Here is a 144,179-nt window from a genome sequence, read left to right on the forward strand (position 1 = left end):
TTGGTTTTTCTTGTGATTGCAATCAGGTAAAGGAAAGGGAGGTTCTTACTGCAAAGCGACAACCTTAATGCCCCCCTCTCCTCATAAATAGCAGCAAGCTCCAACATTATTCCATCAGCTGTTTCTGCAGCTCATTGTTAAATATCATCACACTATGATGGTTCAGATACTTCTTATGTCTTTGTGACTTCAAGGTACAAGAGTTTAACGATGCATCCATGTAGGACACGTGTAGAATTTACCATAAGACTATATTCTTGTTTAGAAAACACCAGTGCTTTCCATCATGTTTGGATGCATATTTTGGTTCACTTTTATGTATCTCCAGTAGGTGATGCTAGAGGTCGAGAACTGATCAAACTAGCAGGTAAAAGTAGGGAAATGTTTAGAAGTGTGTAGTTTGGAGTCAGAGCCACTCAGGTTTGTGTGTTCACTACGACAGGAGGTCACCATGCTGACATTTTCCTTTTTCATTTGGCTGACAAGTAAAATCATTTTCATCATTCAGGAATCCCTCTTCATCTACAGTTTCAGCACAGTTACAGTGTTTTATTTTCTCTCTTTCTAGGTGTTTCTCTGTGTGTTAAAGTTAATCAAACACCTCCAGCAGCTTTTAAAAATCCTGGAGAGAAAATCCAGATAGTCTGCAGTCATGAGAAAACAGACTACACCCAGATGCACTGGTACCTGAAATCCCCTGGAGACCAAGCTCTGCAACGCATCGGACATTTGTATTACAGCAAACCAGATCATGAGAAGTCCTTTGAAGAACATTTCACTATCAGTGGAGACCTGAGTGAGAAACAGCAAAGAACGCCTCTCTGTTCATTATGGACCTGAAGGCTGAACACACTGCAGTGTACTACTGTGTAGCTACGCACATCTACAGCAAAGCCACACTCCTCCATACAAAAACTCTGTCAACCTTCAGTTTTTTCTTAATTCGCATTTTCACTGATCCAAAAACTGGCAATTACCCCCTTACCCAAGTGGCTGAGCCGTCCCTTGCCCCGTGACTTCACTGCCCTCTGCTGGAAGGAGCTGCAATTAGACGCTGTGATTTTCTGCTACTCTCTGGAAGATTAGCACAAATCCACACACTGCTGCAAACAATGCTGGGGGTTGGTGCTGGACACAAATACGGATTGCTGGACACAGCTGGACTCTGGACACAGCTACTCAGTGCTGGACGCAGCTAGAGTGCTGGACACAGCTGGACTCTGGACACAGCTACTCAGTGCTGGACGCAGCTACTCTGGGTGTTTCTCAATTCAAGGTCTGCACACTTCCAAGTGCACAGGCTACGAAGTGTTCTTCATGGTCTGCACACACCGAAGTGCGCTCACTGCCAGTAAAATGAGACGACTCATCTAGTGCACCAGAATTACCCATAGTGCTCCAGTCCTCCGTTGCCTGGCAACTACATATGACAACTTTATCTAATTACTGATCCTATTCTTCCACAAAAAGACACAAAAGTAGTTTTAAAATTAAGGGAAATGGTGCCAGTAATTTACTTTTGATTTAGTGTAATTTTCCTTTATGTGTAAATGACCAACATGCGGCCTAACCCTATTGTTAAGGACAGCCTATTAGTAAGGGACTTCCTGGGGAAATGTCCTGCTCTTCGAACTGAGCCACAGGTACAACTCAGTTGTATTTCTGATATTTTTATTTATTTATTTTTTTGTTTGTATCCATTTTCAATATTGACCACACTATTGTACATATCTGAACTAGCTTTAGATCCCCCAACAGCATGCTCATTGAATACTTCATTCATTTTGCAGCATAACATTTTAAATAGTACTTGTTTTGAAAAGGAAAAAGTTAACAAAGTCTAATGATCTATAACACTTAAATGAACAAATACCACTATATAACAGAAAAAATAAAGATGCCACATTCATTAATATGCTATACTGTGTGTTCTTGGTTTTGTAGGTTTGTGCTGAGTTCCACCGCATCACGAATGTGAACCATCACGAATGTGAGCTAGACAGACACACACCCCGTCTCATGACTATACCGACAGAAGGCAGCACGTACTGGCAGGACTTCAAATGGACTGCGAGATATCATGAAGGCATATGATTCCCAGGTCTGTTATACTGATCTTTTGCAGAACCAAATACTGTCTGTAAATTTTTCACCACAAACCTGCTAAACCCATCAACGGCCACTATCAATAACTAGAAAGGACACAAAAAAGTTAATCCAACAAGCTTGCTTGCTGTGAGGCGGCTGTCAAACTTTTTTTAGTGCTGGAAACATCCATTTCCCATACAGGTCAGATACATCTTTCATCTGTTTGTCTCATAGCAGAGAACATTATACGCTTGCCTTGCAGCTCTTAACTTTTTTTCTTTCTTTATTAACATTGTCTTGTCCAGTACTGAAGCAGGCAGAATGATGATCTGGATGCTGTGTTCTGCTGAGCAAATTTGCTTTACTAAGAGCACCTTTATAGATATAATGATCCCCTTGATATTCTGGATTCTTATTTTATTTTTGTTTACCAGTTTGCATAGTATTGCTGGACGTAATCAGAGGATAGAGACAGGATAGAAAGAGAACACAAAAAAAGATAAGAAAAGAGAGTAGACAGAGAAAAAGCCTCATAATAAAGAACATACACACACATGTATAGATACACACACATACAAGCCAACCACAGATTCTGGACAACTTGCTATACCTGTACCAACACCCAACATAAGGCAACTCATGGTCCTCCTGCAGGAGGACAAAGCCAACAACTGTGAAGAGCACCAGAGATTAACAAGTTAAATATGCACCATGTAACTCAGCTAAAGTCAAAAACACATAAAGAAAACTAGCTGCTATTGGTGAGAAAATCTGCAGGACGACTCAGTGACTGTGTCACATGTAGAATATATGGAGCAAGAGTGTTTAAAAAGGAATCAGCACGTCAGAGGCAGGCCAGGAGGACCCCAAGACACGGGCAACCGGCAGCCAGCCCTGAGCTCAGATCCCAACCGCCCCACCCCGGAGCCAACTATGTTACCACCTAGGAGGTGGCAGAGGGGTCCCCAGCCAGAGTCCCCCATCAGGGGAAACAGCCTCAAGCGGGCCCAGACCGGCAAATGATGGTCCTGCCGGCTGCCCGGGACAAAGAAAGCGCAGGCAGAGGGCCCAGCCAACGCTAAGGGAGAGCAAGGACCCCCAGACCAGAAACCAGACCCCCCAACACACACACATCATCACACAAACACCAACTCACACACACACACACACTCCCTATACGCCCCATTTCTTACAAATACTCCATTGCACACTCCCTCACCCTTCCACCTTCACTCAAATACACCCACTTACACACATGCCCCATCAAACATTCCCCTAACCCACCCCCCTCACTTACTTCTCCCTATGCACACACACACACACACCCTACACAGCCTTCACACTCCCCCCATCCCTCCATCCTGTTTCACCCCCCATACAAACACTCCATCTATCCACCCACACTCACATACTGCCCACTACACACACACACACACACACACACTGTACATGCTCCACATCCATCCCTCCATCCTCACTGACACCCCCATACACACACACACCCTATCATATACACACACACTTACCTTAATTCTTTCACACCCTCCCTCTCCAGTCTTTCACTTTTCATTCACAGCTTCAAACATTCACACTTACACACCCTCATTTCTCCTTCCCAACATGACAAGAGCGTCCCTCACAAGGCCCCCACTAGCTCCTCATGCTCACTTTCAGCGTCCACCACCACCAACCCCCAGACACAGCTGGCCTACTGCACCTTTCCCCAGCCAAGCCAGCCCAGGCCCCAGGTCAATAGGACTGCACTCGCCCTCTGCCTGAACCCCACCCCAGCAAAACCCAGGAAATAGGGGTGTGAGAGGACTCCATCATCATTTTTTCTCAGATTGTGTTCCATAAGAAGAAAAAGAACTGTTTCCTGATATTAAATGAGTGGGGATTTATATAACATGTTACAATTATGTATTGCTTGTTGTAGGATGAGTTAGGAAAATGCTATTTGATTAAAGTTTTCATGGCTTTACTATAAAGAAAATCCTTAACTACCTTCTGTATTGTCACTTGGAAAGTTTAATCAGTTGATTGTCTTTTAATACAGAGATACATATTAAAGTCATAGAAAGTAAAATTTACCCCTGGCTGCATAGACCAAAATAATGATGAATTGACATATTTGACGAGCAAACGTATGCTTCCCAGTGATAATGTATGGAAACCTTTGTAGTTATATGACCTCTTCTTATCCTTGCTCATGCAGGAGGAACAAGATGCTAACATTAAATGTACAGTAGCCCTTCATGCTCTCCCAATCTATCTGCGTGAGGAAGACCCCAATTTTTTTAAGACATGGAATGTAAGTATCAATTTATTTATTTTTTTTAATTACATTTGACTTACCAGCTACATAATATATATTTCATGTTTTCTTTCTCGCCATTAAATTTTCTAATATTTGTCTTTTCCAGGTGGGTGAATCAGATCAGCCAGATGTTAGTGACACTCCCGTCGTCCTTCTAACCGTGGACACCATTACTAGTCCAGTTTTGTGCATTTCAGCCCTTCAAGTCTTGCTGTAGTTGTGGAAGATGACTTGGTTATCAATGATATTCCCAGGTTTGCTGATGCATTTGCATTGTTGTTTGGCTTGATGTACGTCCTGCATTTGGACTACCCTATGAAACTTGCAAACACTTGTACCTTCATTCAGAAAATGTTGATGGGGCTAGATGATGGCAAACCTCTGAAACCTTGCTTAAATGCTCTCAGAAATTATTTATTACAGAAAGAGTAGTCCAGTATGTCATGCAGATATACTGTGCGGAGAAATACATGAATGTCAATGTTCTGTTATTTTTGACACTGATACTCTGCAAGTTGTTTTAAGCACTGAACTTTTGTAATTTGGGTAGTTTTCCCAAAGAACTTAAAGTATACTTCAGTTTTTTATGTTTATACTTCGGAATAGTTTATGAACAATTGTCAATCCTAATCTCACAGTATTCCAATATTTTAATCCTGTGATGTGCTTGGTTCAGGACTTGATGATTGAAAACTACAGGAAACTTGCCAACATGTTTCTCAAAAATGGCTATTGAATAGCCCGAGCTATGCTATGGAAATATGTTTATACGAGAATTTTTGATATTCTGTCATGTTTTTACATTTCTGCTGCTGAGCATTTTGAGCACTTTGTTTAAAGTATACAGTCTACCTGATCTTCTTTTTGCACTTTTGAATAGTTTTTTGACTTATTAAAAATCTGAAGTACTGTGAAATGTGCCTGCTTATGGGGGAAAAAACAACGTTTGTATAGTTTTATAAACAATCATTGGTTGTGTTTAAATGACTAGTAAGTGATAGCAATTTCACTTGTAGTATTTTCATAAAATAAAGGTTTGGTGCTCCTACTCCTTTTGATGTATTAGAATGATTCATGAGTATATGCATTCATATATCGTCATATAAAAAAATCTTCAATAAAACAAAGATTTGCAATGCAAGTTATCTTTTTGAGTCATTTCAACATAATTATTAATGAAAAGAAATAGGTTTTTAAGTGATCAGTAATTGTACTTTTTGAGTTGAGGTTTTACAATAATAACACAGTGTTGTATTAAAATAATCAATTGTGAAGAACATAAAAACATTACATTTTAAAATATATATATATATATATATATATATATATATATATATATATATATATATATATATATATATATATATATATATATATATTTTTTTTTTTTTTTTTTTAGTAAACTATACTTAAACAGTACAATTTTAAAATGAAAACTTTCAAGTTGACCGTATTATATTTTATAGTATTTGTTTACTTAAAGGTAATTTTGTTAACTTAAATTTTATTAGGTAATCAGTTGCCACATAAGTTTTGAGTACTGTGAACTTAGTCAGGTTTACAGTGTAGCAAGTCAGAGAAACAACCATTGGCTTCCAATTTGCTAAAAACAATTTGCTAATCTGGACCGGCAGCAAGCGGCTCACAGGCTAGTGAGCACTGTGTAGACAGGTGTACTGTGGATTACAGAGAGGAGACTGGTTTAGCCTGTTGCCCAGGCCAGAGCTCATTTTATTCTGAGCTGCCCCACTATGGCGCAAGGGTACCATCTGCTGACCTGGAATTGTATGAACACCGTGAGAACATTGAAATGGTTATTAGAACAGTTCACAATTATAAACAAAACAAAACAAAAAAAAAAAAAAAAAAAAAAAAAAAAAATGGGGGAGGGGGGTATATTTACACAAAGTATTGTAGCCATTTTTCCAACCTACTACACCATCAAACAGAGCAATCTCGAATGGAAATTATTATTCATACTAATATTGGATTTTCTGTGATGCATGTTTCTCTTTCTGCCACTCTGTGCACCTTACCAACTGTAACAAGTAAATTTCCCCACTGTGAGATCAATAAAGTCTAAGTCTAATAAATTTCTTAAGAAAGCATGATGACAGCGATGTGATCCCTCATTGATAAGCTGTTTTTCATTGCAGATCTGCCAGGCGAGGCCTAATGCTAAAGTCATTGCGTAGGAGAAGGATGAACACCAAAGTTTAATTAAGGAGAAAATCACAATAAAAATAAAAAATCAAACCATTAACACAATCAGCAAGGATGAGGAACCTTTTATCCTGTAATACAGCTTCCATTGCTTTGTTTTTATGTAACTTTATCAATATTAAAATTTAATAAAAACAAAACTTACCGCAGACAAGTTAGTTCTTATGCTAATATATTCTTCGTTTTCTTGCTGCTCTTAAATTTAAAGTATTACATATATCGTGTCCTTACTTAATGTGTTGTATTTGCCTTTTTTTTTTTTTTTTTTTAAATGAAATCGTTTTAACATTTACAGTTTCGTGGAAATGTATCCATTCATCACAACACTGAAGACGGATTTGTTGCAGTTGTACCTGAACGCACCACACGGATATGACGTAGATGCGCAGTGCGGAAGTAAACAATCCTCCAGCTGACGTGGAGGACCAGTCCAGTAAGTGTGGTTTAGGACTCCAGCTGGTGTCTTCAGGAGCCGTGTAGGATCATCTTAATTCAGTTTACAGGTAAAGATGGCAGCAATGGACGAGGCCAGCAGGTCGTTCGCTGGGCTGTCTGAGGTCTCCATCTCGGAGGACATCCCGGTGGAGGGGGACATCTCCGTCCCCGCAGCTCCTTCCAGGACGGACGAAGAGTTTTCTACGTTGGACGAGCCGGTGAAAGAGACCATCCTGCGGGATCTGCGGGCGGTGGGGAAGAAGTTCGTCCACGTCCTGTACCCGAAGCGGAGCTCGGCCCTGCTGCGGGACTGGGACCTGTGGGGGCCGCTGCTGCTCTGCGTGGCGCTGGCGCTGCTGCTGCAGGGGGGGGCCACCGACAAGAACAACCAGGGAGGCCCTCAGTTTGCTGAGGTGAGGAAACATCACAGTAGTTTATTAATATACATATTTACAACGTTAATTAATAATAAAAAATTTTTAAAAAACTGGTTTCCTAGAATCCACTCAGATCATTTGGAAGTTCCTGAATAACTTGCTGATTTATTCTTCATCGCAGGTCTTTGTCATCGTCTGGTTTGGTTCCATCATTATCACCGTCAACTCCAAGCTGCTGGGAGGGACCCTCTCCTTCTTCCAGAGCCTCTGTGTGTTGGGATACTGCATTTTGCCGTTGACAGTCGCCATGGTGGTTTGCCGGATTGTCTTGATCAGTGGTACAGGAACGGTCACCTCCATCATCCGGCTGGTAGTGGTGACGGCATCCTTCGGCTGGTCCACCTTCGCCTCCACGGCCTTCCTTGCCAACAGCCAGCCGCCCAACCGCAAAGCGCTGGTGGTTTATCCTGTGTTTCTCTTTTACTTTGTGATTGGCTGGATGGTTCTGACATTCACACCAGCAGAGAAAGAACACTGACAGAGACCACAAACATCTTTGGAGAGTGAAAAAACTCAGACAGAATCCAGGATCTGCCTTTAAATAAACACAAAACTACTGAGCAGACTATAAATGTTTCTGAGCTTCATAAACAGCATTTTGATTCCTGGAACAACAAAAACTTATTTCTAAACTCCTCCTTTGAGGAGCAGAAGTGGTGACTGCTGCAGCTGATGAAGAGGACGGTCTCCCTCTCTTCTTTGTGTCCATGTTAGGTTTAAGTCATGTAAATAGAAATGCAGAATGAACTGTTGGGGCCACAGCCATTTTCTTCTTCTCTTTGTGTTTCTGGGTGTAATTCTTACATTATATGCAGTTACTTTCAATTTTTAAACATTTAGCGTTGTGTTAATGCAGACGGACTAAAACCCTGACATGCTGTCCCTTTTCCGCTTTCATTTGGGTTTATTTTTCTTTTTCTTTACGAGATGACGGTTATGATGTAACATTAGGAGGTGGAGACAGTGCAGAATATTTAAAGTCTATTGAAATGTGTTTTCTGCTTTTGGTTTATTTTCCAGAACTGAAACTGAGTGGAGAAAATCCTTAATTCTGTCATTAAAAATAATTCAGTGGGATTTGTTGGTAAATGAAATGTTCCTACTTAACTTTACTCACTAATATTTGATCATTAATTATAGATGATCAATTTATCATTATCTATCTGAGCCAAAGCAGCAGCCGCTCTTGTTCTGAAAGGAAAAGGTTGTCCTGCCTTCAAACTGTGTCATGGTTTTAGTGTTTTTGAATGAAACAAGAACACTCCTCTTAGTGAGGAAGATGATGAAGATGAGGACAAGCCCCTGCTGACAGAATCTGTATCTGATATAAACAGGAGAAACTAATTACAGCAGCACAAGAACAGGAACTGAGAACATGGAGTTGTACCACCCCAGAACCTGGTCTAGAACCAGAACCTGGTCTAGAACCAGGTCCCAAGAAGACATCTGCACTATGTATGTTATCTAACGTATATGTACTCTGTAGGGAGAGACTGCTGTTTAAAGGATCCTCTGAGAGACATGAATTATAGAGTTTTTCAGGGCATTTGCTGGTAAATCAGTAGGTAGAAAACAGACTGGTTTAACTTTATTTACATAGCACATGTATTGTAGCAGGAGCTGCCCAAAGTGCTGAATAATAAAACAACAGTCATTGGTTGAGAGAAAGAGGCTAGAAAAAAAACAACTGTTATTAATGTAGGAGTCTTTTTCAGTCTACATTTCTCATGTAAAAAATAATTTCCATGTGTATTCATCGTAACTCAAAGGTTTTACAAAACTACAAGCCCCTAAAGTCCAACAATTACAATGGTATGTGGTAGAAAAAGTAAGATTATAGAAATCTGGAAAGTAGTTTATCTCAGAATGATAGAAAATAATAATTATTGAGAAGTACAGAACTCTCCTTCACACCACAGCCCCCCGGAAACTGGACGAAGCTCCGACAGAAGCAGGATTGTTAGACCCTCCAGAGAAGCACAAGGCAGGATTATTTTAGATTCCTCCGCAGAGAAGCTGGTGAGACAGCGCAAGTTTGCTCACGTAGAGGTTCATAAACGGAATTTATTTTTCATTTCATGACTCAGTGTAAAACAGACATGAAATGTCAGACAGATGTTGCTGTAAACCTCTCTGTCCTGTTGGGGGCAGCAGAACAAGCCGACACAGATTGACAACCGATTCAGGCAGAGACGAAGAACAATGACCTCATAAGCATGCGACCGGAGCCATCATTTCCCGGTGTTATGGGTAAATATGTTCTCTGCTACAGGTTCTGATCAGCTACAGGTGGGATTGTATGGGACTGGGTTAGACTGGGGGGACTGGGTTAGACTGGGCGGACTGGGTTAGACTGGTCGGACTGAGTTAGACTGGGCGGACTGGGTTAGACTGGTCGGACCGAGTTAGACTGGGCGGACTGGGTTAGACTGGTTGGACTGGGTTAGACTGGTCGGACTGAGTTAAACTGGGAGGAGTGGGTTAGACTGGGCGGAGTGGGTTAGACTGGGAGGACTGGGCGAACTGGGTTAGACTGGTCGGACTGAGTTAGACTGGGCGGACTGGGTTAGACTGGTCGGACTGAGTTAGACTGGGCGGACTGGGTTAGACTGGTCGGACTGGGTTAGACTGGTCGGACTGAGTTAGACTGGGTTAGACTGGTCGGACTGAGTTAGGCTGGGCGGACTGGGTTAGACTGGTCGGACTGAGTTAGACTGGGTTAGACTGGTCGGACTGGGTTAGACTGGTCGGACTGAGTTAGACTGGTCGGACTGGGTTAGACTGGTCGGACTGGGTTAGACTGGGCGGACTGAGTTAGACTGGGTTAGACTGGTCGGACTGGGCTAGACTGGCGAACTGATGGAGGGCCCCCCGCAGCTCCCACCGGAACTCTGGGTTCACGTGTTCAGCTACCTGAGCACGGAGGAGAAGCACACCGTCCGCACGTGCTGCAGACACCTGAAGAAGCTCGTGGACCACCCATCCCTGTGGCGGGACTACACGGTGGTGCTGTCCGAGCTGCGGCGCTACACCTACGGCTTCTGGGACACCCTGGCCCGCCGCAGACTCTCCCGGGTGGCGGTGCGTCACCTGCGGCGGAAAGAGTGGCGACGCCTCGTCAAGTTCCTCCCGTCCCTCACCGCCATCGTGTTTGTGGACGGAGGACGTCAGTACAAGGAGAAGTACCTGGATAACCTGTCCAGGTTTCCAGAACTGCGGGACCTCGGGGTCCGGAACGCAACCTGGGACCAGTGCTTGTTGGGACCCGGTCTCACCGAGCACCTGGCGGAGAGGCTGACGCACCTGAGCGTGTGCAACGTGCGGCTGCCGTGCACGGTGGGCTTCATCAACACGGTGGCGCACCTGGTCAACCTGCGGTACCTGCTCTTCCATCAGCAGGGGGAGGGCTACGGACTGGACACGGTGAGACCCGTACCCCGCTGCGTCTTCCACAACCTGCTGCTGAACCTGAAGAAACTCAGACACCTGTCCTGGGGCATGAAGGGGGAGCCGCCTGAACCGCTCCCAGAGGACTATCTCAGCCCCCAGGACCCGGACCAGCAAGGTAAGCCTGGTCCTGAGGACCTGTTAGTTTCCTAGACCAGGGAACAGAACTGAGGGATTTTTAAGGTGCATCTTGTTTAAAAAGAAAAGCGAATAAAAATGCTTCTACTGGTTTCTAATGACTTCACTAAAACTGTTCTAAATGCTTCATTGTGTTTGTAAAATCTCATCTTCTCTCCCTAAGTGACGTCTTTACAGTACCATAGAAGAAGAATAGACTAGCGCATCATGGATCCAGTCACACATGAAAACATCTTCTCAGAGGGTTCCCTGCCTTGCTAGTCCCATCTTCACCACCAGACAGGCTGAACAGCTTGGAGGAAAAACATCTGCTTGTGATTTAATCCTGTAAATTACAGAGAAATCTGTTTCTGACAGCAGGTGGAAGTTCAGCAGGAGGCTAGATGTTTATCTAACCAGGATGTAAGGACGAAGCCTGACGTCTCCTCTACATCACCTTTCTGCTTCAGTCAAAACCAAACATTCTGCTGTTGTTGATCCAATTTCCAGCTCAGCTCGTCGCTCCTCCACATGATCTCTGCTTCACACATACATGTGATCTTCCAGCAGCATGTGGGACAACATGTGTCTTCATCCAGCTGGACATCAGGCAGAAGTCTCCCAGGCAGGTGAAGGTGCTGAGAACTTCCATCGTGGAGACACTCTGAATCCAGCTGACTGCACTCAGTGAAGCCGTCTTTCTTCACCTCTTCCGGGTTGGACGCTTTTCTGTCCTCCATGTTTTTGTCTCCGTTTCGGTCATTAATGGAAAACGGCGACGTGACTTCACAGCGTCATGTGATGTTTAATGGCTGCTGCACAGGAGAGGCACCAGAACGGAGGACGGGACGCCGTTAACGTGGACATGAATGTCTCTCTGCAGCGTCAGCCTGAATGTCTGGAACGTTGAGCTGAAGCTCCTCCTTCTCCTCCTCCCCCTCCACCTTCTCCTCCCCCTCCTCCTCCCCCTCCTCCTTCTCCTCCTCCTCTTCCTCCCCCTTCTCCTCTCCCTCCTTCTCCTCTCCCTCATTCTCTTCCTCTTCCTCATTCTCTTCCTCTTCCTCATTCTCTTCCTCCTCCTCTTTCTCCTCCTCCTTCCTTCTCTTCCTCCTCCTCTTCCTCCTTCTCCTGCTCCACTTCTTCCTCCTCCTTCTCCTCTCCCTCATTCTCTTCCTCCTCCTCTTTCTCCTCCTCCTTCCTTCTCTTCCTCCTCCTCTTCCTCCTCCTCCTGCTCTTCCTTCTCTTCCTCTTCCTCCTCCTCCTCCCTCTTTTCCTCCCCCTCCTCTTCCCCTCCTCCTCCTCCACCTCCTCCTCTTCCTCATTCTCTTCCTCCTCCTCCTCCTTCCTGCTCTTCCTTCTCTTCCTCCTCCTCCTCCTTCTTTTCCTCCTTCTCCTCCTCCTGCAGGAGTGTCGTATGGCGGCCCGATGCTGACCAGCCTGGAGCTGGTGGACTACCCAGAGACCACCCTCCCAGGGAGCGCGCTGCGCAGCCTGCCGTGGCTCCGGACGCTGACGGTCCGCTACCGCTACATCAGGGAGGGGATCGAGTGTCGCCTCGGGTCCTGGCTGAGTCCTTTACAGCAGCTGGACTCCCTCACCATCATCGGTGAGTCGGACTTCTGGAGTTTTCTAGAATCTGCGGTTTGAAGCAGAAACATGAAAAGTCTGGAGGATGCTGGGTATCGAATCAAATTTCAAGAATCGATTTGATTCCGATTCTGAACATTTAGAATTGATTATCACCATTGGATCCGATTTTGTTCTGATCCAACATGGTTCTGGATCAGTATTATGAAAATATTTTTGTGTTTAATTACAGGACTGTGTTGCAGCGTATGAATACCAGTATTATATGGACATCCAACAACAAATGAATGAAGTATTGGAAGTTAAAGATGGCTGTGGGGAGCAGACCCCTTCCCAGAATATTGATAGAACTGCCTATTAGGAAATGATCAAACAGACCCGGGCAGTGAACGGAGGATACTAGCGATGTCTGTGACTGATTTGGGACTCTAACCTAATACGATATTAATAATAGGACAAAATTAACTCAGTCAAAAGCTGTTGCTCTTTAATGCAATTTTACTGCAACAATATGAAAAACAAAGACATTGTCAGTAAATGTGAATGTAAACAGTGTGCTGGTTAACAGCTTCAAGTTATATAATGGTAATTATCAATGAATGCAAATAGCAAAGGTACAGTACCGTAACAAACATAAGTGCCTCACAGTCTTGTTTAAAAGCTTTAAGTACTTCAATTAAAATACATTCAACTTCCGTTAAAGTGCAGACATGTAAACTTGCATTTTGAACTTAAATTGTAAAAAGAAAAGCTTCGCCTCTTAAAGTGCAAACAAAAATGCTCTGGAATTGAAACTCAGCTAAAGAAACTGTCAGCTGTCCTGTCAACGACAGTCACTAGGGAATGGAAAGATTCTTCAGCAAGAGAAGGAAGTCATAGACACGTCCTGGGTAAGACGGCTTCGTTTTGCAGTGATGATGTGGCCTGCAGTCGTAAAGACCCTCTCAGATGCAACACTGGAGACAGAGACGTCGCTCTGCCATGCGAGCCAGTGGAGGAACCTCCTTTCCCTTCTCCCTCCACCAGACCAGAGGATTGTCTCCTTGCCTTGCACCTCTGGATCTCATTTCTGCCTCTTCTGCTCTGGTTTTCTTTGCTCCTCCTGCTCCTCTGTAGACTTCCCCAAGGAGAGACTTTAAGGCACTGGATTGCTTGGGGTTAGATCCAGATGGTTTGGTTTCCACCTCCATCAACATCATCATCATCATCATCCTCGTCATATTGCTGTGTGAGAATAAGTACAGGCGTCTGTGAGACAGATTCAGAACTAGGAGGGATTTTTTTTTCCACTAGTCATCTTTTTATAACGTGCATTCGATGCTTCTTCCTCCATCCCACCTGCTTCTATCTGGAGCCTGGAAAAGGTGCCGTTTCGCTCCGGCTCATTGGACAGCTGCAGCAAGTCCTTCTGCTCCACGTACCTGAATTTAAACACAAGTAAATCAATGTATAATCTTACCTGAGGATAATTTTTTCTTTAATGTACAGTTACACACTCACACCTCTTTCTCTCACCGCGCACACGGCCTACCTTATTCTCAAGTGTCCTTGATCTCATCCTTCACAACTTTAGATTCCTGCGGGAGTCTGGTCCTCTGCTGGAGCAGGTCTGCTGAGAAAAGCTGACTTTCCTTCTGACATGACTTGAGTGGCCGTCATCATTGGCTCCAGAGCTCTGACCACATCTTCTGCATCGGTTATGTCTTCCTCCTTCAGGCTGCGCAGATCTTTCATTTCTTCGGACTGCGGGTGACAGCAGCGCGGCAGAGTTTGCAGGTTGCTGCTCCAGAAAGCGTTCAAGCATTTCCAGTGCACTGTTCCAGCGGGTTGCGACATCAGTTGTTAGCTTGTGTGCTTTTAGCTGCAGCAGCTTCTGTTTGTCTTTGAGGATGAGGGTGGCTGTTGTACTGCGATCTGCCTCACTCTCCCAAGCAGGCGAGCAATATTTGGGAGTTTGAGACCGGCTTGTGATGTGAGGTTGATGATGTGTGCAAAGCAGCAACCACAGCTGTGTCGTTGCTCGTTAGCCCCCACTCCTCCATCGCCGCCATCAACACTTCAGCCAGACTGGCAGAATGATGGTCAGTCTCAGCTTCGGTGGTCTGTAGTACATACGAGATAAGATTCCACTCCTCGTCTATGCAGTGTGTTGTCACACTCATGTAAGACTCTTAGACGGCGGGCAGCGTAGACATGAGGTCTTGGTGATGTCTCAACATGTGGTTCTTCAGCTTTGTTGTGTTTCCGCACAGCTTTACTTCCATTTGGCATGTCTTGCAAATCGCTTTGCTTTTGTCGAGTTCGTCTTCCTCTTTGTCCTTTCTGAATCCGAAATATTTCCAGATCTCAGCCTTAAACATTGCCGGCGTTTTCAAAGCCGGGGCTTGGCTAACAGTCTGACGCCATGTTCACTGTTTAAAGTCTTCACACGTAGCGCGCATGCGTAAGTTCAATGACGCGGCAAAAAGGTCAAAGTTCATCGGCTAAAAATTTCCCTAAAAAATGGATCTTTGGACTAACGGATCAATCTTTATGAATCAATGTGAAAATCGATTCAGAATTACTGAATCGATTTTCACAACACACCTCTAATGCCAAGAAAGCTGTTATTTCTTAGCTACCGCAGTAAAGCAGGGCGGTCCATCGTGTGTCCTGGAGGGAGGCCGGCTTGCAGGTTCTGGATGTTTCCTGCCGCAGAACCTGAGTTGGAGGAATGGCTCCACACGATCAGGAAGAACTTAAAGCAGCATTTCTAGTTTTCTGAGCTTTCTACAGTGTTACAGTGATGAATACTCATCAGACATGTGAGCGCTGCTGTTTTTTTGTTTTTGTTTTTTTTCTCACCCAAAGAATGTCGAACTCCAGTCCTGGAGGGTCTTCTTCCTGCAGGTTTATGTTGTTTCCCTGCTCAAACCAAATAGATCCAGCAGCTTCTTGTCAAGCATGGAGACAACAGAAACCTACAGGGTACCGGCCCTCTAGGACTGGAGTTTGACACCTGCGACCTAAACGAATGTTTGAGCTTTCCAGCACTTACTCCGTTCAGTTTCCATGGCGACAGAAACTATTGCTCTCAGAGAGTTTTTTTTTCTACTTGGACATTTTAGTGACGTCCCGGGGGAGGGACTCCGTGATTGGTCATCCTCTCTAGGTTGTCACTAGAAGAAAGCCACACCCACCTTCACTGCGCCATACAACGACTCCTAGCAGTTGACCAATCAGACGCAGCCTGCAGGACAGAGGGCGGAGCTTCTCTGTTGGCTTGTTTCTGGCTGATCTGAGAGGATCAATACAACATGAAGGAAGGGGTTTGTGGAAAATGATTATTTCTTGTCCTTCTGGACTTGCATTTTAAAATAAATTATACTGAAAACTGCATCATAGAGAAACTTTAAAGAAGCTGTGGAGGAGAAATTAAACGTAAATCTGGTGTGATGGATCAGGGAAACGTCTAAAACCTGCAGGACTGGAGCTGGATTCCCCTGCAGTGAAAAGTCCACTTCATCATGGCTCCTCTGCTGCTTTCTGTCTGTAGGAGGAAATTCTCTGGCCACCTACACAACTAGCATCCCCTCCACCGTGACCAGGCTGACGCTGCGAGTGGCCATAACCCTGAAAGACATGGACTCCATCGCACCTAAAGTTCCAGGTCTCGAGCACCTGGACATCGAGCAGAACCGCTCCAGTGGAAGTCTCTGCAGACGAATCCCCATGCTGTTCCCTCAGCTCAGGACTCTCAGGATACGGTAAGCTTGATGTGGTCTGATGCCGGATTCTAGCTGCTCTACGTGATTTCTGCTTCTGTGAAGCTCCAGATGTTTGTACTGGTGAAAGTTCTGGACTGCAGCAGACCAGTTCTCCTGTCCCACCATGCTGCTGGTCTGACGCAGACCAGTTCTCCTGTCCCACCATGCTGCTGGTCTGACGCAGACCAGTTCTCCTGTCCCACCATGCTGCTGGTCTGACGCAGACCAGTTCTCCTGTCCCACCATGCTGCTGGTCTGACGCAGACCAGTTCTCCTGTCCCACCATGCTGCTGGTCTGACGTAGACCAGCGTGGTCATGCTGCACAGAGTGATGGAACCACAACCTAATAGAATAGGATTCTTGTGAGGTAGAAGAACTGCATCATATCCGTGTTTTTACCTGTAAATGATCCTGAACATAAAAAGTTACTCTGCCACCTTATCTCTGTCCTTTCTGTAGATGTTTGAACCTTTTATGTTCCATATCTTCATAGGATGAGTCCAGATGAGTCTCAGACAAAGCAAGTATATTCAGCTCATGTTCGAGTAACAGTTCAGATATTTCATTTATTTTGTTTCTTAAACTATTTATATTGATATGTGCAATACTAAATCCTTAAAACGTTTGTGTTGGGACGTCATTATCATACACTCATCATGGATGATGCCGTCATATCATTTCTTTGGTTATCTCGGGGTGCTGTTGACTTTTCAGATGGATTGTATATGATGCAGACGTTGCCCCTGGTGGCTTGGACAGTAGGTTTAAACTCTGGGATAAAGGCCCTAGAATGCACCAGGAGGTGATTTAATAAACAAGCAGTGGCGAGCTTCCAAGAATGAAGAGAGATATACAATCTCCCAAATAGTCATTTCTACAGATGTCTGCAACTATCTAGAACAAGAAATTAAAAAAGCCTATTTAAAATCATTGATGCCAGCCGTCATAAGATTCCTAATTAAGCCATTGTTCACGAAAAAAGTTATTTCATAGTTATCAAACGTACTCAAGGACTTAAAAGGAGATAATACTGAATATGTAAAAACCAGATGGGAGAGGAAAGCACATGTTAGGATAACGGGGGAAAAATGGGAGGAAATGAATGAATACCAGTGGAAGACCATAAACTCACTGAACTGGAGAGAATATGGCTGGAAGAACATAAGAAGGTTCTTTGTAACTCCATTACAGAGTAAGTACGGAGATACCGAATGTTGGAGATCTTGTGGTGAAAGGAGAGCAGTCCACTTCCACATCTTTTGGGGATGGCCCCTCATTAAACAATTTTGGATTAAAAATACTGCAAGTAATTGAAGAAGGAATGAGAGTCCAGATCCCAGTTGAGTTTAAAACTATATTTCTGGGAATAATAAATACACTAAAATGAACCCCTTAACAGTCACCTCCCAAAATGCCAAAAACGCCTAAAAAGACATACCCAAATTAGTAGATTCAAAAGCATGGTGTCTTTATAAAGAAAACACTCAAGTTTTACTGACCATTTAAATGTATCGTAACTGTAACCAGCATAAAGTTATTGAAGTTGGAACACAAGGAAATTTCAGGTTTTTTCCCTCATCTAAATTTCTCTTCTACTTTGTCAACATGCTGCACATGGAGAGATGGAGATATGGACTGGAAAATCAGATGGAGCTGTAGCATGAAGCCTTTCCTATGACCAGTTAAAATCTGGTGACAATAGCAGCCACAATTATTATTCTATGAGGGCTTTACTGTAAGTATGTTCATGCGCTCCCCAAAGTGGCCATTTGGATACTCCAACTTCAATAAGCTATAACTCCAGAACACTTCAACATACAGTCATCAATGAGACTCTAATGAAAGGTGGTGTCAAGAGGAATCTTGTTGTATATTCATATTTACTATCAGTATTATTGAAATTCACCAGGTGATGCATAAACACACTAAAAGCTTATTTTTGCTACTCTGCATTATAATAAAAGAGTCAGAATAAGTTTTACGGTCATCATTTTTATATATGTAAACAATATAATGCCATGTTATGTAATGTAAACAAAACGTAATAATAAAAACACAACACAATACAATTGACATATTTACAGTCGTGGATCTTTGTGTTTCGAACTATTGTCTGATAAAGAGTGTTTGTAAAAAATAAAAAATAAAAAAAGTGAAAAAGCTGGAGAGCAGAATATGTAGCTGTTATGAGCAGGGGTCCAGGTGGTCTGAAGGGCAGGAGTGTAGGCTGAGGTGGTGTTATATCTGCCTCATCAACACCATGTCAGCTTTCCAAACCTGGAGTGTGGAAGCGGTCCACACACACGCAGATAAATCAGCAGCAGCTTATTTTCTTTCTATAATTTTGGATTCATGAACAAATGTTTACAACTGGAGGGAAATAGAGGTGTTGAACTGCTGCGTCTCTTTCATCGCTGCTCTTTTTGCTTCACGCACACTCGGACTGAACGACACCCGCATGAACGGTTCCCCCGGTCCGGGGTCTGAAATTTTAGAGCCGAGACCCCAAGTTTTCTAACAAACCAGGTCCCACGTCTTTAGCAGACCGAACAGAACCACTGGAAATACGGGAACAGAGAGAACGTAGACGTAGGAAACAACGTGGACGCCCCCACCCCGATGCACAAAGTAAATAAGCCCTCCCCATAAACAACAGAGTTACTCATCTAAACAGCTTATAAAGACACCGTAGCTGCATATAGAAGTTCTTACTTTTCATGTTCTTCTCCTTCAGGAACCACATCTTCTTCTGCAGTCAGAGACGTCTTCCTCTGTAGAAATCACTGTTCCTCCGTGTAAACGGCTCCTCCACCTCCTCCCTCCGTGTAAACGGCTCCTCCACCACCTCCTCGCGGGTGTAAACGACTCCACCACCTCCTCGCGGGTGTATTTCCGCGTTTTGGCGTGTTTTGCAAAAGTTCATACAGAGAAAAAGCGGACTAATAAAGACTTCCTCTGCTTTTGCGCACGGACACACAAGTACGCACATTGTCACAAATGTTTACACACGGACCCCCTGAAGCCATTTTACATCGCCTTGACGAGAATTTTATTGGCTTTACGGCAGTGGGGTCAGAACTGGCATCAGAGCTGGTGGGCGAGATTCTGGGAGCATAAACGTATGTGATGGTCAGACCACCTAGGTTGACACTCAGTGGGTATTATTGGCTAAGGAAGGACCATGAGTCAATCCAGTTGGTCAAAAATGGGGTCAATCAGAAGGGGAGAGCCTAACGGTGTGTCATGCATTGTTTTATTGAAATAGAAAATGTCTAAGAAATGGTAGGAGCCGCCGGTTAAGGGGTTAAAAAGAGGTGAAGATTACAAAATGCTGAGATTATTGCTGTTGGCTGGCAGAAAGGCAATCACCAGGAAATGGAGAAGTGATCAGGTACCCAATGTGGAGGAGTGGATTGAGGTCCTTTTATGCTTCTATAACATGGAGAAAATAAACGATGACACTAGAGCTCGATAATTTCAACCATATCTGGAGCGGTTGGTTAATGTGCATTGGATGGCACAGACCTGATTTTTTTTACAAAACTAAACTACATTGTAGATTTCTTATTTCAAGAGAAAGGAACACATTAGACATAAAGGAGGGAGAGAAACACATCCCAACCTGGTTTGATGCTAATCTTATTTTGTATATGTATTTAATTCTGATATTTTGTTTAAGATTTGTTCTGTTTGTTTTTTTTGAAAATGCAAATGGTTAATCTTGCAAATGTACCCGATGTAAAGTTGATATTGTGAAAATGACAGTAAAATACAAATTAAAAAAAAAAAAACATTGATCCACGTTACAAACGCCTGAGTTGAAAGTATTTAAACACTGAAATATCCAAACTATACAGCTGAGAAAGACCACCATGAGTTAAAATACTTAGTAACTACTACAAACTAGTGGTCAAGTTGCATCACGTTACTGATAAGTGGAAGCTGGACAGGTTTATTGAAACAATGGCGACTGTTCCTCAGGTGTTTCTCATAAATATCTGCGGCGTAAGAAATGGACACTGAGCAAACAAATCGGGACCTTAACATGCTTGAAAACTCACAAATTTCCCATTGTAATGTGAAAATTTACATATTTTGGGGTGCTTGGAACGATTCAGGCAAAATTGAACGATAGTGCCACCTATTGTTGGTCCCCTGCTACTACAAGTCATCCATCTTTATGAAAATTGGCACACGTGTTCTACATGACAGGCCGAACAAAAAATCCTCTTAAAGTTTTTTACAATTGCTTAAGCACGATTTTCAAAAGAGGGCCTGGTTTTGCAAAACTCTACACACAATTAGCACAACCACACACCCAGTTAGCAGAACACCTCAGATCCTTTGCAAAATTAAACACTAACAGTTATACACTACTTTATCAAAATGATGTTGTCGCCACATGAAAACACGTGTCATATGACTAAATTCTGTATGAACCAGTTGCACACTACTGTACTACATAGAACACTCTTAACCCTTTTAACAACCCTACTTCTCAATGATTTGAGTATTGAGAGTGAAGTACACAAAGACAGCGCAAATATAAATATTTGCCAAATTCAACAGAAGACCAATGCAGTAGAATTGACAGAAATTGTACTTTGAGTCAAAATTCCAACAAAAGTTGTTCATGCTACAACAGTAGTCTGTTGGCCTATCTGTAACATTGAAAAATACTGTAAAAAAAAAAAAAAAAAAAAAAAAACCAACCACATTTTATGTATGAACATAAAAATGACCACACAAAGTATGGAATTGCCAAAAAAAGAAAATAATATCAGCAAGCAGAATCAAGTGTTACTAGGGGTCATCTCTTCGCCGAACTGGATCAGGCCACAGAATTTCATTGACATCGCATGCAATGTCTTCTTTTGCAAGGCAGCGAGGGAAGAACCTTCGAACGTCAAATCCATCCTTGAATGGCTGTGGCATCAATCTGGTCACAGGCCTCCACCATGGCCTGAATGAGGGGCAACTGGGCCTGGGGCCGTCGATCATATACCTTCCACCGCTGTGCCGAGAAGAATTCTTCAATTGGATTCAAGAAAGGAGAATATGGTGGGAGGCATTGCACAGAAAACTGGGGGTTCTGCTGAAACCAGTTGTTGACCAAAGCAGAGCGGTGGAAAGACACATTGTCCCAGACGACAATGTATAGCATCTGCTGTGGGCCTATTTGGTTAGCTGTAAGCAAGTTGTGTAACTGGTCCAGAAATGTCAGAATGTGGGGTGAGAAATTCTGAGAAATTGCCGCACAGAGGGGGATGTTCCCCCCCCTTGCTGCCGTGGGACATTGAGTATAGCCCTGTGGTCAATGATGTGTCTGCCTCTTCTTGCTTTTGAGGTTGAAGCCTGCCTCATCGATGTAAATGAATTCGAGGAATTTCATCAGCATCCATTTGTAAGTAGACTCCGCTAGAGCTCAACCTATGGTCAAACAGCCTTCACAATCTTACGAAGTCTTGGAAAGTGAGGTTTACACCTAAAGTGAATACATACCTCCACATATGCATGCCGCTGCTGTTTGACCCTCTCTGAATTCCTCTCAAAAGGTACTCGATACAGTAGTTTCATTTGAATTTGATTTCTCTTCAGGATACGTGCGAGAGTTGACAGAGAGACCTGATGAATATTATTAAAAATGTCATTGTCACCAATGATGCTAGGACCACCCCTTAGTTTTACCCTGGAAAGGTGCACTGTTTCTATGCATGAGTTGCAGAGGAGTCCCCCTGAATCCTCCAGCGTGTGTTCTGGAGGTCTTTACCCAGGAAAGGACTTCCAGGGACACATCTGCCACACTTTAAACAGGAACGGTGCACTGTTCCAGGGGGACATTGAAGATCCCCCCCTGGATAATCCACGGAGGACCAAGAATAGTGAAGTTGGTCCAAATTTCACCACACTTTAGACACAGTTCCAGGGTCCTGAAAGAGTAATAGATGAACAGTTTAAGACTTGTAGGACAAACAGAGACAAAATGGGACAATGGTAAGGGTAGTTGTCTTATTTATTCTATTTCCAATTCGTTAACATTGCAGCTTGATGCCTCCTAGTGTACAGTGATGTTTTCTCTGCCATACTTTGTCCAAAATTCACAGGGCAAGCTAATTGGACACCAAGGAGTCTGCCCTGTGAGTTTCAGTCTGTTTGGACACTGTTTGGTGGAGAAATGGCCACTGTACACAAGGAGGCATCTGTCTGCCATTATAAATGATTGGAAGTGGACAAAATTTCTCTGTTTTGATCAATACGTTTTCCCTGGATCCCTGCACAAAGTTGATTAACTTATTTCTTGGTTGAACGACATCTGTGAGACTATCCTAGACACTGTGGCCCCCATAATGACCAGACAGTCCAAAGCCAGGTCTGAGCCCTGGCTAAATGATGAGACACGTGCTATGAGGCGTGATTGCCGTAAGACTGAGCAAAAATGGGGAAAAAAGATCACTTTCAAGTTTCTTTCCAAATCTTAAAGAGATCATTGGAGTTTATATCAGTCCACGGTAAAGGAAGCAAAAAGAAAATATTTTGCTAATATCTTCAAATAGTCATAAACCTTGCATATTGTTTAAAACAATTTAGACTATTCTCACTGTTCCTCTAACTTCCTGTTGTGACCCCTCTTTTGAAATATGCGATAGGTTTTTGCATATAGAAAAAATAGCTTCAGCAAGGGCAAAGATAATACTGCCCATACCTGACCCCTCAGATCCGCCTACATGTTCTGCTGTCTTCCACCAGTTTGAACATATCACTCTTGCTCAGCTACAGCAAGTGATGGGTCACCTGAAGCCGTCAGGTTCTCCCCATAATGCTGTTCCCCTGCGCCTGTTGAAAGAGCTTTTTCCTACTTTAGGCTCACTAATTTTAACCATCATTAATGCCAGTCTAACATCAGGGGTGGTACCCAAAATATTTAAACATGCTGTCGTACATCCTCTTCCCAGAAAACCTAGGCTTGATGTAAATGTTCCTACAAACTTCAGGCCGATTTCCAAGTTGCCTTTTTATCTAAAGCCTTAAAAAAATAGTTTATAATCAGATAATCGTCAACCTGCATGATGTTCTTGAGACTTTTCAGTCAGGTTTTAAAGCAATGCACAGGACTGAATCCGCACTTCTCAGAGTTTTTAATGATATTCTTTTATCATGTGACTGTGTGCTTCTTATTTTACTGGACTTAACTGCATGCATCGATGCAGTCTATCATGATATTTTAATCTCACGTTTGGAAAATTGTATTGGCATAAAAGGTGTGGCTCTGGATCGGTTCAGGTCCTCCTTAAACGACCGAAGCTTTTCAGTTTGTCTAGGGAACTATGAGTCCTCCAGTGCTCCACCAGCATATGGAGTCCCACAGAGATCCATTTTGGGTCCAGTTCTGACTTCTTTATATTTACTCCCTTTGGTCTCAATTCTTAGGAGACATGGCATCTCCTTTCATTGTTACGCAGATGACTGCCAGATTTATCTCCCCCTTAAAAAGAACGATGGGTCTTCTCTTGATTCTCTCCAAACATGTCTGAAGGACGTCAAATCTTGGATGGCACTAAACTTTCTTAATCTAAATGACTTCAAAACAGAGGTGGTGGTGTTTGGTTCCAGGTCTGCAGATGTACCCCCTATAGATCTAGATCATTTTAAATTATTTTACAAACCGGAGATTGTGAACCTGGGTTTTTAAAATGGATTTTGAATTAAAGCTTGAAACCAGATTTGTTTTTAAATGTCTGAATGGTGGTGCACAGTGAGGCAAAGACGTGTCCAGTGGCAATACATTTTCCCAGGAAACCGTCCATTTTGGCTGGTCATTTACCTCATGAACCAGTTAGGGACGCCCTCCCACCTCACGCGCAAAGCGCCTCTTTTTGACATGAATTTGCCCGATTTTGGTGTCCCCAGGTCACTTGCAGACTGCGCAGGACGCAAACACTAAAAACAGGGGATGTGTCCACTTCCAATCCATTGCATGTAGCAAGTGTGTTTGGGCTAACATTTTGGACAGAAATTAGTTAGGAGCCCCGTTGTGCCGCAGCCTTGTAGAGGGTCTTTTTGACATGAACGCGCCCGATTTTAGGCTTCCTGGCACCTTGACAGCCTGCGGGGGACCCCCTCTACCTTTGCTCCTGAAAAATGAGTTGGAAACCCCATTCTGCCGCAGCCACATAGAGCCTCCTCTGGACATGGATTGGACCAATTTTAAGTTTCCAAGGGCGTTTCTTGGGTGTGCCATGGCCGAAAAGCGCCTGTCGGGCTGAGGCTGCCGTCCGCTGGAAATACTGTCACATTCCTTGAGTGTCTTTTTTTTGCTGACATTTTGCCAAAAAGCTACTTTTGACCACTTTTCTGACAGCGGTTCATAGGGCCCCGCCGTGACGTGGAGTAGTTTTGAGCCTCCTAGCCCCTTTCGGAGGTGCATGAGAGACCCAAAACGGAATGAATGGAAGCGAATAGAAAGCGGGCACGTCCAGGTACACCCACGCAATTGGCAGCTGGATATGAGCACTTAAACACGAGCGTCCTATTTGGGGCCCCTGGACCCCATTGGGCCCTTTGGAGGCCCCAGATGGACCTGCACGGCAAATTTGGACACGTTTGGGGTTGGGCACCAAAATGGCCGATGGCAACCGCCAAAACGGAAAAGTGTCGGTCCATGGTTAAAATACCTCCCCGCGAACACTTTCCCATTCAACATCCCTGAAGTGGACTAAGTGCCTCCTCCATGGACACTGTGGCATTAAAGCGACCTCTGAGGGAAATTGCACGTCAGCACGGTGCCTCCGACCAGATGTCCACTGGCCTATCCGTGAGTATGCGCCATTGGACACGTCTCGAAATGGACGGCGAGTATGCCATCGCCTTGCATTTGTGATATTGGCAAGCAAAAATTTGTCCATAAAGATCATCATATCCACTTTATTTTTTCTATTTTTTATTATTGAAGTATTGAGAAATTTTTTGTTGTTAAAACAGTGAAAACATGCCTTTGTACTTCTGTTATTTGTGTATATTTGAACAATAAAGTGTTGTGTTTTATTGAGTACTGCTCTCTACATAAAAAATACTCCAAAAATGACTTTTTTTTTTTTTTTTAAAATCATAATTTTCAACCTTAAATTGATATTGTGATGTATTCCGCTACGACAAAGGCATTCAATTAATTATGCAATATGAATTTTATACTGCGCAGCTGTAGATTGTAAAACATGAGCGTTTCTGCAAGCTGTACCTCCATCATTCTCAACCAGCTCTTAACATATTTGCAGTGTAAAATCGGCTGGCCCCCGTCCAGCAATGGATGAAGATGAAACTAAAACCCAGTCTGGCTAACTTGACTCAGCCTACGCTGGTTTCTGGTGTTATCTGCCGTTTTGTGTTATTGGAAGTGTGTGTAGATATGATAGCATGGCTCTTTGCACCTGATCATAGATTTAGATACCATACTGACCCTTGTGCTTCCATATTTCATACTTATTTACATAAAGTTCTCTTGTGTCGTCCAGATTTTTCCGGCGGGAACCTGAAAAAGACCTGCTGAGCCTCCACAAGCTGCGACACTTGGTGGAACTAGAGCTGCTGGTGGAGCGCTCCTTCATCCTGAGGGACTACCTGAACGGCCACCCCTGGCCGAGCCCCTGCGTACAGGAGCTGATCAACGAGCTGAGGGAGTTGTCCGAAAACAGGATTACCGTCATCACCACCATGCGGCAGAGGAACCCTCTACGGGAATGTGACTGTGTGTGGGAGGGGGACTGAACTGCAAGAAGTTGTTTTGGAATTACTCCAGACCGTCTTTCCAGAGCGGCAATAAGCCTGAAAGGCGTGTGTGTCCCGCTTTGGCTGCTGCTGGTTCTTAAAGCAAATCGAATGATTGAGGCTAGATGAGATGATTTTACATGATGACACAAAGTCTGTGGTTCAGTTAGCTGCTTACAGATTAGTAAAATTCTCTCAAACCTGCTCAGGCCTCATCAAAAAGACAAACATCTGAGTAGTACATGTCATCAGCAAGCATTGGCTGAGTGGAGTGTGTAAAGACTGGTGGTGCCAACGCTTTCCAGGAAAGACATCTACATCCACTTTGCTTCACAAAGCCGATCAGATGGCTTGAAATTAGGGGTGGGGTTTTGATTAGTGTTAATCAGTCATCAGGAAAATTAACTTGAGTTTGATTAATCATTAATATTTTTATATTAAAATTGAGTATTTATGACAATATTAAAATGCAGTGAAAGTAGGAAAAACGCAGCGTGTTTCCTCATTTAGATCCTTATCACAAGATGAACTGTTGTGGCAGTTAAAAGGGATCCATTCAGTGGTTCCACTGGAAAATAGATGTTTCAACACCATTCTATAGATGCATTAGTCTTATTGATTAAAACATGTCACTGATGAAATTCTTAACGACCGATTTAAATATGCCCATCCATACTCAAAATGGAGCAATGATCCTACTTTGAGAGGGAAATTTTCATTTTGCTCTTCAGAAGAAAACAGTGGTTGCACGAGGAATTACTTCAGACTGCAGATTCCAGCATTCATAGAACAGACATCAAACCAAATCAGCCACTTTAATGTCTTTTTATGTATTTTAGGGGGAACAGTCAGTAAAACACATCGTGTTGGAGTAACAGACTAGATGTAAGCTGATGCTTGTTCTGATACATGACAAAACCATGCATAGACAACTTTTTTTTCATTATGAATAAGAAATAATACTAAAAATGACTTTTGGAGATTTTTTTTATTATAAACAGTTTGGAGATCAGTTTTTTGTTGACAGATAGCTGATCTACATAAACAACCAACATGCAGGACAGAAAAACAGACGGTCCTCAGTGTTGCAACAGGAACCCCGCAACGTCTATTTGATTATTATGGGATGCATCGCCAGTCTCTTCTTTCTATCCAGCCTAGTATTTTATTTATTTTCATTTTATTCATAAAAGCTTATATTTTACTGAAAACATGTCTGGTTGGTGTGATTCAGCCCGGTACAACCACCTGGTCCAAACACATTTATCACTGCCAGGTTGCCTAGCAACGCTGATGCTGCGACTAGAGGTTTCGGGCATAAATGATCATATAAATGATTTTTTTGTATCGTGGACACGTGAATTCACAAGATGAAAAGATATATTCAAAATGTATGAATGGATCATTTTCAGTTGTTCCATGTCTGCTGCATTTGTTTTGTTTGTTCGGGTTATTTATCTTCATTTATCCTGATGTTGGAAGATACATTTTTCATTGGTAGAGGCACTCAATAAATGTGTGTGTGAGGACCATTTCTTTGCTGTAATAAATCAGTCTGGAGGAGATTTGGAATACATCATTCCTACAAAAACTTCAACAATTCAGATTATTTATTTCAAACTCTGTCAACCTGTTGTCCTTTATCAACATAAAAACCGAAAGAAAGAACGTTGCATCTTCTGGGTCCAGTTCCCCTCTCCGCCATCATCATGGACTCTGAGCAGATACAACGCTGCAGCTCCGTCCAGCTGACAATTTTGCCACAGAAATCCTCTGCAACTTAGGACCTGTTCCACACGGATTCCCCCTCTGTGCTGGTCATCTGAGTGCCCACGCCTCCAAGCTTCTGCTTTTTTATTGCTGCTGTTCTCCTGCGTGGCTCAAACAAACAGCAGATACCAAATCAAGCAGCTCATCACGGCAGCAGTAAATCCGGCGAGTCTGGGTGTTCCTAGAACTCCAGCAGCAATGACAGCGGCTCCAGAGAATTCAGAAGGATCTCTTGTTTCTGTCCGTAGACCCCCTGCTCGACCTTCACCCCCGCCTTCAAGCACTTGGATGAGCCCATCATCAGCTCTCGGCTGGCCGACACCAGGTTTGAGAAGAGCTGAGCGCCCTGCCACAGCTCACAGCCGCCTTTGTACTGCATCCTTCTATTGGGCATGGCCTCCCCCAGCAGACTGTCCTGGGGAACGAATAAAACGCTCCCTGGAAAGTCCAGGACTGACACCAAGTGTCTGGAGTCTTTACGGAAAATCTTGATGGACATCAGGCTGTTAGCTGTGGAGGAAACAAGAATAAAAAACAAAGTGGATCTGCAGAGATTTTTACATGTGATTTGGTCAGACACACTCCCATTATAACGATAAGAAAACGGTGGCTGTTAGCATGCTGGCAGTGTGCTGGGCTGCAGAATCACTCACCCATCTCATACGTGACCTCCTCGCTGGCTCCATGGAAGAAGCACACATACACAACCATCCCCTCCTGGATCTGAGCACAGGCAACCTTCACTTACTAATAATCAGTAATTTTGAGCCTCTCACAATCAATGGTGGAAGAACTAAAGCGTCTCACAAATAATTCAGACTTTATAAAACTTCTAACCCAATCAACCTGTGAATAATCACAAATCAGGGATGGGTGGAAACATTTCTTTCCAACAGATGAGGACAGGTGTAGAAAACTCACCTCCACCCACTGAGCATCAGCTCCGTTCAGCGGCGGCCGGACTTTAACTCGTGCCTGGCTGCACTGTTGGATGATGGTCCGTGCCTGGAGTCTGTTGGACTTCCGAAACACAGACTGGCTGTTCAAAGACAGAGAGATAATAAATGTCCTCCAGCTGGACCACGGGGACCCTGCTAAAAGTACCTTTTTCAGTTATTTAGTACCTGACTACTTCAACAGGCGGCTGTGCTGCCTGAGCTGCAGCAGAGTTGGCGATGGTGAAGACTGGCCAGGGTTTTGTGCTCAGAGCCACCACAGGATCCAGACCACAGCTGGAGACTCCTTCATTCGAAGGTCCTTCTTCCGTTCCTCTCCTCCTCTTCACACGGCCCTCCTCTGCATGTTGGCTTTGGACTTCTGTTGGTTTTTGGGAATTTGCTTCAGTAATTTGAGCTGGAAGTGGACTTTGCTGAGGTGGTGGATGGGGCTCGACTGAAGCTTTGCTCCCACTCTGGATGTAATGATTCATCCTGGCGCTGCCTTGAGGACTGCTTGTTTCTCTCTGGCTTACTGGCGATGTCAACTCCTGTGACTGGGATTTGGCCTTAATCTGAATGCCAGGTTGACTCTCAAAGCTGTTCAATGTGTCAGACTGTGCAGATGTTGCTCCTTTGGGAGACCAGACCCTCGCAATGAAGGGGGTGTTAGGAGTCCTTGGCTGGAAGATGATGGAAGTTTTCGGCTGGAGGTTAATAGGAGATCTCAGGTGAAGGAGGATGGGGATTCTAGGCTGGAAAGTGAGAGGGCATGTCATCTCAGAGCAAAACAAAGACAAAGGTATTTCATAAGACTGAAACAAGCAGAAAAAATACTCAACTTCATGTTTATAATTGGAAACTAGCTAGGATTAAGTGAAGTGAAGATGGAGTGAAGTATTCCTAGGAATTGTATTCTCACTCATGTTTAATTCAATTCAATTCAATTTTCAATTCAATTTAATTCAATGCAACTTTATTTATATAGTGTCAAATCACAGCAATGCCATCTCAAGACGCTTTACAGACAGAGAAGTAAACATAATGAAAGCCAATTCATAATAGCCTACATAAGGAAACCAACAGATTGAGTTGGAGGTCCAACTCAATCTCCCATCCTGAGCAAGCACACTGGCGACAGTGGGAAGGAAAAAACTCCCTTTTAACAGGAAGGAAACCTCCGGCAGAACCCGGCTCAAGGACAGGCAGCCATCTGCCTCTGCTGTGTGGGGGGGAAGAGGACAGAAAGACAACAGACAACAGGAACTGCTACTCTCGGCCAGGGAGACCTGCTGAGACAGGAGACATACATGTTAATGATGCAACACTGTTATTGGGGGCGGGAAGATAAAAGAGAGAGATAAAGAGAAAGAAGCTCAGTGTATCAAGAAATGTCCCTCAGCAGTCTAAACCTAAAGCAGCATAACTAACCATCCCTAGCTATAGGACTTATCAAAAAGATAAGTCTTCAGCCTAGTCTTAAAGGTGGGGAGGGTGTCTGCTTCCCTAACACTAACTGGGAGCTTATTCCATAAGAGAGGGGCCTGATAACCAAAGGCTCTGCCTCCTGCTCAGCTCTTTGAGACTCTAGGAACCACAAGTAAGCCTGCAGTCTGGGAACGAAGTACTCTGCTTGGTATATAAGGAACTATGAGGTCTTTGATATATAGTGGTGCCTGGCTGTGGAGAGCTTTATATGTAAGGTGAAGGATTTCAAATTCTATTTTAGATTAAACAGGCAGCCAATGAAGAGAGGCTAAAACTGGAGAAATATGATCTCTCCTGCTGGTTCTGGTCAGGACTCTGGCTGCAGAATTCTGGATCAGCTGAAGGCTTTTCAGGGCATATTTAGGACAGCGCAGTAATAGAGATGTTCCAGTAATCTAGTCTCGAAGTAACAAAAGCATGAACCACTTTTTCTGCATCACTCTGAGACAGAATGTCCTTAATTTTGGCTATATTACGTAAATGAAAGAAGGCTGTTTTAGTAACCTGCTTAATATGTTGGCCAAAGGACAGGTCAGAGTCAAATATTACTCCAATGTTTCTCACTGTAGCACTGGAAGCTAAAGTAATGCCATCCAGGTTCATTACAAAACTGGAAAATTTAGCTTTGAGTTTTTCAGATCCAATGAGAATTACTTCAGTTTTATCTGAGTTTAAGAGGAGAACATTTCCAGACATCCAAGTCTTTATGTCTATGAAACAATTTTGTAGCCTATCGGGCTGATTTGTTTCATCTGGTTTAAAGGATAAGTATATCTGAGTATCATCTGCATAACAATGAAAGTTTATTCCATGTTGTCTAATAATTTTGCCTAAAGGGAGCATATATAGCGTGAAGAGTACTGGTCCAAGTACAGAACCTTGAGGAACTCCATGACTTACTGTAGTTTGTGAGGAGGACTTGTCATTTACAAGTCCCTTTTTATAAAAGCGTCTGCTAAATGACTATAGAATACTATGGAATAGAATATAAACAAGTGCAGTAATACTAAGACGAGTTCTGGGGGTTATGTGACCAAGATGGCGATTTAGCTTCAATGCTCTGACAGCATACTTCTATATTCCTGAACAAAACCCTTATTTTACTGCCAACACCTGCCACATAAACTGCGTGGAGGTCATGTCGAAAACTCCAGCCACTAAACAATGTGAACTTTTTACCCGTGGATGCAAAGCGAGCACTCCAGGCAAAGCAGGAGGAAACCAAAATAACTGTACTAGGGCCCGACCGATATGGATTTTTTTATACCGATATAAAGACTTTAGAGCCGGCCGATGGCCGATAAATCCATCCACCAGAAAAAAATTAAAAAATATTACTCAAAGCTAAAACACTACATTCTCAGCTCATTCTTAAACTCATGTCTACCTGTTAGACACCATGAACTATCTGAATTATTCACTGATTGAAAAATGTAAATATGGTTTTCTTATTCCACAGTGCCTACACACCGTCACTGTTTTATCAGCTGACCTCTTTCCTTCTTCATGGTATCTGACAGGGAAACCAAAGTGTTCCCACACAGGGGATTAGAATGAACTGGGGCGTTCAAGTTCCTCCACTCGCCATGACCATGCTGCACTTGTGTGGAACGATTATGCATGCAGCTTTTTTTTTTTTTTTTTTATATCAATCCGCGGATCACGTGTGCCGAACCGTAGATACTGATCCGAACGGATGATGATCCGTTGCACCACTAATAATAATAATAATAAGTATTCAGAAGTTGTGTAAATGGCACGCAGCCACCAACTTTCACACACGTTCATGAGGCTAAACACTAAGCACTGCTTTCTTCGCTGCAGCGCGGCCACGAGGCACGCAATGACCAGTTTGTAGAGAATGTAAGAGAAAAAACATAACTGTGTTTATTTAACATTTCAACTTACCAGCGACAAAATATAAAATGCTCGTGAGCAGATTTCACTTTACTTGGCTCAGCGTCTATCTGTTTCACCGTCCGGTTTGCTCTGTCTCGACTTCCACGGTAGGCAGCCATGAGCAAGGATGGCCCCGCCCCCGCTACTTATCCAGCAGACATGGGTGCCATCTGCTGGATAAGTAGCCCAATTACATTTTTAACTTGGCAGTCTAAGAAACAAACATGACAAAAATAAATCAATAAAAAATCAGCAATTTTTTACCAATAGCCTATATCACCATAGACCCCCATATTGGCCGATAATATCGGCCGGCCGATATATCAGTTGGGCCCTAAACTGTACAGTCATCTGATAAGCTTATTGCCATCCTGCTTATCCATGAAGAAGTTGAGAGAAAAAGGCCACTTGTTGAATATGTTGCCAAGATGCTGCCGATATGGCTAGGCCAGACACACAAGGCTTTTATGCTGGAACAAGCCCATCACACGCTAATGGCAGCAAGACCAGGCCAGAACAGATCGGTCTTCATCCAATTTCTAAACTTCCAGGACAAGGAGTTTGTGTACTGTGAAGCAAGAAAACAACAAATCAACCACGATGGGCAGAGAATAACGTTCTCTCAGGACTTTTCAGCCGAAACAGCACAGACCAGAAAGTTTCCAGCCTCTCATAAAAATTTTTATGAACATCGAGGCATTTCTGCAGGCTCAGAATCCTCCACAGTGGCAGGATCCACCATTTTTCAAAACCAAGACAGAGGAAGGCACCTTGATCATTCCATGGAAAACGTTGGTGACAAGTGAGCTAAAACATGTCGGAAACAACGTCGGAACAAGACTTTTGGAAAAAATTTTACATGTTCAAAACAGGCGATATCCATCAGGACTGCAACGCAGGTTTTTCCTTTATTTATTATTAATATATATATTTTTTAACATATCTATTTTTCTTTAAATACTCTTGTTCACACTAAAGGTCAACAAGTTAAAGCCAAGGTTGGCAGATAAGTTCCAAAGTCACAATTGTACATCTAAAAGGGTAAAATGGTCACAATAATCAACATGGTGTTGGGATGCTACTGGTGATGGATGATGTTGTCTAGCTTCTCCTCAAAGAAGAAGACAACACTCTTCACAGTCCATCTAGGTCTGAAGCAGAGCCGGTAACTGTTGGCAAAAAGTTGTTCCCAGTTTTACCAAAAAGCAGTGGATAGAGAACATCCGTATGTCCAGAGAGATGTTTCAGTACATCTGCTGCTGCCTCAAGCCTGCACTGCAGAGACAGGGCACAACTTATTTCCATCTATTCAAAATGTTAACTATTGCAAATGCTTATGGTTGACATATTAATGACTCCTTTTTTCACTCTGTGGTCATATCAAAGATGAAAATCTATCCCATAACCATCAGTGATCATACACCCATATCATTCACTCTTAGAAGTAAGAACTGTAAGCCAGCAACAAGAAACTGCAGATTTAATACATCATTACCTAAAGATCCTGAGTTTATCAGTTACTTTAAAAGAGAATGGTCCTCATATCTAGAAAACAATAACAGACCAGAAACTTCAGCGTGTGTTCTGTGGGAAGCAGGAAAAGCAATAATGAGAGGGAAAATAATATCTTCGTCTTCCCAAAAGAAAAAGAAGGAAACTTTGAGAACATCAGAATTAGAACTCAGAATTAAATCACTAGAGGAAGCTTACCATGTCTCCCCAGAAGAAAACACATTGAATGAGATAAGAAAAGCCAAATTAGAACTTAATGAAATAATAATAATTTAAAAAAACACAATTCATGGTGCAAAGACTTTGCTTGGAGAATTTTGAACATGGCAACAAATCTGGAAAGTTCCTGGCTAACCAACTTAAAGCAAACAAAGAGAAAACAACAATTTCCTCTATAAAAGATTCAGAAGGAAATATCAGCCATGATCCTGACAAGATAAACAATACTTTCAAAGAATTTTATAAGACTTTGTATAGATCAGGCTGCATAGTGGTTAGCACCGTGAATCGATCCTCGGCTGAGGCGACGTTTGGACAGTAGCCTTTGTGTATGGAGTTTGCATGTTCTCCTCATGTATGCGTGGGTTCTCTCCAGGTTCTCCAGCTTCTTCCCACCATCCAAAGACATGCATGTTAGACTGATTGGTTACTCTAAACCACTAATAGTGTGAGTGGTTTGTCTCTGTGTTGGCCCTGCGATGGACTGGTGAGCTGTCCAGGGTGTACTATGTCTTTTGCCCGAAGACTGCTGGGATAGGCTCCAGCTTCCCTGCGACCCTTCATTGGACTAAGCAGTTAGCATAATGAATGAATTATATAAATCTCAAATAAACCCAACAGACTAGAATATTAATACATTTGTCTGTAATGTCAATCTTCCAAAATTAGCACATGTACACAAAATTACTTTAGATTCCCCTATTTAAGTCAGTGAGCTCCAAGAAGCTCTTTAGCATATGCCAAACAACAAAGCACCAAGTCCAGATGGTTACCAGCTGAATTCTACAAAGAATTCTGGACAACACTGGCTCCAACTTTTTACAACATGGTATTAGAAATAAAGGAAAAGCAAAGATGTTACTCCAAGATATTGCATATCTTCTATAAGTCTGTTGTGGAGAGTGCAGTCAGCTTTGCAGCATCTGCTGGGGTAGTAGCATCAGAACCAGAGGCTTGAAGAGAATCAACAAACTGATCCAGAAAGCTGCTTCTGTGCTTGGAGTAACTCTGGAGCCGCTGGAGCTGATTGTCCAAAGAAGAATGCTGCACAAGCTGATGAAGATGATGGAGGATTCTTCACATCCTCTCCACAACACAGTGATAAAACAACAAAGTGTGTTCAGTGAGAGGCTTCTTCAGGTCCGATGTAAGACTGAAAGATACAGAAGATCATTCCTGCCAGCAGCCATCAGCCTCTGGAACAAGACCTCCTCAAATTAATTATTATTATATACTACAATATTGAATTTCCCTTTGGGGATTAATAAAGTATTTTCATTTCTTGCTTGGTGGGGCATGTGAGGGTGTGTGGGGGAGAATGTGGGCAGAGGGCTGAGGGAGTGTGAGATGAAGCACATGTAAGGGATGGGGCGGATAGGGCGTGTGTAGGGAGGGACTTATATGTGTGTGTTTTCGGGAGGGGTCCATTGCCCAGGGAGCGGGGCTGTGCGCTGGGGTGCGGCCTGGCTGCCGCTCGTTTGCAGTCTGGGGATCCTGGCTCTCCGTTGGTGTGGGCTGGGCCCTCTGCCTGTGGGGATGGGGGGTGGCCTTCGGACTCTTGGGGCCCTGGGGCCCACGCTCTGCCTGCCCTGGGCGGCCGGTGCCCAACAGGGCCAGTCTTTGCTGGTACAGGCCTAGGAGGAGTTGTGGCAGCTATCTTTAAATCAGAACTATTGATTAGTCCTAAACATAAAAATAGTTACAATAGCTTTGAACACCTGACTCTTAGTCTATCCCATCCAAGATGGAAATCAGAGAAGCCACTTCTCCTAGTGGTAGTCTACCGTCCACCTGGATCTTCCTCACAGTTCCTAACTGACTTCTCAGACCTCTTATCAGACTTAGTGCTGAATACTGATAAAGTTATTGTTCTGGGGGATTTTAACATTCATGTTGATGATGAACATGACAGTTTAACCATTGCCTTTAACTCTATATTAAGTTCAACTGGATTTTCCCAAAATGTCCACAGACCGACTCATTCTCATCATCACACTCTGGATCTTGTTCTGACATATGGCATCAAAAGTGATCAACTAACAGTTTTTCCTCATAACCCTGTTCTGTCTGATCATTTTTTAATAACTTTTGAGTTTACTTGACTACACAAGGGCTGAGAAGAAAATTCATTCTAGCCGATGTTTGTCAGATAGTGTTGTTAAAAAATTTAAGAAGTCTATTTCAGCAGTATTTCCTCCAATACCATGTGTTAACTTGACAGGAAACACCCATCCGAGCTTTACTCTAACACAGGTTGATGAATGTGTTGCTAGAATGACAGCTTTAATGCGTATAACACTAGATAATGTTGCTCCTCTAAAGAAGAAAAGAACCAGTCAGAATAAGCGGGCCCGGTGGTTTAATTCCCAGCTTCAAGCTTTAAAACAGACATCAAGACATTTGGAAAGAAAATGGCGTTCATCTGGCTTAGAAGAGTGTCGCATAGTCTGGAAAGAAAGTTTAATAGTGTATAAAAAAGCCTTGCGTGTGGCGAGAACAGCTTATTATTCATCATTGATAGAGGAGAAGAAGAACAACCCCAGGTTTCTCTTCAGCACTGTAATCAGACTGACTAAGAGCCATAGTGCTGTTGAGCCATTTATTCCTTTCAACCTCAGCTGTGACGACTTTATGAGTTTCTATGTAAACAAAATAATTTCTATCAGGAAGGAAATCAGTAATAACCTTAACACTACTAATGCTATTTCATCTGCAGCAGCCTTAGAAACATCTTTAGAAGCTGACTGTCATTTGGACCGTTTCTTGCCTGTACAGCTCTACGAGTTAACCAACATAATAGATTCATCTAAACCTTCAACCTGTGTTTTAGACCCCATACCAACCAGATTATTCAGGGAAATATGTTTCTTAATCAATATATCTGTACTGGACCTGATCAATTCATCTCTATTAATAGGATATGTACCTCAATATTTTAAGACAGCTGTAATTAAACCTTCATTTTCATCTTCATCTTCATCTCCTGCTGCTTATCTGGGGTCGGGTCGCGGGGGCAGCAGCCTAAGCAGGGAACCAGACTTCCCTCTCCCCAGCCACATTTGCCAACTCTGCGGGGGGATCCCGAGGCGTTCCCAGGCCAGCCGAGAGATATAATCCCTCCAGCGTGTCCTGGGTCTTCCCCGGGGTCTCCTCCCACAGGGACGTGCCTGGAACACTTCACCCGGGAGCCGTCCAGGAGGCATCCTGACCAGATGCCCGAGCCACCTCAACTGGTTCCTCTCGATACGGAGGAGCAGCGGCTCTACTCTGATCTCCTCCCGGATGACCGAGCTCCTCACCCTATCTCTAAGGGAGAGCCCGGCCACACTGCAGAGGAAACTCATTTCAGCCACCTGTATACGAGATCTGGTTCTTTCGGTTACGACCCACAGCTCATGACCATAGGTCACACATTAATCAAAAGCAATCACAGTAATCAAACCGTTTAAAAAACCAACTCTGGATCCAGGAGTTTTAGCTAATTATAGACCAATATCTAATCTCCCATTCTTGTCTAAAATTCTTGAGAAAACAGTTTCAACCCAACTATGTTGCTATCTGAGCAGAAACAATCTGAAGAGTTTCAGTCAGGATTTAGAGCTCATCATAGCACAGAGACAGCACTCGTGAAAGTCACTAATGATCTTCTCATGGCCTCAGATAAAGGACTTCTGTCTGTACTCATTCTTTTAGATCTCAGTGCTGCATTCGAAACTTAGGACAAAGTTAAATCCAGGATAAAGTTTAAAGTTCTTCTTCTCACATATAAAGCTCTCCATGACCAAGCTCCATTGTACATAAAAGATCTTATAGTTCCATATATTCCAAATAGAGTACTTCACTCTCAGACTGCAGGTTTACTGGTGGTTCCCAGAGTCTCAAAGAGTACTATGGGAGGAAGGGCCTTTAGCTATCAGGCTCCTCTCTTATGGAACCAGCTCCCACCGTGGGTTCGGGAGGCAGACTCCCTCCACACCTATAAGATGGAGCTGAAAACCTTCCTTTTCCATGATTCTTATAGTTAGGATATGAGCATCTCCTGAGTTGGAGTCTGCATGTACGGGACCCAACTGTCCAGGTTATGCTCATTGCTCTTATAGTTGTGGGTAGTCTAGCCATCCATTACTTATGTAGCAATGGGGATGTTACCTGATGCACTGAGAAGTACCTCGCTCTATTTCTCTAATATATTAATGTATAAATATATGCCAATATGGCCGTCTCTAACTTATTTCTCCTTTTTCCCGCAGGTCTTCCTGAATAAGTGCAGTTGTACATGTTGATCTGTCTTTCCTGTCCTCTCCACCCCAACCAGTCGAGGCAGATGGTTGCCCTCCCTGAGCCGGGTTCTGCCGGAGGTTTTCTTCCTGTTAAAGGGGAGTTTTTTTCCTTCCCACTGTCGCCTCGTGCAGCTCCGGATGGGGGATTGGGTCGAAGTCATGACTCGATGCAATCAGTTGGTTTCTATTTTAGGCTATGTGTGAATTGGCTTGAAATGATGTGTATGTAAAGTGCCCTGTGACAACATTGTTGTGAGGTGGCGCTGTACAAATAAAGCTGAATTGAATTTAAAAGTATGGGCCCGCTGGGGCCTGTTCCCCCTGACTTGACCCCCCTCCACCTCCTTGCCACTGCCTGGGTTGGTGCATGGCCGGCTCCAGGGTGGGACGGTTGGGGTCTGTGATTGTGGGTGGCTGCCCGGGTCTCAGGGGTTTCTCCTGGCCTGCCTCTCACCTTTGTGTGGGCGGGGTCACATTGTGTGGGCAGGGTCACATTGGCATGGCCACTCTTCTCTGAACATGTTCCACTCTGTATGTTCTGCATGTGACACAGATACTGAATCATCTGCAGGTTTATTCACTAACACTTTGATTTAACTTGTTAGTTTCTGGTTCTCCTGATAGTTGATGGTTATATGTGTGTGTGTTTTAGTGTGTATATGTGTATGTATGTATTAGAGATGTGAATCTAACAACAATTCACGATTCAATTTTATTTTGATTTTTGGGGTGACGATTCAATTTAAAAGCAATTCTCAATTCATGACTCATGAAGCCCTTCCCTGACAACGGCGTCCTCACACAGCAACAGGGAACATTCAACCTCAAAATGAGCGAAGCAAGGGTTGTGGTTGAAAATGCTGTTAGCAGACTGAAAGGAAGATGGCGATGGCTACAGAAGCGTAATGGTAGCAGTCTTGATAGTGTGAAGTAAATGGTGCTAACATGTGTGCTTCACAACCTGTGATGAGGAACAAAAGATGAATGGAGTGAAGACAGCCTTTTCTTACAGCCAGATATTCAGACACAACCACCTGCTGCAGATACAGATGGAGTCGGAGTACGAGCAGCTTTGATGCTTTACCTCGTTCCTCCCAGCTGATCACAGAAAACCATCTCTTCAAAATAGGCTTTTTATACTTGAAGCTTTATCAAGAAAAACATTCTATTCTATTCTATTCTATAGTCAGTTAGCGGACGCTTTTATCCAAAGCAACTTATATATAAGAGTGAGAACAACACAAGCAAGGTTTGATCCGTGGCCTTTCTGTGTGGAGTTTGCATGTTCTCCGCGTGTATCCGTGGGTTCTCTCCAGGTATTCCGGCTTCCTCCCACCGTCCAAAGACATGCATGTTAATTGGTTACTCTAAATTGCCCCTAGGACTGAGTGGTTGTGTGTCTCTGTGTGGCCCTGCGATGGACTGGCGAGCTGTCCAGGGTGTACCCTGCCTTTCACCCAAAGCCAGCTGGGATAGGCTCCAGCTCCCCACGACCCTGAATTGGATTAAGCGGTTTAGAAAATGAATGAATGAACAACACAAGCAGGAAATCAAACAGTAGAGAACGTCATAGGAAGGTGATGGTGGACTGCTGGAGTCCATTTGGATGCAGGTGTTAACATGTAGAGGTACAGGCTCTACATTGTCACGTTTTTTTTCTTCCCCAATCCACAATATTCTCCATGTTAAAACATGTATAATCAACAACATACTCAATTAAAGATAGAATTTTCCATGGACACTAATACTTTGTTCAGAGTGCATTTTTGTTATGTGTGCTAAATTAAGATGAATTAAACAAAAGAAAAATGGAGACTCAGTGAGATTCAGTCACATGTATGAGCAGTACGAGGGGGAAAAATGTAGAATTTGGGTTGGTGGACAGTAACTGAATGCCAGATCGCTGTTTAACATGGTGGACTTTATCTGTGACAGTGTGTTTTAAAAAGGAGTAGATAAACTGCAGTGAGTTGCAGATTAATATTTCATAGCTAAAAAAGATTAATAATGCATAAATATTTCATTATTGTTTATTGCACAGATGTCATAATAACATAACTGGAACTATTAACAATAAAAGCAACTCTTGTGACTTCAAAAATTAATTCATCAATTTGTAAAAGACCTCAAACACACAATAGTGTCAGTACGAAATAAAAAGCAAAACTATTTACATGTGCAAGAATAATTTCCTGTGTTACAGCACAATCAATTGGTGAGGCATGTTGCTGCCGTCCTGCCCAACACACCCAGGAGAGCCTCTACTAAGGTTGTCTGCTGGCGGCTGTTTTCTGCCATCTCTGCATGTAGAGCTGCACACTCTTGTGTTTCCCTGTCCATCTGGTCCTGAAAAAACTGCAGCATCCTGTTGAAGCGTGCATTGCTCTGCTGCTGCAGCTCTGCATCAGCTGCCAGCATGTCCTGCACAGCAGCTCAGAGAGTGTCCACCCTTTTTCTTTTTCCTGGGAAAAACACAGGGAGGGTGGAGGCAGATATTTACTGCAACAATGAATTCTAATACCGTGCAATTTACAGTCCAATAGGATGTTTATTTTTACCAGGCCGAGGATTGCAGATGGAGCAGGAAGCTGGATGGTGCTGACAGGAGGAGAGTGATGCCACTGGCTTTGGTGTAGTGGCTGAAGGGATGAAAAAACAGTTATAGAATGAGGTTTTGCTCATTACATTATAGTTCTGTGGGGTTTTATGAGCTTTTTTGTTTATCCCCATCGGAACAAAACCTCAGTATGAGCTGCCTACATGGTTGTGCTTAGTACTTGTTACTGCCAGTATATCAAACAGCAAAGATTACACATTTGCATATGGGAATGTTTACCTGGTGTAGGGAAGCAGAGGATGCTGGTTTCCCCGAGCTGGCAGGCCGATGCTTCTCGATGCAGAGGCTCTTTCAGGTGACGTGAGTAAAGGTATAGAAATTTACAGCAAATAAACATGTTATAAACATGAATGACCATGTTTGTTTTTTATAATACAAGTGAATAGGGGAAAATAAATACTATGTACATAGAAAATAGGGAAAATTTCTCAATTATCAGTAGTTTTAACAGTCATTTACCAGTACTTTAACGTCTAAGGACAAAGAAAACAAACGTCCAGTGGTTATGAATGAGCCTGGTATGCAGACTGTTCTTAGTATATCTTAGTATATCAAGTGTTTGAATACAAGTAACATCTATTCATATTTGGCTTTTGTTACAACATTAAGCTGAGAGCAGACTGATCTTCATATGCAGTACAAGTGTTTGGTTTACCTGGACGAGGACGGAGAGGTGTGCTGGTGGCAGCAGGAGCGTTCACGATGCTGACCAATTCCATCTCTGATAAAATAAACAATGGTCAGAACCATATCAAATACAAAATGATGGTAAAACTGGTGACATATATCAGCACACCTATTCAGAAACAAACCTTCAAGCTCTTTTGAACACGACAGGTTGTCTTGACCGAGCACCTCCAACAGCCCAGTGCCAGAGTCCTTTGTTCCGGTGTTGCCAGAGTAAGCAGATTGGTGGCCTAAGATGAGGTCCAACGTGTTGAACCATTTACTGGTTTTACAGTTTGCTCCACTCTGGTTGTTGTGGTCCTTGATTATTTTGTAGTCCTGTTTAGGGTTTTTCATTTCCTTCCTACGCTGCTTCGCAGCGTGATAAATCCCCGCTGTCTTTAGTTTAGAACTTATCTACGTGAAAATTTTTATATTTTGCTGTGAGCCTTAAAACCGTCTCTGGATGTCCTTAGATGCAAATATTGCCAGAAAAGTTTTGACTTCCACGTCAGTCCACTTCTCCGTTGTGTTTCCCATCTTTTTGCAGTAGCATCAAGATTAAGTTTTAAAAATGGCGGGGACTGAATATGCAGAAATTAAGCAGCGGTGATCGGCGAAAGGACATAGCTACCACCTACGTCAACCAGCTATATCAGATGCATGAGGGCCGTGATCCCTAGTCTTGATCTGTCCGAACGCACGAAAAAACAGCTCTATTCCTGAAAAGGCTATAGGAAATTCAAAAGGTTCCTACTGTAGGAAAGAGGCTTAATTTGTTTTACAATCTTTGTCTCAGTCTCATTTAGCAAGGTTGTTTTCTGCCCGTTCCTGTTCTTTTATTTTCACTGTTTCATACTAAATACCTGTGAAAAATGCTTGACCTGTCAGTAAAAGCCAACATATAAAACATACATATTTCTCCATAAATAGAACATACTGCAAATGTGTGTAATGTATTACAGCTTAGCAACTATGATAGTTCACTGTTTTGTTTTAGTATAAGAAAACTGTATAAACTTTGTAGATTGAGATTTTAAATATATTCTGTTGTGTTTGTATAGAAAACCAGATCAAAACTAGGAAATTTGCTGTTATTACATAAAAGCAAGTGTGAATGTGATAACGCATAATTACTGATGTATAATGCAAAAAAGCTGAAGATGTCACTGAAATTAGTGGCAGCAAATTCCAGCCACTAGATGTGCAGCATTTTTTCCTATCTGATGAAGTATAAAAAGAAATCCAAATAAAAATAATTTTAGGTGATGAAAATTGCAGAGAGCGGAATAATTTCTTGAAGAATAAAATGTGGAAGGAGGTGATAATTTGTATTGTGCAGAAATATTCAGTGAAATGTTACTTGTTGGATTTGTACAACATCCAGCACGAAGGCCCATAACCACTAGGCCACCATCCTGCTCACATATTCATGTGTGGAAAAAGGCTACATTGAGAAGGCTATTGAAAAGGCTATTGAGACGAGGATGTTTATGATACTGGCAGGACAATTGAAGAGTTTTGCTATTGGCATAGAAATGCCTTCCATCAACGTGTAATCAGCAGGATTGCTAAAAGGGAAAGCTTGAACTAAACTGCTGTGAAGAAGCCAAAGATAGTTATAAACCGTGCAAAAGCACATATATCAGAATGAGCTGAAGACTTTAATATTTGAATGGGTGAAGTAGCACAACAGATGTAGAACCTTGAAACCAGTTTTCTGAGCACAAGTGTCACCATTAGGAGAAGAAGCGCTGCTATTTTACATGATGCAGTATCAGAATTTAAACCTGTGACCTTGCGATTCACAGCTCTTTCATTAAACCACTACACCACCAAAAGACTTAGCAGCACCCTGGCAGTAGTTTTTTTTGTTTTTTTGGTTTTTTTTTGCCATTGATCTGTTGGTCAACTGAAAAGCACGCAGTTTCTTTTAATTTCTGGTCTCAGAGTGCCATCTAGTGATGATGAAAGGGAGCACTTTTCATTTTGGGTGCTATTAATAGGTACTACTAGGAGGTACAGAGCTGACTTGATATAACAAACCCTCCTATTTTTAAAACATAAATTTAAAAAAAACTTAGCCGATACTAACTATGCTGATTTAGTTAGTAACAAACAGACGTTGCTGGTTGCACCAAGCAGCTGGGAGCAATGCATGAAATCAAGTAATGTGTGACCATTTATAACTTTTACATTTCCTTTTACAATCCCCTTGAATCAGTTCATTTATTATTTTTAATTAGTTCGGGTATTTTTGTTCATCTTAACAAATCTATACAAAACTTTAACTGATCTCATCAAATTTATAAAGTTAAAAAAGCTTCTGAATGTGATTCTGTTCATCGTGGCAAAACTATCAGAAGGTGAATAAGTCACGTCTGCTATCTGTAAACTGCTTTACACAGTTAATTCCAACATCTAAGAAACTTGCCTCTGAAATGTATTCTATATCCAGCATTTAGCAATTACAAACACCTATTTGCAACTAATTGTAATATTCTTAAATTTGCCCCTACTTTACTTTCATTTAGGTTAGAATGACCAGATCAATACTTAATACTGTAACAAAGTAAAGAAATAATGGCTCAGTTCATCACGTCATTGTTAAAAACATGTACTTATTTCACAGAACAAAGAAAAAAGAGCTTTAGTTTGAAACTGGACTCCAAATATACAAAACATTGATATTTATATTACAGTTCAGTCCTACATAAACACTGGTCCCTGGTGACGGACCATAGAGCAACAGCTCGGCCAGATTTGGTTGATGTGACCTGAAAGGGGTCCAACACGGTCCCAGATCTGGTTCTCCTTCACCCTGCAGATTACTCTCCACTAGAGTCTGTAGCCGTGGATTGTGTTTGGTCACACTCAGCTTTGCTGAACTGGGCTTTCATTTTAAATGCTGGAATAACAAGAGAAGCACAAACATCCGAAAGCACATCATCAGTGGTGAATCCTTTGTCCACCATGACTTCATTTCCAGACTCCAGCAGGTCCAAGATACCAGACGTCCTGGTGAGCTCCTTATATGAAGTGGAGTCCATGTAGAGGGTGAAAAGAAGGTCATACCATCACACAGGGAAACTCCTATAAGGCTGGACTCTCACATTGGACTTCAGTACAGACAGGGATCACAGAGCTTTGGATGGCGTTGACATTTCCACCTGTTGTCCAGACATCCATATGGGAAGAAAGCCCAACACCAGGAAGAGATGGTTTACTCAGGTAATGATGACTCAGCTAACTAGACGTGCTGGTCTGAACGATGTCGCCTATCATCTGTTCTTTGAGACTTGGTACTACTCAGTAGAAGTAAATGAAAAACTCAACCATGAGAGGAATTTTTCTACCAGGACTTGGTGTTGGAAATGCCTCTTCAATCTTCTGTGATCTGGCCCAGTAGACAGTTATGTGGTGGAACAAATGGACCCCCAAAACACCCTGAACACCAAGCCTTGTGTAATATCTCATAGTCCCATCCCAAGCATCAAATTGGTGTGGTTTGGGGTCTCTTGGACACTGCCTGCAGTCTTGCCTCCAGCTCTGCTATGATCATCAAGGTTTCCTACAAAACATAACAATACAAACTGTTTAAAGGCAACTTTATTCAGCACATTTCATGTACAGGACAATTCAGAGTGCTGAACATAAAACATGGAAAGCATCACAGAAAGCAGTAAAACGTAGAGAAAGCAGTAAAACGTAGAGATTGCAGTAAACTGTAGAGAAAGCAGTAAAACGTAGAGAAAGCAGTAAAACGTAGAGAAAGCAGTAAAACGTGGAGAAAGCAGTAAAACGTAGAGAAAGCAGTTAAATGTAGAGAAAGCAGTAAAACGTAGAGAAAGCAGTAAAACGTAGAGAAAGCAGTAAAACGCAGAGAAAGCAGTAAAACGTAGAGATTGCAGTAAACTGTAGAGAAAGCAGTAAAACGTAGAGAAAGCAGTAAAACGTAGAGAAAGCAGTAAAACGTGGAGAAAGCAGTAAAACGTAGAGAAAGCAGTAAAACGTAGAGAAAGCAGTAAAACGTAGAGAAAGCAGTAAAACGTAGAGAAAGCAGTTAAATGTAGAGAAAGCAGTAAAACGTAGAGAAAGCAGTAAAACGTAGAGAAAGCAGTAAAACGTGGAGAAAGCAGGAAAACGTAGAGAAAGCAGTAAAATGTAAAGAAATCAGTAAAACGTAAAGAAAGCAGGAAAAACGTAGAGAAAGCAGTAAAACGTACAAGAAAAGGAAAATAAAAATAATGAGAATTGAGGAATGGTCTAAATAAGATTTGGTTCACATTTCATGCATTGCCACAGAAAAAAGCTTTTAACCGCGATTCAAAACTTTCATGAAGTGTTGAAGACTGTCTTGACATATCACAGAAATACTCTGGACAGACGCTGGTCTGGGATTAGTCCACCATCAACAGAGTTATACAGTCTGTTCTGGGACTGGAAACCAGTACAAACTGGAAAAAAGATGTTAAAACTGGTGTTGACAAGTTCAGATCTCTTAGTCCCAGTTAAAGCTCCAGCAGCATCTGGATGAGCTGCAGATGTTTAATGCTCTTTGTAGGAAGTCTTGTTAAAAGACCGTTCCAGTAATCCAGTCTACTGGTTTTACTGGGAAGTCTCGTTAAAAGACTGTTCCAATAATCCAGTCTACTGGTTTTACTGGGAAGTCCTGTTAAAAGATTGTTCCAATAATCCAGTCTACTGGTTTTACTGGAAATTCTTGTTAAAAGACCATTATGGGAATAAAGTCTACTGGTTTTACTGGGAAGTCTTGTTAAAAGGCTGTTACAGTAATCCAGTTTACTGGTTTTACTGGAATGTCTTGTTAAAAGACCATTATGGGAATCCAGTCTACTGGTTTTACTGGGAAGTCCTGTTAAAAGACCATTATGGGAATCCAGTCTACTGGTTTTACTGGGAAGTCTTGTTAAAAGACCGTTACAGTAATCCAGTCTACTGGTTTTAGTCGAAAGTCCTGTTAAAAGACCATTATGGGAATCCAGTCTACTGGTTTTACTGGGAAGTCCTGTTAAAAGACTGGTCCAATAATCCAGTCTACTGGTTTTACTGGGAAGTCTTGTCAATAGACTGTTCCAGTAATCCAGTCTACTGGTTTTACTGGGAAGTCTTGTTAAAAGACCATTATGGGAATCCAGTCTACTGATTTTACTGGGAAGTCCTGTTAAAAGATTGTTCCAATAATCCAGTCTACTGGTTTTACTGGAAATTCTTGTTAAAAGACCATTATGGGAATAAAGTCTACTGGTTTTACTGGGAAGTCTTGTTAAAAGGCCGTTACAGTAATCCAGTTTACTGGTTTTACTGGAAAGTCTTGTTAAAAGACCATTATGGGAATCCAGTCTACTGGTTTTACTGGGAAGTCTTGTTAAAAGACCGTTACAGTAATCCAGTCGACTGGTTTTAGTCGGAAGTCCTGTTAAAAGACCATTATGGGAATCCAGTCTACTGGTTTTTACTGGGAAGTCCTGTTAAAAGAACGTTCCAGTAATCCAGTCTACTGGTTTTACTGGGAAGTCTCGTTAAAAGACCGTTTTTTAGTAATCCAGTCTACTGGTTTTACTGGGAAGTCTCATTAAAAGACCGTTACAGTAATCCAGCCTGCTGGTTTTACTGGGAAGTCTCGTTAAAAGACCGTTACAGTAATCCAGTCTACTGGTTTTACTGGGAAGTCTTGTTTAAAGACCGTTACAGTAATCCAGTCTACTGGTTTTACTAGGAAGTCTCGTTAAAAGACCACTACAGTAATCCAGTCTACTGGTTTTACTGGGAAGTCTTGTTTAAAGACCGTTACAGTAATCCAGTCTACTGGTTTTACTGGGAAGTCTCGTTAAAAGACCACTACAGTAATCCAGTCTACTGGAGATGAATGATGGAGTAGCAAGGGAACATAATGCAGGTAAATCTGTACTGTTTACTTGGAAATTAACTTTACTTGTAAAACTGTTTATAAAGAGTTCCTTAGTTTGTCAAGTTCACCAAACATTATAGCCTTCACATAATAAAGCACTCACATAATGATCAATATCCATTAATGTTTAGGCTAGTGAGATTAGCCTTGTTTGTGAGTGCAGTGAGTAACAAAGTGTCCAAACATAGATAAATATGTAATTTGTGATTACAATACTACTACTACTACTACTACTACTACTACTACTACTACTACTACTACTACTAATAATAATAATAATAATAATAATAATAATAATAATAATAATAATAATAATAATAATAATAATAATAATAATAATGATGATGATGATGATGATGATGATAATAATAATAATAACAATAATAATAATAATAATAATAATAATAGTAAAGCGATACAACAATCTACAAACATCTGTAGACCACTTACCAGGAGGGGGCGTGTCATGTAGTCCTGTTCTCCTATGTTTCGCCCATCTTGGCTTGTGGATTGAACTGGTCCTTGGTGAGCTGCCAATCACTCCAGACGGAAGGTTTCTTTCATGACAGTCTGGAATCATTCCACTCTAAGCGACTAGAAACCAGCCCCATCTTCAACCTCATACCGCCATTGATGTTGTCTGTGACAGTAAAATGCTGACTGCAAGCAATGGTGCTGCCCTGCGAATATTGAAATATTTCGCTTTGCCTCGTCGTATTGCCCTGATAATCCATTTCCCCCTTTAGCTCTTTGCTTTGTTGAAGTTCATGTAGGTATTAAAAGGGATGTTTTTATTTGAGCACTGGGGTACAAAGTAGAACTTCTGTTCTTGAACTGCAAAATTGTTCATCTTTATAGAACATGTGACCGGAGACAGATTTACCTGGTCAAGGCAACTAAACACACTAAAACCATTCTGTGGCAGTTCTTTGAAGAGGACGACTCGTTTTTGTGAGTTTTGTGGACTCAAGCTGTTTCCACAATCACCAAAAAATTGTCCTATAACTTGGAAGTAGACTTCACAACACGGGCAAATAATTTCTGGATCGATTTTGTACTAGTACTAGACATCTAGTACTCATTTCCTGTTTACACGGTCCCGTCCGAAGGGGACCAACTATTTTGTCCATGTGTGTAGTTCTAGGAATGAGTGAAGTTTACTTATTGTACTGTAATAGCAGATAAATGTTACAGGAAGTCGAACGGCTTCCTTGCAGTCATAATGGCAACATGCTCCTTTGTGAGAAGTCTTTAGCTGTTAGCTATGCAAAGACAGCAGAGCCGAAAGCAGAGGTCTCCAACAGTTCAGGTTCAACTGATATACAGGCTGAGTCAGAAACCTACCACACTGTTGGCTGATTCTGGCATCTGATGCTCCTCTGTGTCTCTATCAAGTCCCAAACCACCACCATCATCGTCGTCACCAGCACCGACCGTGTCCTCGTCTTTCTCACTGCCAACATGGAGACAGAAATAAAGTCAGTTCGAGAATGACGACAGGGTGAACCTCACCAACAGTTCACAGAGTTATTTATGAAACTAAAACAATTCCGTTTTAGATCGGTGGGTTGAGAAGGGTTCTGGGTTGGATGGGAGGAGGCGGATGTGACGTACTTACGTCTGGCGGAAAAAAGCAAACTCTGCTTCCTGCCTCTCGCCTTTTAGCTACAACATGGAAAACCACATAATAAGAACACTTTTGCTCTGATTTTGATAATAATGTGAAGCAGCAGCTGAACACGGCTGTACTACTTCAGTGTTTCCAGCAGCTGGAGAGGAGAAGGAAGATAAAGTACCAGAGACGGGAGACAGAAGAAGACGTGGAATATGTACATCATTGGAATGTGAACAAGTAATTAACATGTGCAGAACAACCAGAATTGACTCAGAGTGGAATGAGCGTTTACACAATGGAGGAATGAATCAGTTCGGATTTAAAATGGGAATAAACAAGCCCCTTACATGGAATTAAATTTAATTCCAAGTAATTGGCTTTTTAATTCAGATTTAGGTGTTTACATGGTCAATTTTAATCTGTTTGAAGTGGATTTAACTTTTATTCAGAATTAACTCTCATGTGAATGTGGCCACTGAGGAGGAAGAAGTTCGCATCAAACCTGTTTGACTGGTGATGAGGGGAGATTGTCCCCTGCAGCAGCGTCTCTGCTCGGTGGTCCGGCTTCTTCCCCCTCTTCATGCTGCACAGGGAGCAGTGGCTGATCCACTGCACCACGTCAGGCCTCATTGTTTTCCAGAAGTACCTGCCGAACAGCAGCAATGAGTTGAGACTGCAGTTGAAAACACACCAACAGCCAAAACAGCATGCAGAAAAACCTCTCATTGAGGAGTCTGAGACACTTGTTGATGTCTAAATGGTTCAGCTCGTTGTGATAATCCACCAGGGCAGCCTCAACCTGTTGGCGGTTCCTCAGAACCAGACGCTCCCGGTCACCCCTCACCATGTGCAGCTTTTCGTCTGTGAAAGCATGAGACAAAGAAATAACTTCATCTGGAGTATTCTCTGGAGCATCTGCTGTCATATACATGAAGGACACTGTCAGCTTGAACTAGATGTTTCAGGACGTCTGGCTGCATGTTGTATTTAACCCTGCAGGGACTGCAGGACCCAGTGGGTTTATTTTACTACTCTGTCCTCTGTTCAAGCTGATGCAAAAGACGTTTTACAGTGTTCATGTGACAGTACAGTTTATAACTGAAGCTGAGATTTAAGACTGAAATATGTTTAAATGAGTTATTCTGTCATCAGTTAAACACTTTCTGGATTGATCTGTAATTTCACAGTCTTCAGGGTTGTTTTAACGTGGAGCAGCTCTTCCTGTCTTCTCTGCATCCTGCCATTGTGCTTTAAATATTTCATATAAAGCTGATGAAACAAGCTGAATAACTAAATCTGGCTGGCCTCCTCACACCTGAGAACACAGAACTCTGCAAACCTTTGATGGCAAACTTTTTGCAAAATGTCCTGAATGTGTTCTTCTCTACATAGTTGAGTCCGGGCGGGTATGTGCGTCTGCGCAGGTACTGCTCCACAGCATCGTACTTTGCGAAAAAGGCCTGCTCGCACTGTGGTGGGAGATAATTCCAATTCAGTCAGATGCCCCTGACGTGAAGGTTTTTATGGGTCTAGACTTGTCTCTACATACCCCTTCCCCAACTGAAGGCGACGTCGGACTTGATGATGGATTCTGTGCAGGAAACACAGTGTTCTGATTAAAATGTTGATGTGAGATATGAAAACAACCCCTATTGGCCCTTTTCCATTAGTATCAGCTTGTCTCAACTCAACTCGACTCGGCTCGGTTTGTAGGGTTTTCCACTAGGCCTTTGTACCAGTTAACCGGTACAGTTTTTGTAACTCCTCAACCCAGGTTCCAAGCGAGCTGAGTCGGGTTGTGCGTGACGTCGCCAGACTGCATGCCGCCATTGGTCAGGGGTGCAGCCAATCAGAGGTCAGGGTCAGGGAGTGACATCACTGGAAGAGCGACTCCAACTCGCGAGTTGTTGTTTTTCAGTACGTGATAAGCAATGGCGCAACAAAAGTCTGTGCCGTGGTCCAACGCTGAGGTGGAGACGTTTCTTTGTTTGGTTGCTGAAGAACGGACACAGAGGGAACTCGATGGAGCGACACGAAATAAAAAAATATTTCAAGAGCTGTCTGATTCCATGGCTACACACGGACACCAAAGGAGTTTCCAGCAGTGCCGAGAGAAGCTGAAAAAGCTCAAAAGCGACTATCGGCAGGTCAAGGACCACAACGGTCGAAGTGGATCGAATAGAAGAGACTGGAAGTGGTTCCAACAAATGGATGCGATTTATGGTTAGCGACCGGCAAGCAATGGAAGGACGATTGGTGTCGATTCGGCCACTGCTGCGTTGGAGAGTATATTAGTGGATGGTGAGTGGGTTTCCATTGTTTACATTAGTTATTATTTGGTGTAGAGGAGATCATACATAAATTGAAGTAATAATGACAATAATAACAGCTAGTTAGGAATGGATGGTGGCGTTATACTCTTCAGGATTTTGTGTGACCGTTAATATCGATTTATATCAGTTAATATCAGTTGGAGCTATTGTTTCGGAATTGGTTTTATATACATTTATTTATTGTCATTTCGGTTTGTGTTTGTGTCTGTTTAAGGCTGCCTTTCCCAAAACAAGGACAGTTCAAGGTCCTCCTCGCAGACTCCCAAAACACCCTGGCACCGACAGCTTCCTCAACACCGACACGCACCCAGACGCCAGATACGTTGAGCGGCGAGTCGCAACGTGTTATCTCTGGTAAGGAAGAACAGATTTTACGGTTTAGTCTGTAACTCTAAGTGGATAGAGATTAACATCAGATACAGTGCTTTAAGTGGGCCGGTATGCAGTACCGGCACTTTTAAATTTAATCCCTTTGCGTACCGTTACTTTTTTTTTTTTTTTTTACAGTGTAGTGCGTACCGTTACCACTTTTTACAACGTATAGTGCATACCGGGACTTGCTTCTGTGTTTACATTGAAGTGGAGTGCTTTATATGAGAGAAAAGGCAGAGAAAAAAAAAACTATTGCGGCTGTAATGTTACAAACTAGAGCAGAGTTGAGTGATGGCAGTAGTACTACTTAACAGTCATTTACTACAGCAGTACTACTTAACAGTAATTTATTACACCAGACAAAGAAGTACAGATGCTGCAAACTAAGTGTACGGCTGGTCAGTATTTTGAGTTTTAGAAGATTCTTTCTGGATAAAGATAATATTGCATGGACCAGGCGGAATGCTTGGAAAAACATATTTCACAGAGGAAAAGTGTAATAATAATAGACTGTTAAATTAGTGTGGTAATATGCTAAATAACTCTAGATGTAAAACTTTTATGTTTTTAACCCTTTCATGCATAGTGACCCTGTAGTGGTTTTTCTCTTAAAAGGGTTTTTTTTGTAAATAAACCACTTCAGTTTTTTTTTTCTTTTACAAAAATGTGAAAAATGTTGCATTGTTTTATTAATTCATGCATGAAAGGATTAATGAACTTTAAGTTTATGTATTTACTTTTCAGTGTTATTTTTAATGTCCATGCAATGAATATAAATTAATTCATTAGCTTCATTTTTATTAAAATCCTTTCTTGCTGTGTGACCAGTAAAGAGGAAAAGGGACAACTCTTCATCGGACCTTGTTACTGTCCTCAAGGAGATGAAGAATGAAGATGAGCTGAACCGGGCCCAGCGGGATCATCACATGCAGATGCTCCTCAGTGATGCTCGTGAGGCGAGGGAGCAGGAAGCTGCTTTACAGCGTGAGGAGATGCAGCAAGATAATGCAGCAAGCACAGTTTAATCAGGCATTTCTTGAAGTGTTAGGCCAGCTTGCCCAGTCACTGAGTGGTCGACGTACGTGACACCTATTTAATTGTAAATATATCTTTTTAGTCGTTTGGCTTTTTCGACTTTTGTACATATTTGAATTAAAAAGATCTTTTGAAGTGACTGTGCCATTATTCTATGTTGCCTGTTCAGACACAGATGAACCCAGTGAAGAATGTGCACCAAGCATTCATTACTGACATTTTGATGAAATGCAGCAAGCAGACAAATGCGGCAGTATTATACTAAAAATTTAACATACGTCTCTGATTTAAACAATATATGGTCCAGGTTCTACCAATACCATGTAGTTTATAAAACGCTTTACTTTAACAACTTCAAGCTCCATCCCTCCAGGACCACAGTTCTACATTTTCCAAGCTCCAACACACCTGTCTAATAAAGGATCAAATTGTTTCTGCAAAATGACCTATTTGTTTGTATCAAGTGTGAAAGAGCAGAGAAACATCCCAGTACAGTGGTTTTGTCAGTTCTTCAGTTTTTATTATTCTTTTCAAATTGGGTCTAAAAACAAAAAAAGACAGTTTCATAAATTAAAACATTTTATTGAATATTATCACTCAAAACTGGATGTAAAGACAACCTCAAATGAACAAACTATTAACTATGAATGAAACTATGAACATGGCATTGGCTGTTAAGTAAAATCTTTAAGTACTGGCCAAGAAGTAACGCATGAGAGCATCTCTTACATCCCTCCCCTGCTCCTCTATACCCGGTGCTCCTGCTACCCCAGGTTGAGCTGGTTCAGCTGCAGGTACGTTCCATGAATTTTCATATGTCTCCCCATGATCTTCACACAGGTTGTGCAGAGCACAGCATGTCAGCACCATACTTTTCACCAGTTGTACATCACAGTCATTCCTTTTAAGGAGGCAACGCCACCTTCCCTTCAGCCTGCCAAAAGCATTTTCAACAATGACCCGTGCCCGGCTGAATCTTCTATTAAACATTTGCTGGTCCGCTGTCAGGCGTCCGGTGTCTTGGGATGGTTTAATGAGCCATTTCTGCAAGGGATGTGCAGAGTCTCCGAGGATGTAGTAACCAACCTGCACCCCACCAATGTTTCTGTAGTTGGCTGGGAAGAGGTTTTCTCGGCTGGCTAGTTGCCACAAAGTTGACAGTCTCAGGACCCTCGCATCATGCAAGCTCCCTGGCAGTCCGGTGAATACGTTCCAGAACATCCCTTTTCCATCTACAACACCTTGAAGAATAATGGAGTGCCAGCCTTTCCTGTTAAAATAATCAGAATGGTAGTCCCGTGGTGCTATTATGGGTATGTGGGAGCCATCAACTGCACACACACAATGCGGCATCCCCCATTTATTCTCGGTATAGGTGGCCATTTCTCTTAACCTCCTCTCATCAGGAAACCGGATTAGCTCTGGTAACAGCAACGTCTCCACAGCAGCACAAAAAATCCTGCACACAGTTGTGATGCTGATGCCAAAAAGATGTCCGACGCTCCTGTACTCTGAGCCGGTGGCAGGCTTCCAGAGTGCAACAGCCACTCTCTTCTTTAAGGGCACACACTCACGGAAAGTGTCCTTCCGTTCCATAGCTGGACGTACTTTGTTGCACAGAAAATCAAATGTTTCCTCGGACATCCTAAAGTTCTGTACCCACTGCTGACTCGTAAAGCCAGGAACAATGGCATCCCACCATTGTGAGGCTCGTTTGACCACCCAGACTGACGGTTTGCGGCGACGAAACTGCTCCAAAACTGCCACCTGAAACACAGAATGAATACGTTATATCTTTTCAGAAATCATAGTTATTTAATCATTTATTTGGTTTAGGTATGCAAATAGGGTACTAATAAACGTGGTATTACATTATATTATAAAACACCGAGTAAGACTTACCCTCCTTCGAAGTCTGCGATTGTCTTCCACTTGGTAAAACTGCAGGGCTTCTAAAACTCTCCTGTGCTTTTCCAAGGTATTTTGTCTTGCCGCTTGCAGCCGCCGCTCGCTCTCATTTTTTATTTTGTTTCTGAAAACTAGCCACAGACTAAGTAGCAGATATACCATTGCCTTAAGGTCCTCCATATTGTGTTTGTCGCGTATGTTGTTGGTCGCGCACAACACTGACGTCACAGCAATTTCACACAAAGCACGCCCATTTCAGACCTGGTGCTAAATTGCAATGGAAAAGAAACAAAACCAAGCCGAGACGAGTTGAGTCGAGTTAAGTTGAGACAAGCTGATACTAATGGAAAAGAGGCATAAGACTCACTGCTGGGTTGCTGTGGACCATGAGCGTTGGAACAGAATCTGCATGCAGGATGACCTCTTCCCCGCTGCGATCGAAGCAGTCCTCTGTGAAATGTGCTGAACATATGGATGACCAAAGCCGAGGATGCCAGTTGACCCGGCCCACAGCCCTTATCCACACAGCCAGAAGAGCTGGCTTGTGAAGCGGGAACCTGCACAAAGGTTTAGTAAAAGAAGTTGTAAATAGTTCTTATGTTGGTTTCTCAGTTTGAGATGGACTCGTACTTATGAAAGGTGAAGCCAAGGCCTCTCTCCACTGGCCCACAGCAGTTGGAGCACTTGTAGACACTGCAGCGAAGCCACTTCCTCTTGGTTCTGGTAAGGCAGGTGTGGCAGCTGGAAATCCAGCCGGCCAAGTCCCGGCTCAGGCTGGCCCAGTAGAAGTGCTTGGTGATCTGTCGATGGCAGATTCCCTCACCGTAGTGGCCCTGGCTGTCATGGAACTGCCGCAGAATGGACTTTACCTGCAGAAGTAAATACTGCATCAAGTGGATCTAAAGTAGAATGTTTTCTCTCGGTATTTCCTACTTGGTCCTGTGATGGAGAGGCTACCTGTCCAGGTTTACCTGCCTCTCCCCATAAGATTGGACTCCAGCTTCCCGCAACCTTTAATTGGAACAAGCAGTCAAGAAGATGGATGCATGAAGGGTGGATGGATGGATTATTGGTGAATGGATGGATGATTGGTGGATGGATTGATGATGAGTGGTAGGATGGATGGATAGATGGATGGATGGATGGATTGATGGATGGATGGATGGGTGGGTGGTTGGATGAATGGATGGACGGATGTATGTATGTATGGATCATGTGTGAATGGATGGATGGATGATGGGTGGATGATGTAAATGTGTACAGGCAATGCTGGGATTGTATGTTTTAGTATATTCAATGTTATAAACGCCTTGCAATGGACTGGCTTACCTGTCTAGGTGTGCCTGGCCTTTCTCCTAGTTATTATTGGGACAGACTTCAGTTTCCTGTGACGCGTAGGCAGGTGTGCCGTGGGAAATTATTCAATTTGTGTGCCAGTGCGGTATAGCACTTGGCAGAGTAATCATGTAGTAGGCTGCTCTTCCATAGCAGTAGTCGGCGGCAGGCAGGCAGCTAATTGCATTATGCTTGGAGACAAGCAAATTAATGACGCATGGATACAGCGGCAGGTGGCATTGACGGTGGTACCAGCATTGGTAGTGGGGCGACAGTCAAAATGATGGATAAGTTTTTGAAGAAAAAAAAAATGCTGACTGAACTAGACTCTGGACAAAACCCGGATCCAGATGAAGGCCCGAGTATGAGTGGAGGTCAAAAGAAAGCAAAGACAGTGACGTCGGACAAAGTTTTTGGGTCAAGGCAATACAACGAAAGCTATCTTTCATTTAGGTTTACTTTTACCGGAGACAAGGTCTGGGCGATTAATCAGATTTTAATCTCAGCACGATCTGGGTTTCCATCGATGATAAAAAATAAAAGGGTGTCATTATTTTTCTCTCTGCAGTTTCCTCTCCTGCTGTCTTCAGCGTCTCTGACATTGCAGCGCTGTGGTGTAAACTCCTCCCACAGCCGCTTTGCTTTCATTCAGACACTGTTGCCAACTTGGCGACTTTCTCGCTAAATCTGGAGACTTTTTTTGTTAAAAGCGACAAATCTAGCAGCTTTTACTGGAGTTATTAGAGACTTTTCTGGTGTTTTTGCGACTGACTTGAAGGCACATATTGTTCTGCAGTTACTGTAAGGAAGGAGCAGCGGGAGCCTCTACCGTCCTAAAGCACTCCCAGGCGGCCAGTCTCAGTCGGCTCCGGCTGCAGGTCAATGTAGAATAACTGCAGTAGGTTGTGGAAGTTCACCTAAACATAGTTTATACCATTGTCAGTGACAACTGGCTGCATTATTTTTGCATAAACGCACACATAGATCGGCGAGTTAAACACTGTAATATCCCTCCGTTACAGGGCATTACCCCAATCAGCAGGATCAATGCATTAGCCAGCTGGTTCAGATCTGCTGTCTTTTAAAGGAGTCATCACCTGGAAATTGCACTTTTTCGAGTTAAAACGTGTGTATTAGTGTTGAACGGAAGTGGTAACATCCCCGGAAGCCTTTGTGTTGAAGACGGCCGGGTTTTTACGTCTGGACGCTTTGTTTGCAGCAAAACTGGCCGCAACACCGAAGTCTCGCAAACGCATTTTTTAAAATTTTCTTCCCAGGATGTCGACATCCCGGGGAGCTATTTGCATTAACCAGCCCCCTTTCCAGTCTAAAAACACCTGCTGGACCTGCCTCAGTTGCTATTAGCAACAAGCAGTGTGAAGACGTGCGAGCAGCGATCATGTCCACTGCTCGGTTGTCTGTTAGCAAAACCAACATCAGCAGGTTTTTTTTCTCTCCCTTCATCAGCGGACCAAACTACCAGGGACAGATGGATTACATTATTTTTGCTGATAATGCACCTGCATCTCTGCCGGCTGCGGCCTCTGTTTGTGCCAAACATTTTGCTAACATTTGGGAAAATACCAAGGGAAGATGGCATCAACTCAGTTGGAAAGAGGGGGAATTGCAACTTTAAGAGGCTCAGCATCAATGCAGTCGGTAAGTGTCACTACTGCTATAAAGTTCTCCTTTGTGTGACAGACGTGATTAAGCTGAGCAGAAATGCTAACGGCAATGCTAACGGGACGAGCCGGAAGGTTTAACGCCCTGCGGCGTATAAATGAGCCCTAGGTTTTATTTTCTTATGTCTATCCTATGCTCTGCCATGCAAATGTTTGTAAAGGACTTCTCTATCATTTTTCACGCCTGCTACCACACAGTAAGTACAGTATTCATGATGGATGTAGCTTTGCTCTTCATGACATGGCAGCTGTAATGATTATTTAACAAGGTGACCATCATGTCGTCTGATATTAGCACCTATTGAATATCGGCAGGGAGGATATTTTATTTCCATCATCGTATTTATTCACCAAATCAGTATGTAAACTTTTTATTTCTGACATCTTCAGTCATGTTTGTAAAACGGGAGCTATGCAGGATTAATATCTGCAGCTGCAGCCTCTGTGGATGTGGAGGTCTGACTCCTGGTATGATGGATCTGAAAGATATGTTTTATTTTATCTACATGCAGTGAAGACACAGAGGTTAGGGAAAATTGTGTCTGTGTATAACTGTGTGAAATAAAATGAGTGTTTTTAATATTCTATGTTAATATTTTGGTGTGTGAAAACCTGTTTTATTAGTTCAGCTTTTTAAAAATAAATACATAAAAAGTATGCAAAGCACTTTATAAAGTTTGATTTGATCTATTTGTATTACAATATTTGATTACTCTTAAACTGCAGCCATTTACACCTACAATCTCTTTATGTGATGATCTGATATTTTTATAACTTGTATTTGCAGATTTTAGTCCAGCACATCTCATGCCATGCTCAGCACCAGCGGTCTACTGATGTCTAAAAGTTGATGTTGGAGCAGACTGACCCTATAATGCAGGCAACAACTGGAACACAGCTGTCATCAAGGACTTTCCACCCTCTCTTCAGAAATACAGGTTTGTCGTTTGTTTAATTAATTTTATATACAGAAAATGATAATAAATCAAACACATATACATTCTTATTGGAAGCTAAGAGGCACTTTTATTGCTTGTTCTGGTGTCAGTATCTGGTTCTGGGCAGAAAAGGAACGCAGATGACAGACAGCAGCGATGGTGAGGTCTCAACTATGTCTGGAAGAAGATGATGATGAAGACGGTGCTGTGGAGGCTTGCTCATCCGGCTCCAGAACCAGTCCACATAAAACCCAGAAAACTCAGCTACTGTGTTAACAGAATCAATAACTAAGAGTGAAAATTATCATTTTTATTTTATTACATTGAAAATGAGCATTGGTTTTATTTCTGTACACTAATAAAGATATTGTGTTTTAAAGAGCTGTATTTTTTTTTTTTACTTCAGCCCTACATTTTACATTCAGAAGTCAGATGCATAAATGTGTATATGGTAAAGTTGTGTATTTACTTTAATTCAATTGCTATTGTCCTAAGTGACTGCAGCAAAGTTACTATTTGTTATATGTCATATGAAATGGCAAGAACATATATAATAACCTTTTACAGTTATTTGCCATTTGATTAGCTTTATTTCTGAATTTTTGGGCATTGAAGAGAAACTTGCCTCTCATTCCCTCCGACAGGTAAATGTACATAATCCTGCTTATAAATGCATTCTGTAATGAAAAAGCATTGAAGCAGACTGGTTCCACGCCAGGATGTTGGGTCAGACACGGAGGAGTTTGGACCTGCTTTATCCTTCTCAGCACCTAAGGAAATGAAAAGAGAAATTTTATTTTCTAAGCACAGTAATAATATCTTGCTGTCTATTTCTGTTGGCATGTGCAGCTTAACAGAAACAATTAGACCAACATAATAGATGGTATGTGATGCTGGAATATATAAAACACGAGTCTACATCAGTCAGCAGGAAGCCTGATCAATGATACAACATATATGACTTCATGTTATTATCTGTACAATAATACAGCAGCCCACATCAGTGGCTGCATCAACCATAATGACATTTTTCACACTCCTGGCTAAAACCGGAAATATAAAAAAGCTAATTAATTTAGAAAAACACTTGATGGTAATTAAACCTCAATAAAAAGCGCAGCTCCATGAAAGCTTATCTGGATGCAGACCGACCGGCAGCTGGACACTGAACATACTGACCGGTTCAGTCAACATTCGTTTCATTTTTTACATCTGTAACTTCGGATTGTGTTAAAAAGTACATTTATTGTTTAAAAACGGTCCAACACAGAATATAACTGAGATGTATTAACATGACCGACATGCCTCGTTGTCAACATGCTATCTGAACAGGCAAGGCGAGCAGACATTAAAAATGAGGACTTTACCATTCAGAGACAGTTTGTTGTAAACGTGCTCCTTCCACCATCTCGGTATCTTCTCTCTCAGGCTCAGAGTCTGGTTCAAACATCAATGCTGAATTCAGAAAGCTGCTGCTGTCGGGTTAGCTGCTATCACTAGCCGCTAATGTTTTTAGCATGGAGGCTACCGGCCTCGCCCCCCTTCCGACTCCGGGCTTCCAGCGATCAATCAGCGAGCACCTCATTAACATTATTTTAATCCATATCCAGGTTGGTGAAAATCTCGCGTGAATTCTCGCGAGAAAAAGTTTATTATGAATAAAGTGTCAGAAAAAGCACTTTTAAATTTTTTAAATAAACAGTTATTTAAAAACCGTTAGAGGACAGTGGGCACATGAAAAGACCAGGTTATGACTCCTTTAACAGGTAAATGAGAGAAAACGCGCTGTGGCCTGACAGCGGGTGTTTGGTATAAAACATACATCCAGGCCAACGTGAAATAGTTCCTATACTTCAGCAAATGTTGTAGAAAAGAAATACAAATTTGTTTAACAATATTTACTGTGTGGGACCGTGGTATAAGCGGATTAAACAACTCGTAACCGTGTGTTAGACGGTTATAAAGCACTGCATTGGCTCCCCGTGCATTTCAGGGTTGATTTAAAGGTTCTTCCAGTCATTTACAAATGTCTTAATGGTCTTGGACCTTCTTATTTACCTGACCTTGTTTTAAGTTATGAGCCCTCGCGGACCCTAAGGTCCTCTGGTACCAGAATCAAAACATACGGCGAGACCGCATTCCAGTTTTATGGTCCTCGCCTTTGGAATAACCTGCCAGAGGACCTCAGGGCCGCAGAGACTGTAGATGTTTTAAAAAAGAGGCTCAAGACCTTTTTAGCTTTTACTTGAATTCTTATTCTTTTCTTTTTTATTTGTCTGTTTATTTTTTTATTTGTCTGTTTATTTATTTTTATTTATGTATCAGTTTCTCTTTATACATGTGTGATCTATGTTTGTGAACTAAACACAAGTCTCTTTTCATAGTGAAAGGTGCAAAGCTCTTTATTTAAAGCTGAGGTATGTAATGTTGGAAAGCTAGCAGGACCTTGTCTTGGCTCCTCCCCCTCTGGTTCTGCTCCTTGCGTGATCCGAGGCTTTTTTATTCGCAGCTTTTTCCACCGATTTTCTCTTTCTTGGCTGTTTAGCGGGAGGAGGCAAATAAACCGAGTCGGGTCGGGAAATCCTTCCTGCATTTTCTCAGCCATGTTTGCCTTCCGAGTTTCCTCTTCACTACTTTCTATTTTCATCCTAACACGCTGTTTATATGCAGGGTGTGGCTATCAGGTATGTTCTGCTGGAGGGGGAGGAGGGGAGCCGGCAGAAGAAGCTACGAAATATAAGAAATGAACAACTCCATTTGGGTCGGAACATTTGGATTGGTCAGAGTTTTTACAGATTTACAGTAAACTGAGGGGTCTAACTATATTTCTTACCCAGAGTAACATGTCTGAACCAGCTGCGAGAAGAGAGGATCGTAGATCTATCTACATTGTTTTATATTTCTATAAAAGGGTTGAAAGGGACATTCAGTCAGCGTTCAGACTTCAGACTGCCTGAGGTGATCCACTTCTGTCTGCAGGGAGAGGAACGCTGAACCCAGATCTGTATTGTACATTTCTCAACTTGTAAATAAATATTTCAACTTAATACATGAGTGTGCGATGACTAATTTCTAATGCAAAAGATATTGCTGATAATTGACAAGAAAAAGGCAATGTCTCAACAGGTTCTGTAGGACATAGTCGACTATTTAAGTAATTTTGTTTTATTTACTCTGAGTTTCCCTATTTTCCTTAATTTTCAGAACAAACTCTGTCACATTCACTGTTTCTACTGAGAAAAAGATTGAAAACTAAGGATCAGCCTCACAAATGGTGGCAGGAAAGAACCAGAAATGGACGGAAACAAAAAAATAATCATCAAACTCTGTAATCCGAGTCCAGATTTTTAAATTTTTTTTAGAGAATACTTCTGATCTTTGTTTTAACATGAAGGCTATGTAAAGTCTAACAAGTGACAATTTAAAGGTCCAGTGAGAAGACTAATTGATGTGTTAGCAACAAGCATCCTCTGGGTTTGTTTTATATGTTTGGTTTCTTCTGGCTTCATAACTGTTTTGTTCCTTCAACAAGGAAGGTACAGTTTTACACTGTTCTACAGACTATGTTTTAGAGGCTACTGGCAGAGACAGAACTACATCTCTATCAGTGCTGAATCCAGTGATTACCTCTTCTTTGTTGCGTGGAACTCTAAGAGGAGGAGAGACCCGGGTGTACATCAGCACTCCACCTGAAACACAAAAAAGATCATTTTTCATTTTTTCTGAAAGCGATTTAGGGTTTGCTCCATATGAGGTTAAATAATGAACATGAAAGAGATGGAGATGGTTCTACTAACCAATTACGTCAAAGCGCTTGGCCATCCTTTTTAAAGCAGTTTTTTTAGCCTTGTTCTGCATTGGTAAAACCCTGGTGCTGAGATACCTACAGAACACAAACATGCCGATGAGTCCGACTCGTTGCTGATGGTTCAAGAGTTTCCATGACTAAAGCATCCTCAGTGAAAATGATTGTCTGCACCCACATTTTTACTTTCCCTTGATGTCAACTGTAATTAGAGTCAAGACACACTCCCAATCCTAGGACCACCTTCTCGTACTGGGTTGGACCTACTTTCTAATTCTTAGTGTGACATATACAACAGCGTGGATGGTGAATTCCTCAGAGGTGTGGCCACTGTTGTCACTGGGGATAGGCGACAAAGGCAGCTGCTGAGGGAGTCAACTACTGGAACGGGCGCTCAAGTTGCCGCAAAAAAAAATTCAATTTCCTCGTAAATAATAGCTCTAAAAAATATGATACAAACTAAAAGTAGCTGCGATATTATTTAATAATGATATCCTCCTTGCCTTGTCAGAATCTCCCGTTCCACCTCATCACCATGAGAATCTCCCGTTCCACCTCATCACCATGAGAATCTCCCGTTCCATCTCATCATGATGAGAATCACCCGTTCCACCTCATCATGAGAATCTCCCGTTCCACCTCATCACCATGAGAATCTCCCATTCCACCTCATGATGAGAATATCCCGTTCCACCTCATCATGAGAATCTCCCATTCCATCTCATCACCATGAGAATCTCCCATTCCACCTCATCATGATGAGAATATCCCGTTCCACCTCATCACCATGAGAATCTCCCGTTCCACCTCATCACCATGAGAATCTCCAGTTCCACCTCATCATCTCATGTTCCACCACATCATGATGAAAATCTCCTGTTCCACCTCATCATGAGAATCTTCCATTCCACCATACACCATGAGAATCTCCCGTTCCACCTCATCACCATGAAAATCTCCCATTCCACCTCATGATGAGAATATCCCGTTCCACCTCATCATGATGAGAATATCCCGTTCCACCTCATCACCATGAGAATCTCCCGTTCCACCTCATCACCATGAGAATCTCCAGTTCCACCTCATCATCTCATGTTCCACCACATCATGATGAAAATCTCCTGTTCCACCTCATCATGAGAATCTTCCATTCCACCATACACCATGAGAATCTCCCGTTCCACCTCATCACCATGAAAATCTCCCATTCCACCTCATGATGAGAATATCCCGTTCCACCTCATCATGACAATCTCCTGGTCCACCTCATCACCATGAGAATCTCCCATTCCACCTCATCATGATGAGAATATCCCGTTCCACCTCATCACCATGAGAATCTCCCGTTCCACCTCATCACCATGAGAATCTCCCGTTCCACCTCATCATGAGAATCTCCCGTTCCACCTCATCACCATGAGAATCTCCCATTCCACCTCATGATGACAATATCCCTTTCCACCTCATCACCATGAGAATCTCCCGTTCCACCTCATCATGAGAATCTCCCGTTCCACCTCATCACCATGAGAATCTCCCATTCCACCTCATCATGATGACAATATCCCTTTCCACCTCATCACCATGAGAATCTCCTGTTCCACCTCATCACCATGAGAATCTCCCGTTCCACCTCATCACCATGAGAATCTCCTGTTCCACCTCATCACCATGAGAATCTCCCGTTCCACCTCATCACCATGAGAATCTCCTGTTCCACCTCATCACCATGAGAATCTCCCGTTCCACCTCATCACCATGAGAATCTCCCGTTTCACCACATCATAATGAGAATCTCCTGTTCCACCTCATCACCATGAGAATCTTCCGTTCCACCACATCACCATGAGAATCAAACGTTCCACCACATCATGATGAGAATCTCCTGTTCCACCTCATCATGAGAATCTTCAATTCCACCATACACCATGAGAATAACCAGTTCCACCTCATCATGATGAGAATCTCCCGTTCCATCTCATCACCATGAGAATCTCCCGTTTCACCACATCATCATGAGAATCTCCCGTTCCACCTCATCACCATGAGAATCTCCCATTCCACCTCATCATGATGAGAATCTCCCGTTCCACCTCATCACCATGAGAATCTCCCATTCCACCTCATCCTCATGAGAATCTCCCGTTCCACCTCATCACCATGAGAATCTCCCATTCCACCTCATGATGACAATATCCCTTTCCACCTCATCACCATGAGAATCTCCCGTTCCACCTCATCATGAGAATCTCCCGTTCCACCTCATCACCATGAGAATCTCCCATTCCACCTCATCATGATGACAATATCCCTTTCCACCTCATCACCATGAGAATCTCCTGTTCCACCTCATCACCATGAGAATCTCCCGTTCCACCTCATCACCATGAGAATCTCCTGTTCCACCTCATCACCATGAGAATCTCCCGTTCCACCTCATCATCATGAGAATCTCCCATTCCACCTCATCATGAGAATCTCCCGTTCCACCTCATCACCATGAGAATCTCCCATTCCACCTCATCACCATGAGAATCTCCCGTTCCACCTCATCACCATGAGAATCTCCTATTTCACCACATCATCATGAGAATCTCCTGTTCCACCTCATCATGATGAGAATCTCCCATTCCACCTCATCATGAGAATCTCCCGTTCCACCTCATCACCATGAGAATCTCCCATTCCACCTCATCACCATGAGAATCTCCCGTTCCACCTCATCACCATGAGAATCTCCTATTTCACCACATCATCATGAGAATCTCCTGTTCCACCTCATCATGATGAGAATCTCCCGTTCCATCTCATCACCATGAGAATCTCCCGTTTCCCAACATCATCATGAGAATCTCCCGTTCCACCACATCATGGTGAGAATCTCCCGTTCCACCTCATCACCATGAGAATCTTCCGTTCCACCACATCACCATGAGAATCACCCGTTCCACCACATCATGAGAATAATCAGTTCCACCTCATCATGATGAGAATCTCCCGTTCCACCACATCACCATGAGAATCTCCCGTTCCACCACATCACCATGAGAATCTCCCGTTCCACCACATCATGAGAATAACCAGTTCCACCTCATCATGATGGGAATCTCCCGTTCCACCTCATCACCATGAGAATCTCCCGTTCCACCTCATCCCAAAGCTGCTCTGTCGGATGTAGATCTGGTGACTGCGGAGGTTGTTGGAGGACAGTGAACTCATCGTCATGAGGATTGATTGTGACGGCAGGATGGATCCATATTGTCACGATGTTTCCAGTAGATTCTGATCTTACCATGTGAAAGTGGAGCTGAAATGGACACTCATCAGACCAGTAACATTTCTCCATCTTCTATTGTCCAGCTATGTGAGTCTATGTGAACTGTACTTCTGTTTGACTGAATTCCTGTTCTTACTGACAGGAAGGGCCCTCATGTAATTGGCAGACATATTTGTGCTAACAAGCGGTTGTAACGGTGGACATGATAAAATGGCTAAAATAGTTTTTCAGCGAAATTAAAATAAAGATGTTATTTTTGGCCCATGGTTGATTCCGTCAGTCATACCTGGCAATGTGGTCATACATAATGAAGTTCTGCTCTGCAGTAGTAATCCTGTGGTCATCTCTTAGCATCACGGAGCCACTTAGGTCTAGATCAGGAGCTGGAAGACAGTATTGATGCTCCTGAAGCTCTGTAGAGGTTTCAGAATTATCACAAAGGTCTGTGGGTTTTGAAGCAGCTACAGCAGCTTCAGAGATGATGTTGTTCAATGTATCTGACTCAAGGAAGGCCTCATCTGATGGTACAGGCATCTGAAAAGAAACAATTACTGGATCTCGTACCAACAACTAACTCCAGTCTGTATGAAGGAAAGTACAATACTCTTTCAAATGTAAGATTCTACTTATCAGAAAATTAAAATAAATAATGATGATTCACCTGTTTCCCCTGCACTGCATCAGGTATGATGGTAGGTACAGCTTCGGCTGACAGCATCAGTTGATCCTCCTCAGTCATCGTGAAGTAGGATTCATCAAAGTGTCGGGAACAGACATGGGAGTTCAAACGCAGCGAGCCTTCATCCCTCTGAGCCAATGCCAGCCACCTCTGTCGCAGTTCACGATCTTTTGGAAACCTAAAGGATGAAGGAAGAGCTGCAATGTGGAGCTTTCTAAAATACCTCCCTTCAATCTGTTTCCATGAATCTGGTCTGTTTTTATTCTATTCTATTCTATTCTATTCTATTCTACAGTCATTTAGCAGACGCTTTCATCCAAAGCAACTTACATATGAGTGAGAACAACACAAGCAGGAAATCAAACAGTAGAGGACATCGTAGGAAGGTCCTGGTGGACTGTCCAGTTGGATGCAGGTCCTTCCATGAAGTGCTACAGGCTTTTTTTTTTTTTTTTCACTCCCTTCCCACCCCATAATATCACCTATGTTATAATACAAAGACTTAATACCATAATGTTTGTTACAAAGAACTGGACTAAGTTCTCCAACTTTCCAACAAATACAGCTATACTAAGTGTTGAAGTTCTCCTTGAAGAGCTGAGTCTTCAGCTTGCTCTTAAAAGTAGACAGGGACTCTGCAGAGCGGACAGAGTTTGGGAGATCATTCCACCATTGTGGAACAACAGAGGAAAAGAGTCTGGCTGGTGATTTAGTCCCACGTATTGGTGGTAACACGATGCGTCTTTCACTGGTGGAACGTAGCTGTGGAGAGGGAGTGTAGGTCTGGATTACGGAGTGAAGGTAGACGGGAGCCGTTTGAGTTGTTGTTTTGTAAGCCAGAAGCAAAGCTTTAAATTTGATGCTCTGCAACCAGAAGCCAGTGAAGAGCGATTAGCAGCGGAGTGACATGAGTTTGTTTGGGTTGGTTGAAAACCAGACACGCTGCGGCATTTTGGATCATCTGCAGAGGTTTAATAGAACATGCAGGCAGACCTGCCAGTAGGGAACTGCAGTAATCGATGCATGAGATGACCAGAACCTGAACCAGAAGCTGAGTCGTGTGTTCTGTCAGGTACGTCTGATTCTCTTGATGTTGTAGAGAGCAAATCGGCAGGTACGGGCAACCGAGGCAACATGGACCTTAAAGGTCAGCTGGTCATCCACCATGACACCCAGATTCCAGGCAGCAGGCATAGGAACAAGTGTGATAGAGTAGAGCTTCACACGTATCTACGGAGGTAAGGAAGGATTGGCTGGACAGACAATGAGCTCTGTCTTGGACAGATTGAGCTGAAGGTGGCGATCCTTCATCCATGCAGAGATATCAGCAAGGCAAGCTGATATTCTCAGTGAAACATTGTGTCGTCTAGTGGGAAGGAAAGGAAAAGCTGAGTGTCATCTGCATAGCAGTGGTAGGAGAAGCCATGAGAGCTTCTAACTGCACCGAGTGAGGAGGTGGATAGTGAAAAGAGAAGAGGGCTGAGCACCAATCCTTGAGGCACCCGTGTTTTCATGTGATCTGGACACGTCTCCTCGCCAGGATACTCTGAAGGATCTTCCTGTGAGGTAGGACGTGGACCACGAGAGGACAGATCCAGAGATGCCGAGCTCAGAGAGTGGAGAGGAGAATCTGATGGTTGGCTGGGTCAGAAGCAGCACACTCTCAAAAATAGAGGTACAAGATAAGGACATTTCTGTACCTATAGGTACATTTTAAAGAAATATTCTCTCAAAAGTACAATACTGGTCTTTAAGAGACCAGAAGCACACCTTCAGAGTACGAAAAAGGGTTCAAAGTGACATAAAGTACAGATTTTATACCATTTTGACCATAAGGGTACCTGCAGCATTGAAAAATGTAATGTTAATGGCTGTAATGTTACAAACTAGAGCAGAGTTGAGTGATGACAGTAGTACTACTTAACAGTCATTTACTACACCAGACAATGAAGGTCAGATGCTGCAAACTAAGTGTGTCTGGTCAGTATTTTGAGTTTTTGAAGATTATTTCTAGATTAAAGATAAGATAATATTGCTAAGTGGAATGGACCAGGCCTAATGCTGTGGAAAACATAAAAAACACAACTTGAAAAGGTGAGGTTGAACTTGATAAGGTACAAAAATAGACCAGAACTGAAGGGTACAGAAATGTCTCTCAAAAGAGTACACCCCCAGCGACAAGCATTTGTACCTTTTTAGGTACAAGCTGGTACCTCTATTTTTGAGTGTGCAGACAGATCCAGGACTGAGGATTAACCAGTGGATCTGATCCAGCAGGACCAGGACTGAGGATTGACCAGTGGATCTGATCCAGCAGGACCAGGACTGAGGACTGACCAGTGGATCTGGCAAGCCGGAGGGAATCGGTAACAGACAGGAGACCTTTGATGCATCCTACAATTTTAGCATCATTAGCTTCCTTCTACATCTTTCTAATGTCTTGGCCTTAACTATTTCCTGCTTCCTGCACACTTGCTGCTTGCTCTTAGCTTTGGTTTTTATAGATTTTTATAGATCCTTTTTTTTTTCATTTTTTGTTACTTAAAACCTTATGTTGAATACCTACAAATCACTGGGACAAAAACATTTTTTGAAAAGTTACTTTTTATCATCAGCACTCCATGTGCGTGGCCTACATACAGATGAAGCCTGCACTTAGCACCCAGCTAAAGCTAAATAGTTTGTAAAGGTGTTAACACTAAGTTAACTAGCAGCAAGAAGCCTTCCATCTCCAGAGACGACTACCAAGACCTATATAAGAAGATTACATCACTGGAGGTGAAAGTCTGCTGCCTTGAAATCAATGTTGAAGTAATTGGACTGTGTGGAAATGAAACAACCCTGCCACTGACTCAAAACAGTGGAGATGAGCAACCTAGCACACAGCTAAACCACCAACCACCAAGAAAGCAGCCTCTGTGCACGACAGTAAATCATTGGGTGATAAAACTCCTCTGGAACTATCCTGGTGTAAAAAAGTAAATTATGTCTTCTGGCAAAGGGAGAACGCTGTATCAGAGGTCGGCACAGCAAGCTGTAGCTAATGATGAGACCGACTGGCCTCGACTCCCTTCAAAACAAGGGACCTCTTCTACCCGTCAACATGGAAGGAAACATAGCTGGACAGCCAAGACTAGGATTAACAACAAATCTCCGGAACACCTAAATGCGAAACTGCAGAACAGATCTGCTCCGCGATCAGAGGAACTGGGATCTAAAACAGATGCATCCATGCCAGGACAGCAAGGCAAGGACTGATAACCAGTCAGTAAGGAAAAGGCAACAGGGAAAGCCAAAAGCTGGGCCTGAAACTTAATCATTGGTGATTCCACTGTAAATGATGTTCAGTGAATATGTGGAAAGAACACAAAAGTCCTCTGCTTTGATCAGCGACACGCAGGAGAGAATTATGAAGGCTGTGGTTGATTACCCAACATCATTCTACATACTGAACAGGGAAGACCAGAAACCCAGAAGATGAACAGAATTGAACAGGTGGGGGGGCACTGAAAAGGAGAGACATGGACAGGGACAAGAGGAAGGATCTTTATTTGTTCCCAACCCCCTTAACGGCACCAAGGACCAGGACGTTGGATCTTCACCCCACCAAAACTCCCAACAGGTCATCGCCATCCTCATTCTCCCTTTCTCCCACTTCCCCTCACCTAAAATCCACCAAGGAGATGAGGGAGCAGGTTGATGCTGGGCTCAGATCTACCCCATACCAAAATGTTTTGTAGCTGTTAAAAGTAACTAAAGTTAACTTACCCTGTGAGCCACAGCACGTCCATAAACACAGTACAAACTCTAAACCCATTAACTTAGCTTTATTAAACGTTCAATCGTTAGCAGGCAAAACATTTTTAATTAATGATTTTATTACTGAACACAACCTCGATTTTATGTTTTTAAGTGAAACTTGGTTGGACCAAAGTAAAGTGCAGCCATTCTTATCGAGTCTACCCCTCCCAACTTCTGTTTCATCAGTAAGGTCAGACCGAACAGGAGGAGGGGGGGGGGGGGGTTTGCAGTTTTATTCCATGAATCCTGTCAGGGTACGCAGTTATCTCTCAGAAGTTATTCTTCTTTTGAACATGTAGCTCTACAGCTGAAGGATTCATCTATAATCACGTTTCTAAATATTTATAGGCCACCTGGATGCTGTGCAGCATTTTGTGATGATTTCAGTGAAGTGCTGTCAATGATCTGTGTTGATTTTGACAGTATAATTATAATTGGTGATTTGAACATTCATGAGCTAAAGACCTGAGTAACAGGCTGGATCACTTTGTGCTGACTCACATTAAAGGTCACACTCTGGACTTGCTGATTACAAAGGATTTGGACATTTCCAAGGTTTATGAATGTGATGTGGGCCTGTCTGACCATTACTGCGTTTTCTGTGAGAGTAAGACCTCTGTTCAAAAACATGTTTCAGGGGAGGTCATCAGAAAACGGTGTATAACTGAAAACACGAGTGAGATGTCACTTCACTCGTGTAACTTTATTTCAAAATAAAAACAACTAATGATAAATAAAAGTGCCTCCTCTTGGAAGAAAAATAGTGATTCCTTTTAGAGTATTTTGACATTAAATAACCAAAATAATATCCTACATTGGCACTGAGGTATTAAAAATGAATGTTTCTTTACACTTATGTGTTTTGAGAAAATTGACCTCTGATACAAAATACTATTTTTAAAAAAAATCCCTGAATGTTAATTAAAACTATATTTCTAACATACATGTAATATTACATTCTTGCTGTATTTTGTTTAATTTACACATTTTTGGCAGAAAGACGAGCCTGTCAGCTGCATCTGGCTTCAGACCCCTGTGGCATGGGACCCCTCCCACACTGAAAACCCTGCGTTTCCATCACACCTAGAACTGCACAAATAACTAAATATCACCATAAAAACCCGCTGCTATAAAAAGTTTTTACGATCTCAAAAGGTGGTTTTTCCGACATTTCAATATGAAATTATATTGCAAAAGTGTAATGGAATAGCTTTTTTTGCGTTTGTGTGTCCTCAGACGTGACGTGGGGGTTATGACCAGATAATTCCTGGTAAAGATGGCGCGGTGTGGAATAAACAACAGCGAATTTCAGAGTTTTAGAAAAGAAAATGAGGAAGAAAAACTTTGAAAATCCAAAGCAAATTTCTTCGCAGCAAGTAGAAAACCTTAAAATAACGCTACGTGCCCACGTTGCATTAACCGCAATGTTTGTAAAATCTCACAAGAGATGAGATTTTACGAAACGTGATGCTAATGTGCTAAACACTTAATGGAAACACCCGCAAATCACAATTGTTGTTGGTCGAAACTTACAAATGTCGTTTTTATTTTGCAAAAAAATGTGATGTAAACACAGAGAGGGAACTTATTTGTTGGTTGCTAGCTGCCATGTTGTTGTGTTTATGTGTTTCTGTGGGAAACCAGCGGGAGTTTGACCTCACTATAAAGGTACCGAAGCCCAAAAGGTGACGGCGGGGCAAAAAAATCCCGATTTTCATAAAAATAAATCTTCATAAACAGCAAATTTGAATTAATCAATTAAATCGATTAATCGCCCAGCCCTACTCCCACTAAGCTGAAGGTTGTCTCTGGAAGGAAAATGTCTCCATGGAGAAATTCCACACTGGTAAAGAGGGAAAAAAGTGTCGGAAAGCTGAGTGTAGATGGAAAAAAACAAGTCTACAGGTTCATTAGGAAATGTATCAAGAGAAATTGCACTCATAATTTACAACTGAGGAATGCAAGAAAGTCTTATTTTTCTGACAGCAGAAACTGTCATAATGCTCAGACCTTATTCGCTGCAGTCGACAGGCTTATCAGCCTCCTGTGTCGGTAGCGCCTGAACTTTGTTCCACCAAGACCTGCAATGAGTTTGCCAAATTCTTCACTGACAAAATCCAGAATATTAGATGTTTTATCCCATTAACAGCAAAGATCTGGAGAACATCTTGTGTGAGCTGAACTCCTCGTTGTTTGGACATCCTGCCCACCGGTTCGAACAGAAAAGTCTCAAACATCAAGGAGCCAGATCTGTTACATATTGCGAACCTGTCGCTAATTTCTGGCATCTACCCAGAGTTGCTGAAAACAGCTATAATCACGCCTCTGCTAGAAAGGGACAATCTAGACAAAACACAAATGAGCAACTACAGGCCGATCCTCAAATCCTCCATTTCTGAGTGAGATCATTGAAAAAGCCATTTTTCATAAGCTAAATGATTCTTTAAGACAAAACAACAGTTATGTTGTCTTCCAGTCAGATTTTAGACAGCACCACAGCACTGAGACTGCTCTGACCAAAGTTACTAATGACACATGTTTGTATACAGAGGATGGAAAAATGTCTGTCTGGGTTTTACTGGACTTCAGTGCTGCATCTGATACAGTTGGCCACTATATATTACTCCAACAACTGAAGAACTAGTTGGGTCTCTCTGGTACTGTCCTAACCTGGTTCAAAACATACTTAAAGAAGAGGAAGCTCAGATGTAAAGTTACCTATTGACACCTATTTGTGTCAACAGGTAACTTTTTCTGTTTCATATCTCCATGCTCCCCCTGGCACAAGTCATACAGAATAACATATGTTACTAGAGCTAGGCAGACAACATGCAGACTTATGTTACAATGTCACCAGGGGACCAGAGATCTGAACAAGATCTTGATGAATGCATTGAGGAGATTAACGACTTGATGTGCCAAACCTAGTGATGGACTCAGACCAGAAAACCACGAATCAGGCCAGAAATGTGGTCTAGTGATGGACTGAGACCTAAAAACCCACAAACCAGACAAGAAATCTGGTGTAGTGATGGACTCATACCTGAAAACCTCCAAGCAGACAAGAAATCTGGTGTAGTGATGGACTCGGACCTGAAAACCTCAAACCAGGCCAGAAATCTGGTCTAGTGAGGGACTCAGACCTGAAAATCAGAAACCAGGCCAGAAATCTGGTCTAGTGATGGACTCAGACCTGAAAACCACAAACCAGACCAGAAATGTGGTCTAGTGATGGACTCAGACCTGAAAACCACAAACCAGACAAGAAACATGGTTTAGTGATGGACTCAGACCTGAAAACCACACACCAGGCCAGAAATGTGCTCTTGTGAGGGACCCAGACCTGAAAACCACAAACCAGACCAAAAATCTGGTGTAATGATGGACTCAGACCTTAAAACCTCAAACCTGGCCATAAATATAGTCGAGTGATGGACTCAGACCTGAAAACCACAAACCATACAAGAAATCTGGGCATAGTGATGGAGTCAGACCTGAAAACCTCAAACCAGAAAAGAAACATGGTTTAGTGATGGACTCAGACCTGAAAACCACCAACAAGGCCAGAAATGTGCTCTTGTGAGGGACCCAGACCTGAAAACCTCAAACCAGACCAAAAATCTGGTCTAGTGATGGACTCACAGCTGAAAACTGCAAACCAGATCAGAAATCTGGTGTAATGATGGACTCGGACCTGAAAACCTCAAACCAGGCCAGAAATCTGGTCTAGTGATGGACTAAGACCTGAAAACCTCAAACCTGGCCAGAAATCTAGTCTAGTGATGGACTCAGTCCTGAAAACCACAAACCAGACAAGAAATCTGGTCTAGTGATGGACTCGGACCTGAAAACCTCAAACCAGACAAGAAACCTGGCCTAGTGATGGACTCAGACCTGAAAACCTCAAACCAGACAAGAAACCTGGCCTAGTGATGGACTCAGACCTGAAAACCATAAACCAGACCAGAAATCTGGTCTAGTGATGGACTCAGACCTGAAAACCACCAACCAGACCAGAAATCTGGTCTAATGATGGACTCAGACCTGAAAACCACAAACCAGACCAGAAATGTTGTCTAGTGATGGACTCAGACCTGAAAACCACAAACCAGACCAGAAATCTGGTCTAATGATGGACTCAGACCTGAAAACCACAAACCAGACCAGAAATGTTGTCTAGTGATGGACTCAGACCTGAAAACCACCAACCAGGCCAGAAATGTGCTCTTGTGAGGGACCCAGAACTGAAAACCAGCAACCAGATCAGAAATCTGGTGTAGTGATGGACTCGGACCTGAAAACCACAAACCAGACCAGAAATCTGGTCTAGTGATGGACTCAGTCCTGAAAACCACAAACCAGACAAGAAATCTGGTCTAGTGATGGACTCAGACCTGAAAACCTCAAACCAGACAAGAAACCTGGCCTAGTGATGGACTCAGACCTGAAAACCATAAACCAGACCAGAAATCTGGTCTAGTGATGGACTCAGTCCTGAAAACCACAAACCAGACCAGAAATCTGGTCTAATGATGGACTCAGACCTGAAAACCACAAACCAGACCAGAAATGTTGTCTAGTGATGGACTCAGACCTGAAAACCACCAACCAGGCCAGAAATGTGCTCTTGTGAGGGACCCAGAACTGAAAACCACCAACCACATCAGAAATCTGGTGTAGTGATGGACTCGGACCTGAAAACCACAAACCAGACCAGAAATCTGGTCTAGTGATGGACTCAGTCCTGAAAACCATAAACCAGACCAGAAATCTGGTCTAGTGATGGACTCAGTCCTGAAAACCACAAACCAGACAAGAAATCTGGTCTAGTGATGGACTCAGACCTGAAAACCTCAAACCAGACAGGAAACCTGGCCTAGTGATGGACTCAGACCTGAAAACCATAAACCAGACCAGAAATCTGGTCTAGTGATGGACTCAGACCTGAAAACCACAAACCAGACCAGAAATCTGGTCTAATGATGGACTCAGACCTGAAAACCACAAACCAGACCAGAAATGTTGTCTAGTGATGGACTCAGACCTGAAAACCACCAACCAGGCCAGAAATGTGCTCTTGTGAGGGACCCAGAACTGAAAACCACCAACCAGATCAGAAATCTGGTGTAGTGATGGACTCGGACCTGAAAACCACAAACCAGACCAGAAATCTGGTCTAGTGATGGACTCAGACCTGAAAACCACCAACCAGGCCAGAAATGTGCTCTTGTGAGGGACCCAGATCTGAAAACCACCAACCAGATCAGAAATCTGGTGTAGTGATGGACTCGGACCTGAAAACCACAAACCAGGCCAGAAATCTGGTCTAGTGATGGACTCAGACCTGAAAACCACAAACCAGACCAAAAATCTGGTGTAGTGATGGACTCAGACCTGAAAACCACAAACCAGACCAGAAATCTGGTCTAATGATGGACTCAGACCTGAAAACCACAAACCAGACCAGAAATGTTGTCTAGTGATGGACTCAGACCTGAAAACCACCAACCAGGCCAGAAATGTGCTCTTGTGAGGGACCCAGAACTGAAAACCACCAACCACATCAGAAATCTGGTGTAGTGATGGACTCGGACCTGAAAACCACAAACCAGACCAGAAATCTGGTCTAGTGATGGACTCAGACCTGAAAACCACCAACCAGGCCAGAAATGTGCTCTTGTGAGGGACCCAGAACTGAAAACCACCAACCAGATCAGAAATCTGGTGTAGTGATGGACTCGGACCTGAAAACCACAAACCAGACCAGAAATCTGGTCTAGTGATGGACTCAGACCTGAAAACCACCAACCAGGCCAGAAATGTGCTCTTGTGAGGGACCCAGATCTGAAAACCACCAACCAGATCAGAAATCTGGTGTAGTGATGGACTCGGACCTGAAAACCACAAACCAGGCCAGAAATCTGGTCTAGTGATGGACTCAGACCTGAAAACCACAAACCAGACCAAAAATCTGGTGTAGTGATGGACTCAGACCTGAAAACCACAAACCAGACCAGAAATCTGGTCTAATGAAGGACTCAGACCTGAAAACCACAAACCAGACCAGAAATGTTGTCTAGTGATGGACTCAGACCTGAAAACCACCAACCAGGCCAGAAATGTGCTCTTGTGAGGGACCCAGAACTGAAAACCACCAACCACATCAGAAATCTGGTGTAGTGATGGACTCGGACCTGAAAACCACAAACCAGACCAGAAATCTGGTCTAGTGATGGACTCAGACCTGAAAACCACCAACCAGGCCAGAAATGTGCTCTTGTGAGGGACCCAGATCTGAAAACCACCAACCAGATCAGAAATCTGGTGTAGTGATGGACTCAGACCTGAAAACCACAAACCAGACCAGAAATGTTGTCTAGTGATGGACTCAGACCTGAAAACCACCAACCAGGCCAGAAATGTGCTCTTGTGAGGGACCCAGAACTGAAAACCACCAACCACATCAGAAATCTGGTGTAGTGATGGACTCGGACCTGAAAACCACAAACCAGACCAGAAATCTGGTCTAGTGATGGACTCAGACCTGAAAACCACCAACCAGGCCAGAAATGTGCTCTTGTGAGGGACCCAGAACTGAAAACCACCAACCAGATCAGAAATCTGGTGTAGTGATGGACTCGGACCTGAAAACCACAAACCAGACCAGAAATCTGGTCTAGTGATGGACTCAGACCTGAAAACCACCAACCAGGCCAGAAATGTGCTCTTGTGAGGGACCCAGATCTGAAAACCACCAACCAGATCAGAAATCTGGTGTAGTGATGGACTCGGACCTGAAAACCACAAACCAGGCGAGAAATCTGGTCTAGTGATGGACTCAGACCTGAAAACCACAAACCAGACCAGAAATCTGGTGTAGTGATGGACTCAGACCTGAAAACCACAAACCAGACCAGAAATCTGGTCTAATGATGGACTCAGACCTGAAAACCACAAACCAGACCAGAAATGTTGTCTAGTGATGGACTCAGACCTGAAAACCACCAACCAGGCCAGAAATGTGCTCTTGTGAGGGACCCAGAACTGAAAACCACGAACCAGATCAGAAATCTGGTGTAGTGATGGACTCGGACCTGAAAACCACAAACCAGACCAGAAATCTGGTGTAGTGATGGACTCAGACCTGAAAACCACCAACCAGGCCAGAGATGTGCTCTTGTGAGGGACCCAGATCTGAAAACCACCAACCAGATCAGAAATCTGGTGTAGTGATGGACTCAGACCTGAAAACCTCCAACCAGGCCAGAAATCTGGTCTAGTGATGGACTAAGACCTGAAAACCACAAACCAGACCAAAAATCTGGTGTAGTGATGGACTCAGACCTTAAAACCTCAAACCTGCCAGAAATCTAGTCTAGTGATGGACTCAGACCTGAAAACCACCAACCAGGCCAGAAATCTGGTGTAGTGATGGACTCAGTCCTGAAAACCACAAACCAGACAAGAAATCTGGGCATAGTGATGGAGTCAGACTTGAAAACCTCAAACCAGACAAGAAACATGGTTTAGTGATGGACTCAGACCTGAAAACCACCAACCAGACCAGAAACCTGTTCCAGTGAGGGACTCAGACCTGAAAACCACAAACCAGACCAGAAATGTTGTCTAGTGATGGACTCAGACCTGAAAACCTCAAACCAGACAAGAAACCTGGCCTAGTGATGGACTCAGACCTGAAAACCATAAACCAGACCAGAAATCTGGTCTAGTGATGGACTCAGACCTGAAAACCACAAACCAGACCAGAAATGTTGTCTAGTGATGGACTCAGACCTGAAAACCACCAACCAGGCCAGAAATGTGCTCTTGTGAGGGACCCAGACCTGAAAACCACAAACCAGACCAGAAATCTGGTCTAATGATGGACTCAGACCTGAAAACCACAAACCAGACCAGTAATGTTGTCTAGTGATGGACTCAGACCTGAAAACCACCAACCAGGCCAGAAATGTGCTCTTGTGAGGGACCCAGAACTGAAAACCACCAACCACATCAGAAATCTGGTGTAGTGATGGACTAGGACCTGAAAACCAATAACCAGACAAGAAATCTGGTCTAGTGATGGACTCAGACCTGAAAACCACCAACCAGGCCAGAAATGTGCTCTTGTGAGGGACCCAGAACTGAAAACCACCAACCAGATCAGAAACCTGGTGTAGTGATGGACTCGGACCTGAAAACCACAAACCAGACCAGAAATCTGGTCTAATGATGGACTCAGACCTGAAAACCACAAACCAGACCAGTAATGTTGTCTAGTGATGGACTCAGACCTGAAAACCACCAACCAGGCCAGAAATGTGCTCTTGTGAGGGACCCAGAACTGAAAACCACCAACCACATCAGAAATCTGGTGTAGTGATGGACTAGGACCTGAAAACCAATAACCAGACAAGAAATCTGGTCTAGTGATGGACTCAGACCTGAAAACCACCAACCAGGCCAGAAATGTGCTCTTGTGAGGGACCCAGAACTGAAAACCACCAACCAGATCAGAAATCTGGTGTAGTGATGGACTCGGACCTGAAAACCACAAACCAGACCAGAAATCTGGTCTAGTGATGGACTCAGACCTGAAAACCACCAACCAGGCCAGAAATGTGCTCTTGTGAGGGACCCAGATCTGAAAACCACCAACCACATCAGAAATCTGGTGTAGTGATGGACTCGGACCTGAAAACCACAAACCAGACCAGAAATCTGGTCTAATGATGGACTCAGACCTGAAAACCACAAACCAGACCAGAAATGTTGTCTAGTGATGGACTCAGACCTGAAAACCACCAACCAGGCCAGAAATGTGCTCTTGTGAGGGACCCAGAACTGAAAACCACCAACCACATCAGAAATCTGGTGTAGTGATGGACTCGGACCTGAAAACCACAAACCAGACCAGAAATCTGGTCTAGTGATGGACTCAGACCTGAAAACCACCAACCAGGCCAGAAATGTGCTCTTGTGAGGGACCCAGATCTGAAAACCACCAACCAGACAGAAATCTGGTGTAGTGATGGACTCAGACCTGAAAACCACAAACCAGGCCAGAAATCTGGTCTAGTGATGGAGTCAGACTTGAAAACCTCAAACCAGACAAGAAACATGGTTTAGTGATGGACTCAGACCTGAAAACCACAAACCAGACCAGAAATGTTGTCTAGTGATGGACTCAGACCTGAAAACCACCAAACAGGCCAGAAATGTGCTCTTGTGAGGGACCCAGAACTGAAAACCACCAACCAGATCAGAAATCTAGTGTAGTGATGGACTCGGACCTGAAAACCACAAACCAGGCCAGAAATCTGGTCTAGTGATGGACTAAGACCTGAAAACCTCAAACAAGACAAGAAATCTGGTCTAGTGATGGACTAAGACCTGAAAACCTCAAACAAGACAAGAAATCTAGGTGTAGGGATGGACTCATATCTGAAAACCTCCAACCAGACCAGAAATCTGATCTAGTGATGGACTCAGACCTAAAAACCACAAACCAGACCAGAAATCTGGTCTAGTGATGGACTCAGTCCTGAAAACCACAAACCAGACAAGAAATCTGGGCATACTGATGGAGTCAGACCTGAAAACCACAAACCAGGCCAGAAAACTGGTTTAGTGATGGACTCAGACCTGAAAACCACAAACAAGACAAGAAATCTGGCTGTAGGGATGGACTCATATCTGAAAACCTCCAACCAGACCAGAAATCTGATCTAGTGATGGACTCAGACCTAAAAACCACAAACCAGACCAGAAATCTGGTCTAGTGATGGACTCAGTCCTGAAAACCACAAACCAGACAAGAAATCTGGGCATAGTGATGGAGTCAGACCTGAAAACCACAAACCAGGCCAGAAAACTGGTTTAGTGATGGACTCACAGCTGAAAACCGCAAACCAGATCAGAAATCTGGTGTAGTGATGGACTCGGACCTGAAAACCACAAATCAGTCCAGAAATCTGGTCTAGTGATGGACTCAGACCTGAAAACCACCAACCAGACCAGAAATCTGGTCTAGTGATGGACTCAGACCTGAAAACCACAAACCAGACCAGAAATCTTGTGTAGTGAAGGACTCAGACCTGAAAACCACAGACCAGGCCAGAAATGTGCTCTTGTGAGGGACCCAGAACTGAAAACCGCCAACCAGATCAGAAATCTGGTGTAGTGATGGACTCGGACCTGAAAACCACCAACCAGATCAGAAATCTGGTCTAGTGATGGAGTAAGACCTGAAAACCACAAACCAGACCAAAAATCTGGTGTAGTGATGTACTCAGACCTTAAAACCTCAAACCTGGCCAGAAATCTAGTCTAGTGATGGACTCAGACCTGAAAACCACAAACCAGACAAGAAATCTGGGCATAGTGATGGAGTCAGACCTGAAAACCTCAAACCAGACAAGAAACATGGTTTAGTGATGGACTCAGACCTGAAAACCACCAACCAGGCCAGAAATGTGCTCTTGTGAGGGACCCAGACCTGAAAACCACAAACCAGACAGAAATCTGGTCTAGTGATGGACTCACAGCTGAAAACCACCAACCAGATAAGAAATCTGGTGTAGTGATGGACTCGGACCTGAAAACCACAAACTAGGCCAGAAATCTGGTCTAGTAATGGACTCAGTCCTGAAAACCACAGACCAGACAAGAAATCTGGGCATACTGATGGAGTCAGACCTGAAAACCTCAAACCAGAAAAGAAAACTGGCCTAGTGATGGACTCAGACCTGAAAACCACAAACCAGACCAGAAATCTGGTGTAGTGATGGACTCAGAACTGAAAACCACAAACCAGACCAGAAATCTGGTGTAATGATGGACTCGGACTTAAAAAACCTCAAACCAGACATAAATCTTGTGTAGTGAAGGACTCAGACCTGGAAACCACAAATCAGGCCAGAAATCTGGTCTAGTGATGGACTCAGACCTGAAAACCACCAACCAGGCCAGAAATCTGGTCTAGTGATGAACTCAGGCCTGAAAACAACCAACCAGACCAGAAATGTGGTCTTAGTGATGGACTCAGACCTGAAAACCACAAACCAGACCAGAAATCTGGTCTAGCGAGGGACTCAGACCTGTAAACCACAAACCAGATCAGAAATCTGGTGTAGTGATGGACTCGGACCTGAAAACCACAAACCAGACCAGAAATCTGGTCTAGTGATGGACTCAGACCTGAAAACCACCAACCAGGCCAGAAATGTGCTCTTGTGAGGGACCCAGATCTGAAAACCACCAACCAGATCAGAAATCTGGTGTAGTGATGGACTCGGACCTGAAAACCACAAACCAGGCGAGAAATCTGGTCTAGTGATGGACTCATACCTGAAAACCACAAACCAGACCAGAAATCTGGTGTAGTGATGGACTCAGACCTGAAAACCACAAACCAGACCAGAAATCTGGTCTAATGATGGACTCAGACCTGAAAACCACAAACCAGACCAGAAATGTTGTCTAGTGATGGACTCAGACCTGAAAACCACCAACCAGGCCAGAAATGTGCTCTTGTGAGGGACCCAGAACTGAAAACCACCAACCACATCAGAAATCTGGTGTAGTGATGGACTCGGACCTGAAAACCACAAACCAGACCAGAAATCTGGTCTAGTGATGGACTCAGACCTGAAAACCACCAACCAGGCCAGAAATGTGCTCTTGTGAGGGACCCAGATCTGAAAACCACCAACCAGATCAGAAATCTGGTGTAGTGATGGACTCAGACCTGAAAACCTCCAACCAGGCCAGAAATCTGGTCTAGTGATGGACTAAGACCTGAAAACCACAAACCAGACCAAAAATCTGGTGTAGTGATGGACTCAGACCTTAAAACCTCAAACCTGCCAGAAATCTAGTCTAGTGATGGACTCAGACCTGAAAACCACCAACCAGGCCAGAAATCTGGTGTAGTGATGGACTCAGTCCTGAAAACCACAAACCAGACAAGAAATCTGGGCATAGTGATGGAGTCAGACTTGAAAACCTCAAACCAGACAAGAAACATGGTTTAGTGATGGACTCAGACCTGAAAACCACCAACCAGACCAGAAACCTGTTCCAGTGAGGGACTCAGACCTGAAAACCACAAACCAGACCAGAAATGTTGTCTAGTGATGGACTCAGACCTGAAAACCTCAAACCAGACAAGAAACCTGGCCTAGTGATGGACTCAGACCTGAAAACCATAAACCAGACCAGAAATCTGGTCTAGTGATGGACTAAGACCTGAAAACCTCAAACAAGACAAGAAATCTAGGTGTAGGGATGGACTCATATCTGAAAACCTCCAACCAGACCAGAAATCTGATCTAGTGATGGACTCAGACCTAAAAACCACAAACCAGACCAGAAATCTGGTCTAGTGATGGACTCAGTCCTGAAAACCACAAACCAGACAAGAAATCTGGGCATACTGATGGAGTCAGACCTGAAAACCACAAACCAGGCCAGAAAACTGGTTTAGTGATGGACTCAGACCTGAAAACCACAAACAAGACAAGAAATCTGGCTGTAGGGATGGACTCATATCTGAAAACCTCCAACCAGACCAGAAATCTGATCTAGTGATGGACTCAGACCTAAAAACCACAAACCAGACCAGAAATCTGGTCTAGTGATGGACTCAGTCCTGAAAACCACAAACCAGACAAGAAATCTGGGCATAGTGATGGAGTCAGACCTGAAAACCACAAACCAGGCCAGAAAACTGGTTTAGTGATGGACTCACAGCTGAAAACCGCAAACCAGATCAGAAATCTGGTGTAGTGATGGACTCGGACCTGAAAACCTCAAACCAGGCAAGGAAATCTAGTCTAGTGATGGACTCAGTCCTGAAAACCACAAACCAGACAAGAAATCTGGTCTAGTGATGGACTCGGACCTAAAAAACCTCAAACCAGGCCAGAAATCTTGTGTAGTGAAGGACTCAGACCTGGAAACCACAAATCAGTCCAGAAATCTGGTCTAGTGATGGACTCAGACCTGAAAACCACCAACCAGACCAGAAATCTGGTCTAGTGATGGACTCAGACCTGAAAACCACAAACCAGACCAGAAATGTTGTCTAGTGATGGACTCAGACCTGAAAACCACAGACCAGGCCAGAAATGTGCTCTTGTGAGGGACCCAGAACTGAAAACCGCCAACCAGATCAGAAATCTGGTGTAGTGATGGACTCGGACCTGAAAACCACCAACCAGATCAGAAATCTGGTCTAGTGATGGAGTAAGACCTGAAAACCACAAACCAGACCAAAAATCTGGTGTAGTGATGTACTCAGACCTGAAAACCTCAAACCTGGCCAGAAATCTAGTCTAGTGATGGACTCAGACCTGAAAACCACAAACCAGACAAGAAATCTGGGCATAGTGATGGAGTCAGACCTGAAAACCTCAAACCAGACAAGAAACATGGTTTAGTGATGGACTCAGACCTGAAAACCACCAACCAGGCCAGAAATGTGCTCTTGTGAGGGACCCAGACCTGAAAACCACAAACCAGACAGAAATCTGGTCTAGTGATGGACTCACAGCTGAAAACCACCAACCAGATAAGAAATCTGGTGTAGTGATGGACTCGGACCTGAAAACCACAAACTAGGCCAGAAATCTGGTCTAGTAATGGACTCAGTCCTGAAAACCACAGACCAGACAAGAAATCTGGGCATACTGATGGAGTCAGACCTGAAAACCTCAAACCAGAAAAGAAAACTGGCCTAGTGATGGACTCAGACCTGAAAACCACAAACCAGACCAGAAATCTGGTGTAGTGATGGACTCAGAACTGAAAACCACAAACCAGACCAGAAATCTGGTGTAATGATGGACTCGGACTTAAAAAACCTCAAACCAGGCCAGAAATCTTGTGTAGTGATGGACTCAGACCTGAAAACCACCAACCAGGCCAGAAATCTGGTCTAGTGATGAACTCAGGCCTGAAAACAACCAACCAGACCAGAAATGTGGTCTTAGTGATGGACTCAGACCTGAAAACCACAAACCAGACCAGAAATCTGGTCTAGCGAGGGACTCAGACCTGTAAACCACAAACCAGATCAGAAATCTGGTGTAGTGATGGACTCGGACCTGAAAACCACAAACCAGACCAGAAATCTGGTCTAGTGATGGACTCAGACCTGAAAACCACCAACCAGGCCAGAAATGTGCTCTTGTGAGGGACCCAGATCTGAAAACCACCAACCAGATCAGAAATCTGGTGTAGTGATGGACTCGGACCTGAAAACCACAAACCAGGCGAGAAATCTGGTCTAGTGATGGACTCAGACCTGAAAACCACAAACCAGACCAGAAATCTGGTGTAGTGATGGACTCAGACCTGAAAACCACAAACCAGACCAGAAATCTGGTCTAATGATGGACTCAGACCTGAAAACCACAAACCAGACCAGAAATGTTGTCTAGTGATGGACTCAGACCTGAAAACCACCAACCAGGCCAGAAATGTGCTCTTGTGAGGGACCCAGAACTGAAAACCACCAACCAGATCAGAAATCTGGTGTAGTGATGGACTCGGACCTGAAAACCACAAACCAGACCAGAAATCTGGTCTAGTGATGGACTCAGACCTGAAAACCACCAACCAGGCCAGAAATGTGCTCTTGTGAGGGACCCAGATCTGAAAACCACCAACCAGATCAGAAATCTGGTGTAGTGATGGACTCAGACCTGAAAACCGCCAACCAGGCCAGAAATCTGGTCTAGTGATGGACTAAGACCTGAAAACCACAAACCAGACCAAAAATCTGGTGTAGTGATGGACTCAGACCTTAAAACCTCAAACCTGCCAGAAATCTAGTCTAGTGATGGACTCAGACCTGAAAACCACCAACCAGGCCAGAAATCTGGTGTAGTGATGGACTCAGTCCTGAAAACCACAAACCAGACAAGAAATCTGGGCATAGTGATGGAGTCAGACTTGAAAACCTCAAACCAGACAAGAAACATGGTTTAGTGATGGACTCAGACCTGAAAACCACCAACCAGACCAGAAACCTGTTCCAGTGAGGGACTCAGACCTGAAAACCACAAACCAGACCAGAAATGTTGTCTAGTGATGGACTCAGACCTGAAAACCTCAAACCAGACAAGAAACCTGGCCTAGTGATGGACTCAGACCTGAAAACCATAAACCAGACCAGAAATCTGGTCTAGTGATGGACTCAGACCTGAAAACCTCAAACCAGACCAGAAATGTTGTCTAGTGATGGACTCAGACCTGAAAACCACCAACCAGGCCAGAAATGTGCTCTTGTGAGGGACCCAGACCTGAAAACCACCAACCAGACCAGAAATCTGGTCTAATGATGGACTCAGACCTGAAAACCACAAACCAGACCAGAAATGTTGTCTAGTGATGGACTCAGACCTGAAAACCACCAACCAGGCCAGAAATGTGCTCTTGTGAGGGACCCAGAACTGAAAACCACCAACCACATCAGAAATCTGGTGTAGTGATGGACTAGGACCTGAAAACCAATAACCAGACAAGAAATCTGGTCTAGTGATGGACTCAGACCTGAAAACCACCAACCAGGCCAGAAATGTGCTCTTGTGAGGGACCCAGAACTGAAAACCACCAACCAGATCAGAAATCTGGTGTAGTGATGGACTCGGACCTGAAAACCACAAACCAGACCAGAAATCTGGTCTAGTGATGGACTCAGACCTGAAAACCACCAACCAGGCCAGAAATGTGCTCTTGTGAGGGACCCAGATCTGAAAACCACCAACCACATCAGAAATCTGGTGTAGTGATGGACTCGGACCTGAAAACCACAAACCAGACCAGAAATCTGGTCTAATGATGGACTCAGACCTGAAAACCACAAACCAGACCAGAAATGTTGTCTAGTGATGGACTCAGACCTGAAAACCACCAACCAGGCCAGAAATGTGCTCTTGTGAGGGACCCAGAACTGAAAACCACCAACCACATCAGAAATCTGGTGTAGTGATGGACTCGGACCTGAAAACCACAAACCAGACCAGAAATCTGGTCTAGTGATGGACTCAGACCTGAAAACCACCAACCAGGCCAGAAATGTGCTCTTGTGAGGGACCCAGATCTGAAAACCACCAACCAGATCAGAAATCTGGTGTAGTGATGGACTCAGACCTGAAAACCACAAACCAGGCCAGAAATCTGGTCTAGTGATGGAGTCAGACTTGAAAACCTCAAACCAGACAAGAAACATGGTTTAGTGATGGACTCAGACCTGAAAACCACCAACCAGACCAGAAACCTGTTCCAGTGAGGGACTCAGACCTGAAAACCACAAACCAGACCAGAAATGTTGTCTAGTGATGGACTCAGACCTGAAAACCACCAAACAGGCCAGAAATGTGCTCTTGTGAGGGACCCAGAACTGAAAACCACCAACCAGATCAGAAATCTAGTGTAGTGATGGACTCGGACCTGAAAACCACAAACCAGGCCAGAAATCTGGTCTAGTGATGGACTAAGACCTGAAAACCTCAAACAAGACAAGAAATCTGGTCTAGTGATGGACTAAGACCTGAAAACCTCAAACAAGACAAGAAATCTAGGTGTAGGGATGGACTCATATCTGAAAACCTCCAACCAGACCAGAAATCTGATCTAGTGATGGACTCAGACCTAAAAACCACAAACCAGACCAGAAATCTGGTCTAGTGATGGACTCAGTCCTGAAAACCACAAACCAGACAAGAAATCTGGGCATACTGATGGAGTCAGACCTGAAAACCACAAACCAGGCCAGAAAACTGGTTTAGTGATGGACTCAGACCTGAAAACCACAAACAAGACAAGAAATCTGGCTGTAGGGATGGACTCATATCTGAAAACCTCCAACCAGACCAGAAATCTGATCTAGTGATGGACTCAGACCTAAAAACCACAAACCAGACCAGAAATCTGGTCTAGTGATGGACTCAGTCCTGAAAACCACAAACCAGACAAGAAATCTGGGCATAGTGATGGAGTCAGACCTGAAAACCACAAACCAGGCCAGAAAACTGGTTTAGTGATGGACTCACAGCTGAAAACCGCAAACCAGATCAGAAATCTGGTGTAGTGATGGACTCGGACCTGAAAACCTCAAACCAGGCAAGGAAATCTAGTCTAGTGATGGACTCAGTCCTGAAAACCACAAACCAGACAAGAAATCTGGTCTAGTGATGGACTCGGACCTAAAAAACCTCAAACCAGGCCAGAAATCTTGTGTAGTGAAGGACTCAGACCTGGACACCACAAATCAGTCCAGAAATCTGGTCTAGTGATGGACTCAGACCTGAAAACCACCAACCAGACCAGAAATCTGGTCTAGTGATGGACTCAGACCTGAAAACCACAAACCAGACCAGAAATGTTGTCTAGTGATGGACTCAGACCTGAAAACCACAGACCAGGCCAGAAATGTGCTCTTGTGAGGGACCCAGAACTGAAAACCACCAACCAGATCAGAAATCTGGTGTAGTGATGGACTCGGACCTGAAAACCACCAACCAGATCAGAAATCTGGTATAGTGATGGAGTAAGACCTGAAAACCACAAACCAGACCAAAAATCTGGTGTAGCGATGTACTCAGACCTTAAAACCTCAAACCTGGCCAGAAATCTAGTCTAGTGATGGACTCAGACCTGAAAACCACAAACCAGACAAGAAATCTGGGCATAGTGATGGAGTCAGACCTGAAAACCTCAAACCAGACAAGAAACATGGTTTAGTGATGGACTCAGACCTGAAAACCACCAACCAGGCCAGAAATGTGCTCTTGTGAGGGACCCAGACCTGAAAACCACAAACCAGACAGAAATCTGGTCTAGTGATGGACTCACAGCTGAAAACCACCAACCAGATAAGAAATCTGGTGTAGTGATGGACTCAGTCCTGAAAACCACAGACCAGACAAGAAATCTGGGCATACTGATGGAGTCAGACCTGAAAACCTCAAACCAGAAAAGAAAACTGGCCTAGTGATGGACTCAGACCTGAAAACCACAAACCAGACCAGAAATCTGGTGTAGTGATGGACTCAGAACTGAAAACCACAAACCAGACCAGAAATCTGGTGTAATGATGGACTCGGACTTAAAAAACCTCAAACCAGGCCAGAAATCTTGTGTAGTGAAGGACTCAGACCTGGAAACCACAAATCAGTCCAGAAATCTGGTCTAGTGATGGACTCAGACCTGAAAACCACAAACCAGGCCAGAAATCTGGTCTAGTGATGAACTCAGGCCTGAAAACAACCAACCAGACCAGAAATGTGGTCTTAGTGATGGACTCAGACCTGAAAACCACAAACCAGACCAGAAATCTGGTCTAGCGAGGGACTCAGACCTGTAAACCACAAACCAGACCAGAAATCTGGTCTAGTGATGGACTCAGACCTGAAAACCACAAACCAGACCAGAAATGTTGTCTAGTGATGGACTCAGACCTGAAAAACCACCAACCAGGCCAGAAATGTGCTCTTGTGAGGGACCCAGACCTGAAAACCACCAACCAGATCAGAAATCTGGTGTAGTGATGGACTCGGACCTGAAAACCACAAACCAGGCCAGAAATCTGGTCTAGTGATAGACTAAGACCTGAAAACCACAAACCAGACCAGAAACCTGTTCCAGTGAGGGACTCAGACCTGAAAACCTCAAACAAGACAAGAAATCTGGGTGTAGGGATGGACTCATATCTGAAAACCTCCAACCAGACCAGAAATCTGATCTAGCGATGGACTCAGACCTAAAAACCACAAACCAGACCAGAAATCTGGTCTAGTGATGGACTCAGTCCTGAAAACCACAAACCAGACAAGAAATCTGGGCATAGTGATGGACTCAGACCTTAAAACCTCAAACCTGGCCAGAAATCTAGTCTAGTGATGGACTCAGACCTGAAAACCACAAACAAGACCAGAAATCTGGTCTAGTGATGGACTCAGTCCTGAAAACCACAAACCATACAAGAAATCTGGGCATAGTGATGGAGTCAGACCTGAAAACCTCAAACCAGACAAGAAACCTGGCCTAGTGATGGACTCAGACCTGAAAAACCTCCAACCAGGCCAGAAATGTGCTCTTGTGAGGGACCCAGACCTGAAAACCACAAACCAGACATAAATCTGGTCTAGTGATGGACTCACAGCTGAAAACCACCAACCAGATAAGAAATCTGGTGTAGTGATGGACTCGGACCTGAAAACCACAAACTAGGCCAGAAATCTGGTCTAGTAATGGACTCAGACCTGAAAACCACAGACCAGACAAGAAATCTGGGCATACTGATGGAGTCAGACCTGAAAACCTCAAACCAGACAAGAAACCTGGCCTAGTGATGGACTCAGACCTGAAAACCACAAACCAGACCAGAAACCTGTTCCAGTGAGGGACTCAGACCTGAAAACCTCAAACAAGACAAGAAATCTGGGTGTAGGGATGGACTCATATCTGAAAACCTCCAACCAGACCAGAACTCTGATCTAGTGATGGACTCAGACCTAAAAACCACAAACCAGACCAGAAATCTGGTCTAGTGATGGACTCAGTCCTGAAAACCACAAACCAGACAAGAAATCTGGGCATAGTGATGGAGTCAGACCTTAAAACCTCAAACCAGACCAAAAATCTAGTCTAGTGATGGACTCAGACCTGAAAACCACAAACCAGACCAGAAATCTGGTCTAGTGATGGACTCAGTCCTGAAAACCACAAACCAGACAAGAAATCTGGGCATAGTGATGGAGTCAGACCTGAAAACCTCAAACCAGACAAGAAACCTGGCCTAGTGATGGACTCAGACCTGAAAACAACAAACCAGGCCAGAAATGTGCTCTTGTGAGGGACCCAGACCTGAAAACCACAAACCAGACCAGAAATGTTGTCTAGTGATGGACTCAGACCAGAAAACCACCAACCAGGCCAGAAATGTGGTCTAGTGAAAGACTCAGACCTTGTGGTGATCCCTGTTCCTTGGTGGGCGTGGTCAGCTGAGAACTGGAGGCACACCTGATCCACATTCCAGCAATCAACAACGACCTATTTAAGACCAGCTCTGCCTGCTATCCAGCGCCAGATTGTTGATTGCCCTGCGGTAAAACAGCTCTTGGCCTCTGCTTACGTTGCTTGTGTAAACCTTTGATTGGTAACCTGTCCTGTCTCCCTCCTGCCAGTGAAAGCCTGCCAGTTCATAGACGCTACCTGCCAGTCTGCCAGTTTTGCCTGCCTGCCTGCCCGCCCGTTCGCTTGCTCCCCTGCTTGCCTGCCTGCCTCCTGCTGCTCGCCAGTCTGCCAGTCTCTGAAGTTCCGCTGGAAGAATTCACAGGGTTCTGTGGAGAACCAATAAACCTCTCTCTGTACTCTGACAGTGTCCGCTCTTTGGATCCTACTAGCCCCTCCTTACAAAAGACTTAAACAACAAACCAGACCAGAAGTCTGGTGTAGTGATGGACTCGGACATGAAAACCTCAAACCAGGCCAGAAATCAGGTCTACTGATGGACTCAGACCTGAAAATCACAAACCAGACCAAAAATGTGGTCTAGTGATGGACTCAGACCTGAAAACCACAAACCAGACCAGAAATCTGGGTGTAGTGATGGACTCAGACCTGAAAACCACAAACCAGACCAGAAATCTGGTCTAGTGATGGACATAAACCTGAAAACCACAAACCAGACCAGAATTCTGGTCTAGTGATGGACTCAGACCTGAAAACCTCCAACCAGGCCAGAAATCTGGTCTAGTGATGGAATGAGACCTGAAAACCACAAACCAGACCAGAAATCTAGTCTAGTGATGGTTCAGACCTGAAAACCTCAAACCAGACATGAAAACCTGGTCCAGTGATGGACTCAGACCTGAAAACCTCCAACCAGGCCAGAAATCTGGTCTAGTGATGGAATGAGACCTGAAAACCACAAACCAGACCAGAAATCTAGTCTAGTGATGGACTCAGACCTGAAAACCACCAACCAGACGCGAAATCTGGCCTAGTGATGGACTCAGACCTGAAAACTACCAACCAGACATGAAACCTGGTCAAGTGATGGACTCAGACCTGAAAACCTCAAACCAGGCCAGAAATCTGGTCTAGTGATGGACTCAGACCTGAAAACCACCAACCAGACGCGAAATCTGGTCTAGTGATGGACTCAGACCTGAAAACTACCAACCAGACATGAAACCTGGTCAAGTGATGGACTCAGACCTGAAAACCTCAAACCAGGCCAGAAATCTGGTCTAGTGAGGGACTTAGACCTGAAAACTACCAACCAGACATGAAACCTGGTCTAGTGATGGACTCAGACCTGAAAACCACAAACCAGGCCAGAAATCTGGTCTAGTGATGGACTCAGACCTGAAAACCACAAACCAGACCAGAAATCTGGTCTAGTGATGGACTCAGACCTGAAAACCACCAACCAGACCAGAAATGTGATCTAGTGATGGACTCAGAACTGAAAACCTCCAACCAGGCCAGAAATGTGATCTAGTGATGGACTCAGACCTGAAAACCTCCAACCAGGCCAGAAATCTGATCTAGAGATGGAATGAGACCTGAAAACCACAAACCAGACCAGAAATCTAGTCTAGTGATGGACTCAGACCTGAAAACTACCAACCAGACATGAAACCTGGTCTAGTGATGGACTCAGACCTGAAAACCACAATCCAGGCCAGAAATCTGGTCTAGTGATGGACTCAGACCTGAAAACCACCAACCAGACCAGAAATCTGGTCTAGTGATGGACTCAGATCTGACAACCTCCAACCAGGCCAGAAATGTGATCTAGTGATGGACATAAACCTGAAAACCACAAACCAGACCAGAATTCTGGTCTAGTGATGGACTCAGACCTGAAAACCACAAACCAGACCAGAAATCTGGTCTAGTGATGGACATAAACCTGAAAACCACAAACCAGACCAGAATTCTGGTCTAGTGATGGACTCAGACCTGAAAACCTCCAACCAGGCCAGAAATCTGGTCTAGTGATGGAATGAGACCTGAAAACCACAAACCAGACCAGAAATCTAGTCTAGTGATGGACTCAGACCTGAAAACTTCAAACCAGACATGAAAACCTGGTCCAGTGATAGACTCAGACCTGAAAACCTCCAACCAGGCCAGAAATCTGGTCTAGTGATGGAATGAGACCTGAAAACCACAAACCAGACCAGAAATCTAGTCTAGTGATGGACTCAGACCTGAAAACCTCAAACCAGGCCAGAAATCTGGTCTAGTGAGGGACTTAGACCTGAAAACTACCAACCAGACATGAAACCTGGTCTAGTGATGGACTCAGACCTGAAAACCACAAACCAGGCCAGAAATCTGGTCTAGTGATGGACTCAGACCTGAAAACCACAAACCAGACCAGAAATCTGGTCTAGTGATGGACTCAGACCTGAAAACCACCAACCAGACCAGAAATGTGATCTAGTGATGGACTCAGAACTGAAAACCTCCAACCAGGCCAGAAATGTGATCTAGTGATGGACTCAGACCTGAAAACCTCCAACCAGGCCAGAAATCTGATCTAGAGATGGAATGAGACCTGAAAACCACAAACCAGACCAGAAATCTAGTCTAGTGATGGACTCAGACCTGAAAACTACCAACCAGACATGAAACCTGGTCTAGTGATGGACTCAGACCTGAAAACCACAATCCAGGCCAGAAATCTGGTCTAGTGATGGACTCAGACCTGAAAACCACCAACCAGACCAGAAATCTGGTCTAGTGATGGACTCAGATGTGACAACCTCCAACCAGGCCAGAAATGTGATCTAGTGATGGACATAAACCTGAAAACCACAAACCAGACCAGAATTCTGGTCTAGTGATGGACTCAGACCTGAAAACCACAAACCAGACCAGAAATCTGGTCTAGTGATGGACATAAACCTGAAAACCACAAACCAGACCAGAATTCTGGTCTAGTGATGGACTCAGACCTGAAAACCTCCAACCAGGCCAGAAATCTGGTCTAGTGATGTAATGAGACCTGAAAACCACAAACCAGACCAGAAATCTAGTCTAGTGATGGACTCAGACCTGAAAACTTCAAACCAGACATGAAAACCTGGTCCAGTGATAGACTCAGACCTGAAAACCTCCAACCAGGCCAGAAATCTGGTCTAGTGATGGAATGAGACCTGAAAACCACAAACCAGACCAGAAATCTAGTCTAGTGATGGACTCAGACCTGAAAACTACCAACCAGACATGAAACCTGGTCTAGTGATGGACTCAGACCTGAAAACCACAAACCAGACCAGAAATGTTGTCTAGTGATGGACTCAGACCTGAAAACCACCAACCAGACATGAAAACCTGGTCTAGTGATGGACATAGACCTGAAAACCTCCAACCAGACATGAAAACCTGGTCTAGTGATGGACTTAGACCTGAAAACCACCAACCAGACGCGAAATCTGGTCTAGTGATGGACTCAGACCTTAAAACCACAAACCAGACCAAAAATCTGGTCTAGTGATGGACTCAGACCTGAAAACCACCAACCAGACGCGAAATCTGGCCTAGTGATGGACTCAGACCTGAAAACTACCAACCAGACATGAAACCTGGTCTAGTGATGGACTCAGACCTGAAAACCACAAACCAGGCCAGAAATCTGGTCTAGTGATGGACTCAGACCTGAAAACCACAAACCAGACCAGAAATCTGGTCTAGTGATGGACTCAGACCTGAAAACCACCAACCAGACCAGAAATGTGATCTAGTGATGGACTCAGAACTGAAAACCTCCAACCAGGCCAGAAATGTGATCTAGTGATGGACTCAGACCTGAAAACCTCCAACCAGGCCAGAAATCTGATCTAGAGATGGAATGAGACCTGAAAACCACAAACCAGACCAGAAATCTAGTCTAGTGATGGACTCAGACCTGAAAACTACCAACCAGACATGAAACCTGGTCTAGTGATGGACTCAGACCTGAAAACCACAATCCAGGCCAGAAATCTGGTCTAGTGATGGACTCAGACCTGAAAACCACCAACCAGACCAGAAATCTGGTCTAGTGATGGACTCAGATCTGACAACCTCCAACCAGGCCAGAAATGTGATCTAGTGATGGACATAAACCTGAAAACCACAAACCAGACCAGAATTCTGGTCTAGTGATGGACTCAGACCTGAAAACCACAAACCAGACCAGAAATCTGGTCTAGTGATGGACATAAACCTGAAAACCACAAACCAGACCAGAATTCTGGTCTAGTGATGGACTCAGACCTGAAAACCTCCAACCAGGCCAGAAATCTGGTCTAGTGATGTAATGAGACCTGAAAACCACAAACCAGACCAGAAATCTAGTCTAGTGATGGACTCAGACCTGAAAACTTCAAACCAGACATGAAAACCTGGTCCAGTGATAGACTCAGACCTGAAAACCTCCAACCAGGCCAGAAATCTGGTCTAGTGATGGAATGAGACCTGAAAACCACAAACCAGACCAGAAATCTAGTCTAGTGATGGACTCAGACCTGAAAACTACCAACCAGACATGAAACCTGGTCTAGTGATGGACTCAGACCTGAAAACCACAAACCAGACCAGAAATGTTGTCTAGTGATGGACTCAGACCTGAAAACCACCAACCAGACATGAAAACCTGGTCTAGTGATGGACATAGACCTGAAAACCTCCAACCAGACATGAAAACCTGGTCTAGTGATGGACTTAGACCTGAAAACCACCAACCAGACCAGAAATCTGGTCTAGTGATGGACTCAGACCTTAAAACCACAAACCAGACCAAAAATCTGGTCTAGTGATGGACTCAGATCTGACAACCTCCAACCAGGCCAGAAATGTGATCTAGTGATGGACTCAGATCTGACAACCTCCAACCAGGCCAGAAATGTGATCTAGTGATGGACTCATACCTGAAAACCACAAACCAGACCAGAAATCTGGGTGTAGTGATGGACTCAGACCTGAAAACCTCAAACCAGACAAGAAACCTGGCCTAGTGATGGACTGAGACCTGAAAACCACCAACCAGACGCAAAATCTGGTCTAGTGATGGACTCAGACCTGAAAACCTCAAACCAGACCAGAAATCTGGTCTAGCGATGGACTCAGATCTGACAACCTCCAACCAGGCCAGAAATGTGATCTAGTGATGGACTCAGACCTAAAAACCACAAACCAGACCAGAAATCTGGTCTAGTGATGGACTCAGTCCTGAAAACCACAAACCAGACAAGAAATCTGGGCATAGTGATGGAGTCAGACCTTAAAACCTCAAACCAGACAAGAAACCTGGCCTAGTGATGGACTCAGACCTGAAAACCACAAACCAGACCAGAAATCTGGTCTAGTGATGGACTCAGTCCTGAAAACCACAAACCAGACAAGAAATCTGGGCATAGTGATGGAGTCAGACCTGAAAACCTCAAACCAGACAAGAAACCTGGCCTAGTGATGGACTCAGACCTGAAAACAACAAACCAGGCCAGAAATGTGCTCTTGTGAGGGACCCAGACCTGAAAACCACAAACCAGACCAGAAATGTTGTCTAGTGATGGACTCAGACCAGAAAACCACCAACCAGGCCAGAAATGTGGTCTAGTGAAAGACTCAGACCTTGTGGTGATTCCTGTTCCTTGGTGGGCGTGGTCAGCTGAGAACTGGAGGCACACCTGATCCACATTCCAGCAATCAACAACGACCTATTTAAGACCAGCTCTGCCTGCTATCCAGCGCCAGATTGTTGATTGCCCTGCGGTAAAACAGCTCTTGGCCTCTGCTTACGTTGCTTGTGTAAACCTTTGATTGGTAACCTGTCCTGTCTCCCTCCTGCCAGTGAAAGCCTGCCAGTTCATAGACGCTACCTGCCAGTCTGCCAGTTTTGCCTGCCTGCCTGCCCGCCCGTTCGCTTGCTCCCCTGCTTGCCTGCCTGCCTCCTGCTGCTCGCCAGTCTGCCAGTCTCTGAAGTTCCGCTGGAAGAATTCACAGGGTTCTGTGGAGAACCAATAAACCTCTCTCTGTACTCTGACAGTGTCCGCTCTTTGGATCCTACTAGCCCCTCCTTACAAAAGACTTAAAGAACAAACCAGACCAGAAGTCTGGTGTAGTGATGGACTCGGACATGAAAACCTCAAACCAGGCCAGAAATCTGGTCTACTGATGGACTCAGACCTGAAAATCACAAACCAGACCAAAAATGTGGTCTAGTGATGGACTCAGACCTGAAAACCTCAAACAAGACAAGAAATCTGGTTTAGTGATGGACTCATATCTGAAAATCACAAACCAGACCAAAAATGTGGTCTAGTGATGGACTCAGACCTGAAAACCACAAACCAGACCAGAAATCTGGGTGTAGTGATGGACTCAGACCTGAAAACCACAAACCAGACCAGAAATCTGGTCTAGTGATGGACATAAACCTGAAAACCACAAACCAGACCAGAATTCTGGTCTAGTGATGGACTCAGACCTGAAAACCTCCAACCAGGCCAGAAATCTGGTCTAGTGATGGAATGAGACCTGAAAACCACAAACCAGACCAGAAATCTAGTCTAGTGATGGACTCAGACCTGAAAACCTCAAACCAGACAGAAATCTGGTCTAGTGATGGACTCAGACCTGAAAACCACAAACCAGACCAGAAATCTGGTCTAGTGATAGACTCAGTCCTGAAAACCACAAACCAGACAAGAAATCTGGGCATAGTGATGGAGTCAGACCTGAAAACCTCAAACCAGACAAGAAACCTGGCCTAGTGATGGACTCAGACCTGAAAACAACAAACCAGGCCAGAAATGTGCTCTTGTGAGGGACCCAGACCTGAAAACCACAAACCAGACAGAAATCTGGTCTAGTGATGGACTCACAGCTGAAAACCACCAACCAGATAAGAAATCTGGTGTAGTGATGGACTCGGACCTGAAAACCACAAACTAGGCCAGAAATCTGGTCTAGTAATGGACTCAGTCCTGAAAACCACAGACCAGACAAGAAATCTGGGCATACTGATGGAGTCAGACCTGAAAACCTTAAACGAGACAAGAAACCTGGCCTAGTGATGGACTCAGACCTGAAAACCACAAACCAGACCAGAAACCTGTTCCAGTGAGGGACTCAGACCTGAAAACCTCAAACAAGAAAAGAAATCTGGTTTAGTGATGGACTCATATCTGAAAATCACAAACCAGACCAAAAATGTGGTCTAGTGATGGACTCAGACCTGAAAACCACAAACCAGACCAGAAATCTGGTCTAGTGATGGACTCAGTCCTGAAAACCACAAACCAGACAAGAAATCTGGGCATAGTGATGGAGTCAGACCTGAAAACCACAAACCAGACCAGAAATCTGGTCTAGTGATGGACATAAACCTGAAAACTTCAAACCAGACATGAAAACCTGGTCCAGTGATAGACTCAGACCTGAAAACCTCCAACCAGGCCAGAAATCTGGTCTAGTGATGGAATGAGACCTGAAAACCACAAACCAGACCAGAAATCTAGTCTAGTGATGGACTCAGACCTGAAAACTACCAACCAGACATGAAACCTGGTCTAGTGATGGACTCAGACCTGAAAACCACAAACCAGACCAGAAATGTTGTCTAGTGATGGACTCAGACCTGAAAACCACCAACCAGACATGAAAACCTGGTCTAGTGATGGACATAGACCTGAAAACCTCCAACCAGACATGAAAACCTGGTCTAGTGATGGACTTAGACCTGAAAACCACCAACCAGACGCGAAATCTGGTCTAGTGATGGACTCAGACCTTAAAACCACAAACCAGACCAAAAATGTGGTCTAGTGATGGACTCAGACCTGAAAACCACAAACCAGACCAGAAATCTGGGTGTAGTGATGGACTCAGACCTGAAAACCACAAACCAGACCAGAAATCTGGTCTAGTGATGGACATAAACCTGAAAACCACAAACCAGACCAGAATTCTGGTCTAGTGATGGACTCAGACCTGAAAACCTCCAACCAGGCCAGAAATCTGGTCTAGTGATGGAATGAGACCTGAAAACCACAAACCAGACCAGAAATCTAGTCTAGTGATGGTTCAGACCTGAAAACCTCAAACCAGACATGAAAACCTGGTCCAGTGATGGACTCAGACCTGAAAACCTCCAACCAGGCCAGAAATCTGGTCTAGTGATGGAATGAGACCTGAAAACCACAAACCAGACCAGAAATCTAGTCTAGTGATGGACTCAGACCTGAAAACTACCAACCAGACATGAAACCTGGTCTAGTAATGGACTCAGACCTGAAAACCACAAACCAGGCCAGAAATCTGGTCAAGTGATGGACTCAGACCTGAAAACCACCAACCAGACGCGAAATCTGGTCTAGTGATGGACTCAGACCTGAAAACTACCAACCAGACATGAAACCTGGTCAAGTGATGGACTCAGACCTGAAAACCTCAAACCAGGCCAGAAATCTGGTCTAGTGAGGGACTTAGACCTGAAAACTACCAACCAGACATGAAACCTGGTCTAGTGATGGACTCAGACCTGAAAACCACAAACCAGGCCAGAAATCTGGTCTAGTGATGGACTCAGACCTGAAAACCACAAACCAGACCAGAAATCTGGTCTAGTGATGGACTCAGACCTGAAAACCACCAACCAGACCAGAAATGTGATCTAGTGATGGACTCAGAACTGAAAACCTCCAACCAGGCCAGAAATGTGATCTAGTGATGGACTCAGACCTGAAAACCTCCAACCAGGCCAGAAATCTGATCTAGAGATGGAATGAGACCTGAAAACCACAAACCAGACCAGAAATCTAGTCTAGTGATGGACTCAGACCTGAAAACTACCAACCAGACATGAAACCTGGTCTAGTGATGGACTCAGACCTGAAAACCACAATCCAGGCCAGAAATCTGGTCTAGTGATGGACTCAGACCTGAAAACCACCAACCAGACACGAAATCTGGTCTAGTGATGGACTCAGACCTGAAAACCTCAAACCAGACCAGAAATCTGGTCTAGTGATGGACTCAGATCTGACAACCTCCAACCAGGCCAGAAATGTGATCTAGTGATGGACTCATACCTGAAAACCACAAACCAGACCAGAAATCTGGTCTAGTGATGGACATAAACCTGAAAACCACAAACCAGACCAGAATTCTGGTCTAGTGATGGACTCAGACCTGAAAACCACAAACCAGACCAGAAATCTGGTCTAGTGATGGACATAAACCTGAAAACCACAAACCAGACCAGAATTCTGGTCTAGTGATGGACTCAGACCTGAAAACCTCCAACCAGGCCAGAAATCTGGTCTAGTGATGTAATGAGACCTGAAAACCACAAACCAGACCAGAAATCTAGTCTAGTGATGGACTCAGACCTGAAAACTTCAAACCAGACATGAAAACCTGGTCCAGTGATAGACTCAGACCTGAAAACCTCCAACCAGGCCAGAAATCTGGTCTAGTGATGGAATGAGACCTGAAAACCACAAACCAGACCAGAAATCTAGTCTAGTGATGGACTCAGACCTGAAAACTACCAACCAGACATGAAACCTGGTCTAGTGATGGACTCAGACCTGAAAACCACAAACCAGACCAGAAATGTTGTCTAGTGATGGACTCAGACCTGAAAACCACCAACCAGACATGAAAACCTGGTCTAGTGATGGACATAGACCTGAAAACCTCCAACCAGACATGAAAACCTGGTCTAGTGATGGACTTAGACCTGAAAACCACCAACCAGACGCGAAATCTGGTCTAGTGATGGACTCAGACCTTAAAACCACAAACCAGACCAAAAATCTGGTCTAGTGATGGACTCAGATCTGACAACCTCCAACCAGGCCAGAAATGTGATCTAGTGATGGACTCAGATCTGACAACCTCCAACCAGGCCAGAAATGTGATCTAGTGATGGACTCATACCTGAAAACCACAAACCAGACCAGAAATCTGGGTGTAGTGATGGACTCAGACCTGAAAACCTCAAACCAGACAAGAAACCTGGCCTAGTGATGGACTCAGACCTGAAAACAACAAACCAGGCCAGAAATGTGCTCTTGTGAGGGACCCAGACCTGAAAACCACAAACCAGACCAGAAATGTTGTCTAGTGATGGACTCAGACCAGAAAACCACCAACCAGGCCAGAAATGTGGTCTAGTGAAAGACTCAGACCTTGTGGTGATTCCTGTTCCTTGGTGGGCGTGGTCATCTGAGAACTGGAGGCACACCTGATCCACATTCCAGCAATCAACAACGACCTATTTAAGACCAGCTCTGCCTGCTATCCAGCGCCAGATTGTTGATTGCCCTGCGGTAAAACAGCTCTTGGCCTCTGCTTACGTTGCTTGTGTAAACCTTTGATTGGTAACCTGTCCTGTCTCCCTCCTGCCAGTGAAAGCCTGCCAGTTCATAGACGCTACCTGCCAGTCTGCCAGTTTTGCCTGCCTGCCTGCCCGCCCGTTCGCTTGCTCCCCTGCTTGCCTGCCTGCCTCCTGCTGCTCGCCAGTCTGCCAGTCTCTGAAGTTCCGCTGGAAGAATTCACAGGGTTCTGTGGAGAACCAATAAACCTCTCTCTGTACTCTGACAGTGTCCGCTCTTTGGATCCTACTAGCCCCTCCTTACAAAAGACTTAAACAACAAACCAGACCAGAAGTCTGGTGTAGTGATGGACTCGGACATGAAAACCTCAAACCAGGCCAGAAATCTGGTCTACTGATGGACTCAGACCTGAAAATCACAAACCAGACCAAAAATGTGGTCTAGTGATGGACTCAGACCTGAAAACCTCAAACAAGACAAGAAATCTGGTTTAGTGATGGACTCATATCTGAAAATCACAAACCAGACCAAAAATGTGGTCTAGTGATGGACTCAGACCTGAAAACCACAAACCAGACCAGAAATCTGGGTGTAGTGATGGACTCAGACCTGAAAACCACAAACCAGACCAGAAATCTGGTCTAGTGATGGACATAAACCTGAAAACCACAAACCAGACCAGAATTCTGGTCTAGTGATGGACTCAGACCTGAAAACCTCCAACCAGGCCAGAAATCTGGTCTAGTGATGGAATGAGACCTGAAAACCACAAACCAGACAAGAAATCTAGTCTAGTGATGGTTCAGACCTGAAAACCTCAAACCAGACATGAAAACCTGGTCCAGTGATGGACTCAGACCTGAAAACCTCCAACCAGGCCAGAAATCTGGTCTAGTGATGGAATGAGACCTGAAAACCACAAACCAGACCAGAAATCTAGTCTAGTGATGGACTCAGACCTGAAAACTACCAACCAGACATGAAACCTGGTCTAGTAATGGACTCAGACCTGAAAACCACAAACCAGGCCAGAAATCTGGTCTAGTGATGGACTCAGACCTGAAAACCACCAACCAGACGCGAAATCTGGTCTAGTGATGGACTCAGACCTGAAAACTACCAACCAGACATGAAACCTGGTCAAGTGATGGACTCAGACCTGAAAACCTCAAACCAGGCCAGAAATCTGGTCTAGTGAGGGACTTAGACCTGAAAACTACCAACCAGACATGAAACCTGGTCTAGTGATGGACTCAGACCTGAAAACCACAAACCAGGCCAGAAATCTGGTCTAGTGATGGACTCAGACCTGAAAACCACAAACCAGACCAGAAATCTGGTCTAGTGATGGACTCAGACCTGAAAACCACCAACCAGACCAGAAATGTGATCTAGTGATGGACTCAGAACTGAAAACCTCCAACCAGACCAGAACTCTGATCTAGTGATGGACTCAGACCTAAAAACCACAAACCAGACCAGAAATCTGGTCTAGTGATGGACTCAGTCCTGAAAACCACAAACCAGACAAGAAATCTGGGCATAGTGATGGACTCAGACCTTAAAACCTCAAACCAGACCAAAAATCTAGTCTAGTGATGGACTCAGACCTGAAAACCACAAACCAGACCAGAAATCTGGTCTAGTGATGGACTCAGTCCTGAAAACCACAAACCAGACAAGAAATCTGGGCATAGTGATGGAGTCAGACCTGAAAACCTCAAACCAGACAAGAAACCTGGCCTAGTGATGGACTCAGACCTGAAAACAACAAACCAGGCCAGAAATGTGCTCTTGTGAGGGACCCAGACCTGAAAACCACAAACCAGACCAGAAATGTTGTCTAGTGATGGACTCAGACCAGAAAACCACCAACCAGGCCAGAAATGTGGTCTAGTGAAAGACTCAGACCTTGTGGTGATTCCTGTTCCTTGGTGGGCGTGGTCAGCTGAGAACTGGAGGCACACCTGATCCACATTCCAGCAATCAACAACGACCTATTTAAGACCAGCTCTGCCTGCTATCCAGCGCCAGATTGTTGATTGCCCTGCGGTAAAATAGCTCTTGGCCTCTGCTTACGTTGCTTGTGTAAACCTTTGATTGGTAACCTGTCCTGTCTCCCTCCTGCCAGTGAAAGCCTGCCAGTTCATAGACGCTACCTGCCAGTCTGCCAGTTTTGCCTGCCTGCCTGCCCGCCCGTTCGCTTGCTCCCCTGCTTGCCTGCCTGCCTCCTGCTGCTCGCCAGTCTGCCAGTCTCTGAAGTTCCGCTGGAAGAATTCACAGGGTTCTGTGGAGAACCAATAAACCTCTCTCTGTACTCTGACAGTGTCCGCTCTTTGGATCCTACTAGCCCCTCCTTACAAAAGACTTAAACAACAAACCAGACCAGAAGTCTGGTGTAGTGATGGACTCGGACATGAAAACCTCAAACCAGGCCAGAAATCTGGTCTACTGATGGACTCAGACCTGAAAATCACAAACCAGACCAAAAATGTGGTCTAGTGATGGACTCAGACCTGAAAACCTCAAACAAGACAAGAAATCTGGTTTAGTGATGGACTCATATCTGAAAATCACAAACCAGACCAAAAATGTGGTCTAGTGATGGACTCAGACCTGAAAACCACAAACCAGACCAGAAATCTGGGTGTAGTGATGGACTCAGACCTGAAAACCACAAACCAGACCAGAAATCTGGTCTAGTGATGGACATAAACCTGAAAACCACAAACCAGACCAGAATTCTGGTCTAGTGATGGACTCAGACCTGAAAACCTCCAACCAGGCCAGAAATCTGGTCTAGTGATGGAATGAGACCTGAAAACCACAAACCAGACCAGAAATCTAGTCTAGTGATGGTTCAGACCTGAAAACCTCAAACCAGACATGAAAACCTGGTCCAGTGATGGACTCAGACCTGAAAACCTCCAACCAGGCCAGAAATCTGGTCTAGTGATGGAATGAGACCTGAAAACCACAAACCAGACCAGAAATCTAGTCTAGTGATGGACTCAGACCTGAAAACTACCAACCAGACATGAAACCTGGTCTAGTAATGGACTCAGACCTGAAAACCACAAACCAGGCCAGAAATCTGGTCTAGTGATGGACTCAGACCTGAAAACCACCAACCAGACGCGAAATCTGGTCTAGTGATGGACTCAGACCTGAAAACTACCAACCAGACATGAAACCTGGTCAAGTGATGGACTCAGACCTGAAAACCTCAAACCAGGCCAGAAATCTGGTCTAGTGAGGGACTTAGACCTGAAAACTACCAACCAGACATGAAACCTGGTCTAGTGATGGACTCAGACCTGAAAACCACAAACCAGGCCAGAAATCTGGTCTAGTGATGGACTCAGACCTGAAAACCACAAACCAGACCAGAAATCTGGTCTAGTGATGGACTCAGACCTGAAAACCACCAACCAGACCAGAAATGTGATCTAGTGATGGACTCAGAACTGAAAACCTCCAACCAGGCCAGAAATGTGATCTAGTGATGGACTCAGACCTGAAAACCTCCAACCAGGCCAGAAATCTGATCTAGAGATGGAATGAGACCTGAAAATCACAAACCAGACCAGAAATCTAGTCTAGTGATGGACTCAGACCTGAAAACTACCAACCAGACATGAAACCTGGTCTAGTGATGGACTCAGACCTGAAAACCACAAACCAGACCAGAAATCTGGTCTAGTGATGGACTCAGACCTGAAAACCACCAACCAGACACGAAATCTGGTCTAGTGATGGACTCAGATCTGACAACCTCCAACCAGGCCAGAAATGTGATCTAGTGATGGACTCATACCTGAAAACCACAAACCAGACCAGAAATCTGGTCTAGTGATGGACATAAACCTGAAAACCACAAACCAGACCAGAATTCTGGTCTAGTGATGGACTCAGACCTGAAAACCACAAACCAGACCAGAAATCTGGTCTAGTGATGGACATAAACCTGAAAACCACAAACCAGACCAGAATTCTGGTCTAGTGATGGACTCAGACCTGAAAACCTCCAACCAGGCCAGAAATCTGGTCTAGTGATGGAATGAGACCTGAAAACCACAAACCAGACCAGAAATCTAGTCTAGTGATGGACTCAGACCTGAAAACTTCAAACCAGACATGAAAACCTGGTCCAGTGATGGACTCAGACCTGAAAACCTCCAACCAGGCCAGAAATCTGGTCTAGTGATGGAATGAGACCTGAAAACCACAAACCAGACCAGAAATCTAGTCTAGTGATGGACTCAGACCTGAAAACTACCAACCAGACATGAAACCTGGTCTAGTGATGGACTCAGACCTGAAAACCACAAACCAGACCAGAAATGTTGTCTAGTGATGGACTCAGACCTGAAAACCACCAACCAGACATGAAAACCTGGTCTAGTGATGGACATAGACCTGAAAACCTCAAACCAGACATGAAAACCTGGTCTAGTGATGGACTTAGACCTGAAAACCACCAACCAGACGCGAAATCTGGTCTAGTGATGGACTCAGACCTTAAAACCACAAACCAGACCAAAAATCTGGTCTAGTGATGGACTCAGATCTGACAACCTCCAACCAGGCCAGAAATGTGATCTAGTGATGGACTCAGATCTGACAACCTCCAACCAGGCCAGAAATGTGATCTAGTGATGGACTCATACCTGAAAACCACAAACCAGACCAGAAATCTGGGTGTAGTGATGGACTCAGACCTGAAAACCACAAACCAGACCAGAAATTTGGGTGTAGTGATGGACTGAGACCTGAAAACCACCAACCAGACGCAAAATCTGGTCTAGTGATGGACTCAGACCTGAAAACCTCAAACCAGACCAGAAATCTGGTCTAGCGATGGACTCAGATCTGACAACCTCCAACCAGGCCAGAAATGTGATCTAGTGATGGACTCATACCTGAAAACCACAAACCAGACCAGAAATCTGGGTGTAGTGATGGACTCAGACCTGAAAACCACAAACCAGACCAGAAATCTGGTCTAGTGATGGACATAAACCTGAAAACCACAAACCAGACCAGAATTCTGGTCTAGTGATGGACTCAGACCTGAAAACCTCCAACCAGGCCAGAAATCTGGTCTAGTGATGGAATGAGACCTGAAAACCACAAACCAGACCAGAAATCTAGTCTAGTGATGGACTCAGACCTGAAAACCTCAAACCAGACATGAAAACCTGGTCCAGTGATGGACTCAGACCTGAAAACCACCAACCAGGCCAGAAATGTGATCTAGTGAGGGACTCAGACCTGAAAACCTCAAACCAGACCAGAAATCTGGTCTAGTGATGGACTCAGACCTGAAAACCACCAACCAGACCAGAAATGTGATCTAGTGATGGACTCAGAACTGAAAACCTCCAACCAGGCCAGAAATGTGATCTAGTGATGGACTCAGACCTGAAAACCTCAAACCAGACCAGAGTCAGATTTAGGTTTTTTTTAAACACATGAAGGGAACAACAAAGTTCTCGTACTTTCACCTTAATAAAAGATCTGACGTCACAGCAGGACCTGGAAAACCTGGTTCAGGCTTTCATGGTTAGTTGACTTGGTTACTGTAGCATGAAGCATGTTTGGCTTCTTTAACAATGAAATGTGCTGTAGAAACAAATGATTCTCATTCTTATTTCATGCAGCATACCAGCTGTCTGTCTATCCAAATGAAGCAGTTTTCCTGCCTGACAAATGAGCTGACTAGAATTGATGCCTGACCTGTGGAAGGTGAGGTCAGGGTTTGCATAACTGGAGGCTTCGCAGCCATACACAAGGCAGAACTGCACAGGCGGCTGCTGGTGTGGAGGCTGCGGTCGGCTCTGACAAACTGAGCACGCTTTGATCCAGTTCTTCACCGCATCTGTCACTCCGACCCAGTAATGCATCATCTGGACAGACAGAACACGCCTTCGTCACAAACACTTCTCAGTCTGCTTACCTTCGATCTCACAAAACACCATCTACACACACACACCAATATCTCCTTCACTGCCCGCATCCGGCCAGCGTGGTTGTTGTTGTCATGGTAACGCGTCAGGATCTCACGAACTTCATCATCACTCCTGACGACACGGAGGAGGCGACCTCGATACGTTCGCCAGAGACAGCCATCTAAAGGAGGAGGAAGTGCACAGTGAGGAGGAACATAAAGGTCTTCATGTTATTCATGTGCATTATTTCTTCTAAAGTCACAAAAAGCTTTCAGAAAAAAGAATTATGTTTTTTATTTAGATGTTTTCTGGATAGACGCATAGCTAATTTGGTCTGGCCCTGTTTTGTTATCTTTAACTGGATATACACTGCTCAAAAAAATAGGGGAACACCCAAACAACACGATGTAACTCCAAGTCAACCAGACTTCTGTGAAATGGAACTGTCCACTTAGGAAGCAACACTGATTGACAACCAGTTCCACATGCTGTTGTGCAAATGGAATAGACAACAGGTGGAAATTATAGGCAACTGGCAAGACACACACAATAAAGGAGTGGTTCTGCAGGTGGTGACCACAGACCAATTCTCAGTTCTGATGCTTTCTGGCTGATGTTTTGGTCTGAATGCTGGCGGTGCTTTCACTCTAGTGGTAGCATGAGACAGAGTCTACAACCCACACAAGTGGCTCAGGTAGTGCAGCTCATCCAGGATGACACATCAATGTCAGCTGTGGCAAGAAGGTTTGCTGTGTCTGTCAGCGTAGTGTCCAGAGCATGGAGGCGCTACCAGGAGACATACAGTACATCAGGAGACGTGGAGGAGGCCGTGGGAGGGCAACAACCCAGCAGCAGGACCGCTACCTCCTTCTTTGTGCAAGGAGGAACAGGAGGAGCACTGCCAGAGCCCTGCAGAATGAGCTCCAGCAGGCCACAAATGTGCATGTGTCTGCTCCAACAGTCAGAAACAGACTCCATGAGGGTGGTATGAGGGCCCGACGTCCACAGGTGGGGGTTTTGCTTCAAGCCCAACACCGTGCAGGACGTTTGGCATTTGCCAGAGAACACCAAGATTGGCAAATTCTCCACTGGCGCCCTGTGCTCTTCACAGATGGAAGCAGGTTCACACTGAGCACATGTGACAGATGTGACAGAGTCTGGAGACGCTGTGGAGAACGTTCTGCTGCCTGCAACATCCTCCAGCAGGACCGGTTTGGCAGTGGGTCAGTAATGGTGTGGGGGGGCATTTCTTTGGAGGGCCGCACAGCCCTCCATGTGCTTGCCAGAGGTAGCCTGACTGCCATTAGGTACCGAGACGAGATCCTCAGACCCCTACATATGCTGGTGCGGTTGGCCCTGGGTTCCTCCTAATGCAAGACAATGCTAGACCTCATGTGGCTGGAGTGTGTCAGCAGTTCCTGCAACACAAAGGCATTGATGTTATGGACTGGTCCGCCTGTTCCCCAGACTTGAATCCAGCTGAGCACATCTGGGACATCATGTCTCGCTCCATCCACCAACACCAAGTTGCACCACAGACTGTACAGGAGTTGGTGGACGCTTTAGTCCAGGTATGGGAGGAGATCCCTCAGGAGAACATCCACCGCCTCATCAGGAGCATGCCCAGGTGTTGTAGGGAGGTCATACAGGCCCGCGGAGGCCACACACACTACTGAGCCTCATGTTGACTTGTTTAAAGGAAATTACATCAAAGTTGGATCAGCCTGTAGTGTGTTTTTCCACTTTCATTTGGAGTAGAACTCCAAATCCAGACCTCCATGGGTCGATACGTTTGATTTTCATTGATAATTTTTGTGTGATTTTGTTGTCAGCACATTCAGCTATGGAAAGAACAAAGTATTTAATAAAATATTTCATTCATTCAGATCTACAACGTTACTTTAGTCTTCCCTTTATTTTTTTTTAGCAGTGTAATTTTTTATTATATAAAGCAAAAAGATATCATTTTGGAGCATGTTGAGAGCATCTTGGCTTATTTAAGCCTTATTGGCCACATTTACGTGAGTTTTAATTCCTCTTTAATTCCAAATAAAAGTTTATTTCGACTGACGAGAAGTGACCGTGTAAACACCTAACTCTTTTGGAGTTGCTTTTGTACACAGTCACAGATTTGTAGCTGATACCATTCAAAGCGGAGATTTTAGGCAAAGCTAATTCTCAACTCTTGTCCCTGGTTGGGCCTTTTTGAACTACAGTAAAATATAATACATGACAGATACCTATACACATGACATGTCCTTTATGTCTCTGCACAGCTGCAGCAGATGGTAAAGAATCTGTGGCTGGATTGCAGGGTTTCTGATAGCGCTGCTCGATTATGGCAAAAATTCTAATCGCGATTATTTTGCCTGAATTGAGAACTTGATTATTTAACACGATTATCCTTTTATCTTTCACAACATGATTTTTTTAACATTACACCGTGACTTTTAAAAAAATGTCTTTAGGATTCCACATATTTTAGAAAACAAACAAATAACATGAAGCTTTTGTCTTGACAAAGTGCAAATACTGATGTAAACTGAATTGATAAATATAAGTAAGGATTAAACAACGCCGTGCGTCGTGATGTCAACTCGGCGTCGGGCGTTATAACCGTCTAACACACGGTAACAAGTGTTTTAATCTGCTTATACCACGGTCCCAGACAGTAAATATTGTAAAACAAATTTGTATTTCTTTTCTACAACATTTGCTGAAGTATAGGAATGATTTTACGTTGGCCTGGATGTACGTTTTTTGCCAAACAACTGCTGTCAGGCTGCAGCGCGTTTCTCTCGTTCACCTGTTAAAAGACAGCAGATCTGAACCAGCTGGTTAACGCGTTGCTATGGTAACGCCACGTAACGGAGGGATATTACAGTGTTTAACTCGCCGAACTATGTATAGGAAAACAATGCAGCCAGTTGTCACTGACAATGGTATAAACTATGTTGTGTGAACTTCCACAACCTACTGCAGTTATTCTACATTGACCTACAGCCAGAGCCGACTGAGACTGGCCGCCTGGGAGTGCTTTAGGACGGTAGAGGCTCCCGCTGCTCCTTCCTTACAGTAACTGCAGAACAATATGTGCCTTCAAGTCAGTCGCCAAAACACCAAAAAAGTCTCTAATAACTCCAGTAAAAGCTGCTAGATTTCTCACTAGTCGCTTTTAACAAAAAAAGTCTCCAGATTTAGCGAGAAAGTCGCCAAGTTGGCAACAGTGTCTGAATGAAACCAAAGCGGCTGTGGGAGGAGTTTACAGCACAGCGCTGCAATGCCAGAGACGCTCGATTAGCAGCTGAAGACAGGAGGAGAGGAAACTGCAGAGAAAAATAATCACACCCTTTTATTTTTATCATCGTTGAAAACTCAGATTGTAATTGAGATAAAAATCCCATTAATTGCCCAGCTGTAGTTTCCGATGATGTTTGCCTTCTGTTTATCTTCTGTTTATTCTCCTTTCTGTTCTTATTCTTTGTTCCGTCTCCAGTCAGGTCCAGCAGAACCATGTAAACTTAGTGAAACAAATATTTATGCTAAACTAAAATAAAATAAAAAGTTCAGAAATGTATACTTGTCAAGAGTGTTGCGGTGGTGGTAGCAGGCCGGCCTTTGGTCCATAGGTTTTACTGCTTGATGGTACAATGACCCACTGGACTTTGTGGCAGCGGGAGAGGCCTGGCCCATACTATCATGCAGAATGATGCACGTTAGAATGTCATAACATGCATAGGAGGGAGGCGTGATCTTGGATATAGTGCCTCATTGTTCCAGAGTTCTGGCCCATAAAATGCAGTCTGTCCACATACTGCAAAGAAAGTGTGAATGAGGGCCATTGGTGGCTCAGATCTGGTGGCCCACACATGGGCCTGTTCTGATCCAGAACAGTTTTAGCCTAATTAATACTTAAAGACCAACCCCAGTGGAAATCATGTTTTTTGCATTATTCACATGTCTGTGTAGCAATTTCTGGCTCTAAAGGACAGATCTTGTGAAAAATTGGATCATTGTGAACAAATGGCAGAACACAAAAGCCAAGTTCAGACAGAACCTCATTATCATGTCATAAGCCCACAAGGCGGCGCCACTAGCGCCTGCCCCTCCGTCCAATCACAGTCTGAGATGGCAGGTCAACGTGTGTGTGTGTGTGTGTGTGTGTGATGGGGTGGGTTGCAAACAGAAAACTGTGGCTGTTTCTCAATACAGGGTCACTGCGTAGGCTACGAAGCGTTCTACATCGTCTGCATACATCTGAGCTTCCTGCCAGTAAAATGAGACAGCCTCTGTAGTGTACAAGAATTACCCATAGTGCTCCAGTCCCCCGTTGCCTAGCAACTACATATGCCAAGTTAATTACTGATCCCATTCTTCCACAAAAAGAAACAAAAATATGTTTGAAATGACAGAAAATGGTGGCAGTAATTTAAAGTAGATTTCTTTTCCTTTGTGTGTAAATGAGCAACATGAGGCGGTTTAGACAAGCTCTCCTCTGGCTGACAGCTCATCCTGTCAAGCTGACGTTAACTTCAGTGGAAAATAATCCTTGTTAGACACATATACAGTCGTCTTCATATGTATTCATACCCTCCCATTAAAGAAGGAGAAAACTGCTGCCTGGGAAATAAGATGAAACTGACTAAAGTCATAATAAATAAATGTTTGATGAAAATCATGACATTATTTTCTAATTCTGGTTCAACAGAAAGATTTTTTAAAAAGCAAACAAACATGATAAAATAATAAATGTTCCATCAGTCAAAGTTTGAGGTCTCACCATCAACAAAAAACTGATATAACTCCCACATAAATCAACACATCTGCACCTAAATTGATATATATGATGCCAGTCCCATTCTGAACACAAGCGCATATCAATAATTGGATTTCATTTCATTTCACGTCATTAGTCCCGCCCCCTAGAAACAGGAAGTGTCTCATTTTAAAAGCAACGTTGCTATTGATCTCTGATATACAACACCCAATCTACACCAAACTGACATTGGGTCGGTCTTGCACAATGCTGACCACAAAACAAGTCCATATGACATCACTACCACAGCCCCGCCCCCTGACGACAGGAAGGCCCTTGTTTTAAAGGGACTAAATGACCTGATGTGGAGTTTGGCGCTAGGGGAGGGTGAGGGAATCATGGGAGGAGGTCGCCAGGGGAGGCGGTACAAATAGGCTGAGGGGCGCTGGAGGTGCGCAGGCCTTAATCGCCGTTTGCGGCTTTCTAGTTCAAAATACTTATTTCCAAATTGTACCATTTCAAGTTATCCCCCATAAAGCAATACATTGTAAAGTAAATGTGTGGGCACCATGACTGCTTATTACTGTCTGTTTGGAGCATTTAAACTTCTTTTCTCTGTAAAAGGCTTGAACATAGATATATCATGTATATAAAGTACATTATTCAGCCTTTTTCCAGTATCTGTAGTAAAAGTCTTCAGTGTATCGTAATGAATTTAGCATATCTTGAGGTATGTTTAGCATCCTAATCCTTCTTCAGAAGCAATCTTCTTCATATTTAGTTTTATTTACATAATCTTTCCTAAATCTACTTATCTGCCCTATGCTTAACAGCTGGAGTCTTTTTTTTTTTTTTTTTTTTGTGATTAAAGTTTCTGTCTTTTTCTTTTTCAAACACTGTTTTGAGTTCAAGAGTTTGTCATCAGGCTTTGAGAAAAGTTCCTTCAGCGTAAGCTCAGATACCTTTGTATATGAAGTGTTTGCAGGCACCTCTGGCTACTCTCTTTAAGCTTTTCGCTGTGTTTGGAGGAAACTTCCCCGTCCGTATGTAAGTCTCCAAACTGTCCAGAAAGTGGAAAGAGGGCATCTGTCAGGGAAGAGGTGGGAATAAAATAAGAGATGTTTTCTTTGCAAACTATTGGCAGCAACTACAAGAAATCAGGGATGTCCAATCCTGGTCCTCCAGGACCGGATCATGCAGATTTTAGAAGTTTCAACAGACCAGATTCAGATCTTATATCAGGCTCTGTGCAAGTCTGCTATTTACCCACTGCCTTTAGTCATGTGTGTTGCAGCAGGGAAACTTCTACAACCTACAGGACTCTGGAGGACAAGCATTTAGGATTCCTGTTAAATATTCACAATCTGAACATGTGGTTGAACAACACAAACACACAGATACATTTAGAAATCCTGACATGTCAACTTGTTTTCAGCTTGATGCAACTTTAAGCATTAAAGTTCCATTTCTGGGACAGTGACCTTCAATATTAGAAACATCAAATAAACATGGAAATGTTTTCTTTTTAATCATTATCTAAAAAGATGTGTAAATATGTAAAATAGAAAACTATGATAACCAAATCAGATATATTTTCAGTTTTATTAAATTCAAATGATTAAATAAATTAAAGTAAAATGTCTAACATTGTTTTATCTCATTTCAATACATCTGCAAAAATATATTTATTATTATAATAATAATAATAATAATAATAATAAAATCTTGCTACAAAAAAAACTGTTCCAACAGGAAAAAAGTTGAATAAAAATGAATGGTTTTCTTAGTGAATTTATATTAAAGTGTCATTAACAGTGAGAATATGTTCCCTCTAATGGAAAACACGTCAACAACAGTTTATGAACAACAGGAAGAAGAAGCCAGCCACCTTGGAACATCTAACGTTCTGCCAACAATAATCCTCGTCACACCGCCAAACTTTCAGCGGAAACCTGGAGCTCTGAGCGGCGCTTCACAGCCAAGCTCGACACATAAACAAACACACCTCTTTCTCTTTATCTAAATATGTCCATACTTTCCTCAAAGAAACACGTTTTAGCCCTAAAAAGGTAGCTGGATGTCGCGGTTGGTTCCGCGTAGACTTCGGTTTGCTGCTGTAGCCAGGTCACTTCCGGTGATGCACATTTAAAAATAACGGTCGCAAGCATAGACATAATATACATAGACGCTGCATCACCCTGCCAATACGAGCTGACGCCGCATCCCGCCGCCATCTTGGATGGGTCTCCATGCGCCTCCAATACATTTGTCTGTAAGGTGTAGGTCCAACCACAACAATAACTTTATTAATATTTACCTGATTTTTCTCACAGTTTGGTTTGTTACAAATACCAGAGATTTTGTTATGATACAGATCACTGTAAAATATTAAAAACAATATTTTATTTACTTTTGTGCTTTTATACTAAAATATTTTAAAAAATGCTATTTAACTAAGACATAAGGTAGCTACTATATTATAAATGTACAAATTAATTTGATACTAACATGTTTGATTGTTTATTGATGCATTTGGATTTGTCTAACTATTTTTATCTGGTTAAATAAATTATTATTCAACCTTCTGAAATGTAATTCCACACGATCTAATTTCAACATTTCGCCAATTATTGCAGCCATATGCTGAACAAAATACGGGAATAGTTGCTGGCTTTCTCTTGACTACGATTGACTGTTTCTTTTATTTACGTGATGTGTCTTGTCGTGATGTGTCGTGATGTGTCGTGTCGTAATGTGTCTTGTTGTGTCATGATGTGTCGTGACGTGTCGTGTCGTGATGTGTCGTGATGTGTCGCAATGTGTCGTGATGTGTCTTGTCGTGTCGTGATGTGTCGTGATGTGTCGCAATGTGTCGTGATATGTCGTGATGCGTCGTGTCGTAATGTGTCTTATCGTGTCATGATGTGTCGTGATGTGTCTTGTCGTGTCGTGATGTGTCGCAATGTGTCGTGATGTGTCTTGTCGTGTCGTGATGTGTCGCAATGTGTCTTGTCGTGATGTCGTGATGTGTTGTGTTGTAATGTGTCGTGTTGGGATGTGTCGTGTCGTGATGTGTCGTGATGTGTCAAGTTGTGATGTGTCGTGTCGTGATTTGTTGTGTCGTGATGTGTTGTGTCGTGTCGTGTTGTGATGTGTCGTGTCGTGATGTGTCGTGATGTGTCATGATGTATCATGATGTGTCGTGTCGTAATGTTTCGTGTCGTGTCGTGATGTGTCCTGATGTGTCGTGGTGTGATGTGTCATGATGTGTCGTGTCGTGATGTGTCGTGTTGTGATGTGTCGTGTCGTGATATGTCATGTCGTGATGTGTCGTGTTGTGATGTGTCCTGATGTGTCGTGGTGTGATGTGTCATGATGTGTCGTGGTGTGATGTGTCATGGTGTGTCGTGTCATGATGTGTCGTGTCGTGATGTGTTACCTACGGTGTGTCTGTATAGTATGACTGTTTCACCCGGACTGATGACAGACATTTTCAACAGCAGCAGCGAGCAGTTTGCTTTCTGTCTGAAGATTCTCCTTGCTTTGGTCTCTAATGGCAGAGAATGAAGAAGAGGGGAGGAGAAGACCGAAAAGTGGCAGTGTGGGACCATTTCATACTGAAAAGGACAGAAAACGTAGAGTTGGCGTACCACCCCCCCACTTCACCGTTCCAGGAGGAGATCCAGCTTTCTGATTTATATCAACAGCAGCAGCGGCTGTTAAAATGTACAGAGTTATAACCTGTGATATTAGTCAGCAGTGACGAGGCATGGCGAGGTGTCGGCTGCTAACGCACGTTAACCGTCTTGTAATCCATTCCTCATCTGTCTCTCCTGCACACACGCAGAGTCAAAGCACATGTTTTAGGCAGCGTGTGACGGCGGGCGGAGCCTCTGTTCTTGCAGCAAACTTTTATTCCGGATTAAACAGACACACTTTTAACAGGCGTATCGTCCACCAAGACATCGGCTAGTTCTTACTGTGGACATGCTTAAAAGTCACTCCTTCTTTCTACGGGAATTCTTCTTTAAATCTTTTGAAAGGCAGAAATTCACGATCGGTTGAGGATTGTATCTCCACACATTGAGCACAAACACGTCGGCTGCACCAAATCCTCATGCATTAGGTAGTAACAACACATGCAACAGCTTCACGAATACACATTTATAGATTTACTCTGGTTGAGTTTCTAGTGTTTGTTTTACAAATTATAATAAAAATACATTTTATGTATGTATATATATATATATATATATATATATATATATATATATATATATATATATATATATATATATATATGTATGTATGTATGTATGTATGTATGTATGTATGTATATATACATATATATAAATATATATATATATATATATATATATATACATATACATATATATATATATATATATATATATATACATATACATATATATATATATATACATATACATATATATATATATATATATATACATATACATATATATATACATATATATATATATATACATATATATATATACATATACATATGTACATATACATATACACATATACATATACACATATACATATACACATATACATATACACATATACATATACATATACACATATACATATACACATATACATATACATATACACATATACATATACATATATATATATACATATACATATACATATATATATATACATACATATACATATATATATATACATATACATATATATATGTATATATATATACATATATATATATACATATACATATATATATGTATATATATATACATATATATATACATATACATATATATATGTATATATATATACATATATATATACATATACATATATATATATATATGTATATATATATATATATATATATATATATATATATATATATATATATATATATATATATATATATATATATATATACTACTCACAAAAAGTTAGGGATATTTGGCTTTCAGGTGAAATTTATGGAAAATGCAATATGTTCATGCTACAGTGATATAATATCATAAAAGTAAGACATTTAAGTAGAAGGATGCACTACTGATTTCCTCATCTCAAAAAATTCATTCAACACAAAAGGTAACAACAATGGTAGTTACACCACAACAAAAAATTTGAACGTCTCAATATCTCGTCATGTGCCCTTGAGCATCAATTACAGCTTGACAACGACGTCTCATGCTGTTCACAAGGCAACCTATTGTCTGCTGAGGCATGGCATCCCACTCTTCTTGAAGGGCAGCCCTCAGGTCATTGAGGTTCTGGGGTGCAGGGTTTCGAGCCTCTACACGACGGCTCAGCTGATCCCACAGGTTTTCAATGGGATTCAGGTCTGGAGAGAGTGCAGGCCATTCCATTTGAGGTACACCAGTCTCCAACAGCCGTTCCCTGCATCGATGCAGCCTCGATGAGCAGGAGCATTGTCGTCCATGAAGATGAAATTAGGCCTGTGCTGTTCATGTAGGGGCACAATCACTGGATTAATGATGTTATTCAGGTAGTATGGGCTTGTCACTGTACCATTCACAAAGTGTAGGGCAGTTCTGTACCAAGTGGACACCCCTGCCCACACTGTAACACCGCCACCACCAAAAGCTCGCCTGGTGACAACAGTGGCTGATGCATAGCGCTCTCCCTGACGTCTCCAACATCGTTGCCGGCCATCATTTCTGCTCAGTGTGAATCGACTTTCATCAGAGAACAGCACTGAGGCCCACTGGTTCCTCGTCCAGCGTAAATGCTCCCTGGCCCATGCAAGACGATGATGCCTGTGCCTGGTGGTGTGGTCAGGTACCCGTGCAGGTCGTCTAGCACGCAGACCACGCTGATGGAAACGGTTTCGAATGGTCTGACGTGACACTTGGGTGCCTCTCACCTCTCTTAAACGTGCCTGGAGTTGAGTGGCATTCATCATCCGGTTTCTCAGGGCAGTGTTCACAATATAGTGGACATCAGCACGGGATGTGGCCAAAGGACGTCCACTTCTAGGCCTTTCTGTGACTCTTCCAGTCTCTCCATATCTCTGTTGCAACCTGCTGATGACACTCTGTGACACTCCAAGCTCAGTGGCCACTTCTGTCTGAGAACGTCCTGTTGGAAGCATCGCAATGGCAAGGGACTGTTGTTCCATTGTTAGGTGTCGTCTTGGTCTCATGATGTCAAAATGTGAACAGCATGATGAGGACAACTGTTTAAACACCAGCTCTAATTGAACCAGGACATTTATTGTTCAATTCAAGGATCACACACCTGCCGTGATTTTTGCCGTTAAGCTCCTTGTTAGAGAACAGCAACTTGTGCAAAATTTATTGAAACATTTAACAGTTGGACATGTGCATTTAAAAGCTTAGAGAAGATCACATTAAGTTCACCTGTACAGGTTTGAATGCATTTTAGGCTTGTTGTGAAATTTCAACCAAAAGCTGAATATCCCTAACTTTTTGTGAGTAGTGTATATATATATATATATATATATATATATATATATATATATATATATATATATAATAAAAAATCGACAGAGTACCCGATTCCAAATTCCAAAAGTACTCGATAGTTGCAGCGCTAATCGTTACCTTCATCATCAAGGCAGACAACAATGATGGTTGTTAGCATAATATATGATGGCTGCTTAGCATAACATAGCCTTCCTAATGGGAGCTTTATGGATATGATGGACTTGAATCCTCCCTTTATCCTAAAGTATGATTGTTTATTTCTTCATAACTTTGTTTATTTTTGTTATTGAATTTCATTTTAATGCTGAATGTTAGGAACAGAAGAAGGGGAAGAAAACCAGCTGTTACATTTGTATAATAATAATTATGCTCTAATGTAAGAAGAGAAAGTGAAAGATTAGTGCACATTTCAATTCCTCTGATCCAAATGATAAAAACAGTGATGCTCAGTCCAGTTCAGGGTCTTACCCAGCTGTTAAAAAAGAAACCAGTCCATCACACAGACATGAACAACCAATCACTGCGAGGGAGGATTGAGCTATACATATATACATACATGTTCCTGGATGGTGGGAGGAAGTTGGAGAACCCGGAGAGAACCAAGGTGGTGTACACGTGGAAACCTCTGTTGGCGAACGTAACGCCTATGCAGAAGCGCCAAATAGGATTAATAGGTCAGGTTTACATTCATGATAACTTCATGATTCATGAATGTGTGTGTGGTTGCGATAATGATGACATCATCCAGTAATATAAGGCATATGTATGCAATTTAAAAAAAAAAAAAAAATCCATTATTTCTCAGTTCAGAAATGAAATAGTGAACCAGGTGCCTCCAGCTGAGACCCTTGGGATATCTTTGTAAAAGAAAACTCCCGTCCCACAACGACTCATTATCAGATGTTTTAATGGTCCTCAGTGTTTCAGACCGGTTCGCTTTCGTCACCATTCAGTTACTCTCGCTACAGATGCTGACAGACTCAGCAGTTTCCAGCATTTTCATGAAAAAGGGAAGACAGAGATTCATGAATAGAGAAGCAGATTGTCTTCCTGTCCTGCTTAGCTGGATGGTATTTAGCCACCGTGAACTTCAGAACTCCATCAGGTGTGTGTAGGGCCCGTTGGTGTCCAGCTTCAGCACTTGTCTGTTTCCATATGTCCCGTGTTTCACCGTCACCTGGGCGCCTGCAGCGTTCATCAGCTCCGTCTCACACAGAGACACGAAGGCATGGTAGAGTCGCAGCCCGTCCTCCTTGCTGATGTTGTCGTGGTACTGCATGGACCGGCCTTTGGCCTTTCCACCCAGCGTGGCCTGAGGGACGATCAGCAGGCTGCCGGGAAGCTGACACACCGAAACCATCTTCCCGGAGTTGGACTCACACAGACGGATGTTCAACAGCGTGGACACTGGAGAGGGACGCCATTCGGTCAGAAAGAGGGACGAACCAATACAGACAGACGCAGATGTGATTCATAGATGAAACGTTTAAAAACTTACTGACCCATTTTGGATAAGATGTCGTCTGTGGCTCCTTTGAGGAAGCAGACGTAGACCACCATCCCTCTCTCGATCTGGGGACCAACACGGTCAACACGTTAACTACTGTCTCCGGCTTTTACACAAGTTTTCCTTCCTAATTCTGGTTCTGATGGAGGTTTTAGTCTCTGATCCGATCCGTTTGTGTCCAGAACCAGCTCATTATTATTATTTGAACGTAGTTGTTATAAACTGCACTAATGTGGATCAGGTGGATCAGATTGCAGGTCCTGCAGTGCAAATTATCATGATCTCAGCAAGTTCAATGTTATCAGACACAAAGTCTGTTTCCTAGAATTTGCAAAAAAACAGATCTTTATCTCAGAACACTTTTATTTATCACAGAATGAAATGTACTCACGATCTAACAACAAAAAGAAGCAATAAGAGATGAAAACAACCTCAGAAACAGAAACATACGCATAACATTCACAGAAGTGAGATCAGTGCAGATTTATCAGAGAAGTCATAGAACCCTTCTGAATGTGATGAAGCATTTAATAAATAATAATAAAAATATATTTTTATTGGCTTTATTACAGCCTATATATATATATATATATATATATATATATATATATATATATATATATATATATATATATATATATATATATATATATGTATATATCTTTCATGTGACTGAACAAACAAACAAAAAGGTTCTTGACAGGACTTTGAATTCATCATAAAATTATAATTAAACCATGAAATATAGAGAAAGAAAGGGAACATGTTTAGTTCTATAATATCTCATTTTTAGTTTGTTCTGATTGTTTACGTCAGACTTAACATTTTATTTTCAGTTCTGATCTGACTTCATTTATTTTATTTTCATTCTGATGCAGCTGTTTATTTTTTTTATTAACTAACACTATATACAGATTATTTTCATTTTATAGATTTTATACATTTTTAGATTTGTGTTTTGTTCTTATTTCACTTTTTTAATTTTCTATTTTACAAAAAGTTCAATCTTTTTGTTTCAACACACTGTAGTTAAAAACGACATGATAAGTGGAAGTAGTTCCCTAAAATCCTGACTTTATTTTTCCTCCATCGTACTTGTTTTTGGTCAGAAAGTTTAAAAAACATTTGATGTCTTTTATATTTCCAAAGATAAAAAAGAATCTGAATTAAATTCTTATATCTTTTAATTAACAGGTATATACACATTTGAAGCTTTGTTTAGTTTATAATTATTTATTTACAACCATAATGGTTTATTTACAACCATAATGGTTTTTGTAGAACCACAATGGTTTCTTTAGAACCATAATGACTTATTTACAACCATAATAGTTTCTTGAGAACCATAATGATTTATTTACAACCATAAGTTTCTTTAGAACCATAATTGTTTATTTACAACCATAATAATTTATTTAGAACCAACCATAATGATTTATTTAGAACCATAATAAGTTAGAACCATAACGATTTATTTAGAAACATAATGATTTATTTAGAACCATCATTGTTTATTTAGAACCATAATAATTTATTTAGAACCATAATGATTTATTTAGAACCATAATAACTCATTTATAACCATAATGATTTATCTAGAACCATAATAATTTATTTAAAACCATGACGGTTTTTTTTTTTTTGGAACAATAATTATTTATTTAGAACGATAATAATGTATTTATAACCATCATAATTTATTCAGGATGAGTTTCTGTTTTTGGAGAACTTGTTCTGGCACCCCGGAGTCCGGGGGGTTAGGGCGTGATGATGAAGTTGAAGATGATGAATAAGACGAAGATGTTACCTGGACAAACCTCGCCTCGCGCCCATCCTGCGCGGGTTCCACCTGCAGCCCGGCCTGCAGACATTGCTGCAGAACCGTCCGGACCACCGGACCGCCGCTCTGCGTCATTTCTCACCTGATATGACGAAAGCAAGGACGTTGTAGTAGGAGGTAGAAGAAGAAACTCAGGTGATCAGAGGAAACTCAGCTGATCAGAGGAAAACTTCCGCATCAGTTTCATTCCAGGCTGCGCAGTTTGTTCCGTTTCCGCATAAACGTCTTCTTCTGTGTTGGACCTGGTACCGGGTTCGGGTTCTGCACTGCCTCCGTCTGGTAGCTACATGTAACTGCAGGTGTGTCCTGGTTTCCAGACCAGGATGCAGCTGAAGACCACACCAGATGCCACTTCTGTCAAATGAAAACAGAAAACTCGTTCTGAGATAAGAATCCCGTCATGGTGAGGCCACTCCCCCAAAAAGAAAATAAAAACATAAACATCCCTAAGATAAAGTTTTGAAACCTAGAAAAGTATTTTCAACTTCATTAAAAAAAAAACATTTGAAAATTTCTATTTTTCATATGTGCAACATGCATATTGCATGAGAGTTTCAGCTTCACAAGTTCAGATGAAAAACTCTTGTTGGAGCTTTGCTGTTTGACATTTTCTATGTCAAACATTGCTGTGTCACCAAATTATTTTGCAAAAAAATTATTAAACTCTTTTCAAAGATTCTAAAGTCAGAATCAGACATGCAAGACTTTTATGTGTTTGATTTTCAAATAGTTTTTTCAAACAGGAGATTCTAATTATGATTAGGTGGAACGGGAGATTCTCATCATGATGAGGTGGAACGGGAGATTCTCATGGTGATGTGATGTGGTGGAACGGGAGATTCTCATGGTGATGTGGTGGAATGGGAGATTCTCATGGTGATGAGGTGGAACGGGAGATTCTCATGGTGATGTGGTGGAACGGGAGATTGTCATGGTGATGAGGTGGAACGGGAGGTTCTCATCATGATGAGGTGGAACGGGAGGTTCTCATGGTGATGAGATGGAATGGGAGATTCTCATGGTGATGAGGTGGAACGTGAGATTCTCATGGTGATGTGGTGGAACGGGAGATTCTCATGGTGATGTGGTGGAACGGGAGATTGTCATGGTGATGAGGTGGAACGGGAGGTTCTCATCATGATGAGGTGGAACGGGAGATTCTCATGGTGATGAGGTGGAACGGGAGATTCTCATGGTGATGTGGTGGAACGGGAGATTCTCATGGTGATGTGGTGGAATGGGAGATTGTCATGGTGATGAGGTGGAACGGGAGATTCTCATGGTGATGTGGTGGAATGGGAGATTGTCATGGTGATGAGGTGGAACGGGAAGTTCTCATCATGATGAGGTGGAACGGGAGGTTCTCATGGTGATGAGGTGGAATGGGAGATTCTCATGGTGATGAGGTGGAGCGGGAGATTCTCATGGTGATGAGGTGGAACGAGAGATTCTCATGGTGATGAGGTGGAACGGGAGATTCTCATCATGATGAGGTGGAACGGGAGATTCTCATGGTGATGTGGTGGAATGGGAGATTGTCATGGTGATGAGGTGGAACGGGAGATTCTCATGGTGATGTGGTGGAACGGGAGATTCTCATGGTGATGTGGTGGAATGGGAGATTCTCATGGTGATGAGGTGGAACGGGAGATTCTCATGGTGATGTGGTGGAACGGGAGATTGTCATGGTGATGAGGTGGAACGGGAGGTTCTCATCATGATGAGGTGGAACGGGAGGTTCTCATGGTGATGAGATGGAATGGGAGATTCTCATGGTGATGAGGTGGAACGGGAGATTCTCATGGTGATGAGGTGGAACGGGAGATTGTCATGGTGATGAGGTGGAACGGGAGGTTCTCATCATGATGAGGTGGAACGGGAGGTTCTCATAGTGATGAGGTGGAACGTGAGATTCTCATGGTGATGTGGTGGAACGGGAGATTCTCATGGTGATGTGGTGGAACGGGAGATTCTCATGGTGATGAGGTGGAACGGGAGGTTCTCATCATGATGAGGTGGAACGGGAGATTCTCATGGTGATGAGGTGGAACGGGAGATTCTCATGGTGATGTGGTGGAATGGGAGATTGTCATGGTGATGAGGTGGAACGGGAGATTCTCATGGTGATGTGGTGGAATGGGAGATTGTCATGGTGATGAGGTGGAACGGGAAGTTCTCATCATGATGAGGTGGAACGGGAGGTTCTCATGGTGATGAGGTGGAATGGGAGATTCTCATGGTGATGAGGTGGAGCGGGAGATTCTCATGGTGATGAGGTGGAACGAGAGATTCTCATGGTGATGAGGTGGAACGGGAGATTCTCATCATGATGAGGTGGAACGGGAGATTCTCATGGTGATGTGGTGGAATGGGAGATTGTCATGGTGATGAGGTGGAACGGGAGATTCTCATGGTGATGTGGTGGAACGGGAGATTCTCATGGTGATGTGGTGGAATGGGAGATTCTCATGGTGATGAGGTGGAACGGGAGATTCTCATGGTGATGTGGTGGAACGGGAGATTGTCATGGTGATGAGGTGGAACGGGAGGTTCTCATCATGATGAGGTGGAACGGGAGGTTCTCATGGTGATGAGATGGAATGGGAGATTCTCATGGTGATGAGGTGGAACGGGAGATTCTCATGGTGATGAGGTGGAACGGGAGATTGTCATGGTGATGAGGTGGAACGGGAGGTTCTCATCATGATGAGGTGGAACGGGAGGTTCTCATAGTGATGAGGTGGAACGTGAGATTCTCATGGTGATGTGGTGGAACGGGAGATTCTCATGGTGATGTGGTGGAACGGGAGATTGTCATGGTGATGAGGTGGAACGGGAGGTTCTCATCATGATGAGGTGGAACGGGAGATTCTCATGGTGATGAGGTGGAACGGGAGATTCTCATGGTGATGTGGTGGAACGGGAGATTCTCATGGTGATGTGGTGGAATGGGAGATTGTCATGGTGATGAGGTGGAACGGGAGATTCTCATGGTGATGTGGTGGAATGGGAGATTGTCATGGTGATGAGGTGGAACGGGAAGTTCTCATCATGATGAGGTGGAACGGGAGGTTCTCATGGTGATGAGGTGGAATGGGAGATTCTCATGGTGATGAGGTGGAGCGGGAGATTCTCATGGTGATGAGGTGGAACGAGAGATTCTCATGGTGATGAGGTGGAACGGGAGATTCTCATCATGATGAGGTGGAACGGGAGATTCTCATGGTGATGTGGTGGAACGGGAGATTGTCATGGTGATGAGGTGGAACGGGAGATTCTCATGGTGATGAGGTGGAACGGGAGATTCTCATGGTGATGAGGTGGAACGGGAGATTCTCATGGTGATGAGGTGGAACGGGAGATTCTCATGGTGATGTGGTGGAACGGGAGATTCTCATGGTGATGTGGTGGAATGGGAGATTCTCATGGTGATGAGGTGGAACGGGAGGTTCTCATGGTGATGAGGTGGAATGGGAGATTCTCATGGTGATGAGGTGGAACGGGAGATTCTCATGGTGATGTGGTGGAACGGGAGATTCTCATGGTGATGTGGTGGAATGGGAGATTCTCATGGTGATGAGGTGGAATGGGAGATTCTCATGGTGATGTGGTGGAACGGGAGATTGTCATGGTGATGAGGTGGAACGGGAGGTTCTCATCATGATGAGGTGGAACGGGAGATTCTCATGGTGATGAGGTGGAACGGGAGATTCTCATGGTGATGAGGTGGAACGGGAGATTCTCATCATGATGAGGTGGAACGGGAGAATCTCATGGTGATGTGGTGGAACGGGAGATTCTCATGGTGATGAGGTGGAACGGGAGATTCTCATGGTGATGAGGTGGAACGGGAGATTCTCATGGTGATGTGGTGGAACGGGAGATTCTCATGGTGATGTGGTGGAATGGGAGATTCTCATGGTGATGAGGTGGAACGGGAGGTTCTCATGGTGATGAGGTGGAATGGGAGATTCTCATGGTGATGAGGTGGAACGGGAGATTCTCATGGTGATGAGGTGGAACGGGAGATTCTCATGGTGATGAGGTGGAACGGGAGGTTCTCATGGTGATGAGGTGGAACGGGAGATTCTCATGGTGATGAGGTGGAATGGGAGATTCTCATGGTGATGAGGTGGAACGGGAGATTCTCATGGTGATGTGGTGGAACGGGAGATTCTCATGGTGATGTGGTGGAATGGGAGATTCTCATGGTGATGAGGTGGAACGGGAGGTTCTCATGGTGATGTGGTGGAACGGGAGATTGTCATGGTGATGAGGTGGAACGGGAGGTTCTCATCATGATGAGGTGGAACGGGAGGTTCTCATGGTGATGAGGTGGAATGGGAGATTCTCATGGTGATGAGGTGGAACGGGAGGTTCTCATGATGATGAGGTTGAGCGGGAGATTCTCATGGTGATGAGGTGGAACGAGAGATTCTCATGGTGATGAGGTGGAACGGGAGATTCTCATGGTGATGTGGTGGAACGGGAGAATCTCATGGTGATGAGGTTCTTGCAAAGCTCAAAATTCACAAAAGTAAAGTAATGCACAGAAATGGATGTAAGTACATGAATGAATGCATGAACAAATGTTTTTTTTTCTGTTTTGTTTTGTTTTTTGTTTTTTTTTAGCAATTTTCTTGTTCTATTAATTACTTATGTCCCTTTACATACAATTGTCTTTTGTTGTCTCTTTTTTCTGGAAATCTTGATATATAATGAAGAATATATTTTTCAACCTCATTCATCAGATTATTGTTATCCTGTGTTAATTATTTTAACTATTATAGATATAATTATTGCTATCCCGTGTTAAGTTGCAGCCATAAAAGTTAACAGCAATGAAAATTACATTACGAATGCGAAGAACTTGACAAACATAGTGGCCTTTCCTGTCACAATCTGTGTGCAGTACAGTACCTGTAAATCTGTTTCTAAGCGTGCAAACCCCAGCTGAGTGTTGTGAAGCATGAGAAATGCCCTTGTTACCCCATTGAGATTTCCAAAACTGTGTTGTTGGTAACAGTGAGTTTGCTGAAAAAAGCATAAACTGGGGCGGAGCCAAGATGGCGTTGTGAACGGTTGCGATTTTGAGAGCAGCTTTCAAATTTATTATTTATACTCACAGTGTGGAAACTAGTGGGTGCTGTGTTAATCTGACCCGCTGCAGCTGAAGCTGAATTCTGATTGGCTGCTGCATAACAGTCATCAGTCTCTGGGCAGAAGTGGCACTCACAGCACTGTTAATACTATTAGGTACTTCTTCTCCATCTGCATTAACTCAAGAAACAGCTTTTGACTTTGAGACTTCTGAGAGACATATCAAGTTCCAGCGCAAAGAGGAAAACCTCTGGGAAATCCTAAAGCTACATGGCATGTCAGAAAGTGTGGAAGAAAAAGCTGTTTGCAAAGAGGTGATCAAAATCTGCCAGAAGCTTCAACCCACTGAATCCAGGAACCTCCCAGATCTTATCGACACCGTGCACCGCATCGGAGTAAGAAGACCCAGCGGCCCCAGAAGCATCATTATGCAGTTTTCCTCCCGCACACTCAGAGCAGCAGTGTGGGCTGCAGCCAAGAATTCCTCCTTTCTTCGAGATAACCATCTTCACTTAACAGCAGATCTCTGCAAAGCTGATAGAGAGGCTCGGATGAAACTGTGGCCTCTGGTGAATGAGGCCCGGAAGGCTGGAAAGGTTTCCTACTTTGTAGGTGGTCGTGCCTTTATTGAATAAAAAGAAATCCTTCTTCCAGCCCGAGACAACAAGCACTATCTGTTATTCACTAAAATACTAAAAACTACTGAGGAAGCTTGTATCCTCCTATAAAAGCCTGTTGGGCCTGGTATAAGCTACCTTGTGCATTCATATTTCATGTTGATGCTATTCTCGTATCATTACACAATTCTTTGTGAAAGATACTTTGCTGACACTCAGTTCATTATTCTGTTTCCTTGTCTATTGTCTCGCTTAACGCCAGGGGTTTAACAATTTGAAACGTAAAGCACTATTTTTATTTGCAAAGCAAACGGCATTGTGTCCAATAACCACATATGTATTTCATTCCAGTCGTCCTCAGATGTCTTCGTACCCTTTCAGAGGAGAGCTTCTCTAAACCGCCTCCTCCTCATGTTTCGCATTTACACACAAAGGAAAAGGGAAATAAATCTCATTTAAATTACTGGCACCATTTTCTGTGGAAAAATGGGATCAGTAACTAGATAAACTTGGCATTTGTCCCTGAAACAATTTTTGAAAGATTTGGAGGAATTGAATTCCTACTAAAATGTGATTTTGACATTTTTAAATTACCGATTAAATTATCTAACTTTCATAAACAGATTCTCCAGTTCTGGAAAATGATTTACAAGCACTATTTTTTTCCCCCACACAACTTCAGTTTGGAACAATAGGTGTATCTTAATAAACAGAAAATCAATTTTCTATAAAGACTGGATGGATAAAGGTATTTGGACAACTTTATTTACTGGATAAACTCAATTTAAGGACAACAAATGTAAAAACAGATTCTTAAGAACAAACCTAACTAAACATTACTTTCCATTGCAATTAAAAAGGAAACCGTTTTTTAAAGATTATAGTCCTTAATTTATGACTTAGTATTTATCCTTTCCAATTCCACTTAAAGCCAAAGAAAATCATTTCAAAATCTTGAATGCCATTTATCCTCCAAATTAATTCTTATATAGTAAATTTAATATTGATATGAACGTGTACTTTCTGTAATGCTGACACTCAAACTGTCGAACAACTTTTATTCATGTGGAAAATCCGCTGATTTCTGGGTTCATTTTTTCAATATTGGATTACCTACAAAAATATTGATTGTCCCCCGCTATCCTTTAAAAAAATTAGATTTGGTCTGCAAAAGGAAAATAAAATATTTGAATTTGGAAATAATAATTTGATTATATTAGCAAGTTTTTTTATTCACAAATGTAGAGTTTTGAAAAAATACCCAATTCTTGAAGCATTTAAAAAAAGAATTAATTTAGTTAAAAAAGGCCCTGAAATATTGCAAATTCCCTAAAGCCCATAAACTATAGGATTTTTTAAATAAGCTGTTTGAATGACAAGTGTATTTTGTTGTTTTATTCTTTCTTTTCCGCTCTTTCATATAAATGTACATATAAATAAGAAATGTATATTATGTATATATATATATATATATATATATATATATATATATATATATATATATATATATATATATATATATATATATATATATATATATACTATGAATGACAAGTTGTTTGAATGACAAGTGTTTTTTGTTTTTTATTCTTTCTTTTCCTCGCTTTCATATAAATGTACATATAAATAAGAAATGTAAATATTATATATATATATATATATACTATATATACTTATCACATATATTTTAAAACCTAATTTTGCAAACAGTGCTAACTCTTGTTGTTTGTTTTGTTTTTGTGTTTCTTTTTTTCTTCCTTCTTATGTTACAATTTACTGCTCAGTTGCATTATATGTACCTGGGAAGCTTTACACCTGTGACGAGCTGCATTGTTTTACAATTTCTTTAAATGAAGCGTGAAAAAGAAAACTTGGCATATGTAGTTGCTAGGCAACGGAGGACTGGAGCACTATGGGTAGTTCTCGTCCACTACATAGGCCGTCTTAATTTACTGGCAATAAGCTCACTTAGTTGTGTGCAAATGACGTAGAATACTTCGTTGCTTTTCCTCTTTGCGCTGGAACTCGACATGTCTCTCAAAAGTCTAAAGTTTTTTCGTAAGTTAATCCAGATAGAGGAGAAGTACCTTAGCGCATTATCATTAACGTTAACCTGTGATCCAGTGTGATCCAGGGAATACCGTAATATGACAATGATATTTGTCTAATAACAGATAACCATCAGTCTCAGAATACGCTTGCTGTAAGTTCTTGTCAGAGGGAACAAATCACTTCTCAAAGTTCGATCACGCTACCACGACTTCTTAAAATATAACAAATTTTTATTAAAAACCACACCGGTTAAAATCATCAGGCACAAATGAAATTAATAATGTAAACCAGAAATAGCGTCAGCAAGCATCAAATATTGAATTAGCCAAGATGAGAGAGAGCGAGAGAGAGAGCGAATGAGAGAGAGAGAGAGAGAATGGAAGCTCGAGCCGAGCCAAAAACAAAAATGTAAAATAAAATTATTAAAGGTAAAGTTATGCAAGCAGCTTACATAACGTACATAACTAGGAAGGTTGGAAAGATGGCAAGTCTAATGAAGTTAACTAAATATGTCAGGGTAGACAATCAGGTGGATACCGGGGGAATGGATTTAAAAAGGGCAGCTTCTGATAAGACACCAGCTGGATCGGAGACAGTGGAATAATGGGTCGGCCTTACTTCAGCGCCTTGGTGGTTGAGAACCCGAACCTTGGGTCCAGTGGGCAAGGATTCAGTGGTCGCCCTGATACTTGTCCAAAGGGGACCTCCACAGAAGTCAGGAGCTCGCCTGGAACCGCCTGGTTCGATGTCTGAAGCTGGACCCAACTCCGATTAGAATCCACGGGTCGCGGGTGCCGGCAAAGTCCTGGGATCAGCTGGAGCAGTAACGTTTGGGTCGTCCGTGCGTTACTGGTCACAGTCTTTGTGGGCCGGGAGAGCAGCTTCGATGGTGTGTCAGAAGCAAAAAATTGTTCAGTCAGAATTGGATGAGTTTTCTGGTGTTAAGCAGTCGAGCGAGCTTAGTGTAATAAAAAACGAACTTGGCGCCAGACGGACAAAAACACGACTAAAGCAAACATCAAAGGAAAACGAAAAGAAAAAAATGAAAAGAAAACAGGAGGAAAACAAGACAGGAGAAAGACAAAAAACAAAAGAAGGGGAAAAAAGAAAGAGAAAGCAAGAGGAAACCAGAGGAAACAAGAGAGCGAGTTCCAGGAAGACCCGCAGTTAAATTTGCCGGCGCTCTGGGGCGGACTTTAGATTATCCAATCAGAGCGCAGGGGTCAGGACATGGGGTCTGAAAGTTTGGTCAAAATACTAAGTTCTTGGGGAATTAAACTTAACATTTTTCCAACCTCAAAATATGTCTATAAAATCCATTTATAGATGAGAAGAAGTCTGAATGATCCTTATAAACATGAACCTTAAAACAGTTTTGGTGCTGTCAAATGGGGAAAAGGTTTGTTAACAGGTACCAGACATTTCAAATACATACAGAAATGAACTAACTTGCTAACTTCTGTGGATTTCACATCTGAAAAACGGTTAAAGTCTTGGATTAATTTAGAAAGGAATAAGAGTCCATTTATCCAGGTGTGCTGAGGATACATCCAGTATTTTATACAGATTACAACTCAGAGCTTAAAGGTCCTGCTCTGGAATCTGGTCTCTGTGTGCTGTGGATACAAAGGGACCTCCTGGGGTGATGGACAACAGGCTCTTACCAGGGTCCAACTTCAAAAGGGTGCCACAGTCTGTCTGTGTAGACATTTCCTACCAGGAACAAGATAAAACCAGCAGGGTTCCTGGTTTAACGTGAAGGTCTGTGTACAGTATGGAGATGGATCTGAATTTTAGGGTTTTCATTGAGCTCTGTTTTGGAGATGTGTGGATGGACTTCCTTTTGAAGTAGAAAGTCATGAGTTCTTATCTGATTCGGGGGTTATTTCGGCCTTGGGAGGTTGCTACAACCTAATAGTATGAACAATACCGTTCGGGCTGAGAGCTGCTCTCATCATGAATCGCAACCGCTCACAGCGCCATCTTGGCGACAACCCAAAAAAACCTTTTTAGCTACCAAGAATATCTATATAATTTTAAAATTCCTGTAAGTCCCGGAGAGTTTGCTATTGCAATTGATGCTGTTCCTGCAGGTGTTACTATGCTGTATAAGGGTCTGACTGAAAAGCCTTCAGCTGATCCAGAATTCTGCAGCCAGAGTCCTGACCAGAACCAGCAGAAGCGATCATATTTCTCCAGTTTTAGCCTCTCTTCATTGGCTGCCTCTTGAATCTAGAATAGAATTTAAAATCCTTCTCCTTACATATAAAGCCCTCCACAGCCAGACACCACTATATATCAAAGACCTCATAGTTCCTTATATACCAAGTTATGCTGCTATAGGTTTAGACTGCTGAGGGACATTTCCTGATACACTGAGCTTCTCTCTCTTTATCTCTCTCTTTTATCCCCCCCCCCAATAACAGTGTTGCATCATTAACATGTATGTCTCCTGTCTCAGCAGGTCTCCCTGGCCGGGAGTAGCAGTTCCTGTTGTCTGTTGTCTTTCTGTCCTCTTCTCCCCACACAGCAGAGGCAGATGGCTGCCTGTCCTTGAGCCGGGTTCTGCCGGAGGTTTCTTTCCTGTTAAAAGGGAGTTTTTTCCTTCCCACTGTCGCCAGTGTGCTTGCTCAGGATGGGAGATTGAGTTGGACCTCCAACTCAATCTGTTGGTTTCCTTATATAGGCTATTATGAATTGGCTTTCATTATGTTTTCCTCTCTGTCTGTAAAGCGTCTTGAGATGGCATTACCGTGATTTGACGCAATATAAATAAAGTTGAATTGAATTGAATTGAATTTACTTCTTTATCCAATGAGACACCATCACCTCCACATGATTCATCTGACACTCCTGTAGGCAGAACATGCTTTCAGTCTGGTTCTTCAAAAAATAATAAACATATTCGTAGTTTGGTCCAGGTTGAGTGCACATCTGTTCCAAATATAATCTCAGTTTGGTCCAGGCTGGTTACAGGAGCAAGCTGGAACAAAACATGGAATCTTCCCAACAAATTTTCTTTAACCAATAAAGTCAGAGAAGTTTCCTTTAAAATCATTCGTTGTTGTTAGCCAGAAAAATAATATATTATACAATATAAAAAAAGACTTTGATACTTCCTGCACCTTCTGTAACACTCATCCGGAAACGATTTTTCACCTACCTGGAGCTGTGAACACACCAGATCTCCGTGGCATTTCCCACTTTGTTGTGGACAATATACATAACAATATTGAACTATATATTTTTTAAAATATGTTATTTGGTCTTACAATGTATAAGAATGAACTAGTTGACCAATTCTTTTTGTGCAATTTTATCCTGGTTTTAGTTTTACATCCATCAATGTAAAATTACTACAACTATACCCTCTGCTTCACCAAAGAGGTAAAACTATATTTTGACAGTATATCTTCTTCCTCCAATAGTAAAGTCCTGAGAACAATGTCTCTCTGCTCTAAATTTAATATATTCTGATAAACTATCTGCTTCCAAACACTTGTAATTTTCCTGGTTTTGGCACAACCTTTGGCCTTAGTGAAATGTTTCCATTATATGTTTGTTTTACCACTGTACTGACAAGATAAAGGAAAAGAAACTTCGTAGCCGATGTAGTCTGCGCACTCTGCGCACGATGCGCACTCTGCGCAAACCTGATGCGCATCAAGACGTCGGCTAGCTCCTGCTAAGCTAAACATGTCTGCGTTCACATGCAGCAGATTCTCCCATTTCCTGAGAATATTAGCCAGTAAATCTGATATTCTACACACAGCAGCGGACATAAGTCGTGGAGCTCCAAGCTGCGTGCAGCCGAAACGATGGCAGGTCAGATTTTTATTTTTATTTTTATACAGCAACAGAGTTACAGCTAGCTAGTAGCTCCGGGACTTAGCATTGAGCCTAACCGCTAACGGTAGTGTTTTTCAAAATAAAACATTTCATCTTGCAAAAACTGAAAATATGTTTTAAAGTGTCTAAAACTAAAACATGTTGGGTGTTTGCATGAATTTTAAAGCAGGATTTTTCACATTTCTGTTTCCAATCTAAAAGTAAATTACTGTTATTAATAAGAGTAATTTATAATAACAGTAATACAGTAATATTATAAACTATTGTTTTATTACTGTTATCATAAACTATTACTGTATTACTGTTATTATAAACTATTACTGTATTACTGTTATTATAAACTAACAGTAATACAGTAATAGTTTATAATATCAGTAATACAGTAATAATTTATCACAGTAATATAGTAATAGTTTATAATAACAGTTAAGTGTTATTCACAGAATTGTATAATTTATTTTGAAGAGCCGTACCGCTTGTTGCTATCCATCTTTTTTATTTAGTTAAAAACAATCCACAATAACATTAGTTTACCAGTTTCATAGATATTTTAGAGACTAATCAATCAATAATCCATATTATGATGTATGATCTGCAGGTCATTAAGGGATTAATTTAACCACTGTAAGGATGAAAAAATATAATTATAAAGGGGAGCAGGAATAAATAAGCTTTGCTTCTTTCCTGTAATAACTGTTAAATTTATCTATTGATTAAATTATGTTATTTTTTCTGAAATAAAGAAATATTAATCAGTCATGTATCAGAAATAAAAGTTTGCCAACTGAAGAATAAAACTGTGTCTTGTACATTTTCTAAATGTTTGTATTTTTAAATAACTAATTATACTCACTGTATTATTTGTCAATATTTATTAATGCAATATTATCCAAATGATATGATATAAAATAAAGAAATTTCAGAATAAATGTAATTTTCATGTTCAGTAAAGAATTAGGATGTTAATGTGTTGGATTTATTGTTATTTGGGTTAAAATGGTCGATTAAAGAAAGACAGACAGGATAAGAAGGTAGATCTGTTGTCTGTAGATCTGTTGTCTGTAGATCAGTTGTCTGTAGATCTGTTGTTTGTAGATCTGTTGTTTGTAGATCTATTGTCTTTAGATCTGTTGTTTGTAGATCTGTTGTCTGTAGATCTGTTATTTGTAGATCTGTTGTCTGTAGATCTGTTGTTTGTAAATCTGTTGTTTGTTGATCTGTTGTCTGTAGATCTGTTGTCTGTAGATCTGTTGTCTGTAGATTTGTTGTCTGTAGATCTGTTGTCTGTAGATCTGTTGTATGAAGATATATTGTCTGTAGATCTGTTGTCTGTAGATTTGTTGTCTGTAGATCTTTTGTCTGTAGAGTTGTTGTATGTAGATATATTGTCTGTAGATCTGTTGTCTGTACAGCTGTTGTTTGAAGATATATTGTCTGTAGATCTGTTATCTGTAGATCTGTTGTCTGTAGATTTGTTGTCTGTAGAGCTGTTGTTTGGAGATATATTGTCTGTAGATCTGTTGTTTGTAGATTTGTTGTTTGTAGGTCTGTTTGTAGATCTGTTGTCTGTAGGTCTGTTGTCTGTAGATCTGTTATCTGTAGATCTGTTGTCTGTAGATTTGTTGTCTGTAGATCTGTTGTTTGAAGATATGTCTGTAGATTTGTTGTCTGTAGATCTTTTGTCTGTAGATCTGTTGTTTGTAGATTTGTTGTCTGTAGATCTGTTGTCTGTAGGTCTGTTGTTTGTAGATCTGTTGTCTGTAGATTTGTTGTCTGTAGATCTGTTGTCTGTAGATCTGTTGTCTGTAGATTTGTTGTCTGTAGATCTGTTGTTTGAAGATATGTCTGTAGATTTGTTGTCTGTAGATCTTTTGTCTGTAGACCTGTTGTCTGTAGATCTGTTGTTTGTAGATTTGTTGTCTGTAGATCTGTTGTCTGTAGATCTGTTGTTTGTAGAGCTGTTGTCTGTAGATCTGTTGTCTGTAGATCTGTTGTTTGTAGATTTGTTGTCTGTAGATCTGTTGTCTGTAGATCTGTTGTTTGTAGAGCTGTTGTCTGTAGATCTGTTGTCTGTATATCTGTTGTCTGTAGATTTGTTGTCTGTAGAGCTGTTGTTTGGAGATATATTGTCTGTAGATCTGTTGTTTGTAGATTTGTTGTTTGTAGGTCTGTTTGTAGATCTGTTATCTGTAGATCTGTTGTCTGTAGATTTGTTGTCTGTAGAGCTGTTGTTTGGAGATTTATTGTCTGTAGATCTGTTGTTTGTAGATTTGTTGTTTGTAGGTCTGTTGTCTGTAGATCTGTTATCTGTAGATCTGTTGTCTGTAGATCTGTTGTTTGTAGATTTGTTGTGTGTAGGTCTGTTGTCTGTAGATCTGTTGTTTAGAGATATATTGACTGTAGATCTGTTGTTTGTAGATTTGTTGTTTGTAGGTCTGTTGTCTGTAGATCTGTTGTTTAGAGATATATTGTCTGTAGATCTGTTGTTTGTAGATTTGTTATTTGAAGATATGTTGTCTGTAGATTTGTTGTCTGTAGATCTGTTGTCTGTAGATCTGTTGTTTAGAGATATATTGACTGTAGATCTGTTGTTTGTAGATTTATTATTTGAAGATATGTTGTCTGTAGATTTGTTGTCTGTAGATCTGTTGTCTGTAGATCTGTTGTTTAGAGATATATTGATTGTAGATCTGTTGTTTGTAGAGAGGTTGTCTGTAGATCTGTTGTCTGTATATCTGTTGTTTAGAGATATATAGTCTGTAGATCTGTTGTCTGTAGATTTGTTGTCTGTAGATCTGTTGTTTGTAGATCTGTTGTCTGTAGATCTGTTGTCTGTAGATTTGTTGTCTGTAGATCTGTTGTTTGTAGATCTGTTGTCTATAGATCTGTTGTCTTTATATCTGTTGTTTGAAGATATGTCTGTAGATCTGTTGTCTGTAGACCTGTTGTCTGTAGATCTGTTGTTTGTAGATTTGTTGTCTGTAGATCTGTTGTTTGAAGATCTGTTGTCTGTAGATCTGTTGTCTGTAGATCTGTTGTCTGTAGATCTGTTGTTTGTAGAGCTGTTGTCTGTAGATCTGTTGTCTGTAGATCTGTTGTTTGTAGATTTGTTGTCTGTAGATCTGTTGTCTGTAGATCTGTTGTTTGTAGAGCTGTTGTCTGTAGATCTGTTGTCTGTATATCTGTTGTCTGTAGATTTGTTGTCTGTAGAGCTGTTGTTTGGAGATATATTGTCTGTAGATCTGTTGTTTGTAGATTTGTTGTTTGTAGGTCTGTTTGTAGATCTGTCATCTGTAGATCTGTTGTCTGTAGATTTGTTGTCTGTAGAGCTGTTGTTTGGAGATTTATTGTCTGTAGATCTGTTGTTTGTAGATTTGTTGTTTGTAGGTCTGTTGTCTGTAGATCTGTTATCTGTAGATCTGTTGTCTGTAGATCTGTTGTCTGTAGATTTGTTGTCTGTAGATCTGTTGTCTGTAGATCTGTTGTCTGTAGATTTGTTGTCTGTAGATCTGTTGTTTGAAGATATGTCTGTAGATTTGTTGTCTGTAGATCTTTTGTCTGTAGACCTGTTGTCTGTAGATCTGTTGTTTGTAGATTTGTTGTCTGTAGATCTGTTGTCTGTAGATCTGTTGTTTGTAGAGCTGTTGTCTGTAGATCTGTTGTCTGTAGATCTGTTGTTTGTAGATTTGTTGTCTGTAGATCTGTTGTCTGTAGATCTGTTGTTTGTAGAGCTGTTGTCTGTAGATCTGTTGTCTGTATATCTGTTGTCTGTAGATTTGTTGTCTGTAGAGCTGTTGTTTGGAGATATATTGTCTGTAGATCTGTTGTTTGTAGATTTGTTGTTTGTAGGTCTGTTTGTAGATCTGTTATCTGTAGATCTGTTGTCTGTAGATTTGTTGTCTGTAGAGCTGTTGTTTGGAGATTTATTGTCTGTAGATCTGTTGTTTGTAGATTTGTTGTTTGTAGGTCTGTTGTCTGTAGATCTGTTATCTGTAGATCTGTTGTCTGTAGATCTGTTGTTTGTAGATTTGTTGTGTGTAGGTCTGTTGTCTGTAGATCTGTTGTTTAGAGATATATTGACTGTAGATCTGTTGTTTGTAGATTTGTTGTTTGTAGGTCTGTTGTCTGTAGATCTGTTGTTTAGAGATATATTGTCTGTAGATCTGTTGTTTGTAGATTTGTTATTTGAAGATATGTTGTCTGTAGATTTGTTGTCTGTAGATCTGTTGTCTGTAGATCTGTTGTTTAGAGATATATTGACTGTAGATCTGTTGTTTGTAGATTTATTATTTGAAGATATGTTGTCTGTAGATTTGTTGTCTGTAGATCTGTTGTCTGTAGATCTGTTGTTTAGAGATATATTGATTGTAGATCTGTTGTTTGTAGAGAGGTTGTCTGTAGATCTGTTGTCTGTATATCTGTTGTTTAGAGATATATAGTCTGTAGATCTGTTGTCTGTAGATTTGTTGTCTGTAGATCTGTTGTTTGTAGATCTGTTGTCTGTAGATCTGTTGTCTGTAGATTTGTTGTCTGTAGATCTGTTGTTTGTAGATCTGTTGTCTATAGATCTGTTGTCTTTATATCTGTTGTTTGAAGATATGTCTGTAGATCTGTTGTCTGTAGACCTGTTGTCTGTAGATCTGTTGTTTGTAGATTTGTTGTCTGTAGATCTGTTGTTTGAAGATCTGTTGTCTGTAGATCTGTTGTCTGTAGATCTGTTGTCTGTAGATCTGTTGTTTGTAGAGCTGTTGTCTGTAGATCTGTTGTCTGTAGATCTGTTGTTTGTAGATTTGTTGTCTGTAGATCTGTTGTCTGTAGATCTGTTGTTTGTAGAGCTGTTGTCTGTAGATCTGTTGTCTGTATATCTGTTGTCTGTAGATTTGTTGTCTGTAGAGCTGTTGTTTGGAGATATATTGTCTGTAGATCTGTTGTTTGTAGATTTGTTGTTTGTAGGTCTGTTTGTAGATCTGTCATCTGTAGATCTGTTGTCTGTAGATTTGTTGTCTGTAGAGCTGTTGTTTGGAGATTTATTGTCTGTAGATCTGTTGTTTGTAGATTTGTTGTTTGTAGGTCTGTTGTCTGTAGATCTGTTATCTGTAGATCTGTTGTCTGTAGATCTGTTGTTTGTAGATTTGTTGTGTGTAGGTCTGTTGTCTGTAGATCTGTTGTTTAGAGATATATTGACTGTAGATCTGTTGTTTGTAGATTTGTTGTTTGTAGGTCTGTTGTCTGTAGATCTGTTGTTTAGAGATATATTGACTGTAGATCTGTTGTTTGTAGATTTATTATTTGAAGATATGTTGTCTGTAGATTTGTTGTCTGTAGATCTGTTGTCTGTAGATCTGTTGTCTGTAGATCTGTTGTCTGTATATCTGTTGTCTGTAGATTTGTTGTCTGTAGAGCTGTTGTTTGGAGATATATTGTCTGTAGATCTGTTGTCTGTAGATTTGTTGTCTGTAGATCTGTTGTCTGTAGATTTGTTGTCTGTAGATCTGTTGTTTGAAGATATATTGTTTGTAGATCTGTTGTCTGTTATGTGTAAATCTGTTATGTGGTCTCCGAAGCATCCTCAGAACCAGGATCTGACTTATGTCTAAATAGTTTCTGGCCTGTCCAACCCTCTGAATTAAATAGATGAATAGCTTCATCTAAACCATCCACCTGTACCCTCTCCCAACAAGCCTCTTTAAAGGTGGAGTATGTAAGATTTTCAATATTTTCTAAATAAATTAACTAAGAAAATAACTACAATCATAATTAGATAGTTTTTTTAAAACATGTAGGTTCCAGTCTGCCCATATTTGATGTGTTATTAAATTACAAGTTTAATTAATGACAAATGACAAAAAGCACTTTTTTTTACTGGTAGGCAAACATTTAAGAAGGGTCTTTATCATTAATTAAACTTGCTCAGGATGGGAGATTGAGTTGGACTCAACTCAATCTGTTGGTTTCCTTATATAGGCTGTTATGAATCGGCTTTCATTATATTTTCTTCTCTTAAAAGTGTCTTGAGATGGCATTGCTGTGATTTGATGTGTGTTGTGTAGATCTGTTGCTTGTAGATCTGTTATCTAACCCTAAGTGTGAAGGTAGAGAGCTGTTGAAAACAAGAAGTTTCTCTAAGCTGGAAGTGAATCTATCACATGAAGTCTGTGTTTTCCTTCGTGCGATGCAGTCGCAGCGGCCGGCGGACGGCAGCGTGTTGCAGGACCGGCGGAAGCAGCAGATGGCCAGAGGTCTTCCCAAACAGAAGCCCATCGCTGGGGTCAAACAGGTCATCGTGGTGGCTTCAGGAAAAGGCGGCGTGGGCAAGTCTACCACTGCAGGTGTCGTGCAGATCAGTGGAACATGGACGATGTTTCCAGGACAGAGTTTTAGCTGCTGCGGAAGGAAAAATTTGCCAGTTTGAGTGGTTTTTATCAGAATCACTACAATAATTCAGATCAATCTTTCACATTGTCTCTGAGACGGGAGTTTAGATGGAAAATAAGGATTCATTTCAGTAAACTTCTTGTTTGGTTTATTTCTGTCTTATATAACATTTGATGCTGAGTTTATGAATCTGATGGAAGCAGTCTGTATTTTAGTTGTTGTTTTGACCCAACATTTGCCTTCATAAAGACGGCTCAGATTCTGCCTGAAAACTCCAATTTCCCAGCAGTTTTTGTAAAGAACATAAGAGACATTTTAGCTGGAATATGATGGACAACAATGTGATGGCTTTAAACATTTAAACATGCATTTATCTGTCTCTGCAGTGAATCTGGCTCTGGGAATCATGGCCAATGACCCGGTAAGCAGTCTTTCTGCTCATCCCATGTTCTCTTTATTTTTCAGCTAGGAGACCTCAGACTGATGTGTTACACTATAATAATCAGGTATTAATGTTATTGTAAGGGAGTTCTGATCAATTAGAATAATGTTTTATAGTAATAATTAAGTTTTCCATCAGACGTACAGCCTGCTGACCATTCGCAGCACCCTCCAATTAATTGCATGACCTGAACAATATCATTAGAATTAAATTAAAGTGTATTTCTTAATAAAATCAGAGTTGCATTAAACATTTACCTTCTAATTTGAAAGTTAAAGGTAATAAATGGCAGGGACAGTATCAAACCCGCCAGGCTTAGCGTTTGATGGAGGCCTCCTTCAGCTCTAACCCTTCTTACTCTGGAAAGCACATTTTGTCTCAAACTGCCTTTGTGATCCTTCAACTCCTGTGTTCCGGTCAGAGCCTGCAGGAAAACGTTACGGTTCCTCCACCACGCCTAACCTTTGGGACGAGCTGTGAGCTCCATTTCCTCCGCCGTAAATACCTCACAGGCATCGCCAATTTAATTTCTGTTGTGTTTATTGAGCTTTTTTTCAGTCATCCTACTCGGATGTGTCTACGGTATCTCGGATGTGTTGAAATCATGACCTATTTCAGTATTTCCCAATCCAGGGCCTCAGGAATTAGATAAGTTCAGTCATCTAATTCACCTGTTTTGGAGCAGGAACTTACAGGACACGAGGACCTGGATTGAGAAACACTGACTTACATTGTTCCAGGTCAATTTCCAGCCGTTCAGAACCAGGATTAGACCAGGATTAAACCAGGATAGCAAGGTCTCTGGAGATGGCTTTCTGCCCTCTGGAGGTCTGGTTTGCTGATAAAAGCGCTGCTGGTGTCCTCAGACAGCTGCTTAGTGTTCACCGTTTTTGTTTTTCCTTTTTTTTCCTTTTTTTTTTGTCTTGTTCAGCATTTAGGCAAGCAGAATGATGGTCTGGATACTGTGTTCTGCTGAGCAAATTTTCTTTGCCAAGGGAAGCTTTATATATTTAATGATTCCCTTGACTTTCTGAATTTTTATTTTATTTCTATATTTATTTTGTATTATTGTTTGAATTGTAGAGTTTGTTCTGCTGGACCAGAGAGGACAGATGAAAGACAGAAAAAGACACCTCATAAGAAAAGTGAAAGAGATGAAGGGAGAGGAAAGGAAAAAACAAAAACAAAAAAATAACAAAAAAATAACCCAAAAACAAAAAGAAAAAAACAACCTACAGATGTATACATACACACACATACATACACACACATACATACACATACACATACATACACACACATACATACACATACACACATATATATATATATATACACATACATATACACGTATACACACATCTGTATACATATATACACACACACATCTATGCACACACACACACACACATACGTACGTACAAACACATACGCACTCGCCAGTATCAACACATACGCATACACATACAAGCCAACTTTAGATCATAGTAACTAAACTATGAATCTAAAAAGTTAAATATAAATGAGAAACAAACAGAAATGAGAAAACGAGCTGCTGTTAGTGAATAAACCTGCAAACGACTCGGTGACTGTGTCACATGCAGAACATGCAGAGTGGAACGTGTTCAGAGAAGATCATGCCAGTGTGACCCCTCCCACACAAAGGCAAGAGGCACGCCACACACGCAGACACACACACGCATACACAAACACACACACACACACACACCCCTCACTCCCTATACCTTCATGTACCACTACAATCCTCTATACACCACCACATATACACCACCACACTCCCTCATACGTACCCCCCCTACACCCCACACACTCGTGTACTATCACACTCCCCTAAACCCCCACCCCTACACCCCCACACATACATGCCCCAACACACTCCCACATACACGCACCCCTACCCCCTACCACTGATCCACCCAAGGCCTCCCGCCAGGTCTGGAAACCTCCTAGCCCCCCCAGTAATGAAGCAGCCAAGATCCCCGTCCAGGGGTCCACCCCAGACCCACAGCCACCTGAGCCACCCAGCCAGTCCCCAGCCCCGAGCGGGATGAGGTCACACTCTCCCCCCCTACACTAAGTGATGGAGCTGATCACAGGAGACCAGAGAGAGTGAAATTCAACTGATTGATCCTTTGAGGAGGCAGACATAATTTCCATGCTGATGTAATCTAATAACAGATTTCTAAACTGCTGGATACACAGATTCTGTTTGCTTTTCCAGTTCACAAGGATAGTTTTCTTTGCAATGCACAGGCTGCTGAGGATTGGTTTTGCTAAATTAAACCCTATGTTATTTTCACCTAAGTGACCCAATAGGCACAGTTTGGGGTTTGCAGGGTATTACATTTAAACCAGTCTGACAGATCTTTACATACCTGGAGCCAGAATCTCTGGACAGGTGGACAAGACCATAAGGCATGGTAGTAGCTGTCAATCATGTTGTCAGTACAGTGTGAACAGATATGTGAGTGTAACAGGCCCATCCTGAACATCCTGTGTCCTGTATAATGAGTTCTATGTAGAATTTTGAATTGTATTAATTGCATGTTTGAATTCTTAGTCATTTTGAATGTGTTTGAGCAGATTTGTGACCATTCATTTTGATTGAAGTTACTGGATAAGTCTGCTTCCCATTTAGAAGTTGGGAGGGAGATGGAATTTTCTAGCTTCAATAGTAATCTGTATATTTTGGATCGTAACTTCAGGGCCTTAAGATTTAAGAATTCGGCAACCCTGATAGGTAACTGTAAGTTTAGTTGATCAGTGGTGTATTTCTTACTTATAATAGATTTAAGTTGGTGGTATTCTAAGAATTTGGTGCTGCTGAGATCATACTGTGAAGAAATTGCATCAAATGGCAGAAAGTTTCCATTTTCTATTATATGTTCTAACTGATTTACTCCTTTATTCTTCCACTGAGGGAGGTTTATCATCTTTCTGTTTTGCAGGAAGTCGGGATTGTTCTAGATGGGTGTGAGCTTACATGGAATAAGTGCAGACTTGGTTACTTTCAGGAATTCCCACCAAGCCGTTAAACTGGAGCTGATGTTAATGCTTTTGAAACACTTATATGACTTGACAGTTGAGCTGATGAATGGTAAATCAGAGATGACTAAATCCTCACACAATGCTTGCTCAACATCCAGCCATGGCTCATCCAAAGAATTTGGATTAAGCTACTTGGAGATGCATTGCAGCCTATTACATAAGAAATATTGATTAAAATTTGGCAGGTCCAACCCACCTCTGTCTTTGGTCTGTTGTAAAGTTTTTAGACTAATGCGGGATGGCTTGTTTTTCCAGAGAAATTTGGATATGTGGGAGTCTAGTGATTTAAACCAAGTGGAGGATGGTCTGATGGGAATCATTGAGAAAAGGTAATTAACGTTTGGTAGAACCATCATTTTAACGGTGGAAACCCTCCCCATAAGTGATATGGGCAAGCGGTTCCACCTTGAGAGGTCATCCTTTACTGTTTTTATTAGCTGATCATGATTTAACTTTATTAATTCGGTTAGTCTGGGAGAGATTATTATACTTAAATAACTAATATTTCCTGACTGTATAGTGGTGTTAGATATATTTTTAAAGTCAGAGTTAATGGGCATTGCTGTAGTCTTTAACCAGTTAATAGAATAGTCTGATATTGAAGAGAATTTGTTAATTAGTGTGATTGTTTGAGAAAGTGTTGTTTGTGAGTTGTGAAGGAAAAGTAAAACGTCATCTGCGTAAAGACTAACTTTATGTTCAATATTTTTAGCTTGAATTCCTTTGATTTCTGGGTTTTGTCTGATGGCAGCTGCCAGGGGTTTGATAAAAATGGCATAGAGTGATGGAGAAAGTGGGCAGCCCTGTCTGGTGCCTCTCTGTAAGCAGAAGTTTGTAGAAGTTTTGTCATTAGTCTTCACACTTGCATTTGGGTTGCTGTTTAATATTTTTATCCAGTCAATAAATGATGACCCAAACCCAAATTCTTTTAAAGTTGCAAATAAAATTTTCTAGTTTACACGGTCAAATGCTTTTTCTGCATCTAAAGAAATAACTGTGGACTTCAGATTGTGGAGAGTTGAATAATCTATTATGTTAATTAATCTGCACATGTTAGTGTAGGAATGTCTACCTACCAGGAGCCTCATTTCTAAACCTGCGTAGCAATGATGACTCCAGGTTCCGTACGGAAACCAGGAAAACCTTCCAGGTTTCTACAGCAGCACGTCCCACGCCTGTTTCCTTCATAAATCAGGGTCAATACTAAATGTTGCGCACGTGAGGAAACATCTGGCAACGCCCACATGTTGGCCATAAAAGGTCAGGCCGACGCCCTGATAAAATTAATCCAACTCATTTCCATGACGGTTCTGCAGGAAAAAAGCCAAAAAGGAATTTTCTGGAAAATGAGGTAGAAATTCTAACAGATAAAGTTGTATAATGTAAAAGTATTTTATCTGGTGGAGACAGGATGGACATCACCACCACCAGAAAGACAGAGGAGATCAGCAGGGGACAGATGCTGTCAGCGTCTCATCAGACCACCGGACTTGTCCAGAAAGGACAAATAAAGTGGTCAGA

The 144,179-nt window shown here is 42.7% G+C and overlaps 5 protein-coding genes across 5 annotated transcripts in view; 3 read left to right on the forward strand and 2 right to left on the reverse strand.

Annotated features, from left to right (window-relative positions):
* Positions 1-7,046: 7,046 nt before the first annotated feature.
* Positions 7,047-8,532, forward strand: yipf6 (Yip1 domain family, member 6). The gene is made up of 2 exons (XM_079262509.1): positions 7,047-7,476; positions 7,622-8,532. The coding sequence occupies exons 1-2, from the start codon at positions 7,138-7,140 to the stop codon at positions 7,976-7,978; spliced, it is 696 nt and encodes a 231-aa protein (XP_079118635.1). The 5' UTR covers positions 7,047-7,137; the 3' UTR covers positions 7,979-8,532.
* A 1,497-nt stretch (positions 8,533-10,029) lies between these two features.
* LOC306773024 (uncharacterized protein) lies at positions 10,030-26,165 on the forward strand. The gene is made up of 4 exons (XM_079262716.1): positions 10,030-11,065; positions 12,470-12,670; positions 16,187-16,397; positions 25,908-26,165. The coding sequence occupies exons 1-4, from the start codon at positions 10,360-10,362 to the stop codon at positions 26,158-26,160; spliced, it is 1,371 nt and encodes a 456-aa protein (XP_079118842.1). The 5' UTR covers positions 10,030-10,359; the 3' UTR covers positions 26,161-26,165.
* Positions 26,166-28,106: 1,941 nt separating this feature from the next.
* Positions 28,107-113,413, reverse strand: LOC306773022 (uncharacterized protein). Its single transcript, XM_079262714.1, has 19 exons — positions 113,207-113,413; positions 112,281-112,404; positions 106,607-106,743; positions 106,351-106,520; positions 66,440-66,635; positions 66,065-66,312; positions 62,494-62,579; positions 62,324-62,385; positions 55,372-55,610; positions 55,109-55,298; positions 50,643-50,684; positions 50,433-50,562; positions 49,813-49,954; positions 49,596-49,739; positions 48,823-48,931; positions 29,055-29,620; positions 28,852-28,969; positions 28,584-28,653; positions 28,107-28,440 (listed from the first exon to the last, which is right to left on the reverse strand). Exons 2-19 carry the CDS (start codon positions 112,402-112,404, stop codon positions 28,112-28,114), a joined length of 3,102 nt encoding a protein of 1,033 aa, XP_079118840.1. The 5' UTR covers positions 113,207-113,413; the 3' UTR covers positions 28,107-28,111.
* A 4,504-nt stretch (positions 113,414-117,917) lies between these two features.
* Positions 117,918-121,229, reverse strand: LOC306772119 (D-aminoacyl-tRNA deacylase 2-like; the record flags this gene model as incomplete). Its single annotated transcript, XM_079261532.1, has 3 exons — positions 117,918-119,214; positions 119,310-119,379; positions 121,122-121,229. 3 exons carry the CDS (start codon positions 121,227-121,229, stop codon positions 118,898-118,900), a joined length of 495 nt encoding a protein of 164 aa, XP_079117658.1. The 3' UTR covers positions 117,918-118,897.
* An 11,398-nt stretch (positions 121,230-132,627) lies between these two features.
* The window catches only part of nubpl (nucleotide binding protein-like), a 16,707-nt gene continuing 5,155 nt past the window's right edge, over positions 132,628-144,179 (forward strand). Inside the window, exons 1-3 of the mRNA XM_079262409.1 lie at positions 132,628-132,748; positions 138,951-139,101; positions 139,534-139,568. Coding sequence (XP_079118535.1) covers positions 139,002-139,101; positions 139,534-139,568 — 135 coding nt within the window. The 5' untranslated portion in view covers positions 132,628-132,748; positions 138,951-139,001. The remainder of the gene's footprint in view (positions 132,749-138,950; positions 139,102-139,533; positions 139,569-144,179) is intronic.

Source organism: Telmatherina bonti (assembly GCF_933228915.1).
Source record: "Telmatherina bonti genome assembly, chromosome: 22".
NCBI classification, from domain to species: Eukaryota; Metazoa; Chordata; class Actinopteri; order Atheriniformes; family Telmatherinidae; genus Telmatherina; species Telmatherina bonti.

Coding starts and splice junctions, on each gene's coding strand:
- yipf6 (XM_079262509.1), top strand. CDS start 7,138: ATGGCAGCAATGGACGAGGCCAGCAGGTCGTTCGCTGGGCTGTCTGAG. Junction 7,477..7,621: donor GAGGCCCTCAGTTTGCTGAG/GTGAGGAAACAT, acceptor TCTTCATCGCAG/GTCTTTGTCATCGTCTGGTT.
- LOC306773024 (XM_079262716.1), top strand. CDS start 10,360: ATGGAGGGCCCCCCGCAGCTCCCACCGGAACTCTGGGTTCACGTGTTC. Junction 11,066..12,469: donor CCAGGACCCGGACCAGCAAG/GTAAGCCTGGTC, acceptor CTCCTCCTGCAG/GAGTGTCGTATGGCGGCCCG. Junction 12,671..16,186: donor GGACTCCCTCACCATCATCG/GTGAGTCGGACT, acceptor TTCTGTCTGTAG/GAGGAAATTCTCTGGCCACC.
- LOC306773022 (XM_079262714.1), bottom strand. CDS start 112,404: ATGCCCTCTTTCCACTTTCTGGACAGTTTGGAGACTTACATACGGACG. Junction 62,386..62,493: donor CAAGCGCTTTGACGTAATTG/GTTAGTAGAACC, acceptor TTTGTGTTTCAG/GTGGAGTGCTGATGTACACC. Junction 50,563..50,642: donor CGCCTTCAGTTGGGGAAGGG/GTATGTAGAGAC, acceptor CTCCCACCACAG/TGCGAGCAGGCCTTTTTCGC.